This window comes from Lemur catta, chromosome 1 (assembly GCF_020740605.2).
Source record: "Lemur catta isolate mLemCat1 chromosome 1, mLemCat1.pri, whole genome shotgun sequence".
NCBI lineage: Eukaryota > Metazoa > Chordata > Mammalia > Primates > Lemuridae > Lemur > Lemur catta.
In genome coordinates, this window is record NC_059128.1 from 149,269,995 (window position 1) to 149,414,173 (window position 144,179).

Below are 144,179 nucleotides of genomic sequence, written 5' to 3' on the forward strand. Positions count from 1 at the left end.
CCATATTCCCAGACCCTTCTGAGGAACACTGGTTAGGTGTCCTTATATCCACGGCCACCCCTGATTGGATGAAGGTGGCCTGTGAGCCAAGAGCAGCCAGTCAATGGGTTGGCCAGTAGTGTTTGGAGTGGTCTTATATGAGAGCTTTGCCCAGAAAGAGTGAGAATTCCTATTAAGACCAATTAGGCTGGGCACAGTGGCTCATACCTGTAATCCCACACTTTGGGAGGACAAGTTAGGAGGATCACTTGAGGCCAGGGGTTCAAGACCAGCCTGAGCAACATAGCGAGACCCATCTCTACAAAATATTGAAAAATTAGCTGTATATGGTGGCACATACCTGTACTCCTAGCTACTTGATAGGCCAAGGCAGGAGGACTGCTTGAGCCCAGGAGTTTGAGGCTGCAGTGAGCTATGATTGGGCCACTGCACTCTAGCTTGGGCAACAGAGTGAGACCCTGTCTCCAAAAACAAACAAAACAAAGACCAATTAGATCCTCTGTCTTAGGGAGTTTGAATGTGAAGCCTTGGGAATGGGTTAGCAGTGGGGAAGTGGAGGCCGCAAAAGCCAAAGGAGTTGGGACATAGAGAGAAGGGAGAAGCTGTAGGGTTGGATGGGCCATGAGAGGATATAAGGAGGGACTGAGCAGTATAAAGTGCCTGAGGCCCAGCAGATGGAGAGCAGTAGGTGCTCACCACTGAGGGGCCAACCAGGAAACCTGGTCTTCAGCACTAGGTGGGACTCTAAAACCTTTGTCTCTGTGCTGCCTGGACAGACTCTGGAACCAAACTGTCTGGGTTTGCCTCTTGGTTCCATCACTTGCTAGATTTGCAAACTTGGGCAAGTTATTACCCCTTTCTGAGGCTCCATTTCTTCATCTGTAAAGAGTAACAGTAAAACTCACCCCTCAGTTAACTGTGAGACATACATGGGAAAATACACATGGAAACCGCCTAGAATAGTGTCTGGCTCACAGTAATAAATATTACCTATGTTATCATTATTCCTTAAGTCCTTATGTGTATTGAGCAATAAAGCTCCACTCTCTGGGAGCTGAGGGATCCCAGTAGGTTGCTGTTTCCATAATCATAAGCATCAAAGACCATCTTTATGGGTGAAATAAAAAACTGTTTGGATTCAGGCAATCCAAGGAATTGAGAAAGCTTCTGGGGGAAAGTTTTACTGGGAGAGGGAGGAAGGAGAAGGAAGATTCACCTAGTTATTTGCTCACAATCCACATTCAGCAAACCTTTTTGAGAGCCTTCCACATGCCAGACTAAACACTTCCCATGAGAGGAACTCCCTCCCCCAGAGAGTTGGTAACCTGTAGCAATACAGGGAAATAAAATCAAGGAACAGAGGAAGCTGTGGTTGTCATCTCCATGGGGCAGAGTTGAGTTCTGGACTAGAAGGTTCCCTGTTTGTGTCCAGTGTTTAGCAGAGTGCTTGGCCCAAAGTAGTACTCAATGCTTATTTGTGGGACTAATGCAGAGATACAGGGATGGCCAAGGACGGGGAGTAACCAGCTTGTCTTGAACAAGGAAGGAGTCTCACAGAGGAATTGGTGCTTGGGACTGGGTCTTGGATAGTGATTAAAAACTAATGGGGGAAACACTCTAGGACATTGGCCTAGGCAAAGATTTTATGGCTCAGAACTCAAAAGCACAGGCAACAAAAACAAAAATAGATAAATGAGACTATGCTGAACTAAAAAGCTTCTGCATAGCAAGGGAAACCATCAACAGTGAAGAGACAACCTGTTGAATGGGAGAAAATATTTGCAAACTATTCATCAGACAAGGGACTAATACCCAGAATATATGAGAAATTCAAACAACTCAACAGTTAAAAATCAAACAATCCCATCAAAAAATGAGCAAAGGATCTGAATAGATATTTCTCCAAAGAAGATATACAAGTGGCCAACAGGTATGTAAAAAAATGCTCAACATCATTTATCGTCAGAGAAATGCAAATCAAAACCACAATGAGATATCATCTTACCCCATTTAGAATGGCTATTATCAGAAAGGCAGAAAATAATAGATGCTGTCAAGGATGTGGAGAAAAGAGAACTCTTATACGCTGTTGGTGTGAATGTAAGTTAGTATAGCCATTATGGAAAACTATGGCAATTTCTCAAAAAACTAAAAATGAAACTACCATATGATCCAGCATCCCACTATTGGATATTTATCAAGGGAAAGGAAATTGCTATATCAAAGGCATACATGCACCCCTATCTTAATTGCAGCACTAATCACAATAGCAAAGATATAGAATCAGCCTAAGTGTCCATCAGCTGATGAATGGATAAAGAAAGTGTGGTATATAGAATGGAATACTATTCAGCCACAAAAAAGAATAAAATCATGTCATTTGCAGCAACACAGATGGAACTGGAGGTCATTATGCTAAGTGAAATAACCCAGGCACAGAAAGACAAATATCGCATGTTCTCACCCATATGTAGGAGCTAAAAATTGCTTAGCTGATGGAGGTAGAGAGTTGAATGATAGTTACCAGAGGCTGGGAAGGGTATGGGTGTTTTAGAGAGGATGAAGAGAGATTGGCTAACGGATACAAACATACAATTAGATAGAAGGAATAAGTTCTAATGTTTGATAGTAGAGTAGGGTGACTACAGTCAGCAATGTATCGTATATTTCCAAATAGCTAGGAGAGAAGACTTGAAATGTTCCTAGCACAGAGAAATGATAAATGTTCAAGGTGATGGATATCCTAAATACCATGATGTGATTATTACATATTGTGTGCATGTAATGAAATATCACATGTACCCCATACATATGTACAAATATTATTTAACAATAAAAATACCAAAATGATTATTTTTGAAAAAAACTCACAGGGTGGGCAAGAGAGGGAATGGTACATGTCAAAAAAGGAGGCATGAAACAGCACTGTGGATTCCAGGAATTGCCAGTGGTTTGGTGTGGCTGGAGTGTGGGGACATAGGGAAGAGGGCTGGGGGCTTGGCTGGAGAGGTGGGCCTGTGGCACCTATTGCAGGACCGACCACGGATGCCAGCTTTAGGATCTGTGCTTTAGGTAGGCAGTGGAAGCTGTGAGCATCGAAGGAGTTAAAATATGTTGAATGCTGACAACTGTTGCTGACACTTACAAAGATGATGATGATGATGATGATAATGATGATAATGAGATCTCTATTATCATGATGATGTCACCCTGGCTATAACTCCTTCCTTGACACATTCTTGTCTTGGTTCCTGTTATTCTTTGCACTATTTTTCTTATCTTTCTCTACTCCATGCTGTGATATGCAAATTAGAATCAAATGTCAAACATGGACCTGCTCGGGCTTAGCCTTGGGGATTCTGATTCAGGTGCTTGGCAGGGCCTGAACATCCATGTTTGGGAAAAGTGCCACAGGTGATTTTGATGCATTTATGATCTGCTTGAAAACTGCTGACCTAGCAAATGTCCACTAATCCAACAAAGTCCAGCTGAAATGTCACTGCCTCTAAAAAGCCTTCTTTGAGCAATGAGCAATCTCCCATGGCACCCATTCAAACAGTAGTTATTGAGCATGTACGAAGTGCCAGGCTCTGTGTCAAGCATGTTCTTTGCCCTTGGGAGCTTCCTGATAAGAAGGAAGCAGACTGATAAAACTGGCAATTTTAATACAGTATGGTGAAAACTAATGACAGGGTGAAGTGGGGTGCTGTGGGAGCCATGGGGGACACATTACCCTGTCAGGGGAGTGGTGGGGAAGTCAGGGAAGGCTTCCTGAAGGAGAAGCCATCTTAATGATACACTGAACAACAAAGAGCTGTTAACCAGCCATAGGCAGGTGGAAAAGAGAGTTTCAGATAAGTGCTCAGAGGCAGGACATATCAGAGGGCATGAGGTTCACCGGGTTTGAGCATGGGGTCTAAAGGGGTGGGAGGAGCTAGACGAGGCTGGAGAGATGTCAAGACGCCATGGCAAACGTGGATGAGTCCCCTCACTGCAGTACGTGCACCCCGCCTTGCATCCACACTGGAAGTGTATGACACATCTCGCTTTAGCCTTGGCTGTGTCTCTTCTCAGACTGGGAGTTCATAGAGTGAAGAACTTACGTGTGAAAAGGCTGCGGTCAGGGTCATGCTGCTTTGGGTTTAAATCCTAAATCTGGAGCTGGAGGGGGAGGGGAGGAGAGGAAAAAAAATCCTAAATCTGCCACCTACCAGCTCTGTGAAGTTAGAACATTTCTCATCCCATCTGGGACTCACTTTCCCATCTCTCAAATGGGGATGAAAACTCATACCTATGTTTCCTAATCCAATTACCTTCTGCTGCATATTAAACCAACCCAAAGGTTTGTGGCTTAAAATGATTTATTATCTCTCATGGCTCTGTGATTTGACTGGGCTCAGCTGGGCAGGTCTCATTTGGGTTCTCATGCTGTTGTAGTGAGATGGCAGCTGGGGCTAGAGTCATCCGAAGGCTCGGTTGGGTTGGATGTCCAAGACGGCTCCTCGCATGGCTGGCTGTGGATGCTGGTGACTGGCTGGGAGCTCAGCTATGGCTGTCAACTGCAGTGCCTACATGTGGCCTCTCCACATGGCTTGGGCTTCTCAGAGCATGGCAGCTGGGTTCTGAGAGGGAGATTTGCAGAGTATTCCAGGAAGCAGGAAGAAGCTACCAGAGTATTCCAGGAAGCTGCCTGGAACTGGAACATCATTACTTCCTCTGTATTCTACTAGTCAAAGCATTTATAGGGCCTGCCCACATTCAAAGGGGTGCTGAAATAAACTCCACCATTGGATTAGGAAGGTGCATGGTGATATTTTGTGATCATCTTTGGAAAATATAATCTGTCAAGCCTCCTGTGAGGATTAAATAAAGGCATGAAAAGCCCTCGGCACAGTGCCTGGCACATACTAAGTCTCAAAAGCATACAAGCTGTTCTTGGCCTTCATCCTGACATTTTCAGTGCCAATCACAATGCCTGGTATACAGTAGTGGATCTTTATAATTTTTAAATCTGATAGTGGGAAAATTATTTATCATTTATTTATGTTAAATTGCCATGCAGCCTAAGAATAATTCTGATTGTCATTACATAGGTCAGATCAACTTCACTATTCTGTTAAATTGTTATTATTATTTTTAGGGAACAGGGTCTTGCTCTCTTGCCTAGGCTGGAGTGCAGTGGAGTGATCGTAGTTCACTGCAGCCTAGAATTTCTGGGCTCAAGTGATCCTTTCACCTTAGCCTCCCACGTAGCTGAGACTATAGGCCCACACCACCACTCCTGGCTAATTTTAAAATTTTTTGTAGAGATGGGATCTTGCTATGTTGCCCAGGCTGGCCTCAAACTCCTGGCCTCAGGCAGTCCTCCTGCCTTGGTCTCCCAAAGTGCTGAGATTACAGGTGTGAGCCACTGGGCCCAGCCATGTTCTACTAATATAAACTCTAGCTATGAATGCTCAGTCTGCATTATTTGTTGTGCATGCAGAATAATCCTCTACTCAAAAGTGGGGGACAAATTAGGGGAAACATATCTGGGGACCCAAGAAAAGAGTAGAGTGGAAAAAGCACTGGATTCAGAGTTAGAAACCCTGGCTTGGAATCTAGGTGCCTCAGAGCTGCTCTGAGTATCAGTCTCTACATCTGTAAAGTGCAGATGACGTAGCTGACCTCACAGGGCTGTGTGAGGACTAAATGAAATTACACTTGTTCAGGCATTCAGTACACATTAGTGGAATCTGAAATGGGCTGGGATGAAAGGTGGCTGGGCCTGGCATATTGGGGGCATTGGCAGACAGGTGCAAACAGCATTTTGAACCAGAACCTAGCAAAAACTTCTCAGGGTTGCCCTTAGTTTAGCCCTGCCTTCTTTGCTCATAACCCTCGTCCAGCTTATGTGCATTGTCCAATGTCCCCTGAGGTTCCCAGAGAGAGCTCTGTACACAATTGGGGGACAGGAAAAACTGCTAACACTTGTTTTCCTGCTTGGGCCATTTGTACTTAGTTCCAGCCTGCAGAAGATTCCTGAACTGCACATGTGGTCCCTGCACTACCTCCCCCTTTCTCCCAATGTGTCTCTAGGAAAACCACAATAAGGTGGATTTTCATCTAGCAGACTGGTACTGGCTGATGTCTGTCTGCTTCAATGTGATTGGCAAGGGGAGAAGGTTTGGTGTTGGCCAGTGAGGGCATGGTGACATTTGATGGGTCAGGCGGTGACGTTTGAGACAGTTTGCTCCCACTTCCTGATTATGTCCTGTGTGATTATTTGCTGTCTCCCCAAGTAGCCGGTGGGCTCCTGTGGACACTCTGCTTCCTGAATGCTCTCCAGGGGCTATAACTTGCAGATGGGTCCCCACGCTTTTGGCTGTACAGGTAGAAGGGATGGGGCCAGGGGAGGACACCCTAATTCCTTAAGCAGTGAGAGGATCTGCATGAAGACTGGTTTTACTTTGCTTCACTGTAGAATACGCAGGCGGGACTCTGGCTGTTGGTCTGCGGGCAGGTGAGGTTGCGTGGACCTGAGTTCGATTTGTGAAATGGTGAAACGTACAAACAGAAATGTGTCTGGAAAGGCTGAGAGAGCTCATCAGGCGCCACACGAATGTGAGGCACCACCAGCCTGGTGCGCTAATGCTAATGCTTTTCACCAGAGTTGGTATTTCTGCTGTGAGGTTACCTGCAGAGAAAGAAGTGGAGAGACAGAGAGACGGTGAAAGAGAGAATAAGAGACAGGCAGACAGAAAGATGGACAGAGGTACATATGTTTCTGGGGCTGAGAAAGCACTGCCATTTGTTAGGGGCTGAATTATGTCCCCCACCAAATTCATATGTTGAAGTCCTAACCTCTGGTCCCTCAGAATGGGACTGTATCTGGAGATTGGCTTTTAAATAGGCACTTAAGTTAGAATGAGGTTGTTAAGGTGGGCCCTAAGTTAGTGTGACTGGTGCTTTCTAAGAAGAAGAGATTAGGACGCAGCACAGAGAGAGGGACACTATGTGAGGACACAGTGAGAAGGGGGCCGTCTACAAGCCAAGGAGAGAGGCTTCAGAAGGAACTCGATCTGCTGACACCTTGTTTTACACTTCTAGTCTCCAGAACTGTGAGAAAATAAATTTCTGCTGTTTAACCCACCCAGCCTGTGGCATTTTGTTACATTAGCCTTCGCAAATTAATACAACATTTACGTTTGAATTCAGAACCAATCAAGAATTTTTTTAGAAAACAAATTTCTTGATCATTTTAAAAACATCAATAGCATGACTTTTAAAATCAAAAACCTGTGTTTTCAGCCTTAAAAGTTGGGAAGACCATTTGCCTTTTTTCTGAATACAAATACATTTATTATAAAAATGTAAACATTATACGAATAATAAAAAGGAAACAAACAAGAAAAATAAAAACCTTTTACCTAAGGTTTAAACTTTTTTGTTTTTTTCCTGTCTAACTGAAACTTCGTACCCTTTGACCAACATTCCTTACTACCCCCACGGCCCCTAGCAACCGCCATTCTACTCTCTGCTTCTGAGTTCAACTTCTTTAGATTCCACACGAGATCCTGCGGTGTTCGTCTTCCTGTGCCTGACTTATTTCACTTAGCATGACGTCCCCCAGGTTCATCCATGTTGTCACAAATGACAGGATTTCCTTCTTTTTTAAGGCTGACTAGTATTCCACTGTATACCCACAGTTTCTTTATTCATTCATCTGCTGATAGACATTTAACTTGCTTCTACCTCTTGGCTGTTGTGAATAATGCTGCAATGAACGTGGGAGTGCAAATATCTCTTCAACATACTGATTTACTTTCCTCTGGATATAAACCCAGAAGTGGGATTATCGGATCATATGGTAGTTCTAATTTTTTGAGGAACCTCCACACTGTTTTCTGTAATGACTGTAGTAATTTACATTCCCACCGACAGTGTGCAGGGGTTCCCTTTTCTCCTTATCCTAATACTTAACTTTTTTTTTTTTAATAATAGGCATTCTAATAGATGTGAGGTGATATCTTGTTTTGATTTGCATTTCTCTGATGATTAGTGATGTTAAGCATTTTTTCATATATACTGCCTGTTGGCCATTTGTGTGTCTTCTTTACAGAAATATATATGTTGGTGCTTAGCCCATTTTAAAATTGGATTTTCTTCCTATTGAGTTCCTTATATATTTTATTATAGTTACTCCCTTATTAGATGTGTGCTTTGCAAATATTTTCTCCCTAAACTAAAATTTTAGTTAAGGCCAAGTTTAAGTGCTCAGTCACTAAGGATTGTATATACGCTTAACTTGCAGGAGAGGTTGTCTTTCGGATGCTGTTAATTTTATTTTATATACAGTTCCAACAAGTCTGGTGAAAATTAAAAACAATTAGAGTTTAGGCTACTGTGGAAGGGAGACGTACTATCATAGGAGGGAGACTGTACTATCGGTCTAGACAGAGAGGGAAGCTTATAAATCTATAAAAAGCAGACAAAAGAAGTAAATGAGGCCACTTGGGACTTTGCTGGATTACAGCACTATTCATAGTGATCATCATTCCTTATTTTAAAAAAGTTAAAGTCAGTCCAGGGTTCTCCACATAAGAAACCAGAAAAGACTGTTACATGTTGTACAAAGATTTTCACCCAAAATGTCAGCTTTTGTCATTTGTAGAACCATTCTCTAAGTATGATGGAAGAATGTTCTAGAATTGTGTAAGGCAGTAGAATCATGTGAATACAAGAGCTTCGCTCCCTGTAGACTAGTTATACAGATGTAAACTCTCAGTGTTTCCTATTACGCGTAGGTATACAGATGTAAATTCTCAATTTGTTTCCTATTACACGTAGGTATACAGATGCAAATTCTCACACTAATCTTTTTGTGAGTGGTTTGCAGGCAGGCAGGCATTTTGCACAGATTATGAGTCTTTCAAAGACTGAAACCCACCTCTCCTTTCACACTTAGCTCTCTCTCCTACTTTATCCACGAATCTCTCATACTTGAGGTACATAATGACCAAAGATGACTACGCTGCCTTCTGAAAAAAGACAAAGGCCATGGGCATCGTCCTCTAAATGGTCTTCATGCAACTGCTCTGGCCACTCCTCCACCTTGATAAAGGGGCTTGAGGATGTTAAATTTTTCCATGAATAGGATCCTGATTTTTTCAACCTGCTAAGACTACCACTTTCTCTTGCCTTTTATTTAAATGTATTTGTTATTTCCTGATTATGAATGTATTTTATGCTTATTGGTGAAAATTGAAGGAAACTCAGAAAAAAACAAAGAAAAATCACCCCATGATCCTACCAATGGTTACTACTTCATTTGCTTTGCCTTTTGTAAACTACAAGTTATACCAGAAACATTTCCTATTAAAAATTCCTCATAAACAGTTTTTAGTGGCATTGATTTTTTGTGTGTACTGCTTATTTTTCTCCATTGTATATTTTTAGAAAGACAGCACTTTAACACATTGATCTTCTGTTTAATAACCAATCTAGCAACCCAGTTTCACTGCTTGAGAAATGTGTCTGTTAAAAATACAAAGTGAAGCCATTAATAATGGTGCTAACTAACTCTGATTCTGAATAAACTTGGGAGGGGATTGTTGGAAGTACATTAATTTCTAAAGGCTCATCGAATAGATTTAACTACTTATTTAAGCATTCTTTTACTGTTAAGGTTTTAGGTTGCCTTCAGTTTTTTTCCTATTATACATAATACTGACATTAACATCTTTGTTCATGAATCTTAGACTCCTAAGAGAGGCATCCCCAAGTCCAAGGGAATGAACTTTTTTTTTTTTTTGAGATTTGCAAATATTTTTTTGCCCAGGCTAGAGTGCAGTGGCTTCATCATAGCTCACTGCAACCTCCAACTCCTGGGCTCAAGCAATCCTCCTGTCTCAGCCTCCAGAGTAGCTGGGACTATAGGTGCATGCTACCATGCCCGGCTAATTTTTCTCGTTTTATAATAGTAGAGACAGGGTCTCACTATTGCTCAGGCTGGTCTGGAACTCCTGGCTTCAAGAGATCCTCCCACTTTGGCCTTTCAAAGTGCTAGGATTATAGGCGTGAGCCACTGCATCTGGCTGGGAACAATTTTAAGGCTTTTCATATATATTGCCAAATAGGTTTCTGGAAATGTTGTACCGCCTTATCTACACACCATGCATAGTTTTCACCTGGTTCCTTTTCTCGTAATCCCGATGTTTTCAGCAGATGAGGCTGGAGGAGCTGGGGACCAGGAGCTATTCTAATTCCCCGCTCTGTAACCTTGGGTAAGTCACTGACCACTCAATGGAATCTCATTGTCCTTATAAATGGAGCTGTGGACACCTGCCTAATTTAAGGCAAAGATTTTTTGAGGATCAATTGACATATGTGAAAGCAACTCAATTGCAGGTTGAATCATGCGAAATTGCCATTTTTGTAGGACAGAGAGTCTAATATTGACATTTTCACATGGCTCAACCTAATTCCATCTCGTTAGACGGTTGGCAGTTATTAGGCTCTACAGCTCATAAACAAATAGTCATATATGTTTTAGAAACCCATCCGCTAGTTGTGTGTTTTTCCAAGTACCCAGCTCATTAACCACCTGGTAGCTCTCATTCATTAAGTGCTTTTCTGACAACCTACTTCCGAGCACCACACATGCATCCACAGATTCGGCTCTCCACTTCCAGGTCCCTGCTGGCCTGCTCAGGGGTCGGTCCCTCGTAATGCAGAGAGGCCTCCTGGCGCAGGTCTAAGCCTGGCACCTCCTGGGCAGTCTCCCATCCCCGCAGCACTGGTTTCACAAGCCTCCCTCAGGCCTGCCGTCTATTGGTTTACCTCTGTTGCCTTCTAACCTGCTAATCCTTCCAGGTATCCCAGAACTCTTCATTAACCTCCTAGTCTCTTCCCTTCAGCAGATGTTTACCTGAACACATACCATGTTCCCGGCACCGTGCTGAGCGCCAGAGGAAATGGAGACGAAAACCCGCCAACCCAACTCTCCAAAAGATCACTAAATAGATGGGAGATAGAAGGTAATAAATAATTCCATAGTATGGCAGATGGGATAAGGGCTAGGTAATGGACATTTTAACAATCTCACCTTTGTTTTCCTTTTAAAATCAAGTTTATCAAGGTATAATTTACATGAAAATGCACCCATTTTAAGTGAACAGTTTGTGAGTTTCGACAAATGTGTACTCCTATGCAACTCCTACCACAATCAAGATGTAGACTACTTCAGTCCCCTCAGAACATCTCCCTGTGCCCCTTTATAGCCAATCCTTCCATCTCCATCCTCAGGCAACCACTGACCTGTTTCCTGTCGTCACTATAGCTTTGTTTTGCATTTTCTAGACTTTCATGTAAATAGAATCAAACATACTATTTTTGGCCTGGCTTCTTTCATTCAACATGATATTTTGGTGATTCATCTATTAATACATTGTCATGTGTGTCAATAGTTTGTTCCTTTTTATTGTTGAGAAGTATTTCATTGTATGAATATACAATTTGTCTACTCATTTACCATTTGATGGACATTTGGGTAGTTTCCAGTTTGGGCAACTATGACTACAGCTGCTATGCATATATTCTTGCAGAAATCTTTTTGTGGACACATTTCTCATGGGTAAATATCTAGGAATGGAATTGGTGGGTTATAAGTGTTTAACTTTATAAATAATTATACTGTTTTACACTCCCACCAGCAATGTATGAGAATACAGATGCTCCAAAACTTTGCCAACACCTGGTATAGTCAGGTTTTTTAGTTGTAGTCATTCTAGAAGGTGTGAAGTAGCATCTCATTGTGGTTCTAATTTGAAAAAATGCACCACTTTTGATCTCTGAGTTCTTTCCAGGAGTTTAGGCCTTGTCCTCATTCTTATAGAGTCAATGTTCTTTGGCCCTTAATGGCCAACTTACATACAGAGAAGGAAGCCACCTCTTAAGAATGACTATTTGTCTTTGAGACACAAGGTAGAGTTCTCATACGTTAAAATGGTTGGAGGCCAGATTGTTTATGTTCCTCTTTCACACTAAGCTTTCTTATTGCAATGAGCAAAGACAGTCATGAAGTACCCTTGTGAGTGTGCATCTTCCCATGCAATTGCCGTCTTAAACAGCTGCAGGATGAGGCTTGAGTCACTCTCAGATAGGCTCTCAGAATTTCCTTTTTCTACCCTTCCATTACTAAATAGTATTGGTGCTAACGTTGACTTCTCCCATTATTACTGCCATCTACCTAGGCCCCTATGGGAACCTACTATCAGAAAGTAAATTAGAACCACGATTTTACGCCTGTGCTTAAAAGCTATTTGCCAGGACGTCCTGCGTAATGGTTAGGATGCACGCTGTTGCAAGTAACAGAGATCAGTTTAAGTGGGTAGAACTGCTCATGTAATTGCAAAGTGAGAGCTTAGTAGCATTCAGGGCTGAATGGATTCAGTGGCTCAATGATGTTATCATTGACGAAGTTTTCTTTCCACCTTTTTGCCCTTCCTTTGTTACCATTATCCTATAACTAGCTCCCTCTTGCGGTTGCAAAATATTTGCAACCAACTTCCTGGCTACATATTTTCTCATCCAAGGAGAGGACTGTTGCTTCTAAGAGCCCTATTAAAAGAGTAAGCACAGGCTGGGCATGCTGGCTTACACCTGTAATCCTAGCCCTTTAGGAAGACAAGGCAGGAGGATCACTTGAGGTCAGGAGTTCCAGACCAGCCTGAGCAAGAGTGAGACTCCGTCTCTACTAAAAATAGAAAAATTGGCTGGGCATGATTCCGTGCACCTATAGTCCCAGCCACTGGGTAGGCTAAAGCAGGAGGACTCCTTGAGCCCAAGAGTTTGAGGTTGCAGGGAGCTATGATGAGTCACTGCACTCTAGCCTGGGCGACAGAGTGAGACCCTGTCTAAAAAAAATAAATAAAAAAGAAGCACGGATTTAATCATTCCACAATGTATTCCTATATCAAAACATCACATTGCAACCCAAAATATACACAATTATCATTTATCAATTAAAAATTTAAAAAAGGGAAAGGAAAAACATTGAACATCCACGGTGTGCCAGGTGCTTTAAATACATTATTTAGTATAATCCTCACGTTAACTTCAGCATGACCCCAGCAGTTAATACACTTGCTCTCCACACTAGCTATATGACTTTTATCAGATTGCTTAACTTCTTTGTATCTCAGTTTCCTCATCTGTAAAATAAAGATAATCTAGTATCTACTTCATGGGGTTGTTCTGAGAGTTACATAGGATAAAAGATGGAAAGCCCTTAGCACAGTGCCTGCCATACAGTAAACGTTCGATCTCATATATTAGGTGTGAGCAAAAAAAAAAAGTGAGCATGCTTCTTTCCCAGAACTCCAAAGCAACCCTGGGTCACATGACCATCCTTGAACCAATCACTATGGCCAGGGAGCGGTATTGTGCTGATTAGCTTATGCAGAGCCACAGAGTATTTACGTAAGGCCAACAAATGCTTCTTGGGTTGCCACCTTTGAGAGTGAGCACATGTATGTGTATGTGTGTGTGAGCATGCCAGCGTGCCTGTATCCTAGCATATGCCCAGATTTTTTTTGTGTGTGAAAATCCATCTTTTCACTTAAATTTCAATAAAACCTTGTTTTTCTTTCCTTTTGAAAACCCATCTTTTCAATCAAAAATAATAATTGTCTAGAGGACAAAAATGTGGACCTTAAATTGATTTTCTACCTAGAGCTGCATCTTCCGTTAGCACTTCTAAATGTCTGTATTCTGCACAGAGATATTCCATGTATTTAAAATCTTTTGTGTGTTGATGCCCTGAAGGGATTTTCCTCTGAAGGGAGCAACTTAAAAATCAAAAATAAATTATCGATATTTAACATTCCTATCTTCAGATTTTCTTGTTGTTTTCAAATATCAGCTAAATATTTATCTTTTGGGGGTAGGAGTTGGAAATAGCAATAAAGAGAGATTAATTGCCTAAAGCATTTTATTGACTTGCCACAAGTGGGTAAATACATCAAATTACAAACCCACTCAGCTCCATCAAAGAGGACCCATGAAGGTTTTGGAAGGGCTGAGAGGTGAATGCAGATGGTGAACACAGATGGCAGAGTGGAGTTTAAGTACATTGTACACTATCCCTGTAATAATATTTTTCAACCCCCCAGAAACCTATTCTTCTTGTTATGTTGGCTGTATTGTGTGTGGCTTTGATTTTTTTTTTCTTCCTTGAGAGAAAAAATTAAAGCAAACCCAGTTCAAAACTTATAGCTTCATCTGAACAATGGAGAATATTTTGTTATCTAAAAACCCACACGTAAAACTTATTCAGGAACAAGCTCTCTCAGTACTCAAAAGAGGAAATAATAATTTCTTTTCAGTTAAAAATAAATGCTTTTTGTTATTGTTTTGGTAAACTCTCAGGGTAACACATAGGATCACGCTCTAGAAAAACTGCAAATGAAGATGAGACAGCAAGTGGCCTTGTGTGGACACAAACTGGGCATTGTTCCTTTGAAACAGATCTCTTTAGTGCTGCCAGTTCAAGAAAGACCTAAAATTATAGTCTATCTAGAGAACATCTCAAAGTGTGGTTTATGGCACATTTCGCCCAGAAGTTACTTCCTACAAATGTGGTCAGGATTACAGAAATGACACACACACACACTCACATGGAACATAAAAGCAGGCTTCTGTTCTGAGAAACAGATCTCTATAGGTTACTGTTTTTCTGCATTTTATGGAGCCTTGATTGCAATAAAAATACTTAAAAAATCCACAGGTTATATGGAAGGTGCATGTGCTTCTGTGAGTGTGAGAAGGGGAGATGAATGAATAGAGAGGCAGAACACACAAACTCTGACTAGTTATTTCAGCTTTTCTGCAAAATCAGCAAGTGGGAGGCTGTCCCAGTGATGACTGGGAATTAGCTCCAAAAAGATCACAGCCCCAAATGCCTGCAGGTCTGCTCGGTGAAAGCCCAACCTCCCATGGCTTGTTGACTGTTGGGCTGAGAATGGCCTTGTGAGCTCTCCAACACCCACACATTCCCACATATCCATATCCTACTTCTACCTCTCATTTTTGGAGCCCCTCTCCTCACTACCTCTTTGGGCCTAGTCTACAACCCAAGAACATTCTTCATTGGCACTTTCAAAGGTCTGGGGTGGGTATTACTAGCCCCTGGAGAAATCTCAACTCTTCCATATAGGGATCAACAGAGCTTGGATAAGACATTAAAATCAGAAAAACAGGAGGACCAACATAACAACGAACAACAGAAATAAACAACCTGCTAAACAGGTAAGAGACCAAGAGGTGGAGACCATGGGAGTCATATCAACAGTGCACGGCTTCAACTCCCTTCTCTGTCATCAACTATACTAACGTTTCTGTGGTTTTTTGTTTTTCAAAAGAAGCTCATGTTGAAAAATTACCTAAGATATACTGCTGTACAAGCAATAACCGTCCTACCTAAAAACATTTCCTGTAAGTGCATATCTGCTTTGCCAATTTGAGTTTTTCTCACTATCTGATAATATCTAATAATGAAGTCATAATATATTTATTCACACTGGAGATTTGAGATATTGAGAACTTTTGGTCCCATAGTTTCCACAAAATATGGTACAACATGGCATTGTGGTCAGCAAGATGATTTTAAGGTACATTTAGACATTTATCCTTTTAATGGTTATATAGTTATTCTAATACGTATTAGAAAAAATACCAGGAGCACATCAGTCACAGCACTCAGTGGGCCAACTTGTTAGCATGTGAGAATCATGGGCACAGATCAATGATCCCCAGACTTGGGGAGATGAATCTCTCCTGCCTCCCTGTCCTGGTGACTGTGGACCAGTGTCTCTTGGCAGCATCACAGCTGAGCAGCCCTGTGAGGAGGAAGACTTTCCCACAGCGCCCAACCTCTGGCTTCAACAGTTGGAGGTCACCTTTCTCAAATCAGACACAACATTGGTGGGGATTTTGCAACATTTAATCAAAAAAGAATCTGGCATTTAAAAAGTTAGGTTTCAAAACCTGACACATTCTTAATATTAGCAATTTATCTATTTAAACATTGTCTAAGAAAATAAGGTCTATGAAAACATCAATAAGATACTTAAGAGTTCATTACAAGCTATAACATTTTGCAAGTAAGTATCCAGTTTAATTGTAACAAACAATAATTTGCGAGCAAATTTAACTAAGTATATAAAAACATTAGTTAAATACAATTCTCTGGAAATATACATTATACCTACAGCTGTTTTTACAGTGAGATTCTTCCTTTTTTATTTTCCTTTTAATTATCAAAATGGTAATAAGTCATTGAATGGTCCTGGATCTCCATGCTATAAAACTGAAATATGTATTTCCAGCGTAGCAGATGGTAACCAGGAAGGCAAAGAACTGGAGAAAACAAAGCATAATAGAAAGGGGTTTAGGGCACATTCTAATTAGCAAAATTATCATTTCACCTCCATTGAATTATGTACTCAGGACATTCCCATGAATCCAGGCTTTCTCATCTAAAACTACTTTCCTCATTTACTTACCTTCTCAAATGATTTCTGGCTATGCTGTTTTTATTTTTGGGAACATATCCGGAAAAGCCTGTGGTTCTGCTCAGATAACCTCAGGGAGTACACTTCAGAGTGAATATGGCGGTGGTGCGTCTGAGAAAAGCATGTCATTTCTAATTCAGTACAGGCAATCTAGGCCGGGGCTCAACCTCGGATTGCTACCGGGTCAGTTCACATAAATGAGTTGAGCGGCCAGAGCAAGAAACAAACCCACATGGCATGTGTTGCGTGTGTGGGGCACAGGAAAGCACAAGCCCTTCTTAAGGGGGCAGCCCCTGCCCAGTTCTAGCCCATTGTTGCTGTGTGTTAACTTGAGCCCAGTCTTGCCAAAGCTTGTCATTTTTAATGTCATGTGCACTCATGCTCTTTACCTTTAAATAGAGATTTTCAAATATAAGTAGAATATAATGAACCCCAACGTACCATCAGCCAGTTTTTTTTTTTTTTTTGAGGCAGAGTCTCACTCTGTTGCCCGAGCTAGAGTGCCGTGGTGTCAGCCTAGCTCACAGCAACCTCAAACTCCTGGGCTCAAGCAATCCTTCTGTCTCAGCCTCCCGAGTAGCTGGGACTACAGGCATGCGCCATCATGCCCAGGTAATTTTTTTCTATATATATTTTTAGTTGTCCAAATCATTTCTTTCTATTTTTGGTAGAGATGGGGTCTTGCTCTTGCTCAGGCTGGCCTCAAACTCCTGACCTCGAGTGATCCATCCGCCTCGGCCTCCCAGAGTGCTAGGATTACAGGCATGAGCCACCACGCCCGGCCCATCAGCCAGCTTTAATGTTATCATTTTCACATTGCTGTCTAACCACCTGTCCCCCTCCCCCCTCCAACAGGCTTCTTTTGGAGATGGGATATTTTAACACCAATCTCAGAGAAATTCTTTCTTCTTTCTTTTTTTTTTTTTGAGACGGGGTCTTGCTTTGTAGCCCAGGCTAGAGTGCGGTGGTATCATTATAGCTCACTGCAACCTCAAACTCCTGGGCTCAAGCAACCCTCCTGCCTCAGCCTCCCTAGTAGTTGGGACTACAGGTGCACACCACCACATCTGGCCAATTTTTCTGTTTTTTGTAGAGACAGAGTCTCACTCTTTCCTCAGGCTGGCCTCAAACTCCTGGCCTCAAGTGATCCTCCTGTCTCAGCCTCCCAAGTGCTAGGATTACAGGCATGAGCCACCATGTCTGGCCCAGAGAAAGTCTTAATACCAGTGTTTTAAATTAGAAAAATAATACAGACTTAGAGTTTAAAAATGCAAAGAGAAGTACATAAATTAAAAGGAGGTTCCTCATTCCACTTCCCTCATTTCCCAGTCCCAGTCTCTAGAAGGAACCTCTATTGTATTTATTTTTCTAGGCATTCTCAATGCAAAAACAAACATTTCTACTTTTTAAAAAAAAACTGATCATATTCTGTTCATTTTCTGTTACCTCGCCCACTTAATAAAGTGTTGGCAGCAAGATTATTCTTCGCATGTCTCAAATAGTTTTTCTCCTTCAATGATTTGCCATGCGCCGGCCGCTTGGCTTTCACTCAAGCACAGGCTTCCAGCCTCCTCCCACTTCAAGCCATCAGGAGGCCCCATCAATTTTTTTTTTTTTTTGAGACAGAGTCTCGCTTTGTTGCCCGGGCTAGAGTGAGTGCCGTGGCATCAGCCTCGCTCACAGCAACCTCAGACTCCTCGGCTTAAGTGATCCTACTGCATCAGCCTCCCGAGTAGCTGGGACTACAGGCATGCGCCACCATGCCCGGCTAATTTTTTCTATATATATTTTAGTTGGCCAGATAATTTCTTTCTATTTTTAGTAGAGACGGGGTCTCGCTCTTGCTCAGGCTGGTCTCGAACTCCTGACCTTGAGTGATCCACCCGCCTCGGCCTCCCAGAGTGCTAGGATTACAGGCCTGAGCCACTGCGCCCGGCCGCCCCATCAAGTTTTGATGTTTTCAAACCAATAAGCTGATTGCCAAATTGTCACTACTGCAAGTGGTGCTTTTTGCTGCAGATAACTTTGTCCTCCTGCCTAATTATAAGTAAGCCTTGCAGAGGGAGGAGGAGGAGGAGGACCATGGGGGATGAAGGGCTCACTCACCGACGAGGCCGCCCAGCTGTTGAAGTTGTGGCTGTCCCTCTCCGGGGAGACGGATGATGCATCCACGACGGCAGCAGACAGGTACAAGATGAAGGCGCTGCCATTAAAGTACAGGCCCTAGGAAAGGACAGAGGGGCAGGGTGTTTAGGCAGCAAGGGAGGGTCTGCGTATTTCTGGACCTCGGAAGTGGCCAGAACTGTGCCCTGGGTGTGGTAAGGGGGCCAAGTGGACACCTGTGGGAGGGTGGGGGGCAAGGCTGTGAGAAGGCAGCTGTCAGAGCCTCGGGGAGGTGGTAAGTTCGAGAAGGTTTTACACCAGCTTATATACCAGATGCCGCCTCCTACCTCTGCATTTGCTTTTTTTTTTTTTTTTTTTTCTTTCTGAGGCAGGGTCTTGCCTGTCTCCCGGGCTAGAGGTGCAGTGGTATCATCACAGCTCACTGCAACCTCCAACTTCTGGGCTCAAGCCGGTCTCCCACCCTGGCCTCACAAAGTGCTAGGATCACAGGTGTGAGCCACCACCCCCGGCCTTCTATTTGCTCTTTTTTTTTTTTAAAATTAATTTATTTTTATTTTTAAATTTGAGAATATTATGGGGGTACAAACATTTTGGTTACATATATTGCCTTTGCACCACCCATGTGCTCTTGATTCTGCCCTCAGCACGTGTCCAGATGTAGAGCTGGGAGAGAGCCTCCCCCAAAACAGGCCCAGCTGATCTAACCTGCAGCTTCAAGCAGGGAGGGACATCTAAGTGAGCTCCTCTGCCCTAAATGCAAGTTCTCAAAACTACAAAGGAGATTATAGATATTATTTTAGCCCTTTGGGAACTAAGCTCACCCTTGGCTTCATCTTATTTTTTCTTACTCTTAGAAAAGAGAGATATGTAAATCCAAGTAGGTACTTGGTTTCCAGTTATATTTAAACTCCAGGAAACCATACTCTGACATGTGCTTGGTCCTGTCTGAACATGGGGGAGGGTGAGGGTGGAGTGAAACCAATGCAGAAACCGATGCAGGTGGGAAGAGGGCTGATCTCCAGGAATAGGCCCCCTGTGGTCCAACATCTTTCCCTCAGTAGTTCAGAGAAACAGACCAACGGGGTAGGAGGAAGGGGAGGAAGCAATTTTTTTTTCTTCTCTGAGAAAAAAAGGTACATAGAACTTTCTAAATGCAGGCCCCAGCATTTCGAGATGGATTGTGTATCTGTTACCATCCTTTGCTCATGCTGTCCCTGGATTAGAGCTTAGTCTTTATAACAAGGGCTTCATCAGGGTTAGACCCAGGGTTCAGCTGCCCATGCCATACGTGTGCCATTAGAAATGTGTCCCCAAAGCAGTCCTGGCTTCCCTTGGTGACTCACTGTGATTGTTGGCCATATTTTCTGGTCTACAAACACATCAGTGCATTAAAACAAAAACAAAAAAAACCTCCAACCTTACTGGTTTTTTTTCCCCCACATCACCTGTTAGAATACAGAGTTATGCACGTTTACTATTTGCCAAGTAAAAGACTCCCCACCTTTTGAAAAATGTAAAACTAGTTGAATGTCGTTACCTCTGAGTAGTGGAAGACTTCAGCTTTCATTCTGTACCCTTTTACAGTGGGAGTTAAACTTATTCTTCTTTAATAAACTAAAAAATTTTTTTAAGGTAATACATGTTCATGATAATGAAACAAAATCCAATCTGGAAAGAACAATCTGGAGTAAAAAGGAGATGTCTCCTCTCCGCCTCAACCCCTTCCTCTGGAGTAGAGGCAAACACTTTTATGCAAATGGAGCCATAGAGTTCTATAACTTGCTTTTATATTATTATTTAGAAAGATACCAAAGGCATCTTTACATGACAGTCCAAATAGGCTGACCTCATTTGGCACTCATACCTCATGATTTTTTTCCCCTATTGGTGGGCATTTTCATTTTCCTAGTTTTTCCACGACTGCAAATACTACCACAATGAACATCTTGGAACATGCACTTTGAAGAACCTACACACGTCCAGTTCCCCATACAAGGAAGGATGGTAACAGAATTTCCAGCTGAGCACATGGCTAGAATGAAAATTCCTTGTTTCTTGGGAGGAGGCGTGTCATGTGACCACAGTTAGGCTGATAGCATGCGAGTAGGTGTAACGTATCCGACTTCAACATCCTGCCTCACAGGGGAGAATGTGCCCTGTCCTCCGCCAACTAGAACATGGATGTGATGGCAGGTGCTGAAGCTGCCGCAGCCTGGGCCACAGGCCAGAAGCCAAGTGTTAAAGACGGCAGAGCCACAAGACAGGAGGACCTGGGGCTCTGGCTGATCTCACAGAATGGCTGACTTGCCTTTGGGCTATTTTAGGAGAGGGAAACAAGTTTTAAACCAATGCTGTTTTGAATCTTTTATAGGGATCACTCCTATAATCAAATTGATTATACTCTTAATTTACAAAATGGAAAAAAGTATACAAGTCTCATCCATCTCAAAGGAGCCAATACTGTTAAAGAGCTGTGTAATCTGTAAAGTGCTGCACTTGCCTAATTACTTTTCTTACTCCTGTTTAATGATGGTATCCATTAGACGTTAGTTAGAGGCAGTCATTTAGAACTTGATTGTGCCCTTCAGACGAAGGCACTTGGACTGGTTGGTTAATAGGAGACAGGAACACTCAGTGGATCCCCATCTTGGCCTGGTTGCAATAGGTGACAGCAGGGACCTATTTCCGCAGGTTCAGCTAGGCTGACTAGAGACAGAGCCGAGAGGAAGGTGCCCATTTTATGTCTTTCATCCCTTGCTAATAAGTCAAGTGCTCTGTTCTGGCACATCCTCTGTGGAAGGGTCTTTTGGGAGATAACAAGTAAGACTTTCAGAGCTGCTATGCTGAAAAGACTGCCAAGACACAACACCTGGGCTGGCATGCACTGCTCGGGATGGCACAGTGGAAACGGCCACTCCCAAGGGCTGGAGAACTTGAATATCTGTGTGCACTGGGAGGCAGGCAGACTCCAGGATTGACAACTGTAGTTGGCATGAGGGGACCTACATCCTGTTCCTGGCTATCAAACATCCTCCCAGTGCCTCAGTTTCTTCATCTGCAAAATGGAAATAATCCATTCCATCTTTGTGGAGTTATGATGAAGATTAAGTCAAATTATATAAAATATGAAGGACCCAGCATGACAGCTGGCATCCAGTAGGTACTGAAGAAATGGTAGGAGGAGACAAACACCCTCTGCCCTGTGGAGCTCACAGGGTTTGCGTGAGGTCAGCAGGGATGAGCTACTGAGGATGAATCCTCAGGAAATGCACTTGTGGAGGGGTGCTTAGTGCTATGAAGAGGGAAAACTTTATTGCTTTGAACTTTTAGCTCAAATCTGATTTGTCAGAAAACACATTCAAGCCTCTCTGGGTAAATAGTATTGTAACAGTTATAGCCCAGGAGCTTAGAGGTGTTAGCAAGAACCAGCTGTGGGTCCCGCTGCATATCAAAAATGGATACAGGTCACTCTGCACCTCCCCAGACACATTAAGGTAACGGCCTATTGTTAGGATAGGATTCCAATGCAAAGTTCATGCCCTATCAATCGGGAAACTACATGCAAGATTGGGAAACTCTGGTTTGTTTTGCAGTGTCCCATGAGGGGTCTCCCAGCCAAGTTCCCAGGTCTACCAATCCCTTCCCTGCAATCTTAGTTTCCCTAAATGCTCTGAAAACCAAGAGTGAATTCAAAAGTCATTTGGCAACAAAAGCTGACTGAACTGACAGGGGGGTGATGTGGTCTTTATTATTCCTCTTAGCAGGAAATTCCATGTGTTCTTACAGAAATATTCATGTGTCTATTACAATGTTACCCCAGACTCAGGGGCATGTGTCACGTATTGTAGTAAATGCACCCAATTACCTCATTACCTTTCTAAACTTTGAAAAAAAAGCCTTAATTCACATCTTGCCCAAAGGTTTCCATTCAGGGATTACAGACTTACAACTATTTCTAAACTAGTGCTTCTCACACTAAGAAATATCTGGAAAGGTTGTCACGAAAGATTCCCAAGCCCTCTATAGAGTTTCTGATTCAATCAGTCTGGAGTGGGGCCTGAGATTCTGCATTTCTTGCAAACTCCCGGTGCTGCTGGTGGCCCGGGGACCACAGTTTGAGTAGCAAGACGCTAGGAGCCCCACTCCAGCACCAGGAAACTGCCTCCGCACAAAGTCCTGGGCTGACACCCGCCACATGGCTGATGAGTGCCCGGGCACAGCAATCAGGGCAGCATCTGAACCCCCAGGCTGTTCTGTGAGAGATTCTGCTGGGAAACAGGCGATACAGAAGTCTAGTCAGAGCCTTTAGTTGGTAAATGGAAACTTTTTCCAGTCCTCACTGTGGAGATTCAGTTAACACTGTTTACCCAACTCACAAATGCTTTGAGACGTTACAGAGGTGTTTTTTAGTTGGAACAGTAAATAAAAACCCCAACCAGAGTCAGACATGTTTGACCTGTAGCGTCTGCTAGAAGCAACTGATATTTTAAAAATATGGCTGTAAACATTTTGAAATTGGGAGAGTTCACAAAACAGCCCAGTTTCTAGATTCTTTTAGGAAAACAAACAGAAGATTTAGCAATCCTGGGGGCACGTTTCCAGCTTAATTCTTTGTGAAGTGAAGAATATTCTCAAGTTGCTTAAGATGCTAAGAAACTGTGTCTGGTGGCAAGAATTCAATACCAAGTTGAGTTTGCTCTCTTGCCTGACCCTGTCTGGTCCCTCACACGTGTGAGTGTGCAACCCCTGGCCCCAGGCCGACAGCCTTGCTTAGGGAGATAAATGAATAAACCATTCTGGAAGGACTGAAAGTCCCAGTCTCCTGACTTCTGGTTGGGGTTCTTAACTACTGCTCAGGCAGAGGAGGCCTGGAGCAGAAAGAGATCAGCAAAAAGATATGGACCCCTACTGTGTGTGACTGTGCAAAGTCACAAGACTCCAAACCTCAGTTTTCTTATCTATAAAATGGGGACACACCTTAGGATGGTAAATTCTCATAATGCAAATCAAAGTTATTTTAAAACTAGGATGTACCAGGATGGGGCATTGTTCATATTTTTAAAAGTGCCATTAAAGACAACAGTTAACAGATTCCTTTGTTCCTTCTCCAATCCCACTGCTTCACTTGACTAGGGGGAAAAAAAGACAAATAGTTTAAAACTTTTAATGTAACAAATCAATGAAGGAGTTTTAGGCTTAAGAAGAGAAAAACTGTATATGATCTAGTCCAGAGGTCAGCAAACTGGCCTATGGGCCAAATCTGGCCTATTACTCGTTTTTATAAATAGAGTTTTACTAAGCACAGTCATGCTGCTCATTCATCTAGAAACTGCCTGTGGCTGCTCTCATGCTGCCAGCAGAGTCCAGTGGCCGTGACAGACGGAGCATAGCCCACAAAGGCTACTATACTTCCTGTCTGGTCCTTCATGGAGAAAAGTTTGCCAACCTCTGATCTAGACAACGTAATTAGAAATTGAGACTCAGGCAAAAGTGGAATTAAGGTACTGTTCACTCCTGCATCCCAACAATTTGCTGCCATATTACACTGTCCAAGTTCCTCTTCATCCAAGTTCATAGTCACTGTCTTTAAGACCTCCTGTAGGACTCACCTTTCTCCAAAATGGCATTCCTTAAGTTCCCCCAGTTCACTTTGATGATTCCCTCTCTCTGCATTCCCACAGTTACTATTACAGCAAGGTGCTAACTCTTTAGGTAACTTGGATTTTTTTTAATCTAACATTCAAATGCGTCTTTCTTTCCCGATGCCCACCCAGGGAAGCAGAACCCTGATTCCAACAGATTGCTTCTGCTGCCCTAGACAGCTATGTGCACCTCGTTTGGAATTACTTTTCAAACCTGCAACATTTTATTAAAAACCTTAATAAGAGAATCCTCACTTTTGGATTTGGGGAAACAGTCAAGAGTCAGTCAATCTGCCTTGTGAAATAAAATGAGACTTGTTTTCATGTGGGCTTAGCTCTAAAGGCAACATAGAGAGAACAGAACCAGGTGCATTTTGAACAATGATAGTATTGTTTGAAAGCCTGCCAACTTCACTTCAGTCTACAATCCACAAATAGACTAAATTTCAAATTTGGTTCATAAGTCAGTTATTTGGAACTGGATATTTTCTAATATATTGGTTGTAAACAAACAAACAAAAAAGTATCACCTTAGAGCTCCATTTTCTACATACACACATGTGGCACTACTTGGATTTTTAAAAAAATCATATGGCCACTTCAAATTCCCCAATAAGATTGTCAAGGCTGGTGCCTTGACACACCTATTTCCAGGTGACATTACTTACAGGGAAATGATAAAATACGTCTGCATAAGAGAACCCAGCTTTTCTTGATTCAGTCTTCTGAGAATTGATTTGCGATTTTGCCTAAAAGAATTCCTGGACCTTCCAATGTGCCCAGTTTCATACTCAGGTGCAAAACACTTGAGAGGTAATTAGATAATGTTGAGGCCATCTGCTGTGTTGGGTTCTCCATGCCATGGCCCACCCTTTGTGGGCAGAGAGACAATCTTGAGTTGACTAGTGGAGGACTAATGCCATCCTACCCAGTGGGCACTGGACAAGACCACCCATGGCTTCCTTACCACTGTTGTCCAGGGAACCTGGGGAATCCTGGTGTAGGTCATCGTTATGTAGATAATGAGGAAGAAGACGGTGAGGACCCAGTAAAATACAGCTACAAACATGACCCAGCCAAACGCAGGGACCCGGAAGTACTCAGTTCCCGCGATAAGTGTCCATACCAGCAGTCCCAGAACCTGCAAAATGGTAGAAACAGAAAGGAAAAGAAAAGGGAAGCAAAAGTAGAAAATAAAAAGAAAGTAGGGACAAAGAAAAAAATAATTATACAGAGTGTTAATTGCAACTTTCATGCATATACTACACACACACAACTTAAAAATATAATAGGATTTGCAAACTCACATGTCTACAAACACCAGCAGGGTAACCATGGCAGACCAGGCAGGGACCGCAGCAAATAAGAAAACTTACGTCTTATTTTGGGAGGGGGGTGGGAGGGGTACTCTTAAAACTCAACTCTAGCCAATTGTTGTGGGCTGGTTTCACCAAGTCTTCCATTTATTATCCAGGAGAACACAGAAACTCAAGCTTGTACATGCTAATTTGATTTTTAAATATCAGCACTAATTAAGAGTTTTAAAACACCACATGGAGCCAAACAACACCCGTGGCGGGAATTTGCTCACAGGCTGATACCTGTCAAGGAAACAAGACTGCAGGTCCACGCACAGGCGGTCCCTAGGACTGACCTGCTCTCAAGGGATGAAGCTCTGGGCATTCCCCACCTGCCACTGCTGCCCACCTTGCAGGTGAGAGCGCTTGCAGAAGGGGAAATGAGCAACGGCCAGTCCAGATGCAGACACGCAGTATTTTACTGCAAGTTGTGCATTTATCCCAGCGATAGTCATCCAACTCTTCATCACTGCTGATGAGTAAAACCAACCCTAAAGCCAAATTAATGTCACTCACTGGCTAGAGGAGGACTTCGTCAAGGAAAAAGAGACTGACCTAAACTGTAGGTGTCTTCAGTCCTGGACAAAGGAAGGTAGGAGCAAGGTGCATGCTAACATTCCAGCACCTTCCAGGGACAAGGAGGACTTTATTCCTAAGTCATGAAAAAGTTAGTATCTGAATCACATTCTCAGGAGACAGCACCAGGAGTCCGGGGTGGGCTCTGGCTGCAAGTCCCGGCTTGCTGTGCCTCTCAGGACAAAGTGTCATTTCTGTTTTAGCCTTCTTTGTGGTATATGAAATAAAATACTACAGTAATTCTAATCGCAAGTCTAGGAGGAGAGATTTCACTCATTTGTTCAACACTTGAGCGCCTACAATATGCCTGGCTTCCTGCTGTCAGGCCCTGAGGACAGAGTGGGATACACATTGGACAGGTCCTGCTCACAGACAACCAAAGTCTAGTGGGGGCCATATCTGACTAATTACTAACTATCTGACTGATGGTGACCAATGCTATGAAGCAAAGTGCAGGGTATGATAAGGGTCTACGGTAGGGGGCTATGACCCAGCTGGCAGGCACAGGAAGTGTCACAGAGGGTCATGCCGATGAATAACCCAAAGACTGAGTAAGACCTAGTGAGACGGAGGCGGAAAACAACATGGCAGGTAAAGCGCAGCACATGGGCAATGGTCTGGGGGTGGGAAGGCCCTTACTGCCTTCTAGAACCTGTGAGAATGTGTAGTAAGTTAGGACGTTGGTGTAAAATGTTAGAGAGAGTGGGGAGGGTCAGATGTGTCGGCCCAGGAGGCCTAAGGATTTTGTGCTTTATTCTAACGATGGTGGGAGGGTTTTAAGCAAGAGATAAGATCAGGTTAAGTTTTTATGTGACCACTCTGGCTGCACATGGAGAACAAGCGTGTGGAGGGGAGGGGGGAAGGGTGGGGCTGAGGGGGCAAGTTCAGGGACTGTTGCAATGATCGAGGTAGGAGACAATGATGTCTTCAAGACCAGTATGGTGGCAGTGATACTGAGAAATGAGTGGATTCAGGACAAATGTCAGGAGTAGACGGGACTTTAATAGATTAGACATGGGAGCGAAGGAGGAAAGAGGAGGAGGGAAAGGATAAAGTGGAATGACCCTTGGCCTCTGGAAAGATTCTCAAAGTGGATTAGGGTTTCATTTGTTCAGCTGCAACAATGAAAGAGGAACAGGTTGAGAGGTTGTTGTTCAAGAGCTCAGTTTTCAATCTACCCAGTCGGAGGTGGCCGGGACCTCCAGACAGGGATCAGAAGAAGCGGATGCTGAAGAGAGACGACTGCAGGCCCTTCTTTAAGATCACTAAGCCCTCAGACAGGTTTCCCAGGGACATTTTAAACCGCTTGCTGAGAGCAGCCACGTCCCAGTTACAGTCTGGATGCCTGCGCTGGAAAGCGGGGAAGACTCTAAACATTGCTGTTTCCGCTCTTCCACTCTTTAGAGTTGGATGTTGACGTTCTTTTATCTGCTTGACATTGTATATGAATGCCAAAGAAAAGATCCTTAATGGAGATGTGTTTTTGTGCTTTTATCTGGTAACAAAATATATCCAAAGTGAAGATGTACAAAATCCGAAGATACAATTCCAGAGAGCACTAAGCCTCACACTAATGGGGTTTGGGGGCCTGAATTCATCCTGACAGGTAACCTATCTGTGTATTTCTGACATTCCGTTGCATCAGTTAAGACTGGTAACGATGGGCATGGCAGCATCTGAAACATTTCGGGCTTCTTGATTCAAACCGAGAGGGTCAGAACAGCCCTTGGCTGATGATTCACACACAAACCGTAACAGTGAGGAAGAGGCACCGCTAATGTGTTTACAGTGTCCCTCCACGGGATCACAAGGGCTTAAGAGTTTCCAGCACAAGCCTGTGTCCAGCTAAACAGGCTCAACTAACAGCTCTTGGCTCTGAATGCAAAAATGGTTTTCATTATTAAAGCAAGCGAAGCGTACTGTCCAGGGCTGCATTGTCTAATTTGCTAGCAGTGGTCATCTTTCACACAAAGGGACAATACTGTTAACTGAGCCAGCTCTCAAAGAGCAGGAATACTTGACCCGTGACCTCACCAGCAAACACAGTAAAAAGAATGCCCCTGTCAAGAAAACCAATTGTCCTACCCAAGCGAATTTCCTAGGTAACTGAAATATATCTAGAAGTAAACCTTTTATCTCCCATTATAACCAATACCAATAAAAAAGTCACTCTTCAAAAATGGTATTCATCTCCTGCTTTGTGTGTGTGTGTGTGTGTGTGTGTTTAAGAGAAATCCTAAATCTGTATCCGCTTAGAGTACAAAAGAACTGTTTATTTTTTCCCTGATAAGTATTTTTTTAGGCTAAGACTTTTTGAATGGCAAAGCTAAGGCTTTAAAAAAAAATTTCAAAAGTGATAAACATAGGTAAAAAATCAACACAGAAGAATGTAACGAAATGACAACCCCCACCCCTATTCAGCTGTCATAAATTAAAAAAACAACATTAGCAATTTTGTATTTACCCTTCTTGATCTCTTTCCCTGCATTTATAACCACCACCTGCACATCCTTTTCTTTCTCCCTTATAAGTATGGCTCACTCTGTACACAGTACCTGTAACTTGCTTCCTTCAGTCAGCAATGCCATGGAGGGCACCTTCCATGCTACTCCACACAGATCTATGCCAATTTTAGTTGCTCAATTTTCCATAATTCATTTAACTAGTCCCCTATGGATGGAAATTTAGGTTGTCTTATGTTTGTACAAAAATGTCCAGGAAACATTTTTATAATATATATCCCTGCATACCTGAATTCCAGGATAGATTTCTAGAAGTGGAATTTCTAGGATAAGTATTTTAAGCTTTAGAAGTACTTCCAAATTGCTGTGCAAAACCTTGTACTTATTTACCTTCTCATTAGTTATGCGTGCTCTTCCTTTCCACCCTCACCAGACTAAATTCCCATGTTTTAAATGATTAAAAACCTGATTTTTAAAAAGATAACCCATGTTTTACCTTTCACTGCTTTATTGAAATACAGCATAAAGAAAAGTGTACAAATCCCAGGTGAACAGCCAGGGGACTTTTCAGCAACTGCACAAACCCATATAACCAGCATCCAAATCAAGAAACAGGACATGACCAGCACCTAGAAACCCCACCCCCACTTCTAGTTACTCCTCTCCTCTAAGGGTAACATCTATCCTGATTTCTATCATCCTAGATTAGTTTTGCCGGTTTTTGGTCTTCATATAAATGGAATCCTATAGCATGTCATCTATGTCTGGCTTCTTTTGTTCAATGCAGTGAGAGTCATCCACTACAATGAGTGTAGTTCCGCCATTCTCCTGGCTACACGGCAATGGCTCTCAAACTTGAGTAACCATCAGAATCACCCAGAAGGCTTGTTAAAACAGACGACTGGGCCAGGCACGGTGGCTCACGCCTGTAATCCTAGCACTCTGGGAGGCCAAGGTGGGCAGATCGTTTGCGCTCAGGAGTTCAAGACCAGCCTGAGCAAGAGCGAGATCCCATCTCTACTAAAAATAGAAAGAAATTAGCTGGACAACTAAAAATATATACAAAAAATTAGCCAGGCTTGGTGGTCTGTGCCTGTAGTCCCAGCTACTTGGGAGGCTGAGGCAGGAGGATCGTTTGAGCCCAGGAGTTTGAGGTTGCTGTGAGCTAGGCTGATGCCATGACACTCTAGCCTGGGCAACAGAGTGAGACTCTGTCCCAAAAAAAAAAAAAAAAAAAAATCTGACTGCTGGACCCATCGTCAGAGTTTGTAATTCAGGTCTGGGATGGGATCTGAGAATTTTGTTAGAATTTTTTTTTCTACTAAGTTCTCAGGTAATGCTGATGCTGTTGGTCCAGGGCGTACACATTAAGAACCACTGATGTACACAGTATTCTTGTTTCTGTTTTAATTTGCATTTTCCTAAGCAGTGGTGAGAATGGTAGAACATTCATTCAAATGTTTATTAGCTACTTATAGTTCCTCCTTTATTTATTGATAGGTTTTTAAAAATCACCTTCTGATTTGTAGAGATCTTTACATAAAAGGGACAGTAACCAACAACATAGGTGGCAAATACTTTCCCCATACAGTTTAGTTTTTTTAAGCTCATGGAGTCTTCTGTCATACGGAAGTTTTAAATTTTTACAAAATTAATTGGTTGCTCTTTAACTCTTTCATTTCTACCTGCTTAAGGAGGTTTTCCTAAACGTAAGAGTATAAAAATATTCTCCTACATATCTTTATGGTTTCATATGTACATTTACATTTTTAATACAACTAGAATTGAGTTTTATATATGGGGTAAGAAAAAGCTTTTTTTTTCTAGCAGATGGACAATTGATCCAATATTAGGTATTGGCGATTCCCATATATTGGGTCAGTTTCTGGAATCTTTATTCCATTCCACTCATTTATGTTCACTGCTGTGCCAGTGCCAACTGCTGTAGCTTCAGCATGTATTTTGGGCTTCTGGGTAAAAATGTCAGACTGAACACATGAATCTAATTTTGTTCCCTGCAAAACCCTTTTAAAATTTTCAAGAGGATGGGATGAATAGGAAAGAAGGCAAAAGTATTAATAATACATTTTTATTAATAAAAGCTTAGAATACGTAAGGACAAGGGATAACTGATTTAACCACTCTAAGAACAGAGTTTTAAGCTGGTTAACAGGAAAGTCAAGAACCAAACCAGCCTTGCTGTAAAGTCTGAAAAGACTCAGGTACCTCTAGGACTGGGAGCAATGATGGGGGCAGGATAGGAGTGGCTAAATGAGGAGGACTGGTTGAAAGCTCTTTGGAAGTGGCTTGGCCCTTACCTTCTGCTCTACTGCAAACTGCTGGGTGGCTGTCCCGCCTCTGTCATTAGTCAGAAAGTTTATTCTTTAGATCAGGATTCCTCAACCTCAGCCCTATTGACTTTTTGGGCCAATAATTCTGTTGTGGAGGGCTGCCTGTGCATTGTAGGATGTTTACTGCAGTATCCCTGTCCTCAATCCACTTGGTGCCAGCAGCAAACCTCCATCTCTCCCCTCTTAATGGCAATCAAAAATGTCTCCATTGTCCCCCGAAGGCAGATCACTTCTGATTTAGAAACATTCTAAAGAAGGTAAAACAAAATAGAGAGGCTCTTGATTGAGGGACATAGTTGAAAGTTTGGGCATTGTACTGAAAACGTAGAGTTTAGATGACTCAGTATGAAGACTTCTCCACTCTTCCAATCCCTAATCTTTCCCTCTACTTGGTTCTTAGAATACTGGCAGCCAGGTCTTTGCTCGCATAAGAGAAAAGAGATGAAGGTATTGACTCTGGGGACTCCATAACACAGCCTAGCCAGGGACAATCTACAGTGAAGCTCAAAGTTCATAAGCCCCATCCACATGCTCAGAGACTCCGAACAGCTTTGCACTCTTAAAACATACGCAGATAACCAAGATTACCCGATCTACGAAGAATGCAAAGCCCGTATAACAGGGCAGAGAGCTGAGACCAAAAAATAAACTGGAAGAAAGTAGCTCTGAAGAGGAAAAATAAAACATTTTAAAAAAATCATCAATAATCTAGAGAGAAAAGACATTACAATAGTGAAAAAGAAACAGGAGGTTACAAGGAAGACACAAATAATCCTTCAAAAACAAAAATAGTTTTTGAAATTAAAAATAGGATAGCGGAAATTTAAAATTCGATAGAAACATTACATGATAATATCGAGAAAACCTCCTAGAAAAGACAGTAAAAACCAACCAAACAAACAAAAAGTGAAAAACAGGTGAGAGAAAGTAAATAAGTTAGAGGATGGGCTCAGGAATTCAAACATCTGATTAATAAGTTCCAGGACAGGTGCCTCAGAGACTGAAGGGAAAGAAATGAACTATGAAATAACAAGAAAACTCAGAATTTAAGGACACGAATTTCTCCATAAAAGGTCTCCTTTGAGTAGTCAGCACAGTGGATGAAAATAGACTCAAACCAAAGTACGTCGTGAAATTTCAGAACATTAGGTACAAAGAGAAGATTCTTTAAACAACCAAAGAACAAACAGGTCACCTACAAAGGAGCAGAAACAAGAAAGGCTTTTAACCTTTTCTAAAAGCAAATAGGATGTTAGAAGACAATGGCCAATGCTTTAAAATTTCTGAAGGAAAAAGATTTCTAACCTGTAGATTATCCAGCAAAATTATCAATGAAGAGCAAGAGGAGAATATATATTTTTTTCCAGACATGGAAATGTCTAAAAAATTTACCTTCCATGCATTCTTTCTCAGGTATCTACTGTAGGCTATGACCCATCAAAGTGAGGACATAAACTTTAAAACAGGAAACATGGACTAAATCAACAGGAGAACTACACAGAAGAGAGGTGAAGGTTATGTAACCCCCAGATGAAGAGAAATCCAAGCATCAGGAGCCCCAGACACAGAAGGTAACCAGGCCAGACTGGAGCAGAGTGACTTAAAAGATAGCTGTGTTAAAGGCTCTTATCTGTCTATACCTCTCATGTCATTTTACTTTCTTTTTAATCTGTTGAAGCTATTTGGGGATTTGTTTCACCATAATGTGTGAGGAAACCAAGAAAGAGGAAGATAAAGGAAACAAGAAATTCAACTGGATAGAAAGACAAAGGGAATCCCACAGATGACAGTGAAGGGAGGTCCCCAGGAGAAATACCTCCAAGATAAAAATTGGAACTCTGATTGTCTGATGTGATTGGCCTTGTGGGAAACTTTACTGAGAGGCTATTGGAAAAACATGAGACAAATTAGCTACAAAGAAAATTAAGCATATAGAAAAATTATACTATATTATTAACCTTAGTTAAAACTGAAAGAATTCAATGTTTACTACCCTCAACTCTAAATAATATTTGCATAAGAATAAATGCTGAATGTTGACTTAAATTATAAGCTAATTGTAACATGGAGAAAGAAAGCTTCATTCATGTAGATGGTGCTACAGACCAAATGGTGTTCCCACAGAATTCATATGTTGAACCCTAACCTCCAGTGTGATGGTATCAGGACGTAGGGCCTTTGGGAGGCAATGAGATATAGATAAGGTCATGAGGGTGAGGCCCTCATGATGGGATTAGTGCCCTTATAAGAAGGGACAACAGGCCAGTGCAGTGGCTCACGCCTGTGATCCTAGCACTCTGGGAGGCCAAGGCGGGAGGATTGCTTGAGCTCAGGAGTTCAAGACCAGCCTGAGCAAGAGTGACATCTAATCTCTACAAAAAATACAAAAATTAGCCTGGTGTGGTGCATGTGCCTGTAGGCTACTTGGGAGGCTGAGGCAGGAGGATCGATTGAGCCCAGGAATTTTTTTTTTTTTTTTTTAGACAAAGTCTTGCTCTGCTGCCCAGGCTAGAGTGCCATGGCGTCAGCCTAGCTCACAGCAACCTCAAACTCCTGAGCTCAACCTGAGGCAGGAGGACTGATTGAGCCCAGGAATTTTTTTTTTTTTTTTAAGACAGAGTCTTGCTCTGCTGCCCGGGCTATAGTGCTGTGGCATCAGCCTAGCTCACAGCAACCTCACACTCCTGGGCTCAAGTGATCCTCCTGCCTCAGCCTCTCAAGTAGCTGGGACTACAGGTGTGTGCCACCATGCCTGGCTAATTTTTTCTATTGTTTTAGTTATCTGGCTAATTTCTTTCTATTTTTGGTAGAGATCGAGTCTTGCTCTTGCTGAGGCTGGTCTTGAACTGCTGAGCTCAAGTGATCCTCCCACCTTGGTCTCCCAGAGTGCTAGGATTACAGGTGTGAGCTACCACACCTGGCTGAGCCCAGGAGTTTGAGATTGCAATGAGCTATGATGATGCCACTGCACTCTAGGCTGGGACGACAGAGTGAGACTGTCTACAAAAGGAAGAAAAAAAAAAAGGATACTAGGAGAGCTTCCTCTCTTTATCTCAACAACATGTACCATAGAAAGGTCATGTGAGGACACAGCAAGAAGGTGGCCGTCTACAACCCAAGGAGAGAGCCCTTACCAGATACTCACCCCTCTGACTCCTTAATCCTGGACTTTGTCTACAGAACTATGAGAAATAAGTTCCTGCTGTTTAAGTCACCCAGTCTAAGGTATTTTCTTATGGCAGCCCCAGCTGAGATAGAAGGTAATAGGAAGTGCCTAGTGAACATGTAAAATTGAATCAGAAGATAGCAGCTCACATATTACCTATAACTGAGACGGGTAAAGCCACAGATGTCACAAGGAGCTGTCTCTGGGGAGACACATGGGGAGTTATGAGAGTGAGAAATGCTGTTTGTTATAAATCTTTTAGTTCTACAGGTATTTGGCTACCTTGTTGATGTCAGTTGATTCCTTAGAATTTTCCAGCTAAGATATCTGTGATGATAGCAGCTTTGATGCTTTCCATTATTTATAATGCTACTTTTTTCCCTTGTATTATTGCATTGGCTAGAATCTTCAGAACCATCTTCCAGAATATAAGTGACAGTGACCATCTTATTTTATGCTATCATTCACTTTAATGTTTTACTTATTTTTTTTTTTTTTTTGAGACAGGGTCTCACTCTGTTGCCCAGCTAGAGCATCATAGCTCACTGCAACCTCAAACTCCTGGGCTCAAGTGATCCTTCTGCCTCAGTGTCCTGAGTAACTGGGACTATAAGTGCTCGCCACCATGCCCGGCTGATTTTTAAAACTTTTGGTAGAGATGGGGTCTCGCTATGTTGCCTAGGCTGGGCTCGATCTCCTAGCTTCAGGTGATCCTCCTGTCTCAATATCCCAAAGTGCTAAGATTATAAGAATGAGCCACCATACCTGGCCTAATGGTTTATATTTTTGTATGTGTTATTGGTTTCATAGACTATGGATACCTTTGATCAAGCTAAAGATTTCTATTTTTTAGTGAACCAAGATTTCTTTTCCAACCTCTCCCCTGAACAATAAGTTAATGAGCTCAGTTGAATGCACTTTCTGAATCTCCCTTTTAAAATTAAATACAGCATTACTAATACAACTAAATCTTTTAATGACCCCAGGTCATAATGAGTATCAAATATTTCAATTACCGCCTGTGCTACAGAATGAGACTGCTTGACCCTATTCTGAATGGTACCAGATATTTATGTCTTTCTATGGAGAAATTTTTTAAAATTGAAAATCATCAACTCATTTCTTGTGGCTCTCAGTGAGCTGATTTCAGTCGCTCTCCTCTGTCTTTTGTGTGTATACTCCACCCCCACATCATCTTTATTCTACCATTTTATGGACTAAGAAAATAAACCTTTTAGATTTTTAATATCATACAGAAAGACACAAGAAGTCTGTCCCCAAGGACTCTCCTGTGGTCTCAAGTCTATGAGCTTTATGACAGTTATCTCACTGCTCAGAGGAATTATCTGATAGCAGCATTAAAGGTTCTCATTTATTCAAATACCTACTGAGAATTGTGAGACAGGTTTTCTAGGCACGGGTGGTGGAGCAGGAAATGCTACACTGCCATAGCATACGAATTGGCCAATTTATTTTTGACTTTAGCCTTGACTGGCAGGAGCACCATTATTGCATCTGTACTTCAGCCTTGAAAACAGACAGGTGACTTTCGACAGTTAACTAGGCTACCCTAGGAGCAATGTACCAGCTTTCTGCAGCTGGCTTAGTGCAGAGGAACTGCGTTTTTCTGATGTGAGCTCAGCACACCTCTGAAACACCTCACCGGACTCTAAATCATTTACCATATTAATTCCTTGCAATGAAGTGGCATTGGAAATCAGCTATTGTAGATTTACTCCTATGTGTTCTGCCACAAGAGAACCAAACAATATCACCATGCCTGGCTGCTCTTCTGGTGTACGTTTAATATAGCACATGTGGCAACACTCATTCATTCAAAAAACTCATTGAGATCTCACAGTGGTGCAATGATGAGGGGAAAACAAGACAAGATCTCTGCTCCCAAAGAAGGTATGTCAATCGATATTTCATTAGTCCGTGAAAAGAAACGCTGAAACAAGAATGTAAAGCACAAGCATGACAGGAGGAAGTCAGAGATTTATATAAACAGATGAATAGGAGTTAGCCAGGCAAAATTTGGGTGGTGGAAGGAATGCCAAGACTCTGAGACAGACACCCCCGCTGGTGACATGGGTCTGCTGTAGGTCTCAACCTAACACATGAAGACCAGATGGAAGTCCAGTTTCAGAGGAGGCTGACCCACGGCCTGCCATCAGACACCAGTCTCCAAGGATGTCACCTTTCTTCAAGACAAGATTTATTCCACAGTGGTTTGAAGGCCAAAGAATGTTAGTGCTAGAATTGATTAACTCCTCATTTCACAGAAGAAGAGACATACAGATGAAGAGAAGGTCAAGAGGTGTTCAGAAGCAACCAGCCTAGAGTCACCGAGCTAGTGTTCGGCTGCACTTTTCACTCTGGTGCTATTTTAATTTATACTACAGTCTTGATTGTTTCATTCCCATCCCTTCCTTCTCCTTCCTCCCTGGCTGGGGTGATACTTCCACCCACGGTGATGGCAGACTGAGAGGCAGAGTTTGCTTAGTGGGGAAAACCTTGTACTCTGGAGTCAGCCTACCTGAGTTCCATTTCTTGCCCTTGGCATGTCACTAACTTGAGCTTCAGTCCGCCCCATCCATAAAATGGAGATACAGAAGTTTTCCTCCCAGGGTGTGGAAGGACAAAATGAGCAATGCATGCACAACAGTGTTCGGTACAAGCTAGGGGCTCTGTCCACTAGTACTATTATGTTAGTAGGGGTTTACAATGACTCTTAGAAGTGCCTCTCCTCTTCCTTCCTCTGGTTAAAAACTTACTTTTTTCTGTAATTGAAGCTTTTTACACTTGTGTGGAGCCAAGGAGTCTTACCTATTTCCACCTCTGGATGTATGCCCTGAACTTGAGAGCTCTTTATGAGCAATAATGCCAATAACATGTCAGGCTAAGTGAATGTTTGACCCTTAAGCTCTGTCCTCTCTGCCAGTGAAGACACCCTGAAGGCCACAAGGTCCACCTCAATGCCACATGTCCTCTGTTCCTATTTGGTTAAATGGTATAATGCCAAGGTCATCTGGCCAGGTAGATAGACTGAGGCTTTGAATTCTTACCACCTGGGTGATTAGGCAGGTAACTTTCATTTATTCAACCAATATTTATCAAGCACCTATGTGCTCAAATCCCAGATAATAGTGTAACGTCTTCCTACCAAGTTGGGAAGTGCTTTGCATGCTTTACCTCATTTGACCCCCACAGCCAGTCCCCTGAAATAACTATCATGACCATTTTATAGATGGGGAAACCAAGGCACAGTGAGTTAAATAACTTAGACCAACCTTTTAAAACTATGTCACATATCAATATCATGCTCCAAGTCATTTAACTTTCCTGTGCCACAGTTTCTTCATCAATATGTAAGGATAATACGTATCTTCTAAAAATCCATGAGACAATATGCTCTACAAACGATAGCTACTACTGTGATTAATAACTGAAGAAACAGAGCAGTCTGGCAGACCACACACCAGCCCCAGAGGAAGAGCTGTGTACAATGGTGCTTGACACAAGGCAGCTGGCTCCTGCTGTTTTCCTGCTGTGTTAGGGACATGGCATTACCTAGGATGCCACCAGCCAGACCCTCCCAAGTGCAAGCTTCTGGGTGTAAGGAGGTCCTGGGAAAGGTAGCAGAGGCCTCCGTGCAAACCCACCCTGGTTCTACAAAACAAGATGCCCAGCAGCGGCCCACTGGCATTGGGCCACCAGGGAGTGCCATCTGCAGACTGAATAGGGCTGATCATTACCAGGCCTTTTTATCTGCTGGTCTCTCCCATGGCACCTTGGTTAAGGTAGAAAACAGGAGGGCAGCTAATCCTATTTGCTCTGATGGTTTAAGCATCCAATTCAGAGCACACGCTGCTCTCAATTCAATGACTTTCAAGAAATCCTGAAAGAAAGCTGATATATTACAGAGTTTGACAGAAGAGCCATTTCAGGTCAGTAAACACATTGTGAGCACCTGCTGTATGCCAGGCACAGTGCTGGGCGCTCAGGGCACAAAGGTAAGTGAGGCATGGGTCTCTGCACCAGAGGAATTTAGCAGCTAGTATGAGAGACAAACACAATTCAGTTCTTTCTTCTTCACCAGGAGTTGGCAAACTTTGGCCCATGGCCACCTGCAGCTCACTGCCTGCTTTGCACAGCCAAAGAACACAGCCATGCATATTCATTTATCTATGGTTGTCGTCGTGCTACAATGTCAGAGCACATGGCCTCTTGGCTACAAATACTAAAATATTTACTATCTGGCCTTTTACACAGGAAGTTTGCCAATCCCTTACTACCATCACACATACTCTCTGTAGCAGGAAATGTACACATGTGCATTTATATACATGTACTCATGTTTTTATTACCTTTTCCCTAGTCAGGTTATTAATACATCCAAGCCAAAGAAGAAGATAGGACCAAAGTCTACACCCCTTCCCTGGACCCCACCCCTTCCCTGGATAATGTGGCAAAGAGCCACGTTATCCTTAAGCTGACCTCTCCCTACATTTGCTGAGTATTTTCTCTATAGAGTCAAGGGGGATCTTCGAGCCAGTCATCTCCACTCCCCTTCCAGGTCAGTCGCTCTTCTGTTCAGCAAGCCTGACAACCATCTTTACTCATCCACTAGAGGGTATCCAAACACCGCTTATGAGAGACTAAGGCGCTACAACCAGCCCCTGTTCAATGGAGAGAGATCAGAGTTTACCATCTGTCTGGATGAGTTCCTGTACTTTAAACACATTGCACAGAGGTGGCCGGGCGTGGAAGAATAAACCTGACTCTCACCCATCAGGACCAGACGTTGCCTGGAAACAGATCTGACAAGAAATGTAGTCAGCTGGCTAAGGATGAATTAATACAAAGACTTGGAAGGGCAAATTCAATCCACAAATCCACGGCTTCCTCCTTGTGCCCCTGCACAGTTTCTACTGAAGGGTGTTTAATACTTTATAGGGAGAACTGTGCAGAGCATCAGCCAGTGCAACCCAGGGCCTTCAGGCCTTGCTGCTTTCTCCAACAAAGCTGCTTAAATCTGGGAAATGGGGAGGATGGGGTTAGAAAGGCAGTTCTTAAATGCGAGTGGCGGCTAGCCCCTAGGAGGAGCACATCTGAATCACCTGGAGGGATTTCAAACCACGTGGTCTTCTTCCTACTTTGAACATGCCATGGAGGTGGGTGTCCGCTTCTGGCCCTCTCTGACTTTTCCTCAAGTCCCACTATGGGATTCCCTTGGGTGCGCCAGAGCAGGACAAAACTTGAGGCCTAGGTGCTGCTAGTAATTTGTGACTTGACTTGCTCTTGCTTGGGACTTTAGTCTGACGGTCTGATCAATTAAAGACCAGCACCGTGATAATACCACAGGACCCCAATACGCCCAGCAGGCAATGGAATGGAAATCAGCACACTGGGCTGGTTTTAAGACAATGTCTACAAATTTCTGATGCTCCTCTTAAATGTAGGCTGGATTTGGTGACTTGCTTCTGATGAACAGAGTGTGGCAGAAATGATGCCATGTGACTTGGGGGGATAGATCATAAAAAAATATATACAGCACCCACCTCCCCCCACCTCCACCCCACAACCAGCTGTCTCACTCTTGGATCACTTCCTCCAGAGAGGTTAGCAGCCATGTTGTGAGGACACTCAAGCAGTCTTGTGGGGAGGTCCACCTGGGAAGGAACTGAAGTCTCCCACCAACGGCCAGCACCAACTTGTCAGCCATGTGAATGAAGTACCTTGGAAGTGGATCCTCCAGCCTCATTTAAGCTTTAAGTGACTTCCGCCCTGGCTGATATCTGATGGCACCTCAGGAAAACACCTGAGCCAGAACTTCCCAGCCAAGTTGATTCTGAATTTCTGACCTACCAAAACCATGGACAATAATAAATGTCTACTGCTCTTTTAAGCCATTAAATTTGAGGGTAATTTATTATATAACAATATACCAAGTATCATCCCATTTTGCCTTGAATACAAGAGGCAGTGTGGTAGGGAGAAAGCACGAGAGACATGCATTTGTCACTAATTTCCTGTGTGACCACAGGTAAGTTACTTCCCCTCTGAGCCTCAGTTGGCACCGCCATAAAGTGAGTACAGCACCATCTAGGATGCTGCTGGCTTTTAAGGTGTTTTGTGATCCGAAAAGATAGAGGCAAACAGCAGTGATACTAGTTTTATAGTTTTTCCTACTTCCAGGAAACATGGTTTAATGCTTAGCAGAGCTGGCATCTGGCAGTAAGGGTCCTAGAATGCTCAGCCAGGGAAAGAAAAGTGGGGTGAAGCTGGGGGTGTCTTGTGCCTGTACTTAGGACCACTGGGCTCAGGGTGCCAAAGAACCTCGAGCAGGGGTTGGCATACTTTTTGTGTAAAGGGCCAAATAATAAATATTTTTGGTTTTGTGGGGTCTCTGTCACAACTACTCAATTCTGCCATTGTAGCATGAGAGCAGCCATAGACAGTATTTATATGACTGGGAGTAACTATGTTCCACTAAAACTTTATTTACAAAAACAGGTGGCTGTTTGGGCTGGGATCTGCCCTATAGCCTTGCTTCTCCGATTATGTGGTCCCAGACCAGCAGGATCAGCATCACCCAGGAGCTCGCAAGAAATTCAGACTCTCAGGCCCCACCCACACCTGCCAAATCAGGATCTCTGGGGAAGGGACCCAGCAATGTGTTGTCACAAGCTCCCAGGCAGCTCAGGTTTAAGCAGCCCTACCTTCCTTCCCTCTTCTCCACTGGCTGCTCCCTGCAGCAGGGAGTTAAGAGGAATCTTAGATGCCAATGACCCAATCAAAGGTCTTCTCAGCCTCACAAAGAACACAATCTTCCCGTGAATCAGTGAAAAACATTTGGTCCATGGCCCTGGGTCACCAATAAGCAAAGTAGAATCCAGGCCTAGACAAATAGCCTAGAGTCTTCAAAAACACAGAACAAACTGTGTGGTCACAACACTCTTAGAGTAAAGGGATTAGATTTGGTGAAATCCCCAGGCCACCTCTGTCTGTCAGGCCTGGATGGAGTCATTTGTGGTCAGACGCTAACCTGGCTCCCAGCTCTACTCGCTTCTTTCAACACTTTTTCACTTTGAATGTTGATTTCTGCTATGGGTTTGAACGTGTCCCCCAAATTTCATGTGTTGGAAATTTGGTCCCAATGCAGCAGTGTTGAGAGGTGGGACCTTTGGGAGGTGACCGGATCATGAGGGCTGTGCTGTCATAAATGGATTAATGGGTTACTGGGGGAGTGGGTCGGTTATCATGAGAGTGGGTCGGTTACAGAAGCCAGCCTGGCTGTCTCTCAGGCCTCCTTGCCACATGATGCCCTGCACCACCTCCAAAAAGGCTCTCTCCAGAGGCGACCCCTTGACCGTGGACTTCCCAGCATCTAGAACCGGGAGAAATAAATTTGCTTTCTTTATAAATTACCCTGTCTCAGGTATTGAGTTATGCAACAGAAACTAAGACTGTTTCCTTCTGGTTTGGTGAAGCACAGGGGTATAAATTCAAAGAGAAGGACAGACGCACGGTATCTTTTAAGGAACAGAAAAGAGCTAACGGCTTATAGGAAAGAAGCAATAGGAAAGAGGATGAGAGAGTGAGGGGGAGATGAGAGTCACTATAAAAACAGCTTCTTCTACTTCTACGTGGGAGAGAGACACCTGATCCCGTAACAACAAAAATCGTTTTGCCTCTAACCACCACCATTAGAATTTGTATAGGGTATTACCAGTTAGGTCACCCCCCTCTCCTTTAGCCACACTCCCCACCTTAGAGAGGGGAATTAAAGCTCAGAGCAGGGAAAAGTTATGTCCGAAAACTTATTCTGCAAAGCTGGTGGAGTCCTGGCTCCAGCCAGGTCCAAGGACTCGTTTCTGCTCCAGAGCCTCCCGGCACCGCCCACAGGCCCACAGCCCAGCCTGAGGTCAAGACAAAACCTCACATGTACAGCCTTGATTTGTGCCGACGCCACTTCCCCACGTGCCCCCTGAAGGGACTGCTCAGAGGGGGTGAACCTGCTCCACTTGGGACAGCACCACCTCTGTCCTCCTGCCTTTAGGCACCAGGGAGGGAGGGAGATCATACAAAAAGGTTCAGACACCGTGGTAAACAATGCCAGGTATCAAAAGTCACACAGCTACTTTTTAATGTCAATCTCAAAAGAAACGGAATAAAAATCAAACAAGGGGGATTGTGAAATGCTTCCCTCCACCAAAGACACCCAGCATCTGTCCCACCGTGGCTGGCGTGAGCAGACACGTCCCAACGCTGACAGTCCCTGCACAGGAGGCAGGGGTTCCCCTGCTCAGTCTGGGCTGCTGCGTGCTGGGCTCTGTCATTGCCTTGGTCCTCGCGCCCTCTGGATCTTTCACTGCCTCCGAGCGCAGGAAATAAGACTGTGCCTCCCCTTCGAGTGAGAGTTCCAATCTCCCCTCTGCGGGTCTCCCTGCTTTTATAAAGCAGAAAGAGCCCTGGCAGATATACATGCCTCTTAGGAACTATATTCCTTTGTCGTGTCCATTATTAATTCTGTCATTCCCAGGTTATTAGGCCTTTTTTTATTTCAAACAGAAGGAAATTTGGGAAAGCCATACATCATAATGATCAGTCCAGGAAACACCTAGGAACAGGCAGCCTTCAACACATCTGTTCTACCCAATTAGCCTTTGCCCCCGTGGCTGCCAGCTGCGCCAGGCTCAGTAGGGTCCAATGGCCAAGGTCAGAGACGTCATGGCTGCAGATATGGAGAAAGTAACCACCTGGCCCCTGGAAACAAGTTCAGGAACATCGAGCCCTCCATTAAGGTGAGTCTGACCTCACACGTTTTCGTGCAGCCTTTTCTCCAGGCAAGCTTGTCTGCTGCCGATGCTCAGCTCACCGGAGTCCCACCACCTGCCTGCTAGTGCACCTGATCCCCCAACATGCCAGAATGGCCCTTCTTTGTCTACATCTGCCAGGAGATAAATCCAAACACGCTCAAGGCAGGAAGAATGACATGTACAGGAAGGTTCCATGCTCTCTCAGCTCTCCAAGAAAAGGAGTGGTGTGGAGCTGGTCAGAGCCCCCTGTATGCTTGGAGACCAAGCTAGACCCTTCCCTCCATCTCAGACAGAAAAGCCCTAGCAGATGGCATTCTTGCCCCTGGCTAGGTCACCACCCTCCCCACCTGGGCAGAGTGTGTGGCAGAGATGGGCTCTTAGGGAGCAGGCACGAGCTGAGAGATGCAGCCCCCAAGTGTGCCAGCAACTTCCCTTCCTTCCCTCCCACCCAGAGATGGCCAAGGGGCTAGGGGAGCAGGAGCCCAGGAGACCCCTGACTTCACCTTCCAGAATGCAGGGGTTGGCCTAAGACTGCAGTCCTCCAACTGAGGCAGAGCAGGGCAGGCGTGAGTGTGGGGAAGTGGGGGTGTCACAGGGTAGCAACAATAGATTCTCCTGCACCTTCCACTGTACACACAAAGCTTTTTTTTTAATTGGGGAGGGGAGGTGAACTTTAAGTGGGAAGGAATTTAAAATCTGACGTTTACATCAAACCAAATGGACGTGGCAAATAAAAACTTGGATGTATGTTTAAAAGAAAACATGAATTGGCTTTGAAAAGTTTAAATTGTGCTGAGAGGAAAGTTTCTGGGACATGTTCCTTTGCCCTCATGGGTTTTGTTTTGTTTTTTGAATTAATAGACTTTATTATTTTTTTTTTAGCAGTTTTCAGTTTATAGAAAAATTGATTAGAAAGTAGAGTTCCCACATACCCTTTTCTCCTCTCCCCCAGTTCCCCTGTAACTTATATCTTGTATTGGTGTGGCACATTTGCTACAATTCATAAGCCAAGTATTGATACATTATTATTGACTAAAGTCCATAGTTTACATTACGGTTCACTCATGGCGTTGTACATTCTATGGGTTTGGACAGATGTATCATGACATGTATCTATTATTATAGTGTCACACAGAGTAGCTGCACCACCCAAACATCCTCTGTGCTCTGTCTATTCATATTTCCCCGGCATCATCCCTAAACCCCGGCAACCACTGATCTTTCTAACGTCTCCACGATTTTGCTTTTTCCTCTTTTTTTTTTTTTTGGTGAATATGAAATACCACACTGCAGTTACAAGCAATGAATTAGATATACATCTAGCAACATGGTTAGGCCTTTAAAACAGCTAAATGAGAAAGGAGAAACAGTAAGATGGTGCCCAATGCCTCCCACATGTCGGCGTGCACACAAATCACCGGAGAGCTTGCTAAAACGCAGGTGCTGACCCCGCAGGTCTGGGGCGGGGCGGGGCCTGAGAGCTGTCATTTCTGACAAGCTTACTGGTGATGCCAGTGCTGCTGGCCTCTAGACCATACTGAGCAACACGGAGCTAGACCAGGAATCATTCAATTACAACCCAGTGGTCAGGTTTGGCTACTACCTGCTTTTGTATGCTCCACAAGCTACAAGTGGTTTTATATTTTTAAATAGTTGAAAAAAAAAATGAAAGGAAGACTATTTTGTGACATTAAAAATTATGTGACATTCAAACTTCAGTATCTATAACTTTTAGTAGAACACAGTCGTGCTCATTCATTTACATGTATCTTTGGCTGCTTTTGTGCTCCAATGACACAGCTGAGTCATTGAAACAGAGATCATATGGCTCATAAAGCCTAAAATATTTCCTATCTGGCCCTTTACAGAAAAAGTTTGCTAATCCCTGCTCTAGACTGCTACCATCTATGTAAATTAAAAACACACACATTCCAAGCCATCTTGTTTTATAAGAATACACATTGGCCGGGCGCGGTGGCTCACACCTGTAATCCTAGCACTCTGGGAGGCCGAGGCGGGAGGATCGCTCAACGTCAGGAGTTCAAGACGAGCCTGAGCAAGAGTGAAACCCTGGCTCTACAAAAAATAGAAAGAAATTAGCTGGACAACTAAAAATATATAGAAAAAATTAGTCGGCCATGGTGGCGCATGCCTGTAGTCCCAGCTACTTGGGAGGCTGAGGCAGGAGGACCACTTGAGCCCAGGAGTTTGAGGTTGCTGTGAGCGAGGTTGATGCCACGGGACTCATGCTAGCCTGGGCAACAGAGTGAGACTCTGTCTCAAAAAAAAAAAAATGTAAATATAGTTCACTTTTGGAAGTATGGATGTTTTAACAATACTAAGTCTTCTATGAACATGGATGTCTTTCCATTTATTTATATCTTTAATTTCTTTCAGCAGTGTTTTGTAGTTTTCAGTGTTACAAGTATTTAACCTCTTTGGTTAAGTTTAGTCCTAAGTGATTTATTCTTTTTGATTCTATCATAAATGGAATTGTTTTTTTTAATTTCCTTTTTGGATTGTTCATTGTTAGTGTAGAGAAATATCAACTGGTTTTTATGTGTGATTTTTGTATCCTGCAACTTTGCTGAATTTGTTTATTCATTCTAACAGCTTTTTTTGTAGACTCTTTAGGGTTTTCTACATACTAGGTCATGTCATCTGTGAATACAGATAATTATTTTTTCCTTTCCTATTTGGATGCCTTTTATTTCTTTCTCTTGCCTGACTGCTGTGGCTAGGACTTCCAGTCCTATGTTGAATCGACGTGGTGAGAGTACCTCTTCTAGAAAAGTGGGCATCCTTGTCTTGTTCCGGATCTTTGCCAAAAAGCTCTCAGTTTTTTACCATTGAGTATGATGTTAGCTGTGGGCTTATCATAAATGCTCTTTATCATGTTGAGGCAATTTCCTTCTATTCCTATTCCTAGTTTGTTGAGTGTTTTTAATCATGAAAGGATGTTAGATTTTGTCAAATACCTTTTCTGCATAAATTGAGATAATCATGTGGGTTTTGTCCTTCATTCTGTTAATGTGTACTACACTGATCAATTTTCATATGTTTTATCATCTTTGCATTCAAGGAATGAATCCCACTTGGACATGATGTATAATCCTCTTACTGTGTTGAACTTAGTTTACCAGTATTTTGTTCAGAATTTTTGCATCAATATTCATCAGGGATGTTGGTTTGTAGTTTTCTTACTGTATCTTTGTCTGATTTTGGTATCAGGGTAATGCTGGCCTCCTAGAATGAGTTTGGAAGTGTTCCCTCAATCTTTTGGGAAGGGTTTTAGAAGGAGTGGTGTTAATTCTTCTTTAAATGTTTGATAGAATTTTCTAGTGAAGCCATCTGGCTCTGGGCTTTTCTTTGTTAGGAGGTTTTTGATTACTGATTCATTCTTTTTATTCGTTACAGGTCTGTTTTGATTTTTTATTTCTTCGTGATTCAGTCTTGGTAGGTTGTATGTCTCTAGAAATTTATCCATTTCTTCTAGCTTATCCAATTTGCTGTGTATAACTGTTCATAGTAGTCTTTTATGATCCTTTTGATTTCTGTAGCATCAGTTGTAATGTTTCGTCTTTCATTTCTGATATTTGTTATTTGAGTCTTTTCTCTTTTTTTCTTAGTCTAGTCGAGGGTTTGTCAATTTTGTCGATCTTTTCAAAAAACCAATTAAATGTTGCTTTCTTGACTGTAAGGATCACATACCTTTATAGCATACAGATGTAGATATATATTCCCAGGTTCTAAAATTCACTGACTGTAGTAAGTTCACCTATTTCCATGATAGAAAAGAATCTGCGTGGAGAAGGCCAATTTAACATATTACTGAAGACTGTTCCGGCAGTCTCCCCTAGCGACATAGTCCACACTTCAATCTTTGTGACCTGACACATAAAAAAGTGAAATTTCGACCTATAATAAGTACTAGAAAGGGCTGTAACACAGCTTATATATTAATAATTTGGCAGATGGGAATGGAACCTTCCAATTGTCCTCCAAAGCCCCTTTGTGTGCTGAATCTGGTATTTTGCAACTAAGAAAAATGTAATTTTGCTTGCAAATATCAAATACAAACTACATCGTAGGAGGAGAAAAACCAAAATCTTCAGGCAATCAAAGTAGGGCAAATCCTTAAAAGTAAAATCCTCCTTGGCAGATGATGAATTATTGAATTTCAAGAGTATGTTTTCTTTTTAAATGTAATAGCCATCAATATTTTCCTTCTATTATCTTTTAAAAATGCATCAACAACTATGTTTTTAAATCTAGGTGAGCTCTAACATTTTAAGAGCTTTTTTCTATAAGATGTTATCAAGTTGCTATAAATCAAAATTTATTTTAAAAGCCTTTAGAAAGTGCCATTCACACGAGGATGTATAAAATCCTATTTGGGAGGATAATTGCTTTCTAATTTAGTCTCCATGTAAACTTGAGTTTTCCTAGATTGCATCTATTTATAGCACATTTGTGAAAAACTCCATTTTTTCATTCTTCCTGCAGCTGAATGAGTGTCACTAAGGTTACAGGACACCAGGCAACCAAAGAGGCCTTGCACGAGGCCAACGCATGCAAGAAAGATGACACAGCCCCTTCGCATGAAGAATACTCAGTGTGGCCAGGGAGATAAAACAAATAGAAAAGTAACACTGCAACGAAGCCAATGGTGAGAGTCAAGGAAGTGGAATCACATCAAGACTTGCCGAGTCATTCAGGGGGACCAACAAACTGCTCTGGATGCTCAGAGAGGATTAACTGCCTCAGGAAGGCCAGGGGCTCAGTGCGAGGAGCTGTACTCCTGCCAGGAATGGGGCTGGGGTTTTGCACCTCCCTGCTTTGAGGATGGGGGAAGAAGGCCATGGGGCTGGCAGCCCTTGGGATGGCAGTGTGAGATGTAGAGGGTGGCTGGGGCTACGCCACACAGAGCCTGGAGCGGGGGTAAAGGAGTTCAGATTTTATTCGCTGAGCAGAAGGTGATGGAACCAGAGGTATTTTTGGAAACCCATTCTGGCATCAGTGTTTCAGAGCTGGCACATCTTCAAAATCTCCCTTGGCGATGGCTGTATGGGGAGAAGCAGTCATGTAATCGAGCGTGACTAGTCAGCAGGAGGTTTGTTTCCATGTGATGTTGCCTGGAAGGCCGGTGGACGCATGGCATCGGGGAGGGGCCCTGCAGGCTGGATTCTACCTTTCCTAGCTGCCTTTGCCTCATCTTGGGAACAAAGACCTGCATTTTTGAGAGAAGGTTCCAAGCCTGTTGTCCTGAGCTGGATATTTCACAAGTCCTATTAAGCACCCCCACCTGGTTGATGCCACTGACTACCACTGCTCCTGGGAGAGTAACATCCCTCCCTTGGTGGGTTCAACCGCTCACTCAGCATTTTACAGTCAGCTGCTGGCCCCCTGGGGCTTCCTTTGTGACCATCCAGTGAAGGGAAGGAATTTGTGCAGTGCACAGCTAATCTTGGAGGCCTGGCAGTGTGCTGGAGTATGGATCGATTTTATTCAAAGATTTGGGGGTGAGATAGGGAAAAAGTTAAGTACTAGCATAGAGAAATAAGTATCTTTTCATTGAAAATCAGCCAGGTGTGGTGGTGCACACCTATCGGCTGGCTACTCAGGAGGCTGAGGCAAGAGGATCACTTGAGCCCAGGAGTGTGGGGTTGCAATGAGCTATGATGATGCCACTGCACTCTAGCCCAGGCAACGGAGTAAGACCCTGTCTCAAAAAAAAAAAAAAAAGAAAAAGGAAAATGAAAACCAGAAAGAAATATTGTAGGGAAGAAGACAGCTCATAGGAATTTGAAAAATAAGACATAAAACTTCAAACAAAAATTTAACCTGGGCAGCTACAGGCCTCACCGTTAGACCCCAGACAGAATAAGTTTACTCTCAGAGGTTTGGGATATTTTGGTTGAAAAACTCGATAAGCCCAGGCTTATACAAAGAATGCTTGTTAATTTAGACGCCTACTGTGACATTTCCATTCCATTAAGTCTTAAAAAAAAGAGAAGTCCCCCTCCCCTACTCTGGAGCAAGCTGATAATTCATGGCTCAGCATGGCCTTTTATCTGAAGAACAATTGTGGAGGCTTTTTTAAGCATGCCAATAATAAGGCATCTCTATTATTGGAACTTTGTTGTTTTTTTTTTCTGTAACAGAGTTACACTGAAGCACCTCTTGCTCTATTTCACAATTTAAATAGGCATTTAACGACCCAATGGGGATGTCATAAATCAGTGCCCCCATTAAAACCGGAGTAAGATGCTGCTGCCAAGTGAGCAAGATTTTACACTGTGCACTGAAGGATGGCAGAATATGCTACCCCATATATGCCACTTTGGCATAAGGATTATTTTGAGCTAAAGGCACTTGAAAAATAGCAGGTGCAAGAGGGGTGCTCTGATTTTCCCCTTTTCTTCCTGAAAGCAGGAAATAAAACTCCCATGTAAAAGATGCCCTCCTTGAACCAAGAGGAAAGATATATCCTCATTGCCAGAGATGGAGAGTTGAGGCCAAGAGAATTCTGTACAAACAGACCTTGATAATAGTAACTCTTATCTTCCTTTGGTCTCCCCTTATACTTTAGTGACTTTTCCACAATTGCCTGTTTTTGTTCAACCTCTTATATAAGCATTTTAGGCTTTGCTTCGTCTTTGGGTCTTTGTTTTCCAATGGGGCTCCCATGTAGAAATCTGTATGCTTTTCTCATGTTAATCAACCTGATGTCAATTTAATTCTCAGGCCCAGCTGGATGAGGGTGGAGGGAGCAATTTTGCCTCCCCTATATCACCAAGCTCTTTCCTGGGCAAGATGATGCCAGGAGACCCCAGCCTCGCTTTTCCTTAGACAAGTCTAGCAGTAATAATTCCCTAAAGGAGGAAAATGAGACCATCTGCTACCATCTTCACCCTCTCAGCAAGGCATGGCATAGTTTTATGTAAGAAAAGCACATAGCCACAACAAGCCAATAAACCTGAGATAATTACACTGAATCAGCAGCTTGCCTAATGTGGACAAGAAAACTTCCTGCTCAAATTTTAACAAACAGGTAGTGATAATATTTATAACAAGTCCACATTCTCTTTTGGAGAGAGAAGCCCATAGAACATTTTTTTCTCAGGGGATAATTTAAAAGCATTTTTGGATAGAAGTGTGTTTTCAGAACTGGCTATCAGACTGGAAAAATGTTTTTACGTTCTAAGCAAACGGCTTGACAACCAGATTCCCTACTTTGGTTGTTCTTAAATAAATGGGGTAATAGGTGAGCTGCAAACCACTGGTGAAGTTAACTGTGAAATATATGGCAATGAAGGAAGGGGTCCACATGGAGGAATGAAGCTCAGCAGACTCGGTTAGCTATAGAAGCCCCGAGGGCTGGCATATCAAAGTTTACCAGCAATCTCCCAAATTCACTTCAACAGTTTCAAAGTCATTCACTGCTTCCTCTACTCAAATTTTCACAGGGCTGTTAGCAACCAGCAGAACTGATCAGTCTTGGCCTTGGTCTGTATCATTTTACAGAGAAAAAGGGAAACAGCTACAATTCTGTGAGTCCCCATCACAGGCTTCTTAGACCTCACCACCAATCTCTGTGACAACTTGATGATGTTGGTAATTTTAACCACATTTTCAAAGTGGAGAAACGGAGCCTGTGTCAGCAACTTGCCCAACGCTGGCAGCAGGTACAGAGGCACGATCTCCAGAGGCTGCATTCATTTCTAAGACCTTTGGCATCTCCTTTGAGTTATGCTCGAAATGCCAGAAAGGGATGGAACAGTTCAGACTCTGGGTCACAGACCCGCTCTGGGTGAGCCTGAGCAGGAAAGGGGCTTTGTTACGAAGCTCTCGGGAGTCTCTTGAGCCCCGAGGAAAGTCTGTGATGACTTGGTCTCTGGTTCAAGAACAACAGGAAACTATTTATGTGGAGGGACTATAATGGGTAAAAGTTGCAGGGTTACATTATGGGAAAAAGTTACAAAGTTTGCAAATCAAAGTGCAGCCATGCTGGCATTAACTTAAAAATATACTTTTTACACATAGAGTAATACAAGCTTGTTTTTGTACACTATCTAAGACGGACACAGAGAGTCAGGGGAAAAGGTAGAAATGGTTGTTTCAATGCTACTACTCACTCTGTGAATATATCTCAAGGAAGTAAACTGAGGACAGGAAGCAGATGGGTGGCTAGTGGAAAGCTACCAGAACAGGCCCAGGACAGCTGCCCAGCTGTCCCATCTCTGCCCCCAGCCAGGCTGGCCTCAGGAGCTTGGAAGCTGCCAGATGTGCAGTTAGGAGGACTCATTCCCAGTCTTGGCACCAAAGCATCTGAATATCCTCTCTCCTTGGCTGCGGCATCCTTGGGTCCTTTAATAACTGCTAGGCTGGATCTCCCTGCCTGCTTGCTTGCACGGAAGGCCAGGCCTCAGGGCTGTCACCTGGGCCGACGTCTATGCTGACAGCCTGTGCAGCTCTCCATGGGGTCTAACCTCACCCAGCCCCTAAAAGGTCCACTTTGGAGAAGCAGGAACAAAGATCTACCAAGATGCTGGGGGGGGTGCAAGATGTCCCCCTCTGCTGTCTCTGGATTTTTCTGTATTCCAGCCACATGGAAGAAAAAGGCCACCCATGATATAAATGTTAGCATTCTGATCATTTACAAGAGAGACTACAGCAACTCAGTCCCAAGTCTAATTCCCTGGGGAACACTACGATTGGCTCAACTTGGGTCAGACACCCACTCCTGGACCGACTGTAGCCATGGCCAGGGTAGAACGTGGGTGGGAGGATACCACAGTAAGTGATTCCACTGCCACCATGTGTAGGCCACCCCCACTGCCATTCCCACTGCCACCCCCACTGCCACCATATGTAGAGAGGACTGCCGATTCCTAGAAACACTGTAAGCAAAGAACTCAAAAGGTACTCATAATCAGGGCAGCATTAAAAGTGGTGCAGCCAGGAAGCTACTTAGGGTGTCAGTCCATGAGGAGGTTGACCCCACATGGAAACATACTAAACCTGGTGTCATGCAACTTCTTTCTTTAGAAGCAAAATGTAAATTAGTTCCATGCCTGCTCCTCTCTGACTCCAAATGCTCCTGTGAGTAATAAACACCACTAAGGAATATTTGAAAGATGATCAAATGACTGCCTTCCTGACTACTCCAGGGAGAAAAAAACAAAAGTAGGTTATCTGATGAATGTACAGCCAAGACACCATGTCAGAATAATATGAATTAGACTGCATGTTTACTTGGGTTCTTGAACCCCTAGCTGTACAGCTCTGGGACCTGTGTTTTCCTCTCACACACACAGCAGGCCCAAATTCCAAGCACCATGAATGAAGGCCTCTTCTGGGACTCCCACGAAAAGGAACTCCCTCATTTAGCACTGGCCAGCAAACTTTTTCTCAGCGCCAGATAGTAAACAGCTTAGGTCTTATAGGACAGACAGTGGCACTAACTCATCTCTGCTGCTGAAGGCTGCAAATGGCCAATACGTAAACAAATGAGCATGGCTGTGTTTGAACAAAAATGTCCAAAAATAGGCAGCAGACCAGAGCTGGTCCCCATGCTGTGCTTTGCCAACTCCTGATTTAGCAGAGTCCAGCCACAATTTCCCTTCATATCAAACACAATTGAGGGGGGAATCCGGTGGGGCCTCCCCACACGGGAGGGCACTTTCCTCCCCACCGTAACATTTCACTGCAAGAGTCAGGGCCTCCTTCCTCCTCACAAGGCTCCATGGAGTCACCTCACACACGCTCAGCCCGGCGACACACACACACACTCTGCAGCAGCGTCCTCCCACCCTCTTCCCACCACCACTTTCTACATTCAGCAGCGTTTCAAGTGAACAGGCTGGCTTACGACCTGAGCTTCGCCTCGATCCCCAGTGTTGTTTCAACAGTGTCACATTTCCCTGGGAAACAACGCTGGTCCCGCTGCTTCACCAGTAGGAAAATCCACCACTGACTTGGGTGTTATTTTTAAACCCTGTCTGCTTGTTGGGTCGTATAAATAAAAGGGCCTGTCTTTAGCAGATATCAGTGCTGTTATTTGAAGACCAAAGCAATTTTCGACACAGGAAAACTCCAGAAAAGGAAAACTCATTGACTGTCGCCCAAGAAGTACAAAGATGCTTTATAATAAGTTTGACGGGGTGGGTGGGGAAGGAAGGAAGCTATTACCTGCTAAAGAACGACGGACGGTCATAACTCCAAATGAAGAACTGGAAGTAAAATAAGATCACGGGGGCAAACAAAGTCACTACTGTTATTCAGGTGACTTTTGGGGGCGAGAAACTACGTTGACATTGAGTTTCAAAAGTGAAAGGAAGTTACCTCTCCTTCCTCCCTCATATCACCTAGCAGACCGCAAGCCCCCTGCTGCAAGAAAAAAAATAAATAAATGCCCATGACAACATATGGGCATATCTTGAGGCATACTATGCAAATCAAATCCTATTTTTAAAATAAGTTTTATTGAAATATAATAGATGTACCATAAATTCAACCATTAAAGTGTACAATTCAATGGATTTGAGTATATTCACAGAGTTGTGCTGCCATCACCACAATAAATTTTATAATAGAACCTGTTTTCATCATCCTAAAGAAACCTCTTACCCATTAGTAGTCACTCTCCGTTCTCTACCCCCTGGACCACCCTCCGGCCTAGGTGACCATGATCTACAGTTTCTATGGGTTTGCCTATTCTAGGCATTTCATACAAATGGAATCATCCAATATGTGGCCTTTTGTGCCTGGCTTCTTTCATTTAGCATGATGCTGTCAAGGTTCATGCTGTAGCATGTATCAGCACTTCATTTTTTTAAATGACTGAACAATATTCCATTGTACAATATACCACATTTTGTTTATTGATTCGTCAGTTGATGAACATTTGGACTGTTTCCATTTTTGGCTATTGTGAATAATGCTGCTATAAACATTTGTGCAGTTTTGTGAGGGCATAAGTTTCATTTCTCTTAAACATCAAATCCTATTTCAAATGCACAAGCAAAGCTTGCTAAGGAGCTGAGGGAGTAGCCCAGTTTGGGATCAGTTTAAATTTTTAGATAACAGAATCCCTGGGTCTTCAGTAAGAAGAGGTGGAATTTTTTCCTGATGCTGCCTCTCCTACAAGCTGCTTAGAGCAGAGCATAACTACATGAGGAAATACACATGGGCCTCAACTTTCAAGTTCAATTTTTACATGATACTGATTGCAACTCCCAAATGCCTTTCATGTGACGCACCCTGACAGCAGCTGAAAAGCCATTACTTCTACCAAGGGTTGTTTTCTCAAGGGCTGTTTTGACAGCTCTGCCATGCCTGCCTTCACAGCAGCACTAGTCTGTACAAATATCTGAATATTTTGTTGCTTTTTACCCTTATTAGCCTATTAAAGTTAGTGGAAAATGGAAAAGTGTAACTGCTGATGCTAGTGATAACATTGTTAACTACACGTTCACAGGATGAAAGTCACCAGACTGTTTGATGAAGAAGCACAAACTTAACATGCAGGAAATGCTGGAAGTAATCTCTGAAGGGCATCCAAAAAGCAAGGTGAAGTGATAGATGAAGTAGAGAAACCTTTAAAAGTATGGACTGAGATTCATATTTTAAAAAATAATCTAGCATGGTCAATTTTCAAGAATGATAGTATTGTGATCTGGGGTAGGGAGAGGGAAGGAGACAGAGATGTTAAATTCAAAAATGTATATTTTAAAATATAATATTTCCAAAATATTAAAGGAAATTCCTATCTCTTAGGGCAACATGCTAAAATATCTACAGATGAAATGATATGTCTTCTAGGATTTCCTTCAAAATCCTTCAGAAGGAAGAAAGGGTAGGGACAGAGATAAAACAATACTGGCCATAAATTAACCATGACTAAAGCTGGGTGGCTGGTAGATGGGATTTTATTATGCTCAGTTTCAAATTTCTCACAATAAAATAAAAATGAAACCACCCATTCCTGAGACCTAAATGCAGAAAGAAACTCCCAGGGCCTCAGCACTGTTAACAGGGCTACCGCTTGCGGCAGACACCTTTATCAAAGGAGGAAGGTTGGGGTTATTATAATTCTTCAAATAGGTAACACATTGACGTAGTTCAAAAATGGAAAAGTATAAAAGTTGGAAGAGGAGAAGTCTCCTTGTCCCTGGGATCCCCCCGTGGGATCTCCCTTGCCACGGCCTTCCCTGCCTGCTCCCTAGTGGCGAACAATGTTCTTAGTTTCTTGTGTGTATTTCCAAGATCATACCCCCCTTTTTGCACCCCTTGCTTTCCTGACTTAACACATTTTAAAGATCTTCTCTAAGAATTTGCAAAGCATCTTTATTATTTATTTATTTTGGAGACAGGTCCCACTCTGTCACCCAGGCTACAGTGCAGTGGCATCATCACAGCAACCTCAAACTCCTGGCCTCAAGTGATCCTCTTGCCTCAGCCTCCCGAGTAGCTGGGACTACAGGCATGCACCACCACACCAGGCTATTTTTTCTATTTTTTTTGTAGAGACAGGGTCTCACTCTTCAGGCTGTTTCTTTCTTTTTGAACTGCAACACGGTATTCCTGAATGCCATGGCGTCTCTACTAGTTCCCATTGGTGGACATTTTTGGTTGTTTCCAGTCTCTTGCTGTTACAAACAGTGGTGCAAGGTATCACCTTCTACACGTACCACTTTGTATGTGCTCCGGTTCACCTTAGGGTAAATTTACAAAGAAGTGTAACTACTAGGTCAAAGAATCCTGGCATTCGTCACTAGAACAGCTATTGTTAAACCGCCTTTCATAACGGTTAGACTGATTCACTTTCCCACCAACAATATGTGAATTTAAAAACAAAACTCAGACAAAGTTATGACCATCTCCTACCTCTTTCCTCTTAGCAGTGAGTCTTTCTTCCAACATTAACATTTATTTTCCTACTAAATGTCACTTCAAGTAAGATGGACCAAGGCAAACATAAAGAATTTACTTTAGAAAAGTAATCACAATTGTCCATACTTTTTGTTTAAATCTATGCTTTAAGTACTTATATTTAAAAAAACCCAAACAAACAAAACTAACATTTACTGAGCAGTCCCTGTGGCCCAGCCAGCACTCTGAGCCCTTTCCATGTATCGACAAGCTTAATCCTTGCTCAGCCTTGAGGTCAATCCTATTACCAACTGCGATTTCAGACGAGGAAAGAAGCACAGACGTGAGTCCCTGTCCCAGGTCTCACAGCTTGTGAATGACAAGCGGATGTTAGATGCATTTCGCCCTTTCCCTCTACTGCTTGTCTGTGCAGAACCCTCTGGAGGGTTAGAAAACTTAGAAATTTAGATCCTAAGGTATTTCCCAATATTCCATTCTCTTACAGTAATATGTAAGTCTAGTGTGTAATTTTCAAACACTGGCTTGTCTGGCATTTTTAGGAATAAATAATACACAAAAGCATCTTCCTGTCATAGGAAAATATCTACCATATTGGCAAATTGACTTTCAAATATGCACTCACAAACAGTCAAGGATTTCATCTGAATGTTGGGCCCTGAAATGTTTATAAATGAAAAATGTTCCGCCTAAAAAAATTCACAGCAGTTCATATATGCTATAATATAGGAAAAAATGAAGTGAAATTTAGCCAAGAGGGGTTCTCCTGCCCTGTAACTGGTTTCTAAAAACTTTACTGAAAAATTTAGCTTTCAACCTAAGTCATTCAATTCTCCTTCCTACCTTACCCCCAAACATCGTTTACCTTGAATCAATCTTAAGCCTCAATCCCCTCAAAGAATCCCCAAACAAGCAAGCAGGCACTTTTATGCTCAGCTTTCGTTTCATGTTCTGGTAGCATAGAGCTGAACAATTGATTCAACATCTCCATAAGGCCCTATACATTTAGCCACAAACCTTTCAACAATAAAGGTCACATTCTTGGCATGCTTTGTGTCGATCTTCTAAGCTGCTCTGAAAAAGCTGCCCATCTGTCAAGACTCAGACACAACGTGTCAGCACTGGGCATCTGGAAAAGTCTTAGTTAATCTCAGAGGAATTTTTTTTAAAAGACAATGGACAAAATTTCATCAAATCTGTTTAACTGGCTGGGCACGGTAGCTCACACCTATAATCCTAGCACTCTGGGAGGCAGAGGTGGAGGATCACTTGAGGTCACGAGTTTGAGACCAGCCTGAGGGAGAGTGAGACCCGTCTCCACTAAAAATAGAAAAAATTAGCCAGGCGTGGTAGCACGTGCCTGTAGTCCCAGCTCCTCGAAAGGCTGAGGCAGGAGGATCTCTTGCTTGAGCCCAGGAGTTTGAGGTTGCTGTGAGCTAGGCTGATGCCATGGTACTCTAGCCCAGATGACAGAGTGAGACTCTGTCTCGGAAAAAAACAAAACAAAACAAATCTGTTTAACCAGTGGATGGACTTGAGCAGGTAAAAAGGTAGAATCACAGAAAGTACTGAATAAAATTTTAGATTTCAGCAATTTTCTTTTGTTACTTCCCAGAGGGTATCTAGTAATTTCAGGGAATGTTAAGAGTTCCTCACAATAGATCAAATCCCTTAAAAAAAAAAAAAAAAGGCATTTTGCTTTCTTAAAAGGAATAAAGGATAGGTTGTCAACTCCAGATAGTTTGGGAATTAGTATCTAATACCACAAGCCACCAAAGAATATGCTACCTGCTCCACATCACCTTTTCCAAAGCATGTTCTCAGAAATACTCAATCAAAACATGGCCATATTAGTTTGGAAAAGACTAGACTCTAGGCATCTTGGAAATGTGGCATATTGAACCCTCTGAAAAGTCTCACAGTAAGAAAACTGACCTTATTTAACCGGGCCTCTTCCACACTTACTCAGCCATGGAACCTCTTTCACTTTGCCATGACTGTGGGAAACTCTCCGAGCACCGGGCCAGTGGTACCCCAACTCTGGCACTGGGTTCACCCACCCTGTTTCATGGTTCAGTGTCCACATCTCTTCCTTGAACTGAAAAGTCTTTTAAAACAGGCACTGTGTGGCTCAGTCACCTTTGTTTTCCCCACAGCACTTAGTTCACCTCTGAACAGATGACCAAAGGCTCATTGTGGCACTTAAAAGTCAGGAAGAAGGAACAGAAAAACAGGACAGCTGTGATGGGAATTCTCAGCACTTACTGAAGTTTTCACCTATGTCACTAGAACATAAAATTCAAGATCTGTGTAAGAGGCTGTCAAATCAGCAGTCCCTCAACTGGACCCCCCCAAGCCTACCCTAAAAGATTATCCCTCCTTAACAATAATGGAAAGAAAGGAAACAGGCATATTAAGATAAAATTTCTGACTTACTCTGCTTAGCCCATAAAAGGTGGTCTCACTAATAACCTATCTAGCAGAGAAAAATAAACTATCTAACAGAAAGTGAGAAAAATAAACTCACAGCACATAATGGCCCCTTTGAAGAAAAAACTTACAACTACCCTTTGTTTAATTAAAACACCTGTGGCCTGACTTGTTATCTCTAAGAGTTTCCTTTTCATAGCCTTGAAGAGCTCTAAGCGGACAGTAAGGATGTGAGCTCTACTCTCTGCTCCGACTCTCTGCCTCAGTTCCTGCCAAAAAAAAAAGATTCCAAGGACTCAGATAAAATCAGCCTCACAGAAAAAAATAAAAACACCTGCCAGAAGTTTGCCACTGCTTCTGTTATTAGTTTGCTAAAATAAGAAGAAAAAGCCATTTTTGCCCTTTAAAACTGAGAGCAACTTCCCTCAACTGCTCAGCACTACCCTCTACTTTTTCTTCAGGGCTGTGGCACCCGCCCCACCCTCCCCCACTCTTTCCCTGGAAAATAAATAACTTTTAGTTCTGTATATCCCAAACACTGGGTAAAAAATCTTTGTCAGCCCGAGTAAGAACTCCCACTGGAACACCCCAGCAGGACCTGCCTCACACCCCTGTCCCTGAAGGGCTGGCTCCAACTCTCGTCAACTTGCACAGGGCAGTGTGGAGCTCCCAGCACTCACCGGCCCCCGCAGCCTGACAGCCAGTGTTTGCTCCACCCCGCATAACCACAGAACAACACAGTTGCCCTTCTCTTAATTCATGTTGCTCCCCTTTCTCCAGAGGGACCCAGGCTGATGCAGAGCAAAGTACAGATGCTCTGCTGTTGCAGGGTGTGGCTGCTACTGCAGCTGTACCAGCCTCTGGGGAAATAAATCCTGTAGAACCTTCTCCAGGAGCTTACCTCAGCAGTGCCTCGGAGACCGAGTCATCTTCCTTTTAAAGCACAATGCTTAGACTACTGGCATCCAAATCTCCTGGTGGGTTTGTTAAAAATGCAGATGCCAGGGCCCCATCCCAGAACTACTGCGTCAGAATCTCTGGGGGTTAGTGCTCAGGAATCTATGTGTAACTAGCACTCAGGAATCTATGTTTAATAAGCTACAGGTGACTGATGCACCGAACTTGGAGAACCACTGCTTTAAAAGATCAGGCAAAGAGAGAAAAGTGGGAGAAAGGACGGCTTGTTTGTCGTAGGCAGAACCATGGCCTCCCAAAGGCCCATGTCCCAATCCTCAGAACCTGTGAATATGTTGCCTTACATGGTATGATACTGGGATATAATAAGAAATATACATTTTGGTCTTCATCCATAGTTCCTGGCTCAGAGTTCCTAATCACGGTCCCTTATAATTTCCTAAGAGATCGGAGCCACAGGAGTATCTTTTGTTACAATATTCGGTCTTTTGTCCTTGGTTCCTGAAATAGCTGAAACAGGTGAAAGAAGCATCTTTGTTATTGATAACACACTCCTCTCAACCACACCTGAGTTTATGTTAATGAGGTGATTTTTGAAAAGCCACCAGATAACCATAGGATGGGGGGCTGGTTGCCAGCGCACTAATCTGCGGTTAAAGAGTTAGAACTTTCAGCCCACCCCCCAACCTCAACCTCTGGGTAGGGAAGAGGGGCTGAAGGTGGGGTTGACCACCAACGGCCAGTGATTTAATCTATCATGCCTCTGTAATGAGGCCTCCATGAAAACCTCCAAGGACAGAGTTGGGAGAGCTTCCCGGTTGGTGAGCAAGAATGCTTCCATGTGTCAGGAGGCTGGCACCCCCCAACTCCATGGTGACAGAAGCTCCTGCTCTGTGACCTTGCCCACATACCTTGTCTTCCGTACCTCTTCATTTGGTACATACAACATCTGTATACGTTATAACATCCCTTATAATAAGCCAGTATAATAAACATGTTTCCCTGAGTTTTGCAAGCTGTGCTGGCAAATGCTTGAAGCTGAGGAGAGGAGGGAACCTCCAATTTGTAGCCAAGTCAGAAAGAAATTGTGGGTAACCTGGGGACTGAGAAAAGAAGATTTTCTCTGAGAGATGCAAGCCCCCTTTAAATTACTGGGCCCAGGGAGGCATTGAAATGAGACAGCAGCGCCCCCAACCCCAGCTACGCAATCATTTTGAGCTTCCTATGTGGGCTATAGACTGACTGGTGCCATACACTGGACACCATACTCATACCCTACAGTTCCACAATGTATAGTCAATCACTAATCAATGTTATTTCCATAAGCCAATAAAAATTGCTGAAAAACAACTTTAATAATCACCCTCTCCTGATTGGTCCTTTTTTTCTTTAAAATCTCAAGCTTCTCCTTTGTCCTTTGGAGCACTTCCCAAGGCAACCTGGAAGTGTATCCCAGGCTGCAGTCCTCAACCTTGGCCCAAATAAATTCTCTACATATATTAATTTGCCTTAGTTTCTTCCTTTAGATCGACAGGACCTATTTACTACTTGCAACTGAAGTAGGGGGCAGTCTTAACCTGAGGGGCCTGTGCTAACTCCAGTCACTGTCACAGCTGAACTGAATTACAGGACACCCAGCTGGTGTCGGAGAATTGGTTGGTGTGGGGGAAAACGAAGCTTCTGGTTACAGAAGCGTGTGGATTGTGAATACCAGAGTAGAGAGGAAACGGAAGTTTTCCTACTCACACAGCAAAGGGGACTTTGCAGATGTGATTGAGTTGAGGATCTTAAAATGAGAAATTATCCTGGATTACTGGATGGGTCTGATGTAATCACAAGGGTCCGTATAAGTGAAAAGTGGAGTCAGGAAAGTCAGAGTCAGATCTGAAGATGATCTGGAGGAAGGAGCCATGCCAAGGAATGTAGCTGGAAATGCAAGGGAACCCATTCTCCCCGAGCCTCCAGAAGGCGTGCAGCCTTGCCAGGCAGTGAAGAATTTCAGGCTTTGCTGCCATACGGCCTCTGTCACCACCCCTCAGCTCTGCCCTTGAAGCACAAAGGCAGCCACAGACAGTTCACAAATGAATGGCCGTGTTCCAGAAAAACGACTTGTAGCACTGAAATTTGAATTTCATGTAATTTTTACATATTGCAAAACAGTATTCTTATTTTAATTTCTTTCTCTAACCACTAAGAAACATAAAAATCATTGTTAGCTTGCCGGCCACACGAAAACATGTAGTGGGCAGGATTTGGCCTGCAGGCTGTGGTGTGCTGACTCCTGATACAGTATATACGCTTCTGTGTCTGGCTCCTCCAATCTGATGTGTCTAAGATTCATCAGGTTCTGCATATTAGTAATTCCCATTTCCGTGCAGCATTCCATTGTATGACTATGCCACAATTGTGTATTCATTCATCTGTTGACAGGCCCAACTGTTTATATTTTATCATCATCTTTATTAATTGTTGAAATATTAAGCATATGCTCTAGAAATGTCCACAATGAAAAGCAACAATAAAACTCAAAAGCTGCCGTAGAGAAAATGGGAAATTGTAGCTAAATGTACCTTTATTGACAAAATACTCATTACAGAACTTTTCCTTTGTATGGAGACTTTAGGGCACCCTATAGATATACTAGCAAAGGTATTTTTAAAATTTTTTCCCAAATTTCTATATTCCTCCCCCCCACTTTCCATAATTCTTTATACTTGTATAACGTGAAAATACAAAGCAGTCCCATAAAACAAGTCGGAATATTTTCTAAATAGTTGGTTTAGGCATTCAGAGGCACACCTGGCACCATTCAAAGCCTGTGCCCACAGCGGAACATAAGGATAACCCTGGCAGAGAAATTCTCAGGTTCCCAGGAGGAAACTGCACGCACAATTGCAGTGTCGCACCTAGCGGTACGATTTCTCCCTCATTTTGCAGAAAATAACCCTAGAAGGAAGTAGTGAACGGCTATTTTTAAGTCCAACCTATTTTCCTTGAACTCATTTCTTCCCTTGGCACCCCTCGTTGGCAAGGACAAGGCCTCCCATTAAGATGTTATTTACCCGATGGGAGGTTTCTAAAGCGCCTCCAGACAGCGTATCTGCAGCTCAGGTGTATTTTTTTGTTTGGAGCAAAAACACAGCTGAACTGTAAATTCAAGCTGCAGCCTGACAGTGCCAGCAGAACCCCTCTGCTCTCCCGCCGAGGGGCTAAGATCATGATGGGACTTTCCTTCCAACAAAGCAGGCTTCCCCCGCCACCATCCCCTGTGGCTGAGTACTAATTTCAAAGCCACATTTTAGCCTGGAGAAATTTATCAAAAAACCCCACAAAATTTACAAAATCACCTATAACCCCCACCACTCCTTTTTGCAGACAGGAAAATAGTGAAAATTGGAGCGAATGAATTTCCTTATTTTCACTTAAGTCTCCCCTTGAGATGTCCTTGATTTGATTCCTTTCTCTTCTAAAAACTGAGCCAAGAAAATAAAGACTGGCTGTGAGAATCTCAAATGATAGTGCAGGAAGCAGGGCTGACCATACAAGGTTGAAGGAGAATGAACGTAGTCATGGGATGCCACTCCCGCCACAAACTCAAGACACCCACAGTATCCCATTCCCTCTGGGCTTCTGAGGGACCAAAGGCTCAGTTACAATAGCTGCGAACTGAAAGCAAGGCTGGGCTCTTGCAGGGCTGGGCTCTTGCAGGGCTGGCCTTTGAGGAAAAATGAGACACCTAGATGCTCTAAGTCTGGAACAGTTTCTGGGCACATGAGTCCAGCACTGAGGCAAAAGAAGAAATTGGTATTAAGCTCAGGCATGCCTGAGCTCCTCTGAGTTTAAACCCAAATCACTGCAGCAAACTTCTAGGCTCCAAGCACCAAACTCCTGGGCTCAAGCAATCCTGCTGCCTCAGCCTCCTGAGTAGTTGGGACTGCAGGCATGCACCACTGCAGCTGGATAATTTTCAAAAAAAATTTTTTTGTAGAGACAGTGTCTCGCTACATTGCCCAGGCTGGTCTCGAAATCCTGGCCTCAAGTGACCCTCCCACCTCAGCCTCCCAAAGCGCTGGGATTACAGACGTGAGCCACGGCACCCAGCCAGGCCCTCTTAAACTACTGGTCTCCAGCAGATCACAGGTGAATAAGCAATGTCAGCTGAGATCTCCAGACTCAGACACAAATCAGCCAAAAACTCAACATCCCCAAAGACTCATGAAAAATGAGTGACTGTTGTTTTAAGTCACAAAGTTTGGGATGGTTTATCACAAAGCATACTAACTGATACATACTCCAAGGAGCACCACGAAGCAATGAGAAGCAATTGAAGAGATGGGTCCATAACAGCATGAATTGATTTTAACAGCATAGGGCTAACCGAAAAAGAAACTGAACAAGATAATTTATGCAAATGTATAAATGGATTATGTTATCTACACAGTCAATAACACATTTTAAAAACATGCAAAAATCAAAGATTTACATTTACCCCATGAATATAGTTGCCAATGGCGTGGAAGGAAAGAAGGGATAAATGGGGAAAATGAGGCCTCCCATGGCCCAGTAATAATGCTGTATGAACTGAAGAGTGTGACTTCTCAACTCTGCACACTTAGTAATGCCTACACACGCAGTAAGCTCCAGCCCAACAAAGCTTCTGTTTATAGCCTGCTGTACCATCTTCTCTCAGACGGAAAGTGAAGGTTTGTAAAAGAATAAGAAAGTGCATTTACCACAGTTTCGTGATTGTCTACAGTTCTGTTTTCCTAATGAGATGGTGAGCTTTGAAGGCAGGGTCCAGTACTTAATTTTCTTAGAACACCTAGTACCTTGTATACTGCAAACATTTGTCAATAAAGGAACTCTACCATCCTATAAAGCAGAGGTTTTCCAACCTTGGCATTAGTGACATTTTGTACCTGATCTCTACCCACTAGATGCCAATACCACCCTCTCAGTTGTGACAATCAAAAATGCCCCCAGACATAACCAAATGTTCCTTGGGAGACAAAACTGCACCCTGGTTGAAAACCACTGTCTTAAAGGATTGGGCTACACAAAGCCAGAATTCTAAGATGGCTTTGCAGAAACATTTTTTTTTTAAACAGTAATGTTTGGGATTACTAAATTATATCATTCCATACCTAATACTGCTTAAGAAGGATTTAGATTGCCAACATTTTTCCTTCTTAAAGAGATGGTTCTTACCCACTAGTCCAAAACTAATGTTTTAGCTCAATACCCTACGAGGGAAAGATTCAATACAAAATTCACTTGTGTTTTCACATCCATGCAGAAATATTTCTCCTCAGAAGCTTTAGTCAAACCTTCTGTTTACAAAGTTTAAACATGTCTCCTTCAGTTAATAGTATATGCTGCTGATTTTTCTCTTATACTGCAGAAGCTGTTTATCTAGCTGCCAAAGAGACATTCCTACCCTGTCCTATTAACTGAAACATGAAAAACCAACACGTAACCAAGCTGAAAGAATTCTGCCTCATTTATCTTGTGTGTGCCACCAGGGCAAACACCAGGCATTTTAATAACCTCATCTAGACCTTCAATAATCATTGTAGGCTACTGACTCAGACAAATATTTGCCTTAGGGGTTTCTCTATGGAGAGACAGAGGTAAACTAAAGCTTCTTTTGTTCATATAGATTGAGTATAACAATCTAGAAAATACAGAGCACTCACATCATTCATTTCTTGCAACTATACAAATAAAGGAGCAATGGAAATGGTTCTACAAAGATCTGATTGGATACATTTCCTTTTATACTGTTCCCTCCCACCCCCATCTCCACCAACAAATCACAATAAAGCTGAGAACATCAGAGGATGCTGCAATCACCAAGTGAGAGGCTGTTAGGGAAAAGTTCATTCATATGATCTCAAAATAGGACCCCCCACACACCAGACTTAACAAGGGAAAAGGGGTTTCTTTTACAAGATCAGGCAGATACTCCTACTACAAAGTGACCAAACTTAGCATCACCAAATTTGGAACAACCTGTTACCATGTGCTGCAGATGTGATGACAACCAGACACATACAGCACCACCTCGGTTGTATTTTTGCCCAAATGGTTTAACCTAAACCTCATCATGAGAAAACAGGTAAACCGGGCTGTGGAGCATTCTAGAAGACAGTTGGCCTGGACTCCTCTAAAATGTCGATGTCACATGACAAGAAAAGGCTGGGGACTTTTCAAGATTAAAGGTAACTAAAGAGACATGGCAACCAAATGGAATTTATTGATCTTTGGTTCCTCAAACAAAAGGCTGAGCCAAAGGGCATTATTGGGACAATATGGGAGATTTGAATATGGAGTACATCACATATTATTGAATTGATGCTAAATTCCTTGAGTGTGATGAAAGATATTACAATTACTTAAGGGAGTAGTTTCCTTCTTGGTAAATACGTACTGAAATACCCAAGGAATAAGTGTCCTATCTGCAACTTCCCAATGGTTCAACAACAATAAAAATTAGTTAAATAAAAATAACACACACATGTTCACACAGGGAGATAAAGCAAATATGGTAAAATATTAATTGGCAAATGTAAGTGAGAGAGTCTGCAAAACTTAAGTTAGAAAGTCTGTATTTTTCTTTCAGTTTTCCTATAGATTTCAAATTGTCCAAAATTACAGTTGGTGAAAAAAGAAAGCTAGGTATAGATCTGTTGCCATCAATATGGAATTAAGCCAGAATGTTTCAGAAATGCAACACACACACAAAAAGTATAAGAACCAAATAGTGTTTTTTGCCTCAAATCTGAAGACAAGTAACCTGAGTTACTTTAAGTGTTTGGAAGCATAAGATAAAAACGAAAACAAAACAAAACACCTGAATCTAATCCAACATATTTGACTCTGGCACATTAAGAATGAGCTATAAACAGAAGTTTTAATGCATAAGAGCTCTCAAAAATCCTAGAAATTTCTCACTGATAGGATAACAGACTTGAAGATTTATGCACATAGTAAATGAATTCCAAGCACAGCAGTAAAGTAATCCTTGTAACTTGTTAACACAACTGCTCTCAAGAGAATATTGAGAAATCTTGCCGGGAAAGGCTCCCTGCTTCTCAGCAAGCAGTGACTTATCAGCAACTTAGAAAAAGACGACAAAGATCTTTTTAAAAAAAATCTTACTTATTTGAAAGCTAATTTTATATTGGATCTTAGACTTGTGCAATTTGGACATTCGTTTAGAGTTTACGTAATGGTGATCAAAAACAATTTGCTGAAAAAAGAAAGCAAGATTGGACATGCAATTGTGGGTAAGTTTGTAAGTGTAAGGGTTAAGGGAGACAAAATTAGTTTAATAAAACTAAATAGGGCCACCTGGGTGTTTAAATGTGAGACTAGGTCCCTCTTCAAAGACAAGGTTCTACACTAAATGCCCTGGAGTTCCTTCATTCAAATTTAGAAGTCAATCTTTTTATGTCCAGGGTCTTAAAAGATCCTTGAGTTACAGACAAAATTTGGTATATACGTGAAGAAGTTTTAAGAGGAGGGGACCTTAGCTTTTTTCTGTTCTCAATAGATCCCTCACCTCTGAAGAAAGGTTAAGGACCAATGCCTGTGAGATTTGCTGTAATCTCTTCTCGGGGTCTGAAATACCCAGGGAATTTCAAGCACCCACAAGTGTACTTCTAAATTCAAAAGGACCTCTGAGTCCTTATCTTCTATTTCCATCTGTCTCACCAATGTTCCCGGTTGTCAGGGTGCCAAGGGCCTTCTTGGGGCCTTATTTTATCTCATCCTCCCTTATCTAAGGAAATCTTTTCTCTCAGAGTTAAAACTAACTGAACAGGTAAGTGATCTTATGTTATAGGGAACAACTACGAACTGAACAGCAAACAAAGGCAGATAATTCCATTTTGTACTTTTCTCCCAATGTTATTTGTTCCAAATACAGAATTAACTCAAAAGTAGTTATTTCATCTTTTATATATAATTTTATTATACACGATCATTTTTCCTTTTATATATAAGTCAAACCTGGAAATTCAGGGGGAGGGGACCATTAGATCCTGACCACAGACTATGCTACTCTTATTTAGGAAAAAAAAAAAAAATCAGGTGTCAGCGACCACTCTTAATTCCACCAAAAGGAATTTGAGCCTATTTTCATTACAGAATTTTCAGCATCAAAAGGAATATTTAATGACTACAGAATTCAAGCTTTTCATTTACATATGCAAAAACAAAAGTACAGTGATCTAGCCATTGTCACATATAGCTGGTTAGTCACAGACTCAAAACTAGGAACCTCTTGACACTCAGTCATGTGCTCTCTAGGATATCACCCAGGTTTCTGCACTAATGCCTTCTGAAAAACATATTTTTCTTTCCTACTTTTTTCAAAATAATATCAATGACAAGTATTGCTAGGCGAAAACCAAAATCATTTGCAGAAAATTGTATGAGATTTCAAGGATCCCCAGTGCAATGTCAACACTGATGCCTGGAGTGGCCACACTGCTGCTTGATGAGTCGTGGGCTCGGAGAGGGCCCCGTCCAAGGGGGTGTCTGCCCTGCCCCTCCCCATCCACTTTCACTCTCCCTTGGCCACTTCCTGCACCACTGGCAGGACAGAAAAGTAAGGTGTCATCCTTTTGCCCTTAGGTTGAATGATTAAATTGCCAAAACAAATAGACAGAAATTTACATATTATTACTTAAAATGTCTCATTGCTTTATATATATGGCTGTCAAAGTACAATTTTTGAAAAGTTAATAAGCACTTGACTTGTATAGAGTGTACATACGCCAAAGATTTCTTTAACTCACGTGATGAGGAAATCAGCAGAATGACGAAGCTGGCTCAAAGGAGGATACGAAAACCTAAGTAGGGCCAAAAATTTGTGGAAAAATGAATGTTGGAATAAGATTGGAGAATGGTTAATGTCCTGCAGGGCATAAAGCAGTAACCCTTATGGTCCTTTTCTACTTGAGAAAATCATTTGCATCTTACCTGGATAAAAATCATTTCCAACTTACTAATCTCAGCCATCTGTTTTCCTGCAAGTGAGGAATGATTTTTATATTTTTAAATGGTTGAACATAAAATGAAAATAATCTTTCATAACACGAAATGGAACATGAAAATGCTATGAAAAGGATTTCAGTGTCTATAAAGAAAGTTTTATTGGAACAGTGTTGGGGCTCAGAAAACGATACCCTAAAGTGAAGCCCTCAGAAGCAGCCTCAGAAACAAAGTTTCTCTCTGACCTTCTCCTGCCCGTCTGACTCTCACTCCTGATTCTCCCCCAGGCAAGTCGTAGAAAGTGGAATCCTTCTTCCTCAAGGCAAGTCATAGAAACCAAACCCCCTATTCTCCAAAGCCAGCCATAAAACCTAAAAATCCTACTCTAACTCCCCCCCAATTTTCTGTGTAAGAACTGGCCATAAAGAAATTCTCTGACCTACCTTGTTTGATTGTAGGTCATAAGACCCCCCCATTCCAGAGTCCTGCTCCATACCTGGGAGGAAGGAATGCTACAGAGAGAGAGGCCAAGACAATCTGGACAGACAGGCCTTACTGAGTTTCCCTACTCGGCCTACTAGCACTAGATCATACCCTTTTGGTCTAACCACAGGTCTACATGGTGGTTCATTCTTCATTGAACCTGAGCATAAAAATGGACAGCTTTCCCTGTTTGGGTCTTCAATCTGAAAGTTCCTGCCTTACATAAAACTATGATCACATAAATTTGCTATGCTTTTCTCTGTTAACCTGTCTTTTGTTCTAGAGGTGTTGGCCATGACCTTTATTTTGGGAAGGAAAGGAATCACCCCTTTTCTGTTCCTACTACAGCAGTATGCATTCATTTATGTATTACCTATGACCACTTTCACACTACAATGGCAGAGTTAAGTAGCTATAGATAGTATATATGTTAGCCTGCAAAGCCAAAAAATGTGCTATCTGGCACTCTGTAGAAAAAAATTGCTGCCTCTTCTCTAGAATATCAGAGGGTCTTTAGTCGGTTTGTCAGACAATGTTCCAGTAGGATACTGAAAGGGCACTCAGTAATCTTCTTTTGCCTTATTTCCAAGTTTTAGATACATTTTTCTAAAAATGAGTTTATCATGTTTTCCTCTTGCATCAATAACTCCTGTAAAAGAGAAGCTAATCTCTGGTGTAGGACAGCTGAGCTAGATAGAATCTTGGCATTCCTATGGTTAAACCAAAGTACTCCAACATGCTTACAAAATACTGGGTAACCTAAGCTAATTGCATTCATTGGTTCAAGCCAATGCTCCCTTTTTATTCTTCTCCAAAAAGAACGAGTAGAAGGAAGAAACATTTATATTTTGAAATGGTGCCTTGATACTCTCACAAAATACAGACTCTAGGCCCATGGACTATTCTCCATGAAAATACCTCAGGACTCTTTGAGGTGTGCTTGCAAGAGGGACTTAAAGCAGCAATCTGATAAGGGGCTGAATGACAGGTGAACAAATGAAATATGAAGTCAGAATTGTTTTAATTTAATAGGCAAACACTGGATGTAAGGAAAATTTCTTGCTAGGGTTTCCATGAAAAGAGACTAAGAGTTCTCATTCTGAAAGTTTTTAAAGAGAATAAAAGATTTCAGAAAAAAAAAAACCCTCAAATATTTATAAAAAAGTTTTTACTTAGGAGATTATAGAGCTTTTGTTGGAATTCTATGGGCAGTGAAGGCTGTAGACGATGGAACCTACTGGAGAACACAAATCAGACCTTTCTACCTTTGCCCTTGAATTTCCCATCGTCTCTGATTTTTAAAATGTTATTCTTATCCAGGGCTCCCTCAAACATTTCAAGTCCTTAAATTAGAACCCAAACTATTTTCTCAAATCCTTCCCACCCACAAACTTTATTTTCCCACACACAAACCTTTATTTTAAACTGTCAGATCTCCCTAAGTTTAAGAACTTTATTTTTGCTTAACTACCACAGGCTGGTAATTAAATGTTCCTCCAGATGAGGCTGGTGAACAATAGAAGAAATTGTTATCTTTCACCATCAGTGTGTTGCACAAGACGCTGTGCTGGCACCGCTGGCATTTCAGCAGACAGGGCTGATACTAGCTACAGTATTCTCTGTGTGTGGCTACCCTCTTATTCCACAAGGTGAGCTTTAGTCACAAATGCTGGTTCACAGAAGGGAATGGCCTAGTCAAAAGATTAGGTACAGAGTTTACACGCAAGGTGAGGAAATGGTGTGATCTTTTTTTCAAATCTGGAGAACAATTTTCCTAAAATCATCTTTTTACACTAACACATCCTTAGGAGGACTTATTCTCTCTGTTCAGCGGCTAAACCTTCCAGAGAAACAACCATCTTTTGAGCGCAAACACACGGGGTGAGTTGAAAAGGTAAACCCAGGATGGCTCATAATTAGTGTGTGGACGTTATGGTGGACTGCTCTGCTGCCCTCTACTGGCCAGACCAAGCAGCAGCAGCAGCATCAACACAAGTCTCCCACCTCTCATCATCATCATCATCATCATCACCACCACCACAAGTCTCCCACCCCTCTTTCCCTTTGTGATTGAATTAGACACTGCTCTTCCCAAGAAAAATGTGGGTGAGAAAGGCAGGAAGCCCCCACCCATGCGATGTCAGATCTGGCAGGAACATCTAAAGCAACATGGGGCCCATCACACAGCCCTAAGGGGTGCCATTCTTGTGGAATACAGAGCCCTCAGTGTTAAGCAACCCTGCAGCCTCAGTGGGTCATTTAATAAATGCCATAGAATGGCCAGAGACCTTTCCAGGGTCATCAGGCCAGTGATGGACCAGAAGCAAACACACATATCCATGGCCTACCTACGCTTCGACTCTCCACCTGTCCATCCATCACTCATTGTCCCAGGCACTCCCTGCAGACACACCAGCACCTGAGAGAGATGCGGGTGAGGAGGCTTCACAATTAGAGTGATTCAGACAAGTAAAGCAGCAATTACATAGAATGTGGTACAAGCCTGACAAGAAGGAAGTCCTGATTGTTACTAAAGCACAGAGGGGGAATATGACCCAGACTGGGGGTGGGGAGATCGAGGATGGCTTCCTGAAGGAAGTGACATCCAAGAGAGACCAAAAGGATGTACAGATATTGGCCAGGTGAGGTAGGCACGGAAACTACTCCAGGCAAATGGAACAGCATGTGGAAAGAAGCAGAGATGAGAAAGCATGGAGCATTCTAGAACCCGGGGGTCCAGCAGAGCTGGAGTATAGGGTGCAGGGGTGGGAAGATGGTCAGGCAGCAGACAAGGCTGGAGAGGAAAGCAGGCCCCAGACCACACAGGGCCCTGCAGGCCACAGAGGGAGTCTGGACCGTACCCTGAAGGCCATGAGGAGCTCCTTCGTGGCTTAAGCAGAAAGGAAACATTAATAGATTTGGGTTTGGGTTTCCTCCATCGTACTGGGGTCTGAAGAGGTTCTACAAAGAGCAGTCATCATTCCTTCCCTCAAGGAACTTACAGTGTAATAAAGCAAAAATAATTCTTGAAATGATTAACAAAAATGACATAAAATATATGGCTCTATACTTAATATTAATACTGTATCATTTACTTTTATTCATTGTGTGTCACCCCAATTGAATGCAAGCTCCACAAAGGCAGGGATTTTGTCTCTGCTAAATCCTCCCACTGCTAAATCCTTAATTCTGAAATCAATGCCTGGCACAAAATAGGTGCTCAAACAATTGCTGAATAAATAAACATTCACTTCATAGAAACAGTTTTGTTTTTAAAAAATAGATACCATATCTTGATTTACTGTGTGCAAGGACATGAAATAGACGGATGTGCCCTCAAGGAGTATTTATTAGATGTCTGTCCACTGCTGCATACTTTATATGGGTTCTCTAGCAAAATATTATTCCCATTTTATAGATGAGAAAATTGAGGCCCTGAGAAATTAAGAAATTCAAGCAAGGATCTGCAGAGAGTAAGTAGCAAAGCTGGAGTTCAAAACCAGACCCTCAGGACCCCAGACTCCCACCTGCCTGGGCAACAACTGTGGACGGGCAATAGCAGAGGGATACGCCAGAGGGAACACAGAGGAGGAGGAACACGGGGTGTAAAGCAGAAGCAGAATCAGGGAAAGTTTCTCAGAGGAGACAGCATTTGGAAGCCACGAAGGATGGTGAAAGTTCTGAAGGGGAAGCATGGTCCTGGTGGAGGGCACAGCAAAGCAAAGGCCTGGTGACACACCTGTGCGGGATACCGGCCACTCAGGGGAAAGCAGACTAGGCTGAGTTCACTTAGGGCCCTGTTCAAGATAAATAAGGCTCTTTTAAGTAAACATTGTGCTGGTTAGGAAACATGACGCATTCCTCATCTATGGGATTGGCAAGAGTTCAAAGGTTTCATAACCCTGTTGGTGAGGCTGTGGGGAAACAGGCTGCTCACATGCCTGCTGATGGGAGCGCCAAAGGGCATGGCCTTCGGGGAGGACAAATTTGGGGGTAGCCATCAAAATAAGATGCATTTACCCTTGGATCCAGCAACCACAGTTCTGGGATCTATCCCACAGATACACCTGCACAAGGAAGAACGACACGTGAATGGGCTTACATACCAACACAGTTTAATAGCAACAGAGTGGAAACAAGTACCCAACAATAGCGGGCTGGCTTCATTGACTGTAGCGCCTCCACACCACGGAATGCTACACAGCTGCCACACTGCGGACAAACTCCACTGATCCAGAGATCTCTAGGATATCTATACAGGTTAAATACATATATATACACACACATACATATATTCCTATGTGTGTGTATACATATCCTATACATATAGCCTGTATATATATCAGGATATCTATACACATATCTCTGTATATATATCTCTATCAGGATATCAATCTATCAGGATATAGAACTGTCTACCTATCAGGATATACATATCAGGAAGAGAAGCTGGGTAAACTGCTACTATTTACTCAAAGAAAGGGGTGGGAAATAAAAATACATGTTCACATTTGCCTCTATTTGCATAAAGCAATAGTTCTCAACTGGGGGTGATTTTTGTCCCCCACAGGGCATTTGGCAACATGTGGAGACATTTTTGATTGTCATGACTCAGGTCAGGGGAGGGGAGTGTTACTGGCATCTAGTGGGTAGAGACCAGGAATGCTGCTAAGCGTCCCACAACGCACACCACAGCCTCTGCAACAGACAATTATCCAGCCCAAAATGTCAATAGTTTCAAGGTTGAAAAACTCTGGCCTAAAGAAACAATAGAAGGATAAACAAGAAACCTAAAGCTGTCGTAAGAGGTAGGGTTAATGGCATGGGGGAGGGGCACAGCAAGATTTCTGTGCACAGCTTTTCATACTTTTGGACCACGTAGACATAGTACCTAGTGTATGCATATTTGAAAATTGAGTTTAAGAACAGGGAAACACAAAGTTGTAATTTATGGGAAACACGAGAGGCTTTAGATTGGGAGGCAGCCGGGTTTTCAAAATCTCACAATGTGTCCTTATCTCTTGGCCCATCTTCTTATCTGTAAGGCATCTATAGGAGCTGAGCTCAAGGTCCCTTTGAAATCTCCAATTTCAAAATCTCCTCCAATTTCAAGCTGCCCTGCACAATGGAGTGGCAATCCAGGGTGATGTGGATTGAACGTGGGAGGCAGGCATTTCTACCACACACAAACTCACGCTCATGAATGCTCCGATTCTTCGGAATATTTTCTCCACTAGAAAGACACGAAACAGTCTGTTATCCAGAGCAAGCTGTTAAAACTCAAACCACAAGGGAAGTCTGGACAAAAGATTATGAGAGCTATGGATCTGTTGGGGTTTAAGTAGATAGAATCTTACCTAACTTATTTTTTCAATTTCCAAGAAAATGTTTACATCCTATGTTCAATCACCAGGTAATTAAAAACAACAGTACTACAGACCATGAAACTAGTTACCACTAAGTATGCCTAGAGTGGCAGCAAAGGCCAATGATAAATGCTAGGAACCAGGTTTAAAGAGGCAGGGTTTCGGACCCAGGCCCTGTAGTACCCAGGTCATTGACTTAACTCACCACACACCAGGCAGGTGCTGGGTATCTCAGGTTTTCTGGTGGGAAAAGCTCAATTCAAGAAATAAGGTTTCCAGATTCATTCCTGTCTCTGGATTCAGCTGTGACCATCCGGTGCGGCCACTACTCCTTCCTGCATGGTAGCGTGGTAGAACGCAATCTGAACTGACATCCTACCTGCTTCACTTTCCAGTTACGTGGCTTTAGATGAGTTACTTAACTTTTCTGAGTCTCGATTTCCTCATCCTATAATGGGGAAATTAACTCCTGGAGTTGTTTTGAGGGAATTAAGTGCTTAATGACTTGTCAACAGTTGGCCTTCAAAAAGTATTTTTCTCTACTCAAATTCATCTTTGCCTCTCACCTCCCATCTAGCCTACAAATTGCTAGTGGCAGAACCTTGAAAACAAAATCCTCATCATATCCCTTCCTATTCAAATTTCTGATGGCCTATTTTAGTGTTTCTCCATCTTGAACGATGCATGGGCCTCGTTAAAAGTGAAAATAATTCTTAAAGCAACCCTCAGTGATGGCCAAGTTGTGTAATGTCCATATGAACAGAAAAAACCAAACCAAATTTGCAAATTAAATAGAACACAAAACCACAAACCCAGTGAAATTCAAATCAACAACACTAGTTATTTTTATGAAACTAGACTATTGTTTGCAACTCAAACATAGTGCTGAGAGAAGCTGTGTAGGTTCTTTCGGGTTTACCAAGTCCATGTCTTCTAACATATCCTGTGTGACCGTAACATATCCTATGTAATTCTCCAACTACTTTAGCCTTGCTGGCCTGTGATATTACTTGGCCTATACTTGGTCTAACCAGATACTTATATAATCAGTCTGCCTTATTCCTTTGTCACTAACCCATGACAAATTATTGTAATTCAGCACCAAGGTGACTGCAAACACAAACACAAGTGTATGTCCAGAAATCACTGGGCAGCCCTTGGGTAAATTTAAAATCCCAGAATTTGCTTATATCACTAAAATAACACAAAAAAAAATTATTTTTAAATCCCTGAAAATATAAACACTGGCCCTAGCCTGAGAAATGCCAGTGTGCTGGATCAAGCCTAAACCCCATATTCTGGCACCAAAGTCCTCCAAATTTGGTCTTGAATTATCTGTTTCACATATAACACGTTTTAGAAGCAAATTAACATACACGCATATTATCCATATCCACAGAAAATTGTTCTGAACTGTAATTATATTAAATGTGTTTATTTGGGAAAGAACTGACATCTTTATAATGCTGATATTTCCCACTCATGAATATGTTATAGCTTTCCATTTATTTAGATCTTTATCTTTCAATGAAGTTTCATAGTTTTGCTCCATAAAGGTCATAGATATAAGTTTTAAAACTTATATTTGCAAACTGTTTATTACTTGTACACAGAAATGGAACTGACATTTGTACTATGATTTTATATTGAGCAATCTTGCTGAACACTGTAATTCTAGTCATTTGTCAACTTTCGTGGATTTTCTTTGTAGATAATATTGACTATCAATAATGACAGTTTGGTTTCTTTCTTTCTAATCCTTATATTTCTTATTCTCATCTTACTACACTGGTTAGGACCTCTAATACTACGATGAATATAAATGGTGATAGTGAACATCTTTATGTTCCTGATTGTAGAAGGGAAAGCTCTAATGTTTCATCACTAATTATGCCTTTGCTGGAGGTTTCGGTGACTGGTCCAACATTTTCTATGCATCCATTTCAGTCAGACTGGCTTTCTTGTCTTCTTGTTAATATACTATGAACAGCATATTGGTTAGGACAAATTAGGATGAACAAGAAAAACAAAGAAAAAAAATTTTAAAAACCCAGCATTTTGGCATCATTGCTAGTATTATCATTTCAGATAATATTTTGAGTATTGGGATCAGTACTTACTGTTCATTCTTTCTCCTCTCCTAGGCTGCAAGGATCTCTGCCTTCTTTTCTACTATTTATCCTTCAAGGTCCCTTTCAGATTCCATTTCCTCCAGGAAGTCTTCTCTGGTGTCTGAGAGACACCATGGCTCTCTGAAGCTTCCTGACTTCATACTCATTTGGGGAAATGCCATCCGAGTTTGTCTGAAAGACCAGCAGAACTCAAACTTGAGGCCCAGTGGACAATTCTGTTTAGCACACATAGTGTTGGCTAATACAGTGTTTTGAGAATTTTTAAAAAGGTTAATCAGGAGATTTTAAATTAAATTTCAAATTTAGGGCTTCTCTGAAAAATCAGAAGATTTGCTATCATTGGGCCCGTCGTTTCTCCATGGGCACAATTAGCTGTAGCCAAGTACCAGTGCCCTCTTCAGGTGGAAATTGCAATCTCTGGTTCACCACTAACCCACTGCTCCCTATTGCCTGCTTTGCTTATTTATGCTGCCTGCCTGGCCCCCATATGCAGGTGATTTTGTGACTTCTGGTATAAAAGAAACTGTGGCCAGGTATGGTGACTTATGCCTGTAATCCTAGCATGTTGGGAGGTCGAGGTGAGAGGGTCACTTGAGCAGGAGTTCAAGGCTACAGTGAGCTATGATGGTGCCACGGCATTCTAGGTAACAGGGCAAAACTCTGTCTCAAAGAAAAAGAAAGAAGAAAAAAAGAAAGGAAGAAATTGCAAGACACAAAGTATCAGGACTCTGGTTTTGTCACTTGCTGGTATGATCTTAGGTAAGTCACTAATTCTCTGAGCCGTGGTTTCCTCACCATGAAAATGAGCTAATGACTATACCTTGGCTAATTCATAGTTGCAGGAAATTCAAATGAGATAGCCTACTGGAAACCAAAAAGTGCTTTAGAAATGATAGCTGTATTTTTGTCTAATTCAGATGTATGAAAGTCAGTTCCTCAGCTAAATTGTAAGCTCCTTGACAGCAAGATCTGTCAGCTAAAACTCTGTGTTTGCGGAGTCCTGAATGCAAAGACCATGGACGGTAGTGGCAGGCCAACTGTGTTCAGATTCCAGGTCTAGCTATGTGATATCTGGCAAGCGACTTAATCTTCCAGAACCTTAGTTTTATGATCCATAATAACACATGTCAAGTAAAAATAATATACCATGTGAATTAAGATTTTGCAAATACTTTTTTAAAAAAAGCCACGAATGGATCATCTATCTCTTTCTTGCCAAACTTCAAACATGCAATGCTGCTTTGTGTGGGTCAGTTGGCATATGAATTTCCAGATCCTTTAGTGGTTTTTCTCTATAATCCTACCAACAGCCTCCGGTTAATTCTCTTATCTCCTTCACTCAAAACGAAAGTCTGAATCAAAATCTCTTCTGCCATCCTTTTTGATTTAGGCATCTCTCCAAGGTTGAGGTAATACATAGAAGTAAGTGATATACATAAAATAATGTGTACTTTTATTCAAAGAATAGTTTTCTAAAATATTTATTCTGATTCTACCTATCTAATCAACCTCAAAAAGTATTTATGTATTGTACTAAAGCTTTATCTCCCCAACTTTGTTTTAATTTAAACTTACTTTGAATTAACACCCCCTTGTAACTCCTATCATAAAGATAAAACATAACACATTACCATATTTTGCCAAATTTATACTAAAATTTATTTGGACACTATAAAAATAATTCACCTAGTAATCATTTAATAGTATTAACACCTGAAGTATTTCAAGATTTTAAGAGTAAGGGCAATATCACACTGGTCCTCAACCTGTTTAGGAACCAAATACCCAGGGGTTTTAGGTAAAACTTTGAAAAAAAAATTATTTGTGACTTTGTGTCATGTTAATTCTGATAAAGATAAAAAATTGAAGAAAAACTTCAAATTGAGAAGAGTGGCTCGGTGTATTTGTGTGTGTGTCTGAAAGAATGGAGACGATCTTACCTCATCTAGATTCAAACATCATAGAAGGTACCCAATCAAAACGGTGGGTAAGTGCCAGGTACCTTAATATATTGTTTCATTTTAGTTCTCAAAGCAACTTTTTAATGTATTAGGTCAGTATAACTACCTCAGGCAGAAAAAGGAATTTAATGGCTATTAGCTAATCCAAAATAAAAGAAGCAAGGCAGCCATGAACATGACCCCACTGCACATCACCACTACACTTTATTTTTTTATTTTCATTTTTTCCATAGGCGCTATCTGGAGAACCATTACGCTTTTAAAGCAGAGGAAACTGCGTTTCACAGAGCTGAGAGCCTGGACAGGCAGGGTGTGAGCCCAAATCCGACCTTTCCAGCAGACAAGGGCACCTGGGGAACACGCTACAGCCTAGAGCCAAGAACACGTCTGTTGCATTTCCATATGGGAAACGGAGCTGAGCCTACAAAGCTTCCTGAGGAAAATCGAGGCTGGGTTTACTTAGGCTACAGCAGCAGCGGCCTTCTCCACCCATTGCACAGATCCACTGTTGTGGAGAACATTAGCTTTGCCACCCAAGTACCTAGTGTCCACGGCTCCTGCGTGCACCTGTGCCCAGCAGCCTGGAGAGCGGGCTTGCCCAAAATGGCAGCGCCTCCCGTAGTGAACACACTGCCGCCTGCTGCCTATTTTTGTGAGGCCCACAAACTAACAGTGGTTTTTATATATTTAAATGGTTAAAAAAAAGAGAATATTTTGTGACATGAAAACTATATGAAATTCAAATTTCCGTGTTTTTACAAACTTTTTTTAAAGACTCAAAATTTTTAATTTTAAATTTCATATTTAAATGTGCCACATGCGTTCATTTACACAGTGTCTTGGCTGCGTTTGTGCCACAGTAGCAGAGGTGAATAGCTGTGACAGAGACCGCGGGCCTGCAAAGCCTGAAACGTTACTATCCGGCCCTTGATGGGAAAAGTTTGCCACCCTGGAGTTGGGAGTTTGATCTCCAGCAGGCCCTGAGCTTTACCTGAGTTACATGTATTTAATTCTCCCAGTGTCCTGAGGAGGAGGTATTGTCCTCACTGCAGGACAGCCTCAGAGCGTTTAAGTCACCTATGCCCATAATTATTCTTTCATCCAAACATCTGAATATAAAAAATGGGTGCCAGGCACTGCGCTAGGAGCTGGGGAATTTAGCAGTGAACATAACAGACATGACTTTTGCTTTCGAGGAGTTTCTGTTCCCATGGGGGAGAAAGGCAAAAAGCAAATATGTAGTTAACAATCACATTAAGTGCTAAGAGAAAAAGGCACCACTCAGCAGGGGTAACCTGGGATTGAATCCGGCTCTGTTGCTAATGCCCTGCTTTTTAAAAACTTTTAATTCTAAATTATAGACTCATAAGAAGTTGCAAAAACAGTACAGAGAGATCTTATATAGCCATCACCCAACTTCTCCAATAGTGGCATCTTACATAGCTATAGTACTTTATCAAAACCAGGAAAGTGACATGGACACAATACACTTAACTAGTCTACACAGTGTTTACATAGATCTCACCCACTTTTGCACGTACGTATTATTTTTGTGTGTGGCATCTCTTTGTATATAATTATATGCAAGGCCCCTGCTTTTCACTACTGTATTACATAACCTCAAATCAAACCACCTCCAGCATACACACAATGCTGCCCTAAAAGCAGTAATATTTAGGGACTGTTCTCTACCTTCCCTAGGGATCTCTGTCCTTGGATCAGGTCAGATGACCAGAAGGTATGTTCTGTGATGGCCTTAGCTGGGGCCTCTGAGACTCTCCATCAAACTGCCTTTCAAAGTCAGGACTTCAACTTTCCCCTTTATAAGGAAAGGCCACATGAATCTGGTGTCTGCATTTCTCCTAAGTTTTCTTGAGAACAAGACCCAGGACGTTGCTCAAAACTCCTAATGTAACTGCCCACATGACAGAACTCCCAAAATAGAGCCAGGAAAAAACAAAAACAAAAACCTCTCCCTCAAACAACTGACAGGCTTCTTCCTTTCCAGTAAGGATAACTGTAATACCATTCATTTATTCAGTGAAATATTTATTGTGTTCCTGCTGGCTTCCAGGTACGGGAGTACAAAGATGAATAGACACAGTTCATGCCCTCTGCGAGCTGTGATCCCAGCCAGGCAGGTGGTAGGGACAGACACAAATCATCTAGAATGTCTACTAAAAGTCTTATGTCCACTCGTAAAATGATGCTATATAATCAGTTACTTGGATTTTTCAATAAAAAACACAACCAGTTGCGGTGGCTCACACCCGTAATCCTAGCACTTTGGGAGGCCAAGGCAGGAGGATCACTTGAAGCCAAGAGTTTGAAATCAGCCTGGGCAATAGCGAGACTCGTCTCTACCAAAATAAAAATAAAAAAATTAGCCAGGCATAGTGGTGTGCGCCTGCAGTCACAGCTACTCAGGAGGCTGAGGCAGAAGGATCACCTGAGTCTAGGAGTTAGAGGCTGCAGTGAGCTGTGATGAGGCCACTACGCTCCAGCCTGGGTGACAGAGCAAGATCTCATCTCAAAAACCGAAAAGCCATAACATGATGACTAAAGGGAAAAAATGATGAGCGATAATGCAAAAGCCAGTAAAAGGTGAGGACAGGTGAAGTGCTGGGTGGGGAGGAGCACCCTCGCCCCGATCCCCCAGGCACTCGGTTTGCAGAAAGCATCGGGCTGCGTATGATTCCCCATCACCATCCCGGGCTGAACTCCCAGGGCTCACCTACTGCTTCCTCCGGTTCTTTCAGGTCCTATTTTTTTTTTTTTTCACTTCTGTTTTGTCAATCTCAGTGTATATTTGTGTGTGGGTCTATGTATACTCATAAAGCTGCTCCAAATCCTTTTTTGAAAGAAGTAGGCTATAAATATTTACAAATGGACTTTCAGAAAAGACACCAAAGGCACCTGAACACGCGGAGAGCACTGTTTTCTGGCCATGAACTAACAGCATATTTGAGTGCCTGCCTGGACTGCCTCACTTCTGCATTATTCCCCCTCAGGGCCTCCCTTACACCTCAGTTCTCAAAGTGTATGGGGGAGGGGGCTGGGCGTGTGCATGTATGAAAGAGGTTGAAGATGTGTTTAGTGTCAAGATAAATCCTTGGAGCCAGAGACCGTGAACATCCTGCTGGGTGGGGAGGGACACATACAAGCACCCACTCACTGCCCAGCCTGAAATGCCAACAAGTGCCACCAGCGGTTCCGTGTGTGCGGGGCAGGAAGCTAACTCCCCTGTCATGTGGTGGTCACTTTACATATGCCCACTGCAGGTGGGGGCCTTGTCTACAAGGCAAGTACGCCTACTGCAGTTCCCCACCGAGACTACAGAACAGAACCTGCAGCAAGAGCTCAAGAGACAGTGGCTCATGGGTGGGGAGGGGTCCACTGGCCCCGTGGTGGGGGCTGAGTGCCACTCTTTGCCTTTAAAAAAAAAAAAAGGAGATAGTGGCTCAGTCTGAAAAGAAGAAACTCAAATGGCCTTTCTCCCAATTACAGCCCATTTGCAAAGTTTTGCTGTACCACATGTAGATGTCATAGATAAAACACAGGCTGTCCCAAGGTGTGAAAAGAAAGAGGTAAATACAGTAACAACAGTAACAGCGGACACTAGCTGACCATGTGCTTCCCTAGGGCTTGGGCTAAGGCAGGTTTCTCAACCATTTTTTTTTCCATTTTTCATTCCCCAATCCCCCAGGAACCTTTCTAAAAATTTCTTCTCCTCTCATGAAATTTTTTTTTTCTTTCAGCAAACATTTAGCACCCATTATGTGCAAGGAGCTATTTTAAGCCCTGGGGATACAGCAATGAAAAATACAGTTTCTACTCTCATACAGCTCATGTTCTAGTGGGAGTATCAGACCAAAAAAATAAAATAACATAAAACAACATAAAATAAAATAAATAGCACATATGTAAGATGGTGATAAATATTATGGGGAAAAATGAGGCAGGCTAAGGGAATACGGGTTTACTTAGTGTTCGGGGAAAGGAGGTACTGCAACAAGACACACAGGTATCTGGGGAAGGTTGGGTCGAGGCAGGGGGAAGAGAAAATGCAAATGCTTAAAACTGGAGCACAAACCTCTGTGTCACAAAAGGAGCAAGAGGCCAGAGCCTCTGACCCAGGAGGGAAGCAGGATATGAGATCAGAGAGGTAAGAGAGGGTCCTGGGGGGGTCTTGTAAATTGAACAGACTTTGTCTCTAACTCCAGATGTGATGGGAAGTGGAATAACGTGACACATCTCACCAGGATCTCTCTGGCTGCTGTGCTGAGAGCAGACTGGGGGCAGGGCATAGAAGCAGGGAGATCAGTTAAGAAGAAATTATAAAAATAAGACGAGAGAGGATGTTAGTTTGGCTGAGGGTAATAACACTGCAAATGGTGAGAACTGGAAACATACTGGGTAGATTTTTTTGAATTTTTTTCTAATATAGCCAAATCACCATTCTCATAGCTAAAAATAATGAGCAATAATTATTTACTATCAAATACCTAGTTAACATTCAAATGCCCCTGATCATCTCGTAATTATTTTGTTGTGTTTTGTGTCAATATCCAAAATAGGTACATATATTGTAACTGATTGACATTTATCTCTTAAGTCTCTCTTAATCTATAGTTGTCTCTCTCCTCCATTACTTTCTTTTCCTTTAAAATTTGTTTTTTGAAACAACTGCATCATTTGTCCTGTAGACAGTCTGGATTTTGCTGACTGCATCCTCACGGGTTCTTTCATATGTTTCTCTGTCCTCCGTATTTCCCAAATTATTGGTACTTGGCGTTCGTTGCCTGTGAGACCTACCAGAAAAGATGGTGAGTAGGTGTATACAAATCTGGAATTTAGAGGAGAGGTCTAGGCTGGAGATAAAAACTGGAAGTCATAGACCTGCAGAGAGAGTTTAAAGCCATGGTTCTGGAGGAGATTCCAGGGAGGGAATGAGTGTAGACAGACGAGGTTCTCAGACCAGAGCCCTGGCATTTCCGTGTTTAGAGTTGAGGAGATGAGGAGGTACCCAGAAAGGAAATGAGGTGCACATCCAGTGAGATAAGAGGCCAAATTGAGGACAGTGACCCCTGAAGCCAAGAAAAGAAGGCATTTAAAGAAGGAGAGAGTTGTCAACTGTATCAATATGGTCCATAGGCTCAGTAAGATGACTGAAAGTTGACCACTGGGTTTGGTAAAGTAGAAGTCACTGGTGCCCTTGGTAGGAGCCAATTGAATGGAGTAGTGACAAGACTCAACCCACTTGGAGTGGGTTCAAGAATGGATGCAATGGGAGGAATTTGGAAGTAAAGACAACGCTTTTAAGAAGTTTTGTTGCAAAGGGGACAGAGAACAAAAGTGACAGCTGGAGGCAAATGAGACATGGAGGGGAAATCTGTTATTGTTTTCAAGACAGCATCCACCACAGCACATTCTCCCCAGGAAACTGTAACATCACAGATAAACTGTGTATCTATTTTGGTACTACATGTATATATGCACTTTATCATAAAAAAAGATTTTTCTCTCCAACCCCAAGAACCAGCTTCCCTTCTCTTACAAGCAACACTGCCCCTGTTGAGAATGTATGTGCTAAATTAACCAAAATGTTCCAAGAGAAGACAAGACTCCAGCTGCCTGACTTCCTACTTTCATTAATATAAAACAAGATTTCTTTCACTGGCTAAGAGAAATGTTTTCAGGCACAGCATAGCCAATAGAGATGTCCAGGGAAAACAGAAGTTATAGCTAAACTTGTGCTTCTACGCAAAATCCTGCCATGGTGGGGCTATAAGATACCTTCATATTCTAACTGCCACACACAGGAGCATCAAACCTGAGGGTTGTCCCTATGCAGAGATGGGGTGGGCAGGTGGGGTCCCGCAATAACTCCCTCTAGAAACAGTTGAGTGCAGTGAATTAAGAGCCTACCATTTGGAGTTGGAAAGACCTGGTTTGAATCCCATTTCTGCCACTTCCTGGTTGTGACCTTAGGTCGCTGTAAACCCCTACAGACCCAGCTGCTTTATCTGTAAAATGGGACAAGGGTAGTTCCAAATATAGTTGGCACACGTCTTTGCCTGTTGCATCTCTCCTTGGAGACTCCCTTTCCTGCAATGTAATTTGAGTAGGGCTGACTCCACCCGCTGGTACCAGAAGTAGATGGACCACCCAGGGTGGCCAGAGTACTTACCCGCTGGCCAACTGACTGGACCGGGAGTGGTCATGTGACCCAAGCTGGTCAGTCAGGGATTTCCTCCCTGATTGGTTGCCTCTATGAAGTGCTTGGTTACCACTATAAAGAAATAGATTTGTGTTCTTTTCTTCTGGAATCAATAATTTTAAGGAAAATGTAAAACTGTGGGTGGCATCTTTGTCATCATGCAGAGAAAGCCTTTCTGAGAATGATGTCTGTACAGAGGGAGGTATGGCCAAGAGATGGAGAGAGACCTGCTATCATCTGAGCTGATTCCAACCACAGCTGAAGCATGACCCATAGCTCAACTTGCCAGACATGTGAAGCTACAAGTAATCCTCCTTTTTGTTGTCACTGAAGCCAGTTTTGCCAAGTTTCCACAATCTGTACTGCAAAGGCCATGACTAATATACTATTTCACTGTAGGGTATTAAAAATAATGTTTACAAAAGTTCTAGGAAGTGTCTTTCTCTGAATGAGCACTCAGTAAATGGTACTGATCGTTAGTGTATTATATGTTTGCGGTCCCCAATCCCTGGGCTGCAGACCAGTACCAGTCCATGGCCTGTTAGGAACCAGGCCACACAGTGGGAGCTGAGCAGCAGCAGCAAGCCAGAGAGCAAAGCTTCATCTGTATTTACAGCTGCTCCCCATCGCTTGCATCACTGCCTGAGCTCCACCTGCTGTCAGATCAGCAGCAGCATTAGATTCTCATAGGAGCATGAGCCCTACTATAAACTGTGCATGCAAGGGATCTAGGTTGCACGTTCCTTATGAGAATCTAATGCCTGATGATCTGAGGTGGAGCAGAGGTGGTGATGCTAGTGCTGGGGAGCAGCTGCAAATACAGATTACCATTAGCAGAGAGGTTTGACTGCATAGAGACCATAATAAATCAACTGTCTCCCATTACCCCCAGATGGGACTGTCTAGTTGCAGGAAAACAAGTTCAGGGCTCCCACTGATTCTGCATTATGATGAGTTGTATAATTATTTCATTATATATTACAATGTAATAATAATAAAAATAAAGTGCACAGTAAATGTGCTTGAACCATCCTGAAACCACCCCCCTCACTCCCTCTCACCCCCTGGTCCGTGGAAAAACTGTCTTCCATGAAACCGGTCCCTGGTGCCAGAAAGGTTGGACACCGCTGTATATACCAAGTGCTGTGCTAGGCAGCAAGTATATAAAGGTAAGTAAACTAAAAAGTGCTATGTAAAATTAGCAATTTATACATCAGGATGTGACAACAGAGAGAGAACTCAATTTGGGAAAGGAAGCAGGGGGCTGAGTTATCCTGAGAAGGAGTTTGCCAAGCCTGAAGGGGGAGAAGGCAATTCTAAACAGAGGCAACCACAAGGATAAAAGCATAAAGGTGCTTTGAAAGAGATTATCAAGGCATAGGTGATAACGCAACCTCAAATGTCTACAGGGACCAAGCAGGTAACATAAACGAGTGAAATCATGTATAAGGCAATCAATGGCCATGACTTTTGGTGTCAGTCACGGGAAGACTGGAGAGAGCCGGAGACTGTGGCAAACAGGGGTGTGCAGGGCCCACCGCAGCACAGAACAGAGTTGTCCATACTATCCACGCTCACTTGTAGTAAGAAGCAAGTTTTAGCTATTCTCATGACCACATGGATGAAGTCCACATTTCCCCAGGCTCATCTGCAGCCAGATGTGGCCATGCTTGTATGTCCTGACCAACAGGATGTAAGAGAAATAATACATGCAACTTCCAGGTTGGGTCTTTGGTGTTTTTTGTTTTTTTTTAAGACAGAATCTCACTCTGTTGCCCAGGGTAAGTGGTGTCATCATAGCTCACTACAACCTCAAACTCCTGGGGTCAAGGGATCCTCCTGCTTCAGCCTCCTGAGTAGCTGGGACAACAGGTGTGGCCACCATGCCCTGCCAATTTTTTTTTTCTATTTTTAGTAGAGACAGGGTCTTGCTCTTGCTCAGGCTGGTCTCAAAATCCTGAGCTCAAGCAGTCCTCCCCCCTCAGCCTCCCAGGATACTACAATTATAGGCATGAGCCGCCTCGCCCAGTCCCAGGTGGGGTCTTGAAAGAATGCACCTTCCACTTTCCCTTCCTACCGTAGGCCAGAAACAGGATGGCGGGAAACACAGTAGCATCTGGGACCAGAAGATGGAATCCACAGTAGAGGACAGAGAGAAAACAAGGTAGAAGTAGTCTGGGGCTCTGACACTATGGAGTCATCCTATCTGCCCTGGGCAATTAGTGCTTTGACTGTCACATGAGAGAAAAACAAGTTTCTACCTTGTTTAAGCTGCTTATTTTGGTCTTTGTTGCAAGAGTCAAATATGCATCTTGACTAACACTCTTACATGCAGAGGGCAGCCACTTTTTGGCTCCAAAGGATTATTGTCATGAAGGATTGTGGGCTCAGTATTATGCATTTGTCTAATTTTCTAACATGGAAATCTATATTTTCTTATAATATCTGGCTTTTACATATTGGCAACTTATTTTGATTTTTGACACTCTACAGGCCAACACAACTGGTGGCCAGTGTCATTTCTATTTCACAGGCTTCTCTGAAACAAAGACTTTCATTAGAATAACATGATTTAGGGTGCTAACATAATAGAGGGTGATATGATCTTTTAAGTTTGGGCAACACAAGATAGTTCCCACCAATTTTCATCACCCTCCCGTGCGGCCCCACTCCCTGGAGAATGGACTGACCAAGCCCGAAAGCAGCAACACCAACCATGCATCCTCAGCCGCCCACAGCCCCACCACGGGGGGCCTCCCTAGACAGGATCGGCTTTTGCCAAGATGAACACTGTTCCTTTCTCTCTGTTCCTTCCCTTCTCCTTTTCAAGATTAGAGAATTTCTCAGGAGAAAGGGCTGGATAGTAATATCATGGAAATGTCACCCACTTATGCAAAAAAACAGCAGATGAAGAAGGCATCCTTCATTTCATGCAGAAGTTCTGGCAGCCTCACCAAACAAGTTCATCCAGACAAACAGCTCCTTGGAGGAGGAGTGGGAGGTGGCATAAAGGATGACACAGAAGGTACACTATCCAATGCTCATTTTGTAGGACCCACTGACAAGATGGTTTATAAGAAAACAACCAAACTGGCATCAGCAGAGCCCCAGCTAATGCTCACTTCTGAAAACCAAAGATTTTGTGTGACGCAACTTCCGCTGAGCCTAGTTTTCTCCTCCAGATTCAGGTAAAACATGTAGTCCAAGGTCCATGGTTAGCCACAGGCAATTACTCTAATAGGTGGCCAGGCAGTGCCTCCATCAAGGTATTGCTCATACAGGCTCACACCACTTGCTATCCTCTCAAGCCGATACAAAGATAAGGGAAATACCATGGCATTACTGTTGCACAAGGAGCGCAATGAACAGAATAAAAACAATCATGTGACAGAAAAAGAGGTTCCTGTTTACAAGGCCCTCAGCCCTCTAGGGAGCTGCTTCCTGAGTGGGTGAGGAGTCTTGGTTTCGTGGTGCTCTCAGTGGATTAAGATACACAGTTTGGCGGTAGGAGTTGGAGAGGGTTTCCCTACATAACAGAGGGAGGAGGATTTGGAGATGAGAAGGATGAGTAATCCAGAAGGGAAGGGTGATAAAACAAGACGGGGAGGAGAATGGAGTGGGAGGTAGGTCTGCATTCTCCAAGAGCCTCTGCCTCTGTCATTGGTCAACCCCTAAAACCAACCTACCACCGGAGCCAGTGGGCTTCTTATGGGCACCACAAATGTGCAACAGCAAAGGGTAAAGGAGGCAGTGAGAAGGCAGAAAAGGCCAAGAGAACACTGGCCATTTAGGAATTAACAGAAGTACATACATAAGAGGCCTTTGGGTTCCTCACACAGAGATACTGAGATTCTGAGCAATTTCAGATACTCTTGAGGGACAGGGAGGCCCCCACGCCATTTGGTTAATATCACCTCCTCCAAAACAAGAGTTATGAGTTCTTGCTATGTATCAGGCACTGTGCTAAACAATTTATATGAATTTGTATTTAATTCTTTAAATAACTCCAAGACATACGTATTATAGAAATATATATCATTAGCCATATTATATGAATATATGAATTGTATATATGAATTCATATAATGAATTTGTATTTCTTTCAATAACTCCAAGACATATGTATTATAGAAATATATATCATTAGCCATATTTTAGAGATGGCTTTAAAATGTTAAATATTTTGCTTAATTTAAGATCATAGAGCTGGCCGGGCATGGTGGCTCATGCCTGTAATCCTAGCACTCTGGGAGGCCGAGGCGGGTGGATCACGTGAGTTCAGGAGTTCGAGACTAGCCTGAGCAAGAGCAAGACCCTGTCTCTACTAAAAAAATAGAAAGAAATTAGCTGGACATCTAAAAATATATAGGAAAAATTAGCCAGGCATGGTGGTGCATACTCGGGAGGCTGAGGCAGTAGGATTGCTTGAGCCCAGGAGTTTGAGGTTGCTGTGAGCTAGGCTGACGCCACGACACTCTAGCCCGGGCAACAGAGCCAGACTCTGTCTCCAAAAAAAAAAAAGATCATAGAGCTAATAGTAGCAGGGCCAAGACTCAAAGTCAAGTCTGTTATAGCTCCAAATTCCATGTCATTTCTGTTCAGAAAAAGGTCACATTCAGTTTTCAGGAAAGTGATTCTGGTTAGATTCACCAATCACGAGACACGCTGCCATTCCGTGCCTCCTGAAGTGCGGCACTAAGAAGGACACAACATCACTTCAGTGGGATTCCTGGCAACGTTACATGGCCTGAATCTACTCATGAGGACACATCACACAAGCCCAATCAGTGAAGCATTCCACAAAATAGCTCACTTGGATTCCTCAAATTGCCAAGGTCATGAAAGACATGGAAATACTGAGAAACTGCTCCAGATTAAAGGACACTACAGAGATGTGACAATGTATGATCTTGGGCTATTATCTTGGATAGGGAAAAAGAATATAAAGAATATTATTTGTACAATTTGGTAAAATTTGAGTATGGACTGTATTTAGTATCAAGAGTAAATTTGCTAAACTTGATAGTTATACTTTGCTTATGTAGGAGAATATTCTTGTCCTTTGGAAACGCATGCTAAAATATCTGGGGTATTTAGGGCCATGATGTCTGCAACCTACTCTCAAATGATTCCATAAAAATATTAAGGAGAAAGACAGACAAGGAAGGAGGGAAGATGAAGCAGGATATTTACCTTTGAGAAATCACAGTGAACTTACAAGGAAGTTCATTATACTGTCCTTACAATTTTACTTAGCAACTTAAACGTTTTTAAAATTAAAAATTTAAAAAGATTCTGACTTCAATTTCTGGTTGTATAACAGACTGGGTATGTTCCCAAATGAAGCAAGTATGGATAAAATGTAAAACATTTTAAAAATGTTGCTGAGCTGGCATGAAAGGAAAGAATCCAAAGAAGCCAAAAATAAATAAATTTATCAAATTTGCCTATTCAAATTTATTTATTAAAAAAAAATAGTTATCCTGGGGAATTATCCAATGTCAAAGTCAACTTCCACACAAAGTTTGTTAAACCTTGGGGGCCCCTGAGCTTCCACCTTTTTTTCTAAACAGCTTGAGCTATAATTCACACTTTTTTATTTTATTTTCGAGACAGGGTCTAACTGTGTTACCTGGGCTAGAGTGCAGTGGTGTCATCACGGCTCACAGCAACCTCACACTCCTGGGTTAAGTGATCCTCCTGCCTCAGCCACTCGAGTAGCTGGGACTACAGGCGTGTGCCACCATGCTCAGCTAATTTTTCTTTTTCTGATAGAGACAGTCTTGCTATGTTGCTCAGGCTGTTCTTGAACTACTGGCCTCAAGCGATCCTCCTGCCTCGGCCTCCCAAAGTGCTAGGATTACAGGCATGAACCACTGTGCCAGGCCAAGATATAATTCATACATCATAAAATTCACCTTTAAAAAGTGTACAATTCAGTAATTATTAGTATATTCACAGAGCTGTGTAGCCATCACAACTATCTCATCGTCCCTCCCCAAAAAACTCATACCTATTAGCAGTCACTCTCCATTCCTCCCTCTCCTCCAGCCCCTGGCAAGCAACGATCTACTTTCTCTTTCTATGGAGTTGCCTATTCTGGACATTTCATATAAATGGAATCCTATAATAATATTTGGCCTTTTATGTCTGACTTCTTTCACTTAGCATAATGTTTTCAAGGGTTATCCATGCTTTAGCATGTTTTGGTACTTTATTTTTTTTCTTGCCAAACAATATTCCATTGTGCAGATATTTTGTTTATCCATTCATCAGTTAATGGGCATGTGAGTTGTTTCCACCTCTTGGCTATTATGAATAATGCTGCTATAAACATTCATGTAGGCAAGGCACGGTGGCTCAGGCCTATAATCCAAGCACTTTGGAAGGCAGAGGCAGGAGGATCACTTGCAGGAGCTGCTAAATTATATTCCAACGTGGCTGTAATATTTTGCAATCCCAACAGCAATATACATATGAGAGTTCCAGTTTCTCTACATCCTTGCCAATATTTGTCATTGTCTCTCTTTTTAATTATAGCCATCTTAGTATGTGAAGTAGTATCTCATTGTGATTTTGGTTTGTATTTCCCTAAAGACTAATGGTAATGAGCATCTTTTCTTGTGCTTATTTGGCCATTTGTATATCTTCTCTGTAGAAGAAATTTGTCTATTCAAATCCTTTGTCAACCTAGATTGTGGGAGACAACTAAAGCCCAGGGCCCACCCACGGTGAAAAATCAAACAGGGAAACCACCCACATAAAGCTAGGAACTTAAAAGACCATACCTTCAATATGAGGGTGGACAAGAAGTTAACTCGCTGTCCAGAGGGAGCAGCAAGATAACTTAGGTATCTCAATCTTGGCAATGAGTAGAAGGTGAAAAGATCTCCCTTGCAATTTACAGCCACACTCAATCTCTCAGTTGGGTTGGGTTTGTGTCTATAAAGGCTATAAAGAACATAGTAGATCTGAAAAAGTTAAAGAATTTCTGGAAATATATGAGAACTGAAATTAAAAATTCAAAGAATGGGCCGGGCGAGGTGGCTCACGCCTGCAATCCTAGCCCTCTGGGAGGCCGAGGCGGGTGGATCGCTCGAGGTCAGGAGTTCGAGACCAGCCTGAGCGAGACCCCGTCTCTACTAAAAATAGAAAGAAATTATCTGGCCAACTAAAAATATATATAGAAAAAATTAGCCGGGCATGGTGGCGCATGCCTGTAGTCCCAGCTACTCGGGAGGCTGAGGCAGTAGGATCGCTTAAGCCCAGGAGTGTGAGGTTGCTGTGAGCTAGGCTGACGCCACGGCACTCACTCTAGCCCGGGCAACAGAGCCAGACTCTGTCTCAAAAAAAAAAAAAAAAATTCAAAGAATGGATTAAACAGTTAAAAAAAATTATTAAAATTAAACATACATAAGTAATAATAACTAAAATGCAGCTTAGGTACCCAGAGTTGGAAATTATCAGTTTAAAAAGACATATAAGATAGAGTCTAAGGATCTAACATACATTTAATTAGAATTTCAGAAGTAGATGAAAATGGAAATGACAATATTCCCAATATTTCAAGAGATAATGGCTAAGAATTTTCCAATATTGCTGAAAGATCAGTAAGAAGCGATCTTCCTGCCTCAGCCTCCCAAAGTTTCAAGGTTTCAAGATAACCCTTGAAAACATTATGCTAAGTGAAAGAAGTCTGACATAAAAGGCCAAATATTGTAGGATTCCATTTATATGAAATGTCCAGAATGGGCAACTCCACAGAAATAGAAAGTAGACTGGTACTTGCAAGGGGCTGGAGGAGAGGGAGGAATGGAGAGTGACTGCTTTGGATCTAAGAATCCCAACCAAATCTCAGGATAAATAAAAAGAAATCCTCAGCTAGGCATATCATAATGAGGTTGCTGTACACACAGAAAATTTTAAAAACAAAAGTAGCTAAATTAAAAAGGAATGGCAACTTGCAATTTGACTGCCAACTTCAATAGCAACCATGGAAACCAAAAAGACAGAGGAATGACACCTTCAGTGCACTGAGACAAAAATAACTGTCAACTTAGAATTCTATAACCTGTATAATTTATCTTTCAAGAGTGAGGAAGAAAAAGATTCTCAGAAAAACAAAAACAGATGGGAGGTTTGAGATGTAAGAAGGAACAATGGGCAAAGATATCAGACAATTCTGTGGGCTGTGGGTAAAGCTAAACTGTGGACTGTGTAAAACGATTATAATGCCTCACTTGTAGGTGGAAAAGTAGCTAGAACTAAACAACTAGAAAATATTATAAATTTTGAAGGATGTTGTCTGAGTTAGAGTTCTGAGGTCTTTGTATTTGTTAAGGAGCAGGGTAGAAATACTAATTTTAGCTTGTACAATAGACTAAGTATGCATGTTAAGATAGCTAGAGAATCTACTAAAAGGACAGAGCATAACTTCCAAACAAAAAGAAAGAAAGGGAATAAGAAATACTGAAGGAAAAATTAATCAGTCCAACAGACAGCAATCTAGGAGACCATCAACATGGAAGGGGTAAATTAGAGTACATTCATAAAATGAAATACAACTTTAAAAGTTAAGGAACAACAGCTACATATACCAACACGAAAAACACTCAATGATGAATAGAAGCAGCAAGTCACAGAAGAAAACACCATATGATTCAATATTCTGTAAAGTGCAAAACTAGCCGAAACTAAACAATACTTAGGTTTGTATTTCCCTAAAGACTACGGATATTGAGCATCCTTTCATGTGCATATTGGCCATTTGTGTACCTTCTTTGGAAAAGAAATTTGTCAATTCAAATCTTTTGTCATTTTGAACCTTACGCAATACAGAATATATATAGCCTTAAAGAAAAACAAACAAACAAAAAAAAAAACAGGACAGTGGTTACCTCCGCAGAAGAGGGCAGAGCCCACAAAAGGGCCTCTAAAATATGGTAATGTTCCACTTCTTAGCTCAGTGGTTGGCATGTAGTTACTTGTTTTATTATGATTTAAACTGCATATGTGTTTAGTACTGCATGATATTTCACAGAAAAAAGTTTTAGTGAAAAAAAGAAGGAATCTTATTAATGGTTCTAGGGGCGTGCAGAACACACCTCCCAACTTCTCAATTACACAAGTCAGCAGCGGAACCCTTGTGGTCTGACCTTTCCTAGTACCTTAGCAGACTGGAAATGTAAGTGTCAACTCCCATCTGAGCTCTCAAAGCCACCCTGGTATTAACCAGTGACCTAGTTAACTGAGCCTTGGTGTTCCACCTTTCATAAAAATCAACCTAATCACATAAAGGGAAGTAAAAAGAAATCCAACATTAGCTTCCCAGGACAATATGAACAATAGCTCATGATCTGAAATGTGAATGAAAACTGCTCAAGATTCATGTCACAGTTAAAGGAATCTTAGACATAATTTCTAAAGTATAAGCTAGTAGAATATTAAATACAGCTAGTATAGATCTCCTCAAACAACTCTATCTCTAAGGAAATTCTGGGCCTGTGAAACCAGAAGAAAGTCAGAGTCTCAAAGCACACAGACTTTTTTTTCTCCCTAAAGTAAACCTAAAGTTGAAGGGAGATTAGCTGACAAGTCCTCAATATTTTTTCCTCCTGACTGCTGAGCCCCTGTGTCAGGCAACACAACTGCTTTGTGTCTCTGAAGTGACTTATATGAGAATGCCCCTCAAGCCTGCTCAAGGTCTGGTGCTTCAGATCAAGTGCTTCTTTTTCTAAAGTGATCTTTGATGCTTTTCAATCTTTGGTGGATGTAGATTTCTTGTTGCATCCTTTAAAAGCTCATTTTAAAGATTTCTGTCCTGTCTCAAGCCCTTTCTGGAAACAAGGCAGTTTATAAACAAACAATAAAGATGTCTTTCTCCCCTGAATTCTTTCTCCCCCAGAAAGTGTTATAATTAGATTTTGGATAGATGAAGGAGAGGGCAAGGCAAGATAAGGAACGAGGTTGGAGCTTTCCATGTTTACCAACACAGGTCATTAAACTCAAGCCTCTGGAAAACTAACTACCCTTTGGCTTTTGAAGCCTGCTTTGAATACAGTCCAGGAACATAAATCAACGGAATCTTCCCACTGTACCTACAAAGCTGGCATCACTCATGACGTGGCTAGATCATTCCATTAATCTTTCACAAAGTCTAAACGAACTCTTCATGTTAAAAGTTAAAATAAGCAGGCCGGGCGCTGTGGCTCACGCCTGTAGTCCTCACTTCCTGGGAGGCCGAGGCAGGAGGATAGCTGCAGCTCAGGGGTTCGACACCAGCCTGAGCACAGTGAGACCCCGCCTCTATTTAAAAAAAAATAAAAATAAAAAAGAGTTAAAATAAGCAGATCTCTGTGGTTCTTAATGTAGCTTTTAAGCTTTCTTTAATTAAAGGTATAATTCTCATCCTAACCCCAGTACATACCAGAGGGGATAAATTCTATGCTTACACTCATTGCTGGATGTGTGAAAACTCACTAGAGGCTGAGATATGGCCACTCATTCCAAACACAGCCCGGTCCAAGCAGAATTAATCTACAAAGTCTAGACCCACTGAGGGAAGAAATAAACCTACATTTACCCAAGAAACAAACTAATATTTACCTCTGGGATGGGACTTTTGTGTATTTTAGCTCACTTTATCTTCTGCTAACATGTGACATCATCATTACCTTTCTCATTATTATAGATGGAAGTTTAGCAAATATTAGGTTAGCTGTGCAGGGTCACACAGCTAGAAATCAAATATGTGTCTTAACTGAAAAAAGGCAAGCCCTTAGAATGCTTTAGAAGCACAACAAATCTCAGGCGGCCTTTCACCTCCAGCAAGGACCCAGCCAGAATTCAGTGAAAGTGGACGTAGTAACTACTCCATGTGGATCCACTGAGCTCTCCTCTAGTCCCCTTGCAGTGTGCCCTCATGCTCACTGGAAAGCCAGACGACGGCTCATGTTCTACACATGAGGATGTAGCTTCAGCAGACACACCCATCCTACGCTCAGAGGGCAAAAGACGACATCATGGCCCACAGCACGTGCTTTGGCTGCTCCTGCGTTCCCACCAGCAGACACAGCCAAGGAGGACTGGCTTTTCTGTGGCAGCTGTAACTAAAACCCCAGCGTCCGATTCCTAGCTTCATAGTGTTGAGAGGCAAGTCAGGGGGCAGTCATGTGGTCCCATGTGTCACAATGGAGACAACAGAAGTCCAGGACCCAGCAGATGTGAGAGTGGATCCCACTTGCTCACCCTCCTGCTGTGACAGGCCAGTTCTGTGGCATGATTCTGCGAGGTGCTTCTGGGCGCTGAGAGCCTGCTCCTCCAACCCTACCCAAATTTTAGGAAGCCATCTAATGATGGATAATAAAGCCCTTGCCACTTCAGCTAGGCAGACTGGATTGTCATTAACTGAACCCTGACCAAGACAATGGATATCCTACTTCCCCATGGAAGGGAGACGCTGCTGGGCTGGTACCATGGATCTCATGGTTGGGTATGGAAGAAGGAAAAGAATTAGATGGGCTTTGTTTAACCTTGCACTCCACAAGGGTGTGGCTGACTCATTCATGTGTGATTTAGGAACTGTTTCCTCAAGTCATGGCTCACCTAGAAATGGAAATGAAAGAAAGGAGGGACTCCCTACCACCTGGGGCTGGTTTATTATCAAGTGAGATAATAAACGTGAAAATCCTTTAAATGGTACAATGTTTATCTAAAGGAAAGTACTGCAACCTTCCTGGAAATAGCACTAGTCATAAATCTTAGCCAAAAAAGAAACAAATTGTATTTTGCATCTGTTAAATTTTAGTTTGAACTCTGTGAAGTAAATAAAGGACCAAAGCCCTACAAAGAATAAATGCCTCTTGAGTTTCAGCTCAAATTTGAAAACCTGAGCTCTTTTCCTACTATGATTTAATATCTTCCTAAGCATATTTTTCTTTTCATGTCTTACAGCCTATCATTGATCACTGGTCTAAATAAAAATAGAAAGATGCTATTTACCACTGCATTCTAAGGGCTAGACAGATTCTGGCACACAGCAAATATTCAACACATTTTTGATGATGGAATAAACAAGCTATGCATTATTAATTTACACTGTAAAACTCACAGTTTTAGACCGGGAGAGACCTAAATCCTAAAACATAACCTCAGACAGAGGAATAGCTGAGTTTCCCTCTTAGGAACTAGAGTAGTATGAATCCCTTTTCCCAAAATTAATCTAAGCGTTATATAAAAATCCAATATAATTTGACAAAGGAAAGGGGGCACAGCAGTGAATGACTTAAACAAAATTCTAAAGGTCAACTTGAAGGATAAACATATGAAAATAGGGAAAAAACTTTTTAAAACTCACAGCTGGGGTGGATTACCCTATCACATGTTAAATGTATTCTAGAAATACAGATATTAAAACATGGGAACATGCAATAGACTAGAAAGTGGAATAGTGTTGAACCCAAGTAGATACAAGAATTAAGTAAATGAAAAAAAGGAAGCAATCCAGGTAAGTGAATGGAGAATGGATTTATCTACATAAAATGTTGGGACAACACTGAAAACAAGGTTAAAGCCCAAATTTATACCTTCTGTTAAAATAAATTTCAATATTAAAGTTAACTATTTTAAAGTACCATAAGAAAAATATAGGTAAATATTAATGTACAATTAATTATATTTAGCTTTGTTACTGAAATAATACTTTCTAAGCATGATAACACAATGTGAGGAAAAAATAAGACTTGAAGATAAACTTTGAAGATAAACTTTAGATCTTGTAAATAAAATCACTAAAATAAAACAAAGGGATGATAAGTTGGAAAAATATTTGCAACACAGAAAAGTCAATATTCTTTATATACATTAAAAATATCTATAAGTAACGAAACAACTGAACATCTTTGTAGCTAACTAGACCTGTATGTTGACCTCTTTATCCTCCCTAAATCCCACTGAAATATCCCTGCGTAAAAAACATTTAAAAGTACATACTAAAAAGGCGCGGTGGCTCACGCCTGTAATCCTAGCACTCTGGGAGGCTGAGGTGGGTGGATTGCTCGAGGTCAGGAGTTCGAGAACAGCCTGAGCAACAGCGAGACCTCGTCTCTACTAAAAAAATAGAAAGAAATTATCTGGCCAACTGAAAATACATGTAGAAAAAATTAGCTGGGCATAGTGGCGCATGCCTGTAGTCCCAGCTACTTGGGAGGCTGAGGCAGGAGGATCGCTTGAGCCCAGGAGTTTGAGGTTGCTGTGAGCTACGCTGACGCCACGGCACTCTAGCCCGGGCAACAGAGTGAGACTCTGTCTCAAAGAAAAAAAAAAAAAAATACATAGTAATGCTGAAAAGCTAGAAAGAGTTGCAACAGCAGTGTGGGGCAGCCTGGGATTCCCAAGAGGCACTTGGGAACAAACTAATGAGAAGCAAGGGGATTTCTAGTCTTCAATTCTAAAAAGGAAAATAGAGGGTATATCAAAAAGGCAAGTTTCCAAGCAGACCCTCAGTTAAGTCAAACATTAGAGGCAACAACAGAGGCTGGAGAAGGAATGAGCAAGTGTAATCAGCTAAGGAGTAAATTTAAAGGTTTAGAAGCTGCCAAGTTAATAATTCTCCCCGCCCCATCCCCTCCAGCAGTTACTTCTGGAAATAGCCCCCAGGATAAGCTATTTACACTTGTCACAGCAAAGCCCATGCAGCTCCACTACCCCAATTCCCCCCCATCCCCCATTAATATTTCCCTTCCTCTGAAAACCACCAGATGCAGGTCATGTGACAAACACCTGTATTCACTGCCAGGCACAGGGATTCTCATTTAAGCTGAGCAAACAGGCTCCAGCCATCTTATCTACAATTACAAAGGCACGACCATGAATTACCAAATGATTGAGGAAAACAGTGCATGAGATGCAGACACAACATGCAAAAGTAGTGAGTGGTCTCTCAACAAACAAAGAAAATAGATGAAGGACCCTCAAAGGGATTTAATAAAAAAGATATCAGGCTACGAAGTAAAAATTTTAGAATGATAAGTTTTTGGGAAATAAAACTATCAAAGCCAAAATTAAAACTCAATAAATGAGTTGAAAGCAGAGCATATTCAACTGAAAATCTGAATTTGAGCTGAAAGTTTAATTTCCCTAAAAAATTACACTTTGGGGAAAGAACAAAGAGAAGTATGAAAGAAAAATCAGGAGATATTGAAGATAATTTAATCTCTCCTGAAGCTTCTGGATTGAATAAAGATTCCTTTAAAGGAGAAAATATAAAGAACTGATAGAAGAAATATGAAAAATTCCCCTGTGCTGAAGCTAGATTTCAACATTAATTATAAAGAGCCCAAAAAGTGGGAGGAACACAAAGAATGCCCTTCTAGTCAGGTCATGGTATCTAGGGAGATATAGAGATATCTTTATATCTTCATAGAGATAGGAAGAAAATTCCAAAAGCTTCTAGGGAGAAAAAAAAAAAAGACCATTTAGTTACTTAAAAGGAAAAGAGAGCCTGATTTCCACAGGGGAGTGGATTTGAAGCCCAGTGAAAACAAGCCCTCTAACTTAAATATTATAGAAGTTATAGTTATATACTACAATACATGCAAAGGACATATGCCTAGCAGGTAACACCAGGCTACAGCGTCCTGAGAGGGGCTTGCCATCTCCCTAATTCCTCCTAGATGGAGGAGGACATTCTGCTTGCCCAGGGAGAGATCCCAGGAGGACTCAGGAAACTCCAGGTGAGGCCTTAACAATCCTCTTTTACTCCCAACCACATCAACCTGAAGAAACTTCAGTATAATTACCTTATACCATTGCAAAACTGCCTTTCATAAGTCATTTCACCTCTATATCACCATTCCACCTACAATTTCTTGCTACACCACCAGCGCCATCTTTCTACATTCTCATGGGTAATATAATAGTACAAGGCACCATTCAGGCCAGGTTGTGCTGCAACTAAGTCTGCGGGAATGTACACTCATGTATAAGGCCTGGGAGTTGATGAGCCTACCTGGCCTGTCTAGGCACTACCAGACCTTCAGGTCTCTTACTAACAACATTGGATGCTACCAGACAATGGAGCAATATCTTCAAAGAATTAATGAAAATAAATTTTAAGACCTACAGTTTTATACCAATCAATTATTCAAGTATAACGGTAAAAGAAAGATGTTACTGGATATGCAAGGATTCAAAAAAGTTTACCACTTTCAAACACTTTCTAAAAGAATTACTCAAGGAGTTACCTCCAGGAAAATGAAAAATAAATGAAGAAAGTAAATGACACAAAAAAATAACATGAATAAAATACTGTGAAAAAATTTAAGCTTTAGTTAAGTAGTCTAAATAGTTGTTCAGTGATATAGGTGGGAAATTTAAGACAAATGCCAAGATATGATTCCTAAGAAATCATTTTTCAAAAAGTATCCAGGGATTGCAGAATGACACATCCACTTTGGGAAATAGTCTGGCAGTTCCTCAAACAGTCAAATGGAAAGTTACCATATGATGACATCAATTTCACTTCAAGACCATGGAATATATCCAAAAGAAATAAAAATATATGTCCACATAAAACCTAGTACATAAATGTTCTTAACAGTATTATTAATAATAGCTAAAAGGTAGAAACAACCCAAATGTCCATCAACTAGTAAATGGATAAATAAAATGTGGTATATCCACATGACAGAATATTATTTGGCCAAAAGAAAGAAAGAAAGAAATGAAGCACTGATACATGCTACAACATGGGGAAATCTTGAAAATACTACGCTAAATGAAAGAAGCCACACAAAGAGTCACAGAAGATCATATATTATTTATATGAAATGTCCAAAATAGGCAAATTTATAGAGATAGATTAGTAGTTGCCTGGGGCTGGTAGAGAGAGGAATTGGGGTGAAATGAGGAATGGGTATAGGAGTTCTTTTTGGGGTTGATGAAAAAATGTTTTCAAGTTGATTGTAGTGATGATTGTACAGTTCTGTGAATATCCTAAAAGCCACTAAGTTGTACACTTTAGATAGGTCAACTGTATAGTACATGAATTATACCAATAATGCTGTTATTCTTTTTAAATCCAGAAAAAATTGGCTAATACAAGGTACATAGAGCTAGGAATAGGTAGGGAGGAGAGTGTTGTCATTTGAATAGAATTATGTTATTACATATCTCAATCCTCTGGGTATTTAGGAAAAATATAAGTTTAAATATTTTAGGTAAAAATTTAAAAGTAACTCCAAATAAAACAGAATTTATAACTTTCAATCACTAGAGGAAAAAGAAGGAAAACTAAGAATTCTAAATAAGTTATCACAATAAATATAAATGTGTTAAATTCCCATATTGAAAGACAAGCTTTCAGACTGGATATAGAAATAAAATCTGGCCAAGTGCAATGGCTCATGCCTGTAATGCCAGTGCTTTAGCAGGCTAAGGTGGCAAGATCACTTGAGGCCAGGAGTTTGAGACCAGCCTAGGCAACATAGCATGACCTCATCTCTACAAAAAATAAAAAAAAAAATAGCACTCCAGCCTGGGCAACAGAGCAAGACCCTGTCAAAAAAGAAAGAAACGAACAGAAAGGAAGAAAGGAGAAAAGAAAAGAAAAGAAAAGAAAAGAAAAGAAAAGAAAAGAAAAAAAAAAGAAGGAAGGAAGGAAGTAAAGAGAGAGAAAGGGAGGGAGGGAGGGAGCAAGGGAAGAAGCAGCTAGCTGTATGATGGATATAGACGATGTACTTATAACAAGATGACAAGGAAGGGTAAAAAATAAAAGAGTGTCTCCTTTGAGGGAAAATGAAATGTTTTGGAAGTAGATGGAAGTGGTGATTGTACAACATTGTAAATGTAGTGTATGCCACTCAATTGTTCATTTTAAACTGGTTAATTTTATGTTATGTGACTTTAAATTTAAAAATAAAGAGCCAAGCTGAGTCTGTTGGCATGTACCTGTAGTCCCAGCTACTTGAGAGGATGAAGCTGGAAGACTGCTTACACTCAGGAGTTCGAGGCTGCAGTGAGCTATGATCACATCTATGAATAGCCACTGCACTCCAGCCTGGGCAACATAGCAAGACCCTGTCTCCAGAAATAAATAAATATTTTTAAAAATCTGATCAGCTTGAGGAAAAGAAATTACCACATTGAGTTTAAAAAAAAAAAAAAAGAACAAAAACATAGACATATGCTATAAAAAAGCTGGCATGGCAGTATTAAAATCAGGCAAAACAGAACATAGCAAAGGAAACAAAAAGTCTGGCCTTACATATGAGTATAGAACAGAATCCCCAAATATAATATTAACAAATCAGATCCAAGAGGAAAAGCTTTAAAATGCAATAGTTTATTAAAAGAATACATTATAACTAAGTAGAGATTATCCCAAGAGAGCATAAATAATTCAACATTAGATTTCCTAATACAATTTACTCCATTAGCAATTTAAGGTAAAACAAAAACCCATATGATCACCTCAATAAAAAGCCCCTTAAGAAAATCCTATCTCCTATCTCCATTCCCATTCACACTCCTCAAATCATTCCTGATTAAAATGGATATACAGTTAAACTTCTTTTCCTTAACTCAATAAAGAATCATATCCTACAGTTAAAACCACACTATCATTACAACATTGGAATATCCAGTTAAAGTTATGAGCCAGCCAAGGATAACATATCATCCCAATTAGTCAACATTATACTGGCAGACTTAAGCTACTCAATAATGAAGAAAAGTATAAAAAGGAAATGAAAACCACCCATATTCACAGATACTACTATAGTTTAATTATAAAATAAAAAATAAAAATTATGAGAATAACTCAAGATGGCTACACATAAAACCAGTTAGAAAATTAACAGCTTTCTTACAAATCACAAATAATCAGAAATTGATAAATGAATTTTTGACAAATCCATTTATCAAAAATTAAAAATAGGCCAGGTAAGGCAGTTCACACCTGTAATCCTAGCACTCTAGGAAGCCAAGGCAGGAGGATCGCTTGAGGTCGGGAGTTTGAGACCAGCCTGAGTAAGAGTGAGACCCTGTCTCTACTAAAAATAGAAAAAAATTAGCCAGGCGTGGTGGCACATGTCTGTAGTCCCAGCTACTCGGGAGGCTGAGGCAGGAGGATCACTTGAACCCAGGTATTCGAGGTTGCTGTGAGCTAAGCTGACACCATGGCACTCTAGCATGGGCAACAGAGTGAAACTGTCTCAAAAAAAATTGAGAATATTTAAATCAAGTAAAAAGCGCATAACAGTCATCTGGAAAAAACTCAGAACTTTTAAGAACATAATATAACCTGAATAAATGGAGAGATACAATATTTCTAGATGGTAAGATTCAATATCATCAAGACAGCTCCTCAAATTAGTTTATAAATTTAATGCAATCACGATACAAGTTGTAATGGGATTTAAGGAACATAGATTCTAAAAATCACCTGTGGTAGTGTAAGTACACAAGAATAGCAAAGAAATAGAAAACTTTGTATGGCTTACTGTATTAAAGGACACAATAAAACTATAATAATTAAAAAGAATTGACTCAGGAATAGAACAGAATAGGATCAAGAAATAGTTATGCATGTATGGAAATAAAATATGATTAATGCTGAGACAACTGGATAAAGCCATGTGGCGAAAAAAAGTAAAATTCTTAGCTTTCACACACAAAAAGAACGTTTTACAATTTAAGGAGGTAAATATTCTTAACACACAAAAAAATTCTCCTATATTTTCTTCAAATATTTGTATTATCTTGGGGGTGGGGAAGCCCCAAGATAAGCACAGTAAAGCCTAGAAAGCTAAAGAAAGGTAACAGTTTAGATTTCTTACAAATCAGAAACTTTTTTGATGAAAATATGGCATGAATGATATTAATAAAAAGTGGCAGATGAGAAAATTAATAACTATAATATATAGGCAAATTATACATCAACAGAAAAGGAATATGGAAAAAAGTGATCAAGATATTAAATGACAAAAGTTGCAGAATATATATAATATGCTCATTCACATATGTATGTGTCTTGTACTATATGTATATTCATACTATGTCTTAAACTATGTTAATATATTAACATGTACAGAGAAAGGTCTGGAAGAAATGCAAATTGTAGTTACATCAGGGCAGGTGAGGAAGGGAGGAAGGAGAGATGTTAGTGGAGACATTCAGTTTTGTTTTGGTTTTTTTTGAGACAGAGTCTCACTCTGTTGCCCACGCTAGAGTGCCGTGGCATCAGCCTAGCTCACAGCAACCTCAAAATCCTGGGCTTAAGCGATCCTCCTGCCTCAGCCTCCTGAGTAGCTGCGACTACAGGCCTGTGCCACCATGCCTGGCTAATTTTTTCTATATATATTTTTAGCCATCCAGATAATTTCTATTTTTAGTAGAGATGGGGTCTCGCTCTTGCTCAGGCTGGTCTTGAACTCCTGACCTCGAGTGCTCCTCCCGTCTCAGCCTCCCAGAGTGCTAGGATTACAGATGTGAGCCACCACACCTGGCGACATTCAGTTTTAATTCTATATATAAATGATTTGAAATTTATTTTTACAATGAACACTTTTTACCTTACTGTATACTTCTTTAATTACATTCATGCAAAAATATATCCTCATTATTTAAAAAATTAAACCATAAAAAAAGATGAAGAGTTAAAAAACAAACATCTCCATTCAAACATACTCCCCAAACCAATCTTACTTCCCTCCTGGGAAATAATTTCCATTAAAGCTTTCTCTCCTTTTTTTATCTTTAAAATATTCTTTAAAGAAAAAGTAGTCCATTTTTTTAAATAAGTAGAAGGAAAAAACAAGTAGTTACCAAAAGAAGAAATAAATGGCTAACAAGTATATTTAAAATGTTCAACTTTAATACACAGAAATGCAAATAAAAACAATTTGCTATTTTTCACATGTCCAGGGCACTTACGAATACTGTTTATAGCTGGTGTTCTGACTGCTGGGTGCCCATGCCAAATTGGTTTTTATTATTTTGAATATCTCCTATTCCAAACAAATCAGTAAGTATCAAAATTAAGTGAATTTGCAGAAACAAATCCTGCTACATAGTGAAATACCACTAGAGGGAACACAAATTGATACAAACTTTTCTGTACAACTTGGCAGTAATATCAGAAGCTGTAAAAATTGTATGTAAAACCACAAAAAATTAGTAGAACTAATAAATGAGGTCAACAACGTTGCAGAATACAAGATCAAGGATATAGAACTCAATTGGATTCCTATAACCTAGCACTGAACAATGCAAAAATGAAATTAAGAAAATAATTCCACTTGCAATAGCACCAAAGAGAATAAAATACTTAGAAATAAATTTTTAAAAAAGAAGTGCAAGACAGGTATGCTGAGAAGAAAACAATGTTGAAAGAAATTAGAGAAGATTTAAATAAATTGAAAGACACCCCATTCATGAATTGGAAGACTTATTTTTGTTACAATGGCAATACTCCCCAAATTGATCTACAGATTCAATACAATCCAGATTGAAATCCCAGCTCCCTTTTTTTCCAGACAGTAAATGACAAGCTAATCCTAAAATTCATATGGAAATGCAAGGAGCCCAGAATAGGCAAAACAATCTTGAAAAAGAACAAAGCTGGAGAACTCCATTTCAGACTTCAAAACTTACTACAAAGCTACAGTAATCAATACAGTGTGATACTGGCAAAAACACAGGCATTTATATCAACCAAATACAACTGAGAATACACATATGCACCCTTCTATTTATGGTCATTTGATTTTCGACAAGGGTGCTAAGATAATTCAATGGGAGAAAACTGGTCTTTTTAACAAATGGTTCTGGAACAATTAGATATCCATATGTAAAAGATTGACGTTAGACCCTCACCTCACACCATATACAAAAATGAACTCAAAATGAATCATAGATCTAAATGTAAGACCTAAAATTCTTTGAAGAAATTATAGGAGTAAATCTTCACGACCTTGGATGAGGCAAAGCCTTCTCAGATATGACATCAAAAGCACAAACGACAAAAGAAAAAATAACTAAAATGGACTTTTTCAAAATTAAGAACTTTTGCACTTCAAAGAACACCATCAAGAAAAGTGAAAAGACAGAATAGGAGAAAAATATTTTCAAATCATATATCTGGTAAGGGATTTGTACCAGAATACATAAAGAACTCTTACAACTCAACAATAAAAGACAAATTGATCTAATTTTTAAATTGGCAAAAGATTTTAATAGACATCTTTCTCAAGAAAATATACAAATGACCAATAAGCACATGAATTTGTTCAACTTCATTAGTTGTTATGGAAAGGCAAACCAAAACCACAAAGTGATACCACTTCACACTCACTAGGATGGCTAGAATCAAACACAGACAATAATTAAGTCTTGGTGAGGATGAAGAAAAATCAGAACCCTCATGTTACTGGTGGGACTGTAAAAGTGGCACAGCCACTTTGGAAACAGTCAAGCAGTGCCTCAAAATAGTATACGTAGAGTCACCACATGAGCTAATAATTCCATTCCTTGCCAAATGCCCAAGAGAACTGAAAACACAAAAGCAGTTCACAGCAGCAGTATTCATAATAGTCAAGATGTGGAAACCGCCCAAGTGTCCATCAGCTGATGAGTGGATAAACAAAACAACCTATGCACAATGAAATATTGTTTGACAATAAAAGGAATGAAGTACTGATACATACTGCAGCATGGATGACCCTTAAAAACATGATGCTAAGTGAAAGAATCCTGAATGAAAGGGCCACATAGGATTCCGTTTATGTGAAACATCCAGAATAGGCAAATTCATAGAGACAGAAAGTATCAATAGGTTAGTGATTACCAAAGGTTGAGGGAAGGGAGGAATGGGGAGTGACTACTAATAGGTATGGGTTCTTTTTGAAGTGATGAAAATGTTTTAAAATTAGATAGTGGTGATAGCTATACAACTCTGTAAATATCCTGAAAATCCTTGCATGGTAGACTTTAAAAGGTCAATTTTAGGCCGGGCGCGGTGGCTCACGCCTGTAATCCTAGCACTCTGGGAGGCCGAGGCGGGTGGCTCGCTGGAGGTCAGGAGTTCAAAACCAGCCTGAGCAAGAGTGAGACCCCATCTCTACTAAAAATAGAAAGAAATTATCTGGCCAACTAAAAATATATATAGAAAAAATTAGCCGGGCATGGTGGTGCATGCCTGTAGTCCCAGCTACTTGGGAGGCTGAGGCAGTAGGATTGCTTAAGCCCAGGAGTTTGAGGTTGCTGTGAGCTAGGCTGATGCCACGGCACTCACTCTAGCCCGGGCAACAGAGCGAGATTCTGTCTTAAAAATAAATAAATAAAAAATAAAAAATAAATAAAATAAAATAAAAGGTCAATTTTATATGTGAATTATATCTCGGTGAAGCTACTTTTTAAAAAACACATACGATCCCAGGTGCAGTGGCTCATGTCTGTAATCCCAGCACTTTGGAAAGCTGAGGTGGAGGATCTCTTGAGGCCAGGAGTTCAAGACCAGCCTGGGCAGCATAGTGATACCCCGTCTCTACAAAAAATTAAAAAAAATAAATCAGCCAGGAGTGGTGGTGCACGACTGTAGCCCCAGCTATTCTCGAGGCTAAGCCAGGAGGATCCCTTGAGCCCAAGAGTTGGAGGCTGCAGTGAGCTATGATTACGCCACTGCACCCCAGTCTGGGTGACAGAGTGAGAACTTTTCTCCAAAAAAAAAAAAAAAAAAGCTAAATATAATAAAAAAACACGTGTTCCAAAGCTCACAGAATGCTACACTAAAAGGGTGAGTTTTACCGTATACCTTAATAAACCTAGCTTTAAAGATTCATCTACCCATTTATTAATTTTAAGTATTTATCCTCAGAAAACGCTAAAGAACATCGAGAAATTTAGCTTAAAGGATGTTTGTTACAGCACTGTTAAAAGAAGGAAATATACGTTAAACAGTAGGAGCCTGGATATTTATGCAATATTATATCGCCATTAAGAATGCCATTAGAAATTAATCATTGATGAGAAAAGGTAATAATATATCAGGCCCCAGCAGGAAACCGGGCACATTTGGATTGAGTAATCTGAGCAGAGTTTAATAAAGGTGTTATTTATAAAGCAGGATGCAGCAAAATCACAAGTGATAGTGCAGTGCCCGGCAGGGGGGAGTGAAAAGTTATCAGACCCAGTGCAGAGGAGGCTGCCAGACAGCCTAGCCAGCCTTCCCTGGGAGCGACACAGCAAACCTGCTGAGACCCGGCCAGGAGCAACCCTGGGGAGTGAATATCCAGAACCTGCTCTCAGCTGATCCTACAGTCTCCTGCTGGCGCCACCAGTGGATGAAGCCAGAGGGCAGGGGGAGCCCTTGGGATAGTCTATGCAGGAGCAGGGTGGAAAGTGAATCTGAGGGACAAATGGAGGATACCCAGCATAGATGGTCACAGCAAGAAACAAAAGGAGTAGTTTACAAGGGGCTACATTTTTTTAAAAATTACTGATAAACAATACATAACCACTTAAGAAATTCTGGAACAATTCACTCCAAGAGGTAAAAAGAGTGGTTCACTCAGAGTTCCTAACAGTGACACAACTGGCAGTTGGAGAAGCCATTCATTGTTGGGGACTATCTCATGCATTTCAGGACATTAGCATCCCTGGCCCCAGGGCACTAAACACCAAGAGGAACCTTAGGCATTGCAATAACCACAACAACTGAAAAACCTTAGCTACTTCCAGACATGGGATGGTACCACACCTTTGGTTTTGGTTTCTTTTTTCTTACCTGCATTTTAAAAAATTTTCGGCAAAGACTAGGTCTTGCTCTTGTGAAGTGGAAAAGTTTTTTAAAGGAACTCAACAGGACAGTATAATAATTTAGATTCCAGCTCTCAGTAAATCCTATTTGTCCTTCTCCAACTAAGTTTGCTCATGACAGTAAGTAAATAAAAGGTAGCCTAACATTATTACATGGATACTATAATTCATTTTGAAATCATCAATAACAGGAAGGGCGCAATTAACTCAGCTTACTACAAATCACTTTTATTCTTCAAGTACTTGTAATAGCTATGAGATCACGGCATCCTCCAATTCACAGGTCAAGTACTAGATTGCTTCTAGCTGGTTATAAAATTTTAAAAGGAAGGAAGTTACCACGATTTGGTTTCAACGTGATGTTACATTGGCATAGCTTGAGTATCGTAGCAGGTAGAGCTACTACCACCCACCGTGGGAAAGCCAGGGCAGGCGATTTTGATAAGTGATTTAAGTTTTATTTTGTTCTCTATATTATTTCATTTTCTCAGGTTCAGGCAGGAAGTCGGGTTCTTAGTAATTCTTTTTGTTTCAGTATTTTGTTTTTACAAGGCAGAAAGTAGCATTTTTCTGGGGGCAGGTATATCTTAATCTCAGGAATAGGACAGTAATAATTTGAAACACACACACCCCTCTATCCCCAGATAAAGAATCAGTGGTTGCATATTTCATGACATCCAAGAAACCATCCATAAGCTGCATCCTTATTCAGATATTAAAACATGAACAAAAAAGTGTCTTAGAATCAATAAACACAGTACATCATTTAAAGTGATCCTTAGCATTTTAAATATAAGAGTTTCTCTAATTAAAAAAAATATTTTTAGATTAATAAGCTCATACTACCAATGAAAGTTTAAACCAGTAGACCTTTGGGGGAAGATAAATTCACAATACATCACAAAACTCTTAAATTTGTATACCCTTTAACCTAATACTTCTACTTTAAGGAATTTTTCCTCAAGAAAAGCACTGGAAAAATGTGGAAAGATGGACAAAGAAGGAAGATTGCTACAGCACTGGTTGTACTAGTACAACCTAGAAACACGTTAGTCTTCAAATAGCAGATTGAGGAAACCACGTATCATACTTCCTTATGATAGAAAACACTAATAACGTGAGAGATCTGAGACCGTGAAAAATGTTCATCTCATAGTAAGTGCAAACAGCAGGTGACACATCAGTAAGAAAAATCAAACACACACACACAAAATGCAAAGAAAAAAGTATAAAAGGAGTTTTAGAAAGAACTGAAGAAAATGGAAAGAGAAAAATCAAATTTAAAAAAACCCCTCAAACTTACAGGAGTTTTCCTTATTTGAGAGAACACACCAGGTCCCCACGGTGTGTAATAATGGAAGAAAACACACTTATATAAAGGCACATCGTTGTGATAGTTCAGATCTTTGGGAGGAAAGAAGATTCTATAAGTTTCCAGAAAGGTGGGGGAGGATTAACAACTGAAATAATTAAAAAAAAAAAAAAAAAAAACAGCTAGAGGGCAATAAAGAAATACTTTTAAAATTCTAAAGAAAAACAGTGTCCGATCTAACATTTTTTACCTAGTCAAACTATGAAGTACAGTTTAAAAGATGCAAGTCTCAATTTCTACATGCAAGAGGCTGTGTGTCCCCTACAGTGGGAATAAGGCAAGACAGAAAAGGACACTAGACGCGGGAAGCCAGGGATCCAACCCAGGAGAGAAGGGAAGGGAATCTTCAGGGCAGTGGCACGGGAGACCCCAGTCAGCTGTGCACAGGCCACCAGGCCTGGTGGGAACAGGTCAGAGGCCCCCAGCGAGGTTGGCCATGAGGATGACTGATAGCATACCCAATGTCTCTCAGCTTCCTGGCAGATTTAGACAACTAGGGTTAAATTAGTGACTAGGTATCTGCAGAACTAAGAAATTGAAAAAGAACATTTACCAACACCCGGGAAAACAAGAAATTGGGCAGGGAAGGAAAAGCGTTCACAGCGGCTCAGCTGTGAGCAGTGTTTACGGTGTTTTAGGTCAACACTGACTGTTGATCTAACTCAAATCATCTAATGACTATACAGATGGTCCTTGACTTACACTGGGGTTACATCTCAATAAACTCATCCTAAGCTGAAAATATCAGAGGCCGAATATGCATTTAATACACCCAGCCTACAAACGTCATGGCCTAGGCTAGCCTTCCTTAAACATGCTCAAAATGCTTACATTAGTCTACAGTTGGGCAAAATCATCTGACACCACAGGACATGCAGAGCATCAGTTGTTCACCCTGGTGATGGTGTGGCTGACTGGGAGCTGCGGTTCGCTGCCACTGCCCAATGTCAAATGAGAGTATCACACCGCACAGCATTAGCCTTAGGAAAAAAAATCAAAATTCGAAGTACAGTTTCTACTGAATGCATATTGCTTTCCTACCATCTGTAAAGTTGAAAAATCTTAAGTCAAACCATCACAAATCAGGACCTTCTGTATGGAGACACAGGAAGGGTATATGTATAACTGGAGGTGGGAAAGAGGTGGCCCAAGAGTGCTAAAGTCTCATCTTTAAGAGTAAGAAGACGATGGATAATGCTACAATTGTGGCGGGGGAACCCCCATAATAGCATTATAAACATTTTTAGAGCTCTAAGAGATGAAAGTGGTGGAGAAAACTTGTATTTCTGCCTGTAGGACAGAATCTTCAAAATATATGCATAATTAGCTCTGTCAAAAATAAAAACTAAAGTAGTAATAAGGGTGAGTTTGCATACACGTTTTTCCATCTTTTTCAAACAACTTAATGAAATCTAAAAGGATACATGCCAACATATCAACAGTGGTTATTTCTAGTGATGGGATTGTGGGCCATTTACATTTCTTCCTTCACTTTTATATTTCTGGAAAAGTATGCAACGTAGAGCATATTGGTACAAATTTGAAAACAATAGGCATTTTCCTTCATGCCTAGTCCAAACCCACCCCAGGGTAGAAGCACCATCTCTGTCATTTTAGCTTCTGTTTGCCCTGCTGAGGCAGGGGAGCCTGCCAACTCCTTCATTCAAACAGCAAATATTTGTTGAACGCCTAAGAGCCAGGCCCTGCAAGGTGATTCCAATATCTTTAGCTTTCTAATGGGCCTCCTGAAGTCCTCAGTACCAGCTGAGGGAATTGGATGAAGAGTGGGCTAAGCCAACACTTCACAAACTTTATGTGCACAAGAGCCACCAGCGGTTGGATTCAGTAGGTCTAGGGAGGAACCTGAGACTCTCCGGAGGGAAGCAAGCTACTTGATGTTTGACTGAAGGTTTCTCAAAGCAGCTGCCCAAGTCTCCAGACACTTGTACCCCATGATGGTCGCTTATTCTCTAGCTCCCGTGGGGTTAGATTTCAATCCCACAAGTGGTTAAACCAAAGTCTGTGACATACAGTAGAAGTGACACTGCTTAGGCAGCTGGAAGCTGACTGTCTGCAGTTAAAAGCAGGGCCTTGGAGAAACGCAGGCCTGGGTCTGAATCCCAGCTCCACCATCCACAGGTGTGATTTACTTCCCCACTCTAGGCCTCAATTTCTTCACATATAAAATGGGGATGATAACTGAAGCCACTTCCACAGAGTAGGGTTGTTGTGTGGGTTACATGAGGATATGAAGGCATCTAAAGGGCTTGACAAGCCCCTTACACACGACGAAGACTCAGTGCCCACCACTGTTAACAGGGCTCCAGTCCTTTCTCAGCCCTGAAGGACTGGCTGGGACTTCTGGGGAGATCCCTTGATTTCCAAGCCTTCCCGCCTTCCAACGCAGAGGAGAACGCACATGCCCTGCCCCCTTGCCAGGAACGTTCTCTGCCTAAACCAGGATGTGTGCAGAGCACCAGGCAGGAAACCCCTCTGGTCCTCAAACAGGTTGAGGCCCTCAGGTTTTATTCAGTGAATTTTTCCTGATTCACCTTAATCTTACTACTGGGGAGATAATTATGAAGATAAAGAAGCCCCTCCCTCTCTCCCTGATGTTAGGAAAGCTGTGCTTTCAGGGAGGAGGCGGCCATCCACGTGGAGATCAGGTGAGGGGAGCACCAGGTGTCCCTGCCGCTCAACACAAACTCAATGCCTACCAAGCATCCTGCTCCCAGGACACGCCATCCCGAGGGCCCAGCAAGCTGGGTTTCTTCCCCTACAGACATACTGAGAATTACGACCCTCTCTTCCCCAGGAGCCCGAGTTGATCAGACCTCGTTTGGAGAGGTGTCTGAGTTTTGCACTTTGGGAAGAAAGCGAGGCTGAGCCTAGGCTCGCAGGAGCATCCGAGCAGGCTCCATCCCGAGGAGCGCGGCGAGTGCACGCGCGCGGTGTCCCTCTGCGCGCCCCCGCCCCCACGCCCGCCCCGGCCCGCAGGGCACTCACGATCTCGGCCACGATGAGGAGCCCAGGCAGGGTGCGGAGGAACTCGCGGTCGTAGGCGAAGCTGCTGCTGCTGGTAGAGAAGTTCTCGGCGAAGGAGCTGGTGGTGGTGGTGACGGTGTGGGAACGGGCGCGCTGCGGGTCCTCCATCGTTGCGCCCCAGCAGGGCCGGCCAGTCCCCGGGGACCCCCAGCGCGTCCGGGGCTGGACGCGCGGCCCTGCGCCCCGGGGACAGCGGCGAGGGGGAGGGGAGCGTGCCGAGGGCCGTCCAGGCGCGGCGCCCCCGGCTCCTCGGTGCGCGGGCTCCGGGGCTGCGCCGGGGCCCAAGAGGAAGAGGAGAGCGAGCGAGGGGCCGCCGGGCGGCCGAGCAGACGGCGGAGGCCGGGAGCAGAGGAGGGGGCGTGGAGAGGGGCGGGCGGGAGGCGGGCAGGAGAGGGACCGCCCCGCGGAGGCGCCGCGAGCTCGCGGCCTCGTCACCTGCCGCCGGACACCAGGCGGCCGAGAGGGCGCCGGGTCGCGCCCAGGGTCGCTGGGTGGGCAGCCCGGCGGGCGGCGCGGAGGAGAGAGCGCAGGGGTCCTCCTGGCCGCCCCCGCTCCCGGCCCCTGCGTCCGTCAGGCTCCGCCTCGCCCGGGCCCGCCGCCGCCGACCTGTTTCCACCTGGCCTGGGCGGGGGCCGCGGGCACTGGCGGGGCGGGGGGGGTCCCTTAAGGAAACCCAGGCCCCCACGGGTTCCGCGGCTCCAGGACTCTGCCGCGGGGGACCGAGCGACGAGCGAGGCGGAGGGTGGACAGAGCGGCTGGAGTTTGACCCGGCCGGACCTTAGACCCGAGATCGAGGAGAGGCCGCCAGGACTGTCCGGGGACGGCTGCAGCTTCTCCCCCGCCCGCTGCGGCCGTCTCCAAAGCCCGGCGTTATTTCCTGCCGGTCCTGTCGGGAGCGATTTGAGGAACCAACTTCACAGCTGGGCTTTGAGGGCGAGACGCTCCCAGGGTTTGCCTGCGGCTCCGTCGCGGGCACCCGTGGAGCCTGGGCGACTGCGCCTGGGCCGGAGGCAGAGCGGGGAGATGTTTGGGGGCCCCTCGTCAAGATGAATCAGCGTGACCGTCCCATCACCCTCGGAAAAAAACGTTTCAAGAAAGCGTGGAAGGTGTGGTTTGTGCAAAGTGAAGTTTGTGACAAACGGGCTGTGCTCTCATGAGATGGTGGACGGGGCAGGTTGTTACAGGGTCAAGTCAGACCTGAGCTCAGACTCTGGCACTTGCGTTTATAAACTGTATGATCGTGAGGAAATGGCTCTAGTTTTCTGGGTTTCAGTGGTGCCATCTGTAAAATGCAGGCTTTGAGAGATGGACCTCTGACCAAAAAGACTGTCTTCGTTGTGGTCGCTCCTATTTTGTGAAAGGGTGGCAAGAAACATTTTATCCAGAAACCACCAAGGGAAAAGGAAATAATCTTTGGCCACAAACAGAGGGTAGCTTTCCGTTCACAGTGAAGGCATTCCGCCTGATCTGTTCCAAGATAGGTTGGAAAAAAGGTCAGAAGGGACATTTTATTCCCAATGTCTTATCAGCTGTGCTGAGAAGAAAGCAAAAACTACATTCTAATAAAACAAGGACAAGAGTTTCTATAAAGTGTAGGGCCTAGCCAGGAGGACCTCAGGGAGTAAAAGGTAAGGCTTCAAAAGGGCGGCAAAGATGAAGATTTGGAGAAATTCCATCCATGTGCGTGTTTGGTAAGCACCTTGGGCTGGTGGATAAATACAACAAAAATTTTAAATATAGCACTTTCCTCCTAGAGCAATAGTTTCTCAAAGTGGTCCCAGGACTAGCACTGGGAATTTGTCAGAAATGCACATTCTCAAGCCCCACCCAGACCCACTTAATCAGGAACTCTGAGGGTGGAGTGTCAAAGCTGTGTTTTAACAAGCCCTCCAACAGACACTGATGCATGCTGAAGTTTGAGAGCTGCTGGTTTAGAGAAACTGCTAGTGAAGTTGAAGAGTAAGAGATACACACATGAAATGGCTGGCAGAGTCTAAGGCATCATGCATGACATTCAGTGAATGTGTAAGACAGAAAGGAAGTCTAGACAGCTCTATTTCCATAATACAAAGGACAATCCTTTCTTGAAACTCTTGGGTTCAGGTAGACTTCTGAATTCATATTTTTTTAAATTTAGAAAGGTAAAATGTACATGTATAGTATATTACATAACAGCCTCAGTGAAGGCTGTTATGTAATTAGTTACACTAATTTTCTGCAATGAAAACATATGAATGACATAGTGTATGCTTGGGTTATCTTTTGCAATGTAACAAATGTTTCCCAAACATTAGTGATCTAAAATAACCATTTTATTTGCTCAAGAATTTGTGGGCCAGGAATTTGGGCAGGGCTTGGCTGGAAGGTTCTTCTGCTCTGTGTGGTATTGATTGGAATCATTCACTGAGGGCTTTCGACTGGTGGGTGAGCAGCTGAAAAGTGGCTAGAAGATCCAAAAAGGTTTCATTTGCTTTCCAGCACTTCAATGCCCTTTCAACTAGACTCTCTCTCCATGAAGCTTGAGCTTTCTTATAGCATGGTGGGCTCAGAGTAGTTGGACTCTACAAGGCAGCTGGTTAGTAGAAGGGACTTTCTAGGGAAGGCAAACACAGAAGCAGATCTCTTAAGGCCCAGCCCTGAAAGCTACACAGCATCATTTCTGCCACATTCCATTGGTCAAAGCCAATGAATAACAAGGCCAGCCAGATTCAAACAGACGTGAAACAGCTACCATATCTGGACAGGAGGAGCAGCACAGAATTGTGGCCCTCTTTTAATCCACTGAGATTTAAAAAGACAATAAATAGCTTCACATAAGTTTAAGTTAGGTTTTTCTACCAAATACATTTTCTGCAAACTTAAGAAGAAACTTTTAGTTTTCAGTTTTTGGGATTTCAGGATTGCACAGAAACATTTGCATACTGGTTGCTGGCAAAGTGGCTTGCCTCTTTCCAACTGCTGCTTAAATTCAGATGTTCATCTTCTACCTGGAACCCTGCTTAGGGCCCATTCCTCCAATAACAACCTCATCCAGTCCACCTCTCATCTTCCTGCAAGAATTATTGCCTTGAAACCCCAGGCTAAGGTATCACTGTGCATAGCGCAAGGGCTTCTATAAGGTAGTTCAAACTATCTCCTCCAATCCCTTTTCCCAAACATTCTAGAATGCATCCTATTTCAGCCCCAAATGCATCTTTCACATCTCTGTAAGTGTGACTACTTTATGCCCAGAACCAGCTTTTCTCTCAGCCTAGAAATCCTCCTACCTTTATGCACAGCTCAAAAATCTTCATTCTTCACAGCCCATTTAAAATACCACCTTTTCTGTGATTTCTTTGAATTTCTATGAGCTTTGTTCTTTTTTGTTTTAGAATTCATTAATTTTATGTACTTTCCGCTCCTTTTTGAGCAACATGAATCATCTTTGACACCCTCCTGCCACAGGAGATATTGAATGAATGCTAAGGCCCAAACTTTATTCTTTTATTTTTATTTTTTTTATTTTCTTTAAAAATTGTTAATATTTTACTTCTTTTTTGTTTCTTATTTTTGTATTTTCTACCCTACATGAACTTTGACTACAAATTTTATTCTTAAATGCAGAAAAATGTCAAAGGAAAAGGTAAGCCCTGTCCTCCCATAAAGACTTCATGCAGAACAGAGCTTTGAGCTGAGACTTGTGGGAAGCATCCAATTTGTAAAAATGGAGAAGAAAGTGGAAAGCTGGAACATCACCCCAGCCTACAGGTACAGCCTAAGTGACACCACATGTGCCAAGATGAGCAGGTCCTGTGCAAATTGGTATGGAGGAGTCTAAGGAGACCTGTTTGCATGGGGTGTAGGCTTGAGGGTTTGTGCAGAGTCTGAAATAGAGTTGCCACAAGGCCATACTACCCAACAAGCAAAAGTTATGAGAGACAGCACTCCCAAAGGTCCACAGGGCCTAGGCCATTCAGTGGGGCCCAGGATTCGTCAGTAATTTAAATAAATAAATGGGCAGGTTATGACTTCCACGTGCTGTCTGAGAACGAGGGGACCAAGGGTCATTCTCGTTTAAAAGGTGCTTCTCTTAGGTTGACCTATGTTTCTCTTCATTGTTATTCTAGTTTAATTATGGTTGTTGCAGTCAAGAATCATCAATGGATGCTAAAGTTAGGCGTTGACAGTATGATGCGAGAAAGGATATTTACATGACCTCAAAGTCTCTCCCTGGAAGATACTATTTTCCTTTGAAATCTGTAACTGTACAGCAGAGAAACCTTTGGGACAGCACCGGACAGCACGTACCTTCTGATCTGATACATTGAGAAGGGTCCAACTTCATTTCCATGGTATTCTTACCAAAATGCATAACCTGAATGTAATCATGAGGAGGAAAAGAGCAGACAGATCAAAATTGAGGGACATTTTATCGTTAAGTTCATGAAAGACATGAACTCTTCCACACTAAAAGAGACTAAGGAGACCTGACAGTGAAATGCAATGTGAAATCTTAGAGTCTTGGCCAGAAAAAGAACATCAATGGGACAACTGGTAAAATAAATTTTGTAGATCATATAATAGCTTTGTATCTATGTTAATTTCATGATTTTGATTCTTGTAGCCTAGTTAACTTGAGATGTTAACATTTAGGGAATCTGGGTAAAAGTTTACAGAAAATCTTTTTACTATTTTTGCAAATTATGAGTCTGGAAGTATTTTAAAAAGTTAAGAAAATAAGAATAATTATTTATGGTTGATTAAAAATAGAGTTCTCTAATCCCAACTGTAGTTCACATTCTCCAAACACATTGCATTTGTGATTTATCCATCCCAGAATTTCCTGCCTCCCCTCATCTTGCTATTAGTGTATGGCTGGTAGGGAAACCAGGAGCTTGGGTGAGATGTGAGAATGTTCTTCCCACTCCAGCCCCAAAAGTCACCAGTTAGTCTAATCTGTCTTCAATTTGAAAACAGGCAGAGATGGGGCCCAAATCCATTTGCCAATGAACTTCTGGGTCGGGCATTTGTTTGGGTTCCAAGAGGCTCTATCAATTTGTTAGTTCAAGTGACCATAGGGTTAGGCAGATAAGGTTAGATAATAAGTGAATCAGTCCACGTTTTCAGAATAGCCCCTTGAATTGTATTCTTCTGAACCAGACACATTTTGGCTTAAGTATTAACTTTGTGGAAAGTTCTTCACTTACACAAAAAGTGTATTCACTTCATTTTTCTTGAAACATGACCTCCTAGGTCTCACTTTTGTTTTTCTGCTTTAGTTTGAGACACGGGGAGAGGAAATATTTTACTTTCCTCTTTCCATAAAGAAAGCAACAAACATTTGGAGAATCTGGGAATGTCATGAAATCAGCCCCCAACATTTGATCCCAGCTGGGGCAGGAATAGGGAGTGTTGGGGTCTGTGGGGAACAGGAGCACAAGTGCTTCAAAGGGACCACCTCAGTTTCTGCTCCACCTGATTGTTGCCATGCAAGAATTCGGACCTAGTGTCGCCAGAAGTCCTGATGTTTACATATTGGCAGCTAATATCCATTGTTTTAAAACACTGAATGCTGACTTTGTGGGCCAAAGAAACATATCTGAGAACCATCAGTTAACACCCTCTGATTTAGGCAAAGAAAGAAAACTTTCTTCTTCCCCAGCCTCCCCTGTGAGGCCCCCCAGAGACCTCAGAGAATACAAAATTTAGGTCAAGAGGGTGATTCTTAAGCGCAGAGTAGCTGGAGGAAATGTTGAGTAGAGTGGTGAATAAAATGTCAAACAAATGGGATGGTGCTAAGGGTAGAAAAGGGTTTTCTGAAGCCAAGGAAGGTTAACACTTTGGGAGGCAGAGGCAGGAGGATCACTTAAGCCCCGAGTTCAAGGCTGCAGTGAGCTATGATTGCACCACTGCACTCCAGCCTGGGCAATAGAGCAAGACTGTGTTTCTAAAAAACAAACAAACAAAAATAATAAAAAGAATCAACTTATTTAGAAGTAGGGATTCTTAGAACATAAAAGAATGATGAATTTTTTTGTTGGCGTGTTTTGTGTCACACACTGTCTTAACTTTAAATAATTTTATTAAGTCACTGATCTTTTTAAAAATTTGGGGCATCTTGATTTCAATGAGAAAGAGACTCCTCAAAGTTCTTAGCTGTGTTCATTGGCTCAACAAATTTATTTTCCTACGATGTGCCACTCACTATTGGAATACACAGCTCAGTAAGACACTGTCCCTCTCCTTAATACATCATCAGGGAAGTGAGAGAGAGACCAGTACATCAGGATGGGTGGGACCCCGGCCAGGTCACAGGTAGGCCCAGAGTCAGTCTGGAGCTCAGGCACAGTTTGCTCAAGGAGCAGACATTTACACTGTTTTCAAGGGCCATTCAACTTTTGCTAAGCAAAGAATAGGGAGATAGAGGAGGAAATTCCAGGAGGAGGGACACGACCCCTCCCAGCAGGAAGCATTGGTGTTTGCTGAGAAATGCTGCTGGCTAGAGGGAATTTCAATCCTTTCCTCTCCAGGCAGGAAACAATGGGCCCTCCCTGCTCCTTCTCTGTTCGTTCAACAAACATTCACTAACTGTTCCTCCAAGGTGAGGATTTGGAGAAATTCCATCAATGAGCATTTATGAAGCTTGAGGTCATACCATACTCTTGTTCGAGACAGGGAAAGGGCACAGGGGTATGTACTGATGTGTGTGTATATATGTATAAAATCTCAGAGGGGTGAAACACTTGAGTATTTCTTAGCCTGCAGGCGTTTTACTTTTTTCGGCCACTAGCGTGCCAAGCCAGTAGAAAATTAAATTGAATATATATATGTTTCCACAAAACAAGGATCAGTAAGAGAACATGGGGTGGGTGGGTACACGGTTAACTTTGCCCTCTAGGGTGGCTTGGTTGACCCCACACCAGATTGCAGAGCAGAAAATAACTGAGGTTTGTTGAAGGAAGGCCAAGTTTTCCTGATACACGTCTTGCAGGGCCCGTTTATCACATTCAAACAAGGAAACAGACGGCATAAATCACCGGCAGACGGAAACCCATGAGGGGACTGTTGTCTGAGGATGAGGCCCAAGTGAGACGAACATTGGTTCCAGATCAGCTGAGTTGGGAGGAGCCGCCCTGGAAGTTCCAAGGAATGGTGGGAAATCGGAAGACAGCTGCTGCTAAAAATACCCTGTGCTTGTTAGTAGCACCTTGTGGAGGTTCCATGAGCCAAAACCTACAGGCTTTATTTGTAGGATTGAAGAAAATTCTAGGATCTTTTAAAAGGACTTGAAACAGGTGAATTTGAAGGTCACAATGCCAATACCTTTCATTCATTGGTGTTAAGTGGGCACCCATATGCAAATTTGTCTGCCCAAGAACCTGTCCTTCCAAAGCTGACCACACCTAAAGAAGTGCCGGGATACTTCCAAAATGAAATCAGAAATGCATCGAAAAAATTGGGCAGCAGAGATGAAAAGCAGAATAATTATACCCATAATGTGCCTCACCAGAAGACTCTCTGAAAGGAGCACATTAAGCAAGCAATTTAAGGAGTGGTTATTTGCTTACCAAGTACTTTTGCTTTAGAAAGAATTAATTGAAGGGTTCTTCTGACCCAAAAGAGCCAACAAACATTTGTGTGTTTATAGACAGTTAACTATTTGACAGAGGAGCGATGATGGAGCCGAGAAATTTAAAGGTGGCTAGAGTCTTTGTCTAAAAAATCATCACCAAGAAATATCAATAAAACACCGAATTTGTACAAAAAGGTATATTTAATTATTCTTCTTGAAGAGTTGCTAGCAAATAAAAGGTACAATGTATTATGGGGTTGTTCTAGAAATTCTATCGCCTATCTGTTTATAATGCTAAGAATCACTCCCTCCTTTGTTTTTTAATTCCCATGTTCAAGTCCACTTTGCAGGAAGGTAAGTAACTGTTCCTTCGGTCCCAACATGTGCTTATTTGGGGGTTATGGAGGAGGCCATGGGCCAGGGTAGCAAGGCCTTGTTGCACAACCTAAAGTAATATTAGCTTCAGGCTTATTACTGGGTGACAAGCTGTCTCTCCTCTCCCTTGACCTGGTGAATCTGTAACCAGAAAATCCAGTTAGATCTCCTGGCACACTCGGAGGCTGGAGGCTGATGGAGCAGGAGCAGGGACACCTCCGTGGGATCTACCCTCTCCGGAGTGGGGGAGCCTGGCGCCTTGCCTGCGAGGGCCTCCAAACGTATCATAAACTTGAGAGAATGATGGCGCTGCCAGAGAATGGAATTCACTGTGGACACCTAGCCTGGTGCCTGGCAATGGTAAACATTCAACAAGATGTGAGGAGAGAATAGGGTAAAAAGTGGTGCTTTTCCTAAAACCAGAGTATTGTGGGGCCTCTAAACAGGTCACTGTGGACGGCTGAGCCAGCTTGGCACAGAGCCTCACACATCATTATTCTCTCCGCCTCTAGGAACGGTGACGTTCACTTCAGCACACTGGGAGGAGCTTATGGAGGTTTTTTAAGGCCCAGATTAGAGATTGCAATCACTTCTCTGTGGTAGTCTTCTCAGTTACTTTAGCCACCTGCACACAGCAGAAACTCTAGTTGTCTCTGAATGTCTGCTGTCCCCTCCTTCAAGGGTAGAATTTTAAGGCTTTAGCTGGACACATAGCCACCTGGTTAAGGACATTTCCCAGCCTCCCTCACAGGCATGGCCAGGTAGCTAAACAAATAATAATAGCTTACACTGTTATATGTGCCAGGTAACTATCCTAAGTGCTTTAGATCTATCAACCCATTTAATTTTCACAATAACTTCATGAAGTATTAGGAAACAGAGACACAAAGACATTATGTGACTTGGCCAAGGCCACACAGATAGCAGGCAGTAGAGCTGGGATTTCATCTCAAAACGTGGGGCCGCTGAGCTTGCATCCTGGCTCACAGTTAGCCCCATGGACGTGAGTAGAATTTCCAGCCACGCCCTCAAAGGGGGGAGGAGATTGCCCTCCACTGCCCTTCTCTCCTTCCCCCTAGCTGGACATCACCATTCTGAACTACAAGATGGAAGCCATGTATTGAGGATGGCAGGACAACAAGATAGAGAAAGGATGGGTGCCCAGTGCAGCAGAACTATCCTACCAGCCTGGATTCCTTGTGTTCACATTGTTACGCAGAAAGAAAGAAACCTTTATCTGATTTTAGCCATTGTTATTTGGGGAGGAGCCATACTGTAACTGAGAATATATCCCGACCTACTTCATATAAAGAGTGACATTATGGAGGGACGGGAAACGTTTTTGAGCACCTACTGTATTCCAGTGTCTGCACATATTGTTTCACTCAATTCCCACAGCAGTTCTGCAGAGCAGGCCTTGTTAGTCAGTATGAGCAATGATGAATCTGAGGCTCAGAGAGGTTAAGTAATTTGCCTAAGATTACATAATTGGATAGTTAGGCAGGCTGGGATTTCAACAAATCTTCGCCAAAGGCCTCTTTTTCACTATAGCAATGCCTCCTGGAGATGGTGACTCATTCATAAGGGGCATTTCTACAACATCTGTATCATGATTCATAATCCTTTTATTAGTTACTCTTCAAAGCAATCTGGTCAGATTGGAACTCTTAGTTCCATTTTATAGATGAAAAAACAGGCAAGATGAGCAGTCATACCCCCAAAGTCAACAGAGGGCCTAGATTTAGAAGTTACAGCTGCAGAAATTCAAGACTGATGATTCTTCCACAAATAGAACCAGTATGAGACCCCAAAAGCCTTTATTCTTGAAACTTGAAAAACAGTCTCATTTTTCATGAATCTTAGAGGCAGAGAATAGAAGGGGAAGCATGTCAGTTGCTGATGACACAGAAGTGCTGTGTTTAAATTGATTTTTAGAGATTTTTCCTAAAAGGTTTGACTATTCCAGGTTTGTTGGTCACACTGACCTTCCAGGTTGCAGGGACAGTTGCAGAAAGCCCCGCTCCAGCCTGGAAAATAGCCCTCTTCTAGAGACAAAGGTGGTGGTCATGAAGGTTCTCGTTCACTCTGCCATGCATGGCCCCAAGATGGGAGACCTGGAGAGCCCCACGTCCCAAGACCTGCTGTGCTTCCTCTCTGGCTTGCTCCGGGAGACCAGCTTTCTCTGTTCCTGATCCATCTGGTGGGAAATGGCAGCCAACATTTCCCCACTACATAGTTCCTGGGTCCACAAGGATAGCCAGACTGTGCTGGAAGGTGCGTCTCTCACCCAATTTCCCAGGGAAGGGGCCCAATGGTAGAGCATAAGCCCACTGCCTGCCCCCACATCCAATCAACAATGGTTGGTGTGCTGTAACCACGTGGATTTGGGGAGAAAGCCTTTCTCATAGAAACGGTAGGAGCCAGGTGACATAGGACAGGGGCCCTCAACCCTGGCTTCACATTAGCATCACCTGAGGATCTTAAAAAACTTACCAAAGCTCAAACCCCACCCCAGAGACTATGAGTTTTTGGTGTTTTGTAAAATGTTGCCCAAGCAGTGATTTGCAGGCCATGGTAAGTTGTTTGCAATGTGTCTTAACAGCACAGAGGAACCCTTTTAGAAAGGTTGCAAGCAGGGAGCTGTGTGTTCTGAAAAGCTTTTTGCTTTGTTCTGTGACTTTGCAGTGGCTCCATCCTCTTCAAATGTTAAAGAAACATCTGAAGATCTGCTACTTGAGGAGTGGTCCACAGACCAGTGGCATGTCATCACCTGGGAGCTTTGTTGAATGCAGACCCTGGGGCCCCATGCCAGGCCTGCTGAACTAGAATCTGCATTTTAACAAGATCCCCAGGTGCTTCATGTGTACATTAGAATTTGAGAAGCGCTGGCTTCAGACCCTCATTCTCAAAAGCAGTCGCATGTTGGAGTCACCTGGGGAGATTTTTAAAATCCTGAGGCTAGGTCCCACCTCCAGGGATTCTGATTTAATTGGCCTAAAGTGTAGTTTGGGTATTGAGCTTTTAAAGAGCTTCCCTAGGTGGCCGTAATGGGAGCAAAATTTGAGAATCTTGGCCATAGGGTCTTCCCCCCCATATTCCCCACTTCATTTCTCCACCCCCTACTCCCTAATTAACTAGGAAAGTCAGTACTGAAAATCCCATTTCTATTAGTATAAGCAATCCCCAAAAAGCAGTTTTCCTATTGTGCTATATGATTTAGGCCTAAAGTAAATAGCCCCAGGCAAAAATACAGCCCTAAAGATTTGACTCTAATCTTTACAAGAATTGATCGGAAACTTTATACCTATTTCTCTACCCCTTCTCTCTCCAGAACCACACCCCTAGGTGTCAGCCTCTTCTCTCTCTTTTTCAAGCCACTCTTTGAAGACAGGGAAAGGAGTAAATAAATATTAGGCTGCCTGATGCTCACCTTGGCGTCCACACCAAAGAATGCAATTTGTTATTGATTTGATGTCTCAATCTGGGGAAGTTTTCCATTTTGTTTAAGGTCTCAGCCTTCTGGGCTGCTCGATTTATGCTTTGCCCCTGCTGTGAGCAGCTAGACTGAAAAGCACTCCAGAACTCATCCAGCAGGCTCATGTTTTCTTTCGCCAGATAGCATCAGAGGGAAGTAATTGAAAGCTACTGTGGAACAATCGTCCTTTCATGGCAAGGCAGCCTTCACTGGGGGAGGGGACGCCTTTGCTTTATCATCCTCAAAATTAGCCTCACAGGAGAGGGTCTGTGCTCTCCCCCAAATGTCCATCATTGCCCCAGTCCTGGGCTTTTCAGCGTCACCTCTCAATCTCCCCCACTCCCTCCCTTTTCTTTTCTTGGGAAAGAATCACGTTTCCTAAAATGGGTTGAGGCAGATGTTGAAACTCAAAACCAGAAAATCTAAATCTGTGGGAGGTAGGAAGCCTCTAGCAAGCAGTGACTGGTGAAATATGGCAGAGTCAGAGACAGAAGACTGAACAAACTAGGACCTTGGTGGTCTCTCCAAATCTGGCTCAAATGAACAGCCACCTGGAATTACAAAATATGCCACAGTTCCTCAGACCTTCCTAAGCCACGTCTTGAAGTTGAAGGATGAGTTCACGTATGAAAGGATGGGTTTGGTAGACACTGAGATTGCCTCTCCAATATCTATCATACCCTTCCACCATGGGGCTGTGGAAGAATGAGTTGACCCCACCCCAGCTCCACAGCTGGACCCTGGTTGGTCAAGGCAATGGGGAAAGGAAATTCTCCCTTAACCATCCTGATTGGTATGAAGGGAAGCTGGTCTGAGAACCAAGTCTACACATTGTGGAAGACAGCTGAAAAAATAGAGTGGCAGCTGTCAACAATAACTCCCCACTCTCAGGAGTCAGCATATACATGCCCCAGCTTCCCCACACTGGCGTGTAGGATAGAGGCGACGATGGTAGCTGGTGGTCACAGAGGAGGCGGTAAGAAGTGATTCGATTCTGGATACCTTATTGAGATAGAGCCAACAGGATTTGCTGATGGATTGGATGGGGGTGTGAAAGAAAGGGTTGACAATGACTCCAAAGTTTTTGGTCTGAACATCAGGAAGGATGAAATTGCCATCATCTGAGATAGGAAGTCAGTCTGTGGGAAGGCAGTGAAGGGGACTTTAATCACTGCCCCAGAGAGACATCACTGCTGGTGACAATAAGCCTGTCACTCTGCCTAGCTGCTTCCTGTCCTTTGGGAAAACCCAGGAAGGTACAACAGTTTTCTCCAAGATCTTTCTGAAACTGAAGCTTATGCACGGTGGTGGCTGCTAGAGTTTAGCCCTAGAATTTTGGGGAGAGGTATTTGTTTTCCTAATTAATAATCTTGGAACCAGCCTGGCCCAGACAAAAGTGTGAGGGAGACAATGCTTCTCCTTAGCATTCTGGAGACTTTTCATCCAGGTCCTCTCACACCCTGCAGAAGTGGCGTGCACTGGTAGAAAGAGCAGAGATTGCTCGGTCAGAAAGTTCTGGGTTATAGCCCTAGCTGTCAACCGGGCAGTGCCAGGCAAGTTATTTAACTTCTCCTCCCCTGGTTTCCTAATCTGGAAATAATAGTAATGGTTGTCATGATGATTACAGGAAACAAAGGTGTGTGTTCCATTACTATTGCTGCATAACAAACTGCCCAACATGTAGTGACTTAAAACAACCACCATGTTACTACATCTCACAGATTTGGCGGGTCAGGAGTTTGCGCAGGATTTGGCAGGGTGATTTATCCCATCCTTGTGGTGTCAGCTGAGGTTGCTCAGCTGGCCTGGGGTCTCCAAGATGGTGTCGCTCCTGTCTGGCATCTTGGTGGAGACGGCTGGAAGGCCAGGTGCTGCTGGGACAGTTGAGTGGGACACTTGCATGTGGCCTAGCCAGCATGGCAGTCTTAGGGTAGCTGGACTCCTTATGCGGCAGCTGGCTTATCCCAGAGCGAGCATCCCAAGAGAACCAAGTAGAAGGCGTATGGCCTTTTCTGACCTAGCCTGGGAAGTCACGTGGCATCATTTTCTTCACATTCTCTTGGTTGCCAGTGAGTCATAACATTAGCCCAGATTCAGGAGGAGGGGAATTGGCCCCAGCTCTTGATGGAAGAGTGACAATGTCAGATTGTAGAAGAGTGGGAGAGGGATGGGTGAGGGGGGATGCAGAGGCACCAGGCCAGGTGGCACAGGCCTCCAATCTTGACTACTCAGGAGGCTGAGGCAGGAGGATTGCTTGAGTCCAGGAGCTCTAGGCCAGCCTGGGCAACATAACAAGACCCCATCTCAATAAATAAATAAAAAAGAAGAGTATGTGGGATGGGAGATAATGTTGTGGTGTCTTTAGAAGCATTAAATGAAACAAGGGAAGTAAAGCACCTGGCATAGCAGCAGGCTCATGGCAGGTCTTTCAGTGACTTTTCCTTTCTGTTGACCTTTTTTCCTCACCACTTAAGCCCCTTCTGCTTCCCAGCAGGGCTTTGCAGTCAAGTCATGCTCTGTGGAGGGGACAGGTAACTGGTCATGCTCGCCTTATGGTGTTTGCACTTCTATAGGGGATCCTGCCACAATCTACCATCAATCACGAACAGGACCAAAAGCCCTCCAAACCCAAAGGAATCACATTTTAATTTAGGAAAGGTGTTTTGAAAAGTGGTTTGAATGGAGCCCCTGGATCACAGCCCAGGCTACCTGCTGTGGGCAAGGCTGGTGTTCACTGGAGAGCGCCCCAAGCTTGTGTCTAGAAGGGTAATTTCTAACTATGTGACTTTGGTCAAGTTGCTTAAGTCTCTGAGCTGACTTAGTCCCCTTAGCTGTACAACAGGGATAGAAATGTCTGCCTCATCTTCACAAGTGAGGCAATTGATTTGTAAAGTGTAAAAGACTATACAAATCTCAGGCACTGGATTATATTTTTTAGGTCATTCCTAATGAAACAGTAGCTAAACTGAGGCATTGATTAGAGTCAAATTTGTGTTTCACTCTGGTTGTGGTTCTAAAGCATGGCTGCAAATTCTTTCACACTCCTCCCAGCAAGATGTGAGGTATAATCTGAGCACATAGCAAGACTCCATCTCTACCAAAAATAGAAAAATTAGGTGGGTGTGGTGGCCTGCACCTATAGTCCCAGCTACTCAGGAGGCTGAGGCAGGAGGATCGCTTGAACCCCTGAGTTTGAGGCTGCAATGAGCTCTGTTGATGCCACTGCACTCTTGCCCGGGTGACAGAGGAAGATCCTATCTGGGAAAAAAAAAACATATGCGGTCTATGTCCTCTCATGTAGGTTGGACCCTTGAATGTGGATGGAAGTGTGATACCATGTGACTTCTGAAGATAGCTCATAAAAGGAGATGCCACTTTTACTTTATTCATTGAGATACTCACTCCTGAAGCCCTGAGCTGCCATGTAGGAAGCCTGACTATCCTGAGGCCTCCATGCTGTGAGGAAGCCCACGCCACATGAGGAGGCTATATGCAGACACTCCGGTTGACTATCCTAGTGAAGCCCAGGGGTCAAGTTATCTTAGGCCAAGTGCTAAACATGCAAATGAGAATGCCTTCATATTATTCTAGCCCCCAGCTACTCAAGTCTTCCCAGCTGATACCTAGATATTACAGAGCAAAATCAAGCCAGCTCCATGGTACCCTGTCTGAATTCCTGATCATAAGAATCCCTGAGCACAATAAAATGGCAGTTGTTTTATACCACCAAGTTTTGGGGTGGTTTGCTACACAGAAATAGATAACTAGAACAGCCACTATTAGCTTTTTTACCTTGTGCGTGCTACTGAAACTCTCAGGTCCCTGAAAAATGGGGATAACAATAGCACCCACTGGGTTTTTGTGAGCATAGTATAAGTTAGGAGACTTGTGTCTGGCACGTGGTAAATGCCTAAGAAATATTTTTACTATTGTTCTTATAGGCATTCAAGCACTCAGGACTATGATCTTGCAGAATTCTTTAATAACTAATACTGTTGGCTTTCAGGTGGGATCTTTTTAAACAGTTTTGGTTCTAAGATTAATCCCTCTCCTGGAGGCTCTGTTCCTCACCTGTCACAAGGGTGTTGCTTCTACTGGCTCAGGGATTTAGTGATGGTGCCCTTGGGACATTTGGGCTGCAGGAGGCAGGGGCTTGTGGCAGATGTGCACCCCCTCCCCATCCAAAGCCCAGTTGGCTCACTTTGGTAACACTCTTCCAAATTTCCTTTCTCCCCGATTCTCACAACATCCTAGTTAGTAATATATCTGTATCAGTCAGGGACCTTGCCGGAAACTGATGGCACACTCAGATTGGGAAGTTTGAGAAGAGTTTACTAAAGGGACTATTTGGGAAGTTGTGAGAAGGGTGGAAAAGCCCATGGGAGGGTGCAGTGGCTCAGGGTTAGTATCAGGTGGGAGCTGTGACTGCTGTTAGGCCTGGGGGTGGGGGGGAAAGGACACAGAAGAGCTGTGCGGTGGAGCTGGTAAGGGGTGCTGTCCCACAGAAGCTAAAGCAGCCAGCCTTGCAGGAGGAAGCTGGAAGAAACCTCCAATCCCTTGCCGAGGCTTCCCACTGGCCAAGGAGGGCAGCCTCTTGCAGTCTGCTCAGGGCAGCCTGGTACCCAGAGCAGGACAGGAAGGTGTGACGAGGAGGTCTGTAGGAGAAAATGGAAATCATCCAGCCCAGAGTCATTATCCTGACTTAACTTACAGTGGGAAAACCGAGAAGACTCAAAAAGGTTAAGTAACTTTCCCAAGGATATAAGGAAATGGATGACACTCCCTGGAGGGATGGCCCAGCCATTCTCCTTATAAATATGTCTTTGAATCCAAGTTCCTCAACATTATTGGAGCAAGATTTTTTTGTGGGTATGAGGTGGTAGTGATGGAAAGAGTGGGACATGACCAAAGTGTATTTGAATCTCTTTTAAAATTACATTTAGGTCAAGTAGCTTCACTGGGAGAAAGCTTCTCTCACTAGGCTGGGCCTGGGGCTGTGCTAATAGGTGTTTGGTGGAGGGCAGTGAGAAGAGATACTCATTAATGTAACTCCCCCTGAACCCTGGAAATCACCATCTTTTGAATGGAAAGACACCCAATATCTTTTTCCTTTTTCCCAGTGGGTTTACTTCAGTGTGACTTCAGCTCAGTTCTTCCTTTTCCCTTATTCCCTTATGTTTCAGCTAAGTCTGAAGTCTGGGTTTTTTTTTTTTTTTTTTTTTGGAGACAGAGTCTCACTCTGTGGCCTGGGCTAGGGTGCCATGGCATCAGCCTAGCTCACAGCAACCTCAAACTCCTGGGCTCAAGCAATCCTCCTGCCTCAGCCTCCCGAGTAGTTGGGACTACAAGTATGCGCCACCACACCCAGCTGATTTTTCTATTTTCAGTAGAGACGTGGTCTTGCTTTTGCTCAGGCTAGTTTTGAACTTCTGAGATCAAGTGATCCTTCTGCCCCAGCCTCCCAGAGTGCTAGGTTTACAGGCTCTGTGAACCACCGTGCCCGGCCCTAAGTCTGGGTCCAGTAAGCTCTTTTGATCTTATAGTATCCTTGTGAGCATCTAATGAATTTATACATGTAAAGTACTCAGCATAGTTCCTGAGGCATAAGAATGTTTGGTATTGCTTTTACCCTTTATTCATTTGTGCAACAAGTATTTATTGAACACACAGCAAGAGGTGGACTTACCATGAAGCTAATGGTGCTTAAGCTATAAGCCCCTCAATTGCACAGGCCCTTACAATGGCCCTAAGAAGGCCCCTAAGAATGTCATATTACTTGTCTAACTTTGTGTTCATAATAGTGTATTCTCTGTCTTAAAGAGGGCCCTCAAAACTACAAAAGCTTCTGACCCCACAAAACCTGGATCTGCTTCTTAAAGTTTATTATTAGTGGTAATAATCATTATTATTTGGGTGATAATCATTATTTGTTGGGAAAGTAGATGACATTGTAGGTGACTTCTGAGGTCTTGTATTATTACCCTGAATCTTTTTGCTTCTTAGTATCACAAGGAAGGCCAGTCCTGGCGGACTCACAGGCCGGCGGCAGAGCCCTGTGTATCCAAACAGAGATGATAGCATTTCCTCCTTTATCTCTTCCTTTGGCACGTTGTGGTGGTGCCATCTTGTTAAGCCTGAAAACTCATTTGGAAAGAAAACTGCTGTGTCAGCGGCTGCCAGTGATGCATTGTCTCAAGCATGTGGCCTGGGCTAGCATTCTTTTGGCAAGGAGGGGACTCAGAGACCATGGAGCCTTGGACCTTCAATTCATAGACACAAGAGCAACCTGGATGGCCGGGTGCTCAAAGTTAGTGCCTGAACCCAATACTCCTTTCCCTACAGCAGCCTGGATCCAGCACCCAGACAAGGGACAACCCCTATTTGTCAAAATACCATGGAACCTGTGTCCAGGTGTGTTTTTACAATGCACCAACTGCTCAGGTATCTGCTACACACATACAAGTGTCATTTCCAACCTGCCCCGGGTGGAATGGTCTGTTTGGATAGCAAATAAGACTTTGCTCCCCCTGAATGCCTCTGTACACAGGATGTGTACAGCCACCTGACCCCATGCAGCTGACTTGGGAAAACAAACAGATTTGTCAATAGGCACAGCCATTAAAGACACACACTGACAATTTATTTGACAGGGTTCTAAGTAAGTCCCTCTAGAAAAATTTCTGCTTTTTTGGACTAGAAATATCTAGGCAAGTAAATTTAAAATAGTTTGACATTTTAAACCATAGTAAGGTGTTGTTCCATATATATCTAATGCTATACTTATTGCCATTCTGAAAAATAATGTGTAAAATAAAATCGCCTGTCATGTAGATCTTTGTGGGGAATTACATGCAAAATTAATTTATTTTTTTATACCAGACAAGCATATATAATTATCAGCAGTGGTTGGGATTGAAGCTTTAAACTGTGCTGGGAATAGCAACAGATGAGAAAGGAAAAACTTGGATGGGTGCTTTCAAATAAATACTCCATTACAGCTGGTTTATTAGCTTTTGATATTAAATGAATATATCTGTGACATCCTTGTTCCAGGAACGAATTATCTTTACCCTTCTCGATGTAGCCAGGTGCCCATACAAATTTCAGAAATTACACTGGGTAACCTTGCTTTTAAAAGTGCCTTTTATACAATGGTCGTTTGAATAAAGGTTCTTCACAAGTTAAATAACTTAATTGCACATGATTTTTAAAAGCATAGCTTTGAAAGTCCTAGGGGATCTGAAATAGATGATAATTTTTATTTCAGTCGTTTTGTTTTTCCAGCCTTCCTTTTTGTTACCATAACATGTTGTATAAACTTCCATTAAAGCCAGGGACAGTCTGGGTTTACCTGTCTTGTCCGGGTGTCATATTAATAGTGTCTCTTCTGACTCTCAAAACTATCCCACCTTGGGGACAGTTACCTGGTCGCTCTGATTATACCACAAGTCACCCTGGGTTCTGATGTCTCCCTGCTGAGATTCTGGGTTCCCTGGGGAGGGGAGCCTTGTCTTTTCTTCTTCTTCTTTTTATCTTTGTGTCCTCAGTGCTTAGAAGAGAATCTGACATGTAGTAAGTACTCAGGAAATGTTTAGTGAAGGATTAACAGCCGGTCACCAAAGGATTGACAGTTCCCACTGAGATACATAGATTAAGCCAAGACTTAACGATTCCACGTTAGTTACTGACTTGTGCCAGAACCTAGTAGGTAATCACTACTAGGAATGATCACTTGGTCACGAGGAATGGTTGAAAAAGAAAAAAAATGAGTTACCTTGATATCCATTGAGTGATAGAGTTATAAGAAGATACCAGGCAGAGGAAAACAAAGGAGGAGGTGAATATGACCCAAAGCCAGGGTGTGCTTCAAACGCAAAAATGATTTCAGAATTTTTTTTACTGAACAGGATCTGTTACTGCAAAACCAAAGTTTGGAAAATTGAATCTCACTTGCAGTCAAAAAGTATTAAGATCCTTCAATATTTATAGTAATATGTGTTGGAAAGATAAAATTATTCTAATCTAACTTGCCTGTGGCTGTAGGATGATATATTTTAATTTCAAAAACATAAAAATGATACTTTATGGAATTATAACAACTATCTAATCCTTTATGAAAAGGTCTAGAACCCTAAGGGAAATGCATGATAAGATTCATTTTTATATCATGTAGTTCATTTTTTAGCAGAGTAGGAGAAATAGTAGTTTTGATTTGTAAATTTATCCCATGCTGAAATTATTCCCAAAACATAAATCTTAGGACAACTGAAAATGGAACAAGATTTCCCTCTGATAACAAAAACATGCAGGAACATTTTCATTGGGTAATTTGAGTCTTATAGCTGTTTAAGGGAATGTCTACTGTGAACACTCCCCTCCAAATTATAAAAGTAATAGCAACTCGTTGTATAACATTCCATCAATAAACACAATAAATTAAAATTACTTCTTCCCTATTCTACTCTCCAGAAGTAACCATTATTTGATTTTTAAATTTAAGAAAGACTTTTAAAAAGAAAAATTTTTAATTTTAAATATGCTTTGTACACACACACACACCAATATCAACACAAAGGTACTTTTTCCAGAGACAATTGCTCTGTGATTTCCCCCGTGTATACATGTTAAATAAGTTTCTATGCCTTCTCTCCAATTAACAAAAACCAGGTCAACTTCCCTTTGCTTGTTAATGGTGTATAAATCACTTTCCAGTTATAATCCTAAGACTCAATGATCCAAAAGATCATTTCTTTTTAAACTTTTTTTTTTTTTTTTTTGAGACAGAGTCTCACTTTGTTGCCCGGGCTAGAGTGAGTGCCGTGGTGTCAGCCTAGCTCACAGCAACCTCAGACTCCTAGGCTCAAGCGATCCTACTGCCTCAGCCTCCCGAGTAGCTGGGACTACAGGCATGCACCACCATGCCCGGCTAATTTTTTCTATGTATATTTTTAGTTGTCCAGATAATTTCTTTCTATTTTTAGTAGAGACGGGGTCTTGCTCTTGCTCAGGCTGGTCTCGAACTCCTGAGCTCAAACGATCCACCTGCCTCGGCCTCCCAGAGTGCTAGGATTACAGGCATGAGCCACCGCGCCCAACCTCTTTTTAACTTTTAATTTTGAAATGCTTATAGTTTCAAAAGTAGTTGCAAACAGTGTGGAGAGGTTCCTGGTGCCCTGAACACAGCTTCCCCTATGGTTACATCTGATGTAACCATAATGTACTAGGAAACCAGGAAACTGACCAAATCGCTTGTTGTTGAAACACCAAGTCATTTTGGGAAAATCCTGCTGTAAATATGACAAGAGGCCCTTTGAATTATTATTTTTAATTTTTTTTTAAAGACAAGGGTCTTGCTCTGTCACCTAGGCTGGAATGCAGTGGCACAATCACAGCTCACTGTAACCTTGAACCCTTTAGTCTCAAGGGATCCTCCCATCTCGGCCCCCTAAAGTGCTGGGATTACAGGTACAAGCCACTGTGCCTGGTCCCTTTGAATTCTTTATACTCAAATAAAATTATTCTACAAGGTATCTATGTAGTAGAAGGACCTATTAGCAACTTTAATTAAGTAAGCAGACACCAAGTCACAGACCTGGATAGATGTTAACACAGAACATTTAATGGGCTTTGATGGGCTATGTATTGCCTTAAATTCTGCACCCTCCCAGGGTGAATAAATTGAATTTAGAGTAACAAATGATATTGGTGAACCAAACACATTTATACTTAGTGGTAATGAGATTGAAAATAAATTTTTCTTTAAAGTACTATGGAGATATATCACATATACTTCGGAGTATTGCTGCAAACAGCAATCAGCAGCATCTGTAACAACCAGAAGAACTTACAGCACTAGTATTTTAGCTGGAACATTCAAAATCTGCCTTCAAGGCCACACTTACATTAGTTCCTCAAGAGCTCTGTGTTTTAATTTATTTTGGAAACACCTTCATTTGGTACATCATTTCCTTCACTCTTGAGGTTGTATTTAGCAAAATCAAAGAAAACAAATAACATGGTAATGAGGATATTCCCAAACTGCAGTTTTATTGTTATTAAGCAGGTGGTTTGGGGCTTGGCAAACACAGTGACAGTATATTTTTAGAAGTCAGAACTATGAAACAGAGGAAAATAGCAAGGCAAAAGAATCTTTAAGATAAAAAATCAATTTATGTATTTAAGAAATACTGAAGGTCACCTGATACGCAGGCACAGTCTTGGGTACTGAGTGTACAATGCTGGATTAGACTTCCCCCCTCCCCCCACCCATTTTGACAGCTCAGAAATAGAGAGGTAGCTAATGGTGTCTTAAAAGCACTGTTGGCCAGATGGTAGTTGTCACTGTCTACACATTTGTGAATTTAGTTATAATTCCTGGTTGTAAAACTGTTTAACTGCCACCCTTGAATGTTTTGGTCAATGTCTTAGTCCATTTTGTCCAGCTATAACAGAATCCCTGAGATGGTAATTTATGGTGAGCAGAAGTGTATTGCCTCACGGTTCTGGAGGCTGGGAAGTCCAAGGTTGAGGAGCCAGCATCTGGTGAGGGTCTTCTTGCTACATCATCCCATGGCAGAAGGGCAAAGAGAAGGTGAGAGAGAACAGATCAAACTCACAGCCTCAAGCCCTTTTGTAATTGGCACTATTCCATTTTTTTTTTTTTTTTTTGAGACACAGTCTCGCTCTGTTGCCCGGGCTAGAGTGAGTGCCGTGGCATCAGCCTAACTCACAGCAACCTCAAACTCCTGGGCTCAAGCAATCCTTCTGCAGCCTCCCGAGTAGCTGGGACTACAGGCATGCACCAGCATGCTCGGCTAATTTTTTTTTTATATATATTTTTAGCTGTCCATATAATTTCTTTCTATTTTTAGTAGAGATGGGGTCTCGCTCTTGCTCAGACTGGTCTCGAACTCCTGAGCTCAAACAGTCCATCCGCCTCGGCCTCCCAGAGTGCTAGGATTACAGGCGTGAGCCACCGCACCCGGCCTACTATTCTATTCTTGAGGGTAGAGTTCTTATGACATAAACACCTGGAATTAGGTCCCACCTCCCAATACTGTTGTATTGGGGATTAGTTTCCAACACATGCTTTTTGGGGACCACATTCAAACCATAGCAGTCAACAAACCATGTAAGAAGCATTTGAAGAAGGAATATAAGTCCTGGCTATTGTCTGAAAACCTTCCATTTACCCAGAAAGATCTAAAAAGTATCAACATTAAAACTCACAAAATGAGTGTCAAAGCATTGAAAAAAAAATCCTGGAGACAATAATGGAGAACTCTCTTAAGGGATCCTGAATATATGACATGCTTGATGTCTTAGAGAACAATATGATATATATATAAATAATAGATACATTATGTACATATTAACCAATATATTTTCCTTTTACATGTACACAAGAGAGAGATATGATAAAAATATGTGCCTAAATAAGTTTATTTTAAAAAGGCCAAAGTAATCCAATAGAGAAATGAAAATCTTTCAACAAATGGTGCTAGAACAATGGATACCTCTATACAAAAAAAAAAAAGAGGGATCCTGCCTTCTACCTCACACCATATACAAAATTAATTAGAAACCTTAAGGTGGTAGATATTTGGATATAAAATTGTTTAAACTTTTTTGTATGACTGAAAATTTTCAAAATAAAATGGTGGGAAAAAAATAAGCCTAAAAGGGCTCTTTCAAGAAGTACAAAATAAAAATTCTAAGTGACAAGGAGTCATTGCCTCATAGTTTAGTTGACAGGGGTTTCCCCCTCTTCTTCATTATACACAGAATAATGATATATTATAAAGTTCAGGGAATTTTAGATTTGAAGAAATACAATGGTTCCTAGGGCGGAAGAAAATATGGTCTTCTCTCACCCTCTGTGGTGCTAAGTGCTATAATGGGATGGTGGGACTGAGTGCACCTTTAAAGCAATCCTTACAGGCCAGGCGCGGTGGCTCACGCCTGTGATCCCAGCACTCTGGGAGCCAAGGCAGGAGGATCGCTTGAGCTCAGAAGTTCAAGACCAGCCTCAGCAAGAGCAAGACCCTGTTTCTACTAAAAATAGAAAGAAAAAATTAGCTGGGCTTGGTGGTGCACACCTGTAGTTCCAGCTACTCAGGAGATTGAGGCAGGAGGATCCCTTGAGCCCAGGAGTTTGAGGTTGCTGTGAGCTAGGCTGATGACACAGCACTCTAGCCTGGGCAACAGAGTGAGACTCTGTTTCAAAAAATAAAGAAAGAAATAAAAAATAAAGCAAGCCTTACATTTTGGAGCTTTACGTTAGGGTTCCATATTTATATTCATTGCATGTTCTTAACCATTCTGTAGGTAAGCCACATGGTTAGCCCCAGATACATTGGTTGAATGAATGACTGAACCCCTAAAGAGACTGGGGCCCAAAGAGGTTAAGTATCTTAACTAGAATCATCCAGCTAGTAAGGGCTCAGTCTGAGAATTGGTTCTTCCAATAATTCTTCCTCCTAAACCATTTGTCTTAGGTTGGATTCCCTAGAAGCAGAGCCTGAGATGGGGATGCCTCTATGCAACCGGTTTATTAAGGTTGTGATCTCTGGAACAACCTGTAGGGGACTAGGGGATGTAGGGTAGGGCTAGGGATTGAAGCTAAGTGAAGATGTAAGTTCAGCCTAAATCCAGCATCAGCCTGATCTCATGCGGAACCCTGGAAAGGGAGTTTTCCCACCTTGGGGTAAGGGGCTGGGGTTGTTTACTCCTATATCTGCCTGTCAATGGCTTTGGGTGCCCCATGATTTCATGTAGGGGTTAGGCATCTCTGAACAAGGTGGCTCTGAGGGTGGTTCTCTGGAGAAGGTGGGGAGCTGTAGCCCGTTAGCAGCCAAAAGCAACAGCAGCTAGGGAATTGGTGCACCAGCCAGGTAAAGGAGATCTGGTGGGGCAGCAACAGCTTCTCCTACGGCACTGCTGTTCTCAAGGAGAATATTATCAGAGAGACCTGGCCTCACATACTAGGCATGTTAGGGTAGGGTCGTGGTCCTGGCTAATGACTTCACTGTGAGATATTGTGAACGGTGGGGGTGGCATTTAGCCTTGAGTCATGCTCTGGGGTTAGACAATGTTTACCACAAAACAGAGTTAGAGATAAACTCCTTGTCCTGCTTTATCTCAGTTTACTGTAGAGGTCATAAACCCGTGGTCAACAGGCAGGATTTAGCTCACAGATGTGTTTCATTTGGCCAGTTTGGTGTTTAAAGGTTTTAAAAAATTGCCAATATTTAAAAATTTGGAGATTCCTTATGAAGACGTGGATCTCTTGCTTTCATTGATAGTTTTAAAGGGCTGACCAGCCGTGCCTGCATTCCAACACGGCAACAACGTAAGGCTCGATGCAGAGCAAGCTGAGCCGTGGCCCCGCGTTGCAGACAGGAGCTCCTCCACCTGGCCAGGTCCACCTCTCACTTTCACTGTGTCTGCCACTCGGCCCCGATGGTATTTCAGTTAGTGACTGCAGGTACAACTTCCTTGCAACATCTTGGATGTGTTTTTTAGAAGAGTGTATGAAAAATGTATATACTTGCCCCAGTTCTCCATCCATACCTAGTATAATTAATTTTTAAAAATTGAAGTATAACATACATACAGAAAAGTGCACATTTCACAGTGCACACCTTGATAAATGTTCACAAATTAAACACATCTGTGTGACAGCACCCAAGACCTAAAGCATTTCTAGCACCCCAGAAACCTCCCTCTGCCCACTTCTGGTCACCCCTGCCCCTGATCACCACTGTCCTGACCTCTAACAACATAGATCAGTCTTGTCTGTTTCTGTACTTTATAAAAATGGAATTGCCCATCTAGTATAATTTTAGAAATATTTCCTATAGAATACATTTAACTCCGGTTTATGAGAAAGTGATACACGTTACTGTCCTATCATACGCTTCGCAGAGCATTCTACCTCAGTCATAGAGTAATTGGTTTTCCAGGTGACCAGAGCACAATTTAATTCCACTGAGTTTTCCTGTACACTCCTGGGAAGAGCTTGGCCACGTAGACACTGTGCATGAGAAGGGTCATCCTGGTCCATAAAGACATCCCTCGTCCTGATATTCTACCTCCAAGTGTTGATACTTCAGGGACATAGTTGCTCTTTCTCAGGGAAGATTTTGAGGTTTACCCATAGCAATGGCCTTGGTTTTCAGTTGACAAATAGTTAACAACTCCCCACTGAATGCTAAGCCCTGGGGGGACAAATAAAAGAGAAGCTTTCCCTTAAGATCTCATTGTCTGGCCTGGATAGAAACGGCACTATTTCCAGTTCAGGGTGATAAGAGACTCCGGAGTCAGACTGCTCAGGTTGGAAATCAAATCACCACAATCAGCGGTGGGGCCTTGGCTCAGCTCCTTAAGCTCTCTGTGCCTCAGTTTCCTTACTAGTAACTGGGTTATTAATAGTACCTGCTTCAGGGGGCTGTTGGGTAGATTAAATGAAATCTTCTAAGTAAAGCACTTAGTGCAGTACCCAGCAAACAGGGACAGCCCAGGAAATGTCATCACTGTGGTTTCCGTAAAGGAATGCACAGGCATATGAGGTATTCAGAGGAGGGGCTCTACCCCAGGCTGGGTGGGAGTCAGGGGCCGGGGGAGGGAGAGGAATAATCAGAAAAGGCTTAGATTAGGTGAGACCTTGGCTGAGTTTGAAGCTTCCCTTCGGGAGTTAACCAAATGTTAACCAAGTTAAACAAGGGGAGAAAGGACTGGAATGGGGTAGAAGAGAGGAAGGGTGTTTGGGAATAAAGAATAGCCTGTGCAAAAGAAAGAAGGCATGAGTGGGTACTGTGTGTCCTGGGCATTGCACCCCAACTTTTTTTCCTGGAGAATCTAAGAAGTGGCAGGAAATCAGCCTGGCAAAGTACATGATTATGCAGACTGTTAGGACAAATTATAGAAAAATTAGAAATAAAATCAAGTGGATGACTGCATATGATTTCAATGTCATACTGAAGCACTGAGTAAATGCCCACCCAAGGATTATTTAATCCTCTAGGGGAATGTACGATTGCGAGATTTTGCTATTTACTGTTAATTAAAGACTTGGACTTCATGAGGTTCCATGTAAATTAGTAGATTTGTGTCTAACAGAGATGTAAATAATTTCTGTCTGGTAGAAAACATAATCCCAAAGGTTACCGTTTTATTTCCTTACAGGACATTAACCAGCTTTGTATCCAACCTAGCAAACCTTTTCTGACTTTCTTTTTTTTTAATTTTCTGATTGGTTTCCTCACTAATTAATGAATTCAATAAATTTTAACATTTTTATTCTGTATTTGTATGAAAGTCTTATTTTTTTAAGTTTTAAAGATTATACTTTGATGAGGCCTTGCATACCATGCTAAGAAGTATGGATTTTAACCTTAAAAGAGTAGGAAAATTTTGAAGCATTTTATGCATGAGAATGACATAATTATACTGGTGCTTTAGAAAGTTCATTTTTTCAGCACTGTCTAAAGGAGTGAGACAGTCACTCGTGAAATTTAAGCCTGGAAACCAGTGGACGTTTGGTGTTGAAAGTAGTGATAAGAATTTCTGAGTGTCTTGGGAGCAGGTAGTATTAATAATTTCTATATGGAAATTTTATCATGTACAGAACCAAGGAGGAATGGTATTACAGTGTAGTTTAGAAGGATGTCCTGCATATTAATATACATTAACAACCACTGTGGAAATCAGTGATTGTAAGTATTTTAAGTAGATAAAAGAATTTGTCCCCTAGGTTACCATCAGAAGCACATTATCAGTGTTAAAGCAGTTTGAGGTCTTTTGGGGGGTTGGTTTTGTTTTGTTTTGATTTTGGTCACATGAAATATACTGATCCTTAACTGATACACTCTATTTCTAATGTCACTTGGATTTTTCCATTTTCAGACTAATGACTTAAAGGATGAACCAGGCTACAACAGATCATTTAAAAAAAACAACCATTTGCTGTTAAAAGCACTTAACACAAATTGATGGCAAGAGAGCCTCATAGCATTTGAAATTTACAATTACTTTTTTTTTTTGCTCTCAATCAGAACTGATTACTCTGACTACTCTTTCTTGATGTATTTTTTTTTGTATAAATGAAATGTAATATCGCAGTATGGGTCCAATCAGGAGAAAGAAACACATTATAGGTTAAGTAGGGGAAGTTTTGTATGAAGAAGTATTAACTGTGATAAAAGAGTAACAAGAAGATAACAAAGAAGCTCTGTGTGGCACCCTTAGGGCTGAGGGAGAGAACCCAAGGAAGCACAAACTTGGGAGGGGTCCAAATCCCGTTGGAGAAGGTGTGTGGTTCCGCCCACCGTGCAGTAGGGAGGTTTGCTGGTTCTGCTGGGCCAAAGTTGGTGAGTGGCTGCTGGGAAGTAACAGGCCATCCATCCTCCGGAGTGCAGCCTGGGGAGCCTGGCTGGTGAGCCATGGGGGTCCACACAGGGACAGGAGCTCTCAGAGCACATGTGCTGCACCCTTGCTTTGGTTTCCACGTCGAGAGGGCTATGGAAACGTTGTTGCCAGGCTGAGGCTGCAATGTCACAGACGGACAGTGTTCTGGGCCCATGGCTTGGGCAGGCTCTACTGATGTCCTCAAACCCATATAGTTGACCCCGGCTCACTCAGGAAATTGCGGGAGGGCCTCTTCCTCCTGCAGTGTTCCCCCAGCACCCTCTACAGAGAATACTTAATTAACATCACGCTCAAGTTCAAGGAGAAACACTTCAAAGAATTCTGGGTGGATCACAGAGCATATATTGAAGGGTGAGTTCGGAGCTGAGAAGCAATAAACTGTGTTTTTCCAAGATCACAGCTCTGTCCAACTCATCAGGTACTATCGGGGGGCGGGAGGCGGGGGGAAAGAATGACAGAAGTTGGCTGATCTCACCCAGACTCTGAGTTGGGTTAAGGGTTTCCTGAAAGGGTGAACTTAGTCTGTGGAGGTCTCTACTGGAGTGTGCTCTACACACTGGTATGAAGCAGAAGAAAATTGGGGCCATGCTATGCTAAGCAAAGTGATAAGATTTATTTACACTGGATACTTCAAAGGCTTTAATATGCTAATGTACGGCTTCCTCCCAAATTATTTGAACTTGTAACTCTTTTTCCCTTAGTTTCCTTCAGGTCCAGTTATCTACAAGATGTCTGTAGCAAATTGTTTTTTCTCAAAATGCCCACAATATCACCCACATTCCCTTCTTACAATGTGATTTTAAAATTCTTGCAATTGAGAATTCAGATCTCTTTGCCTTACCACTGAATTTGGGTGAGCATATGACTGTTGGCAGTGCCACTACATGACTTCCAAGGTTAGGTTATATAAGACAATGCAGCTTCTGCCTGGCTCTCTTGGGACAATTGCTCTTGGAACCTAGCCACCATGTTTTCAGGAAGCCCAAGCAGCCACATGCAGGTTTTCTGGCCAAAAGGCCCAGGTGTAGTCCCAACCAATAGCCAGAATCAATCACCATACATGTGAGTGAGTGAGTGTTCCGTTGAATCCAGTCCCCAGCTATTGGGTCACTCCCAGGTTTTAAGTCTTCCCAGCTGAGGCCCTTGACATTCTGGAGCAGAGCTAAGCCATCCATGCTAAGTCCTTTCCAAATTTCAGATCCATAGAATTCATTGGCATAATACAATGGTGGTTGTTTGAAGCTACCAAGTTTGGCCTGGTTTGTTGCACAGTAATAATAACTGGAACACACCCTGTGGGAAACCCTTTCTTGCAACTCTCAGCTGCCCTGCAGTCTCTGCCCAGCCTCCCATCTTTCCTGCTAATGCCAGACTGTCCACTGGCCTGTCCAGGTATGCACCATTCTACTAACATGATTGCCAGTGTCCTGTGTCTCTGTAGCAAATCTTCTGCTGTGCGTGACCCATACTGACCTGGGGACATTTGAGATTCTTTCTCCACAGTGCAAGGAATGTTGTCTTTAAGACTGAAGAGGACAGGATGCATGACTTAGCCCACGTTGTTTAACCTCAGGTTTGTGTTTTGGTCACAAAGTATAAAGAGGTGAGTCTGAGCCTAGTCAGTTCTATTTCTTCCCTCTCAGAGTGACAGCCCATTGAGGCAGTAGACTCCCAAGGAGGCTCCTCTCCCCTTCCTTTTCCCCTTCTTCTCCTTTTCTTTCCTTTTCTGCCCTCCACCTTCTCCTTCTCTTTCCCCTTCTCCTCCTCTTCCTCCCCACTCCTCCTTCTAGGTGGTCACCCAGAGCCAGGCACAATATAACCAGGTGGTAAGTATCGTTACCCCCTGCTAGTTGGTGCTGTCTGTGTTCCATATCCCGACAGTTTCCTTCACCACTTCCCTGCACACAGGCTCCCTAGCCAGCACCTGAGTCTCTTTGGTTTCTTTGTCCTAGGATGGGACTTGGGCTGCCCAGTTGCAAATGCCTGGCAGTTTACACACTTCCTTCCCCAGTCGTCCTTAGCCTCTGTGGAACTGAGCCCAAACTACCCTCTCTGGGATTTGGCTTGAGGCTGCACTCTGCTTGTTCCTCTTCCCTTCCCTGCCCCCGGCCTACTCCCCCATGGGTTTCTCCTGGGAATATTTCCTGATACACCACTTTCACATGAATCCTAGTCTCAGGGCCTGTTTCTGAGAAATGCACCCTAACATGTTTTTATTTAATGGTCAGGGAAACTGAGAAGAAAATTGCACAAGCTCCGTAAAAAATCAGTGATTGACACTGAGATTTAAACCTGGCTCCCTTCTGATCCCAAATCGGCTTGTCTGCTCACTACTACATGCTGCTTCCTGAAATGAGGCAGTCAGTTAATATCTAGGTCTCCCCAGAGGACAGTGCTGGGCAAAACACAGCAAGGAAGGGCCAGCCACCTCTTTACCCACCATCTCAGGGTTCTTTAAGGTTAGTCCTTTGAAGACAGACTGTGCTATATTCTACTTTGCACCCCCCTTCAATCACCCAGAAAACTTTCCAATATCCAAATGTCAGGGATCAATACCTGGCCATGATAAAGTTTTCATTATGCTATAGTAAAAGGGAAGAAAAAAAGGCAATGGGGTGAATTTTGCATGACATCAAAGGTATTCAATTTAAAGGCCTCTTGGCCAGGCATGGTGGTTTACACCTATAATCCTAGCACTCTGAGAGGCCGAGGTGGGAGGATCACTTGAGCTCGGGAGTTCGAGACCAGCTTGAGCCCTGTGCAAGAGCAACACCCCATCTCTAATAAAAATAGAAAAAATTAGCCAGGCGCGGTGGTGCACACCTGTAGTCCTAGCTGCTCAGGAGGATGGGATGGGAGGATGGCTTGAGCCCAGCAGTTTGAGGCCAGCCTGGGAATATAGTGAGGTCTCTGTCTCAAAAATAAACAAAAATAATGTTTTTATTTTTCACATTTGGTGGTTTCCTAGGTAGTGGATTATGCACCATTATTTGTTTTTGTTTTTTAGAGAGACAGGGTCTTACTCTATTGGCCCCTCATGCTGGAGTGCAAGGATCTCATCACAGCTCCCTGTGACCTTGAATTCCTCAGCTCAAGCGATCTTCCTGCCTCAGCCTCCCAAGTAGCTAGAATTACAGGCACACACTGCCACGCCTAGCTAATTTTTTGTACAGTGTCTCACTATGTTGCCCAGGCTGGTCTGGAGCTCCTGGCCTCAATCAATCCTCCCATCTTTGCCTCCCAAAGTGCTGGGGTTACAGGCATGAGCCGCCACACCCAGCTTCTTCTTAATATTTTTCTGTAATTGAGGAAACCCCAAAAATATTATTTTGGGGACATAGTATTTTTCATTCAATAGAGAAATCCTCCTAGACCCATCAGGTGCTGCTGGAACACTTCAGTGGGAGAGAACACAGTGCCATACCAAGTGATCCATCTTCCAACACTGGACAGTTACCATGGTGAGAAAGTTATCACATGAAACCCAAACCTGCCTCTCTCTCTCTCTCATGAGTGCACTTCTGGGCTCTGGACCAAGATGTACAATTTGGTCCTGCCCATGACCGCCCTTTGGATATTTTAAGATCGCTATCAAGTTCATCCCATATGTTCAGCCCAAGCTTTCTGTCACTTAAGTTAATCATACCCTACACCATCCTG

At 42.4% G+C, this 144,179-nt stretch overlaps 1 protein-coding gene and 1 long non-coding RNA gene across 4 annotated transcripts; one reads left to right on the forward strand and one right to left on the reverse strand.

Moving 5' to 3' along the window:
• Positions 1–15,966: 15,966 nt before the first annotated feature.
• On the reverse strand, positions 15,967–113,019 carry CMTM8 (CKLF like MARVEL transmembrane domain containing 8). Its single transcript, XM_045537511.1, has 4 exons — positions 112,651–113,019; positions 25,287–25,460; positions 18,660–18,776; positions 15,967–16,398 (listed from the first exon to the last, which is right to left on the reverse strand). Exons 1-4 carry the CDS (start codon positions 112,795–112,797, stop codon positions 16,315–16,317), a joined length of 522 nt encoding a protein of 173 aa, XP_045393467.1. The 5' UTR covers positions 112,798–113,019; the 3' UTR covers positions 15,967–16,314.
• Positions 113,020–113,341: 322 nt separating this feature from the next.
• Positions 113,342–120,435, forward strand: LOC123627904. Of its 3 annotated transcripts, none has more exons than XR_006731524.1 (4): positions 113,342–114,380; positions 116,293–116,436; positions 116,796–117,222; positions 119,660–120,435. It is a non-coding gene; the product is annotated as an uncharacterized LOC123627904 (long non-coding RNA). The 3 variants fall into 3 exon arrangements; XR_006731530.1 differs by having other exon boundaries at positions 113,342–114,317; XR_006731518.1 differs by having other exon boundaries at positions 113,346–113,795.
• The last annotated feature ends 23,744 nt before the right edge of the window (positions 120,436–144,179 follow it).

Coding starts and splice junctions, on each gene's coding strand:
- CMTM8 (XM_045537511.1), bottom strand. CDS start 112,797: ATGGAGGACCCGCAGCGCGCCCGTTCCCACACCGTCACCACCACCACC. Junction 18,777..25,286: donor AGGTTCCCTGGACAACAGTG/GTAAGGAAGCCA, acceptor GTCCTTTCCTAG/GGCCTGTACTTTAATGGCAG. Junction 16,399..18,659: donor ACAGCTGGGCGGCCTCGTCG/GTGAGTGAGCCC, acceptor TGTTTTCTCCAG/TTCTTTGCCTTCCTGGTTAC.